This window comes from Martes martes (assembly GCF_963455335.1).
Source record: "Martes martes genome assembly, chromosome: 14".
Lineage (NCBI taxonomy): Eukaryota > Metazoa > Chordata > Mammalia > Carnivora > Mustelidae > Martes > Martes martes.
Window position 1 is genome coordinate 581,233 of NC_137902.1, and position 130,545 is coordinate 711,777.

Here is a 130,545-nt window from a genome sequence, read left to right on the forward strand (position 1 = left end):
GCCTTGAACCGAGAGCGTCTGCGTAGAGATCTAGGCCACCAGAGAAGCCCAGACACTAACCACAGGGAAACCGTCTTCCGGGGTTGCACTTCTTCGCTCCCGGCGGAGGCGGAGGCGGAGGCGGCCCACCGGCCGCGCAGGAGCACGGAGGACGCAGTGCCTGACGCCACCCCCGCATGTGCTACACAGCAAGACCCACACGGCCCGGCTAGAAGCCGCGGGGGGCGTCTCCGTGGACACGGGAACAGCCTCCGCAAGTGCCCTGGTTCTATTTTTATGCCTGAAAGATATTTTATGCCTTAGAGGGTCTCACCTAATTGTGTTCATCTCCGGGATAATGTTTGTTAAGATTTTTAATTTAAAAAATCACAGAAGTCACTTATTTTATAAACACAGAGGCGCTCGAGCCCAAGACATACTGGAAAGAAGAGGCGGCTGAGCCTCCGTGGGGTCCCAGAGGCTGTGAGTCCCCGCGTCGCGGGACGGGGCCGGCGTTTCAGCTGACTCTGCCAGTGCTCGCCCTGAGCACCCGGCGACACCTGGTCCCGCTCCGAGAGCCCGCCGAGGGCCGGAACCACAGTAGGGCCCTGAGAGCGGGGCACGGAGCTCCCGGCTGCGCCCTCTGTCCCCCGCCGGCCGTCCCGTGTTGCCTGACCCCAGCCGGCCGTCCCCCATCGTCCGCAGCTCACGCCGCAGGACCTGAAGACAAGTGACCAAGCGCAACGTTTCGCACGGGTGCGCACTGCAACGCTGTTCGTGATGACCAGAAGGTGGGAACAAGCCAGTGTCCACCGGCGACTCCAGGCAGACACGGGGGTGCCGCGCCCCCATGAACAGGAGTGAGGCGCAGACACCCCAGCTCAGCGACAGAAGCTACATGGTGATGGAATCCACGGATGAGACATGTCCAGAAAAGGCAAATTCACACACAGAGGGCAGGTTAGCGGCCGCAGCGGCTGCGGTGAGGGATGTGGCTGACGTGCTGGGGGCCGATGAAGGGGCTGGGAGAGGGGTGGTGGGAGCTGGGCCGACAGAGCCAGGGGGGGACGTGAACGCCATTCCTTCTTGGTCCTAAAACCAGGACAGCGCTGAGCACGCGTGGTCAGCGGTCCGTCTCGCCGCCTCTCCCGACCCTGGGCCCGGGCTGGGGAGCTCGTCCCACCCCCGGTTTGGCCGCAACAAGGTCCAGATCTGCACGGGAAGACGTGCTGCTGCCCCAGCCAGGTCCAGGGAGAACTCCTTCTGGCCATTGTAAGACAGTCATGCAGGGGCGAGGACAGGGGAGCCACGCACGGACCTCCCTGGCTGAGGACCAGGCTGCTCTCACGCCACGTGCTCCCACCACAAGGAGAGCTGAGGTGCTGCCCAAAGGACCCCCAACCCAGGCGGAAGGTACCCCCGCCCCCAAGGCACAGGGCCCGGCTTGTTTCACCCACGTGCACAGCTGCCCTCCGGGCCCAGCCCCTCCCTGTGCTCCACGGGCACCCGCAGGAACCCGGCGAATGCCTGGCAGACAGATCGTCCATCGCCGGGTCCCGTGGAGAGGATGTTCCCACTGCTGTCCGTCCTGGACCAGAGCTCCCACCCAGGGGTGTGCCGGAGGGGTGGCCGGGCGTCTCTAGGACCGAGGCGGGCTCTGGCGTCGGAGGAGGTGAGGACCCTGGCTGGACGTCAGGTGGACAGAGACGCAGGAAGAAGGTGCAGGACACGCCCGCTCTTAGGCACCCCCGGGGAGCCTCCTCCCCAGCGTCCACCGGCTCGCGCCTGGCCGTCCATCCCGTCCTGGCTCGGAGGAGGGCAGGGGCCGGGGCGGGAGCCGGGGCACAGCCTCAGATGGGCTGTGACCTCGCAGCTGACTGAGAGGCCGTGGGTCCTGGAACCGGCAAGAGAAACCGAGGCCACGAATAAGCACCTTCGCTGTCTCTGGCCCGAATCCCCGCTGCGTCCTCCCCGGAGACCCACTGCCCTGCGGCCAGGCAGGGCTCAGCCGCCCCTCACAGTGGGGAGCAGAGGCCCCGCGGGCCATCGGTGCAGGGTCCTGTCTGCCTAAACCTCAGCCCCCGCGGGGGGCAGCTCCTCCCGGTGCCCATCGGGGCTCCGCTCTTTCAGACGTGGTGATCAGAGGCAAGGGGGACCTGTGCCTGCAGCTCGACGTCCGCTGCTGGGCCCGCACGCACCCAGGCTCCAGCGGGTCCCCCGGCCGCACCCCCACCCTGCCCAGAGCCTGGAGGTCATGCCGGAGTCAGGAGGTCACAGCAGGCCCGGCTACCTCACAGGGAAGCGCCTCGCAGCCTGTGCTCGGGCCGCCGTGACGGAAGCGCGGGAGGAAGCCAAGGCCGAGGGCGTGGGGTCGGCAGGAGCTGGTGCTCCACAGACGGCCCTCAGCCTGGTACCACCTCACGGGGCACCTCCTTGTGAGACGTGAGGGCGCAGAGTCCCGACTCACATCACAGCCGGGGGCGTGGGGGCTCCCTGGGTCTCAGTCCCGGACCCTGTCCCAGACCTCAGCCCTGGACGCCCACCCCCGGACCCCCACCCTGGATCCCCGCCCCAGACCCTGTCCCCGACCCCCACCCTGGACCCTAGCCCCGGACTCCAGCCCCAGCCCCCTGTCCTGGACCCCACCCCACGGGCTGGAGGGCCCCGGTCTCTGTGTCCCCCGCCCCCAGCCCGTGTCACCATGTCTGATGACAGAGCTGCTTTCGGGAAGAGCCACAGAGAGAAAGCGCGGCGGCAGCCTGACGGGCTCTCACCCCACATCCCAAATTGCAGCCTGACCCAAGGCTGTCCCCGCAGGACGCGCTGTTTGCAAACACTAAAGAGCTGCTGTTAGGACCCAGGCTGGGAACGCACTGACAGACGCCAGTGACCGTCAGCACCCGTGACCCGGGCCCCGAGGAGATGGTTTCTACACTGACCTCAGCCTGTCCTCTCAAGCAGGAAAACTGGTCCCAGTGCGGCCGAGAACGCCGCCCCACAGGCTGTCCCCCAGCACCCCGGGTGGGGGCCTCTCCCCCAGGATTAGCACCCCCTCAGACCCAGGGAAATGGTGGAGACGAAGGATGGCTGCGGGGTCCTGGGGGGGGTGGGGCCAGGGCGCAGGGAGGCCGGCAGCCAGGATGTGACCTGGATGAGGCCAGGCCAGACCCAGGCCCCGGGCTTCGACCTGCCACTCTCTGGGTCAGAACACACTTCCCCACGCAGAGTGGATGCGTAGCAAGGACCCGGCCCACAGACAGAAAGACTGCTTTTCCGGGTTCCTGGCTCGAGCTCCTTCCAACCAGAGGGCCCCTGAGTCCAGGCCCGGGGCTTGTTGGAGGCCGGGCTGAGCAGGCAGGGGTGAGCGTCCTGGTCCAGGGCGGGCCTGGGCCCGAGGCTGCTTGCGGACCATCTCACGGGCACCCGCTGGCGCGCTCCGTGCTGCTGGCTGTGGCCCGACCTCAGCACCGGGAAGCCTGATGCGCCGTCCATCCTTGGTAGCGGCTTGCCTCCCGCTGGTTTGGGAGCGGGCGAGGACGGCAGGTCACGCGTGCTCTGAACTCAAATGTGGCCCGGGTCCTCACAGGTCTGGCCGTGCGTCCCGCATGGGTCCTCACACGGGCGGCCTCGGGGGGCGCATCTGCTCCGGCGGGTGGAGTGCAGCCCTGGGGGCCGCTCTCGGCTCCGACCCAGGCGGGTGACAAAGGCCCGCGCCCGCACACCCCCAGGCTCACGAGTTCACAGGTCAGTGTCCCCCACCCCCGCCGCGGCCCCCACTGCCGGGCTTCGCTGTCGGAGGTACAGAAGACGGGGCAAAGACGCCCGCTTCTCCCTCCGTCTCGTGGCAACCAGATGCCACGAAATACCTCAGAACGGTGACGCTCTCTTGAGAACGAAGGAAGAGTCTACCTGATCAGTCCACAGCGGTTTCAATCAACCATTTCAGTTTTCACCGTGAGGGCCTTAAAGCACGTGGAGCATCACCCATGCGGCTTTGCGGGGCGACGCGGTTACGCAGAGGCAGCGTCCCCCTCACAGAGGGACAGACTCGGGCAGACAGACGGCCTGCAGTGCCCGCAGGCCCCGGGGCATCCTGGTCTCCCTGCAACCATGCGGTGTCGGGAGTCGGGATGGCGCGGGACGTTCAGGGCTGTCACACCCACGTTAACCTGACCGCTCTCATGTGCGTTCCTGCACAATCCGACCCCCGTGGAGAGAAGGGCACGGGCTCAGGCTGCCTGTGAGCAGCTGCTCTGCCGGGCGGCCTGGGACCGTGGACGCGAACCCGCTCACACACTGGAGGTCCTGTCTGCTCTTAGCAGACACTAGTCCAGCTGACCCTTGGCTAGAACGCCGCTGTCACCTCCCCACTCGGCTCTGCCCCCTTGTGTGGAGGTTCGTCCTCCAAGGCTACCCAGGCACCGCTGGCGACCGTCCCTATGTGCTCGGGTGTCCTCGCAAGCTCCCCGGAGAGCACAGGCGCACAGCTCCCCGATCTGGTCTGGAGGCCCCTCAGACAACGTTCGGTTTTCTTAATTCCCAGCATCCGTGACCTTCAGAGGACGTGTTGGGGTCCGTGTTAGTGTCTGATGTCTTCGTGAAAGAAGCAGTAGGAAGGTGCCGTCCGGAGCACTCCCCGCAGCACGGAAGCCGTCACTGCAGAAGACGGGTTCCGGGGTGTCCCTGAGCAGTGTGGAGAGGCCGGTTCAAGCCCCCACAGATGAAGCCACGCCCGGCTGGACGCCCTCGGGAAGACACCTCGGGATACAGAAGGACACACCTTCCCGGGTGAAAAACCCGAGGTTGCATGGGAACCGGACGGTGCTGGACGTGGCCTGATGGGCCCGTGGTGAGCAGCACAGTCCTTCCGGGAGAAGCACAGACGTCTGTGTGTCTCCCAGCGGTGGATTCTGAATTAGGAAGAAATCACCTCCTTCAGTGAGGACGCTGCCCCCCGCCTCCCACCTGCTCCCAGTAACGGAGAAGCTCCTCCCCGGCCAGCCCCCTGCAGCCTCTTGGCCGGCCCGTGGGGACCGCCCAGCGCCGCCAGGAGCCTTCACCGCCCGCACTGAGCCACGTGCGTGTTGAGATTCCCGGGCCACTGAGCGGGGCCGCCGGGCTGTTTTTAACTGCATCCTGTGCTTTTACGGAAGAGAAGGGCCTGGCTTTGTTCTCGCCCCACGGCTTCTGCCACTAACAACAAAATCTATCTTCAAAAATCGAAGCAAAGTTTCAATAAAATTCAGTAATGAAATTCTGGTAAACTTTGTATTTGTACCTTTCTGAGCCGGAATTCTTTTCCAACACTGACAGGCTTTGCATTATTTATGCAGTAGACTTTTCCAAGACGTCTTCATCCCAGGAAAAGGCCAGACCCGTCCTCGGTACACGGCTGTGGGGTGCAGAACAGCCCCGAGCTCTCCCAGGGCTCCCCACCCCCGGAGAAGCTGCCTGAGAGGCGGAGAGTCTCCCCCAGCCTCACCCCAACGCGGACCCCTTCCCCAGGCTTCTCCCCTTCGGCCGGTTGAAGCTGTCACAGGTGCCGATCCCAGAAGGCACGGCGGGGACCCCACTGTGCCCCAGCCCCGCTGAGGTCGGCGGAGCCCGGACTGGCCAGAGGGCCGGTGAGGTGCGGAAGTGGGGAGCACCCCCGGGGGCGGGGGAGGGAGGGCCTCCCCTCGGCTTGGCCGCTGTGCGAGCCGGCCCCACCCCGAGAGCGGGGTAGACGGTCAATAACTAGCTCCCACACGCTTATGCCCTGGGCCTGGCCCAGACCAGGGTGGGGCCGGGGGCTCCCATCTCACTGGACACAGGTTAGAACAGAGCCACGGGTACAGCCGCGGCGGGAGGTACAGCCCAGACGCATCGGAGGCGGGAGCGGCAGCCAGTCACAGGAGGAAGGTCACCCTCTCCAGGCTGGCCCAGCGCACCCCACCCCGGCCTGAGGGTCCGAGCTGCGTGGAGCCGGACACTTCACGGACAGGAGGAGAATCAGCCCTGGTGAGGGGTGAGCGACCCCTGGCTCTCCTGGGGGAGGGGGGCCGTCTGGAGGGGACGTGGACATAGGCTGTGCCCTCGGGGGCTACCAGGGAGCCCGAGGGGCTGTAAGGAAGCAAGGACGTATGTGCCGTGTCCCTGGTGTGGCCTGAGCCCCACGAGGGGCAGGTTCCTTGGAGAATGACCACAGGAGGGTGATTAACTCACAGCCCAGGGGTAAATGGACAGAGGCCGGGAGGGTCAGCCTGGCTTGCTGCCCCCAGAAGAGCTTGCTGCTCTTCTCAGCTGAGGACAGAGGCCCCCCAAGGGGCTGAGTGAGGACAAGGAAAGGCCGTGCAGCCCGGAAGTGACAGTCACCCCGGGGAACGCAGGATGTGCCCACTCACGACCCCGAAGCATGTCCCGTAAATCCAACACACCCACTTAAACCAAGACGATCCGGTCTCTTGACTGACGCACAACTGTGAAGACGTGTGTAAGAAGCCGCACAGCTCCTGCCAGCGGCCGCTGAAGCCTTTGCCCTACGGACAGTTCACTCGCTGGTAAAGAAGGTGATGAGCTTTCGGATATCCGTGTCCGACTGCGGAAGTCAAAAGCCCCCCCGCCCAACCCAACCTTCCAACCAGGACGGCTGGCAGCCCCACAGGGGGCCCCAGGGCAGGACCGCCAACCTTCCAGACCCACGGGGCCGCGCGTCCTCGGTGCCGGACCCCCACGCCTTGAGGAGCGTGATTCATTCTGGCTTCTAATTATTTTGGGGGGTTTGTTTTTATTTATTTTCCTCTCTCTCGTTGAAGTAAAACAAGCCGTGCGAGCTGCTGAGGACGCCCTTTCCCGGAACGTGTCCGTGGTCGGCAGGAGAGCACCACGGGTGAAGGGCCCACGGCCGTCCTGCTGCAGGCGTGTGGCACGAAGCTATTTGGGTTCACAGTAAATGAGAGTTTCCAAACGGGATTTGCATTTTTTTCAGTGAAGCTTCGGTTTCCGGCGGGGACTGTTGCGCATTTGGAAGGTAAACTTCCGAGGCAACGGTCGGCGTGCGCCGGGGCGCCCGGGCCTGCAGGAAGGAGGCGAGCGGCGTGTGCAAAACCGCCGGGCTTTTAACCGATGAGGTGCACAGGGAAGTTCGAGAAATCCCAGATCTCAGACTTGCAGTCGGCTCCTCCAGACGTGCTGACTAAACACTGAGAACGTTCGAGACTCACCTTACCTCCCAGAGGACGCAGACGCCGGCCCCGCCCTGGGGCTGTGGGCACACGAGGCCGATGCCCGGCTCCACCGCGAGGACACGGACACTGCTCCTCACCCTCCCGGCGGCCACGGCCAGCTGCTGTTACACAAGTCGGCCCTCTGCGGAGGCTCCCCGCCCCTGCCGAGCACCGGACCTTTCCAAGAGTGAAAGGCCAGGGACGCAACGGCAGGAACCTTTCTGCAGAAGGAAGGTCGATCACGGCGTTTTGAAGGGTCTGGAGCTTCAACCCCCCAGGAAACACACTTCGCAGTTCTACCTCCCTGACACTGACGGAAACGCGCGGACGTCTACACCGCACGCCCACTGGCGAGGAGCGGGCCCCAGAGCCGGCTCCAACCGCAGGAAGGAGCTGAGGGCAGGGCTGGACCACGGGCGGCTGTGCCCAGGGCCGCAGCAGGTGCCCCCAGCACCCCGGTCGGAGGGCCGCACCTCCCTGGCCTTTTACGAAGTGTGGACTTGGGAAACACAGGGAATAGGAGGCGTGCCCGGTGGGACACCTGCGGGGTGAGGTGCGCATCTGGGCCTGCGTAGGGAGGGTTTCCGCCGTCAGGACACACGGACGCGCCTCCTCGCGGGCCTGCTGTTGGCGGGTCTTATCTCAGTCACAGGCTGCCCCACTGAGCGCCCGGTGGACCAGAGTCCCAGACCGGGGCTCCGACTACACCCCCAGGGCCAGGAGCCCAGCCTCGCAGGCCCCAGGAGAAGCCTCCCCGTTGGGTCTGCCACAGCCTGGACGCAGCGAGGTCCCCTCACCGGGAGCCCACAGGGACCCGACTGCGTTCTCGAGGAAGGGGTGGGAGGGGTGGGGTGTCCGTGCAAAGGGAAGTATCTGGAAAAAGGGGGGCATGCTCCAAACGTCCACAACCCCACCCCTGATTCCCGGGGGGGGCCGCGCTCCAAACGTCCAAACCCCACCCCTGATTCCCGGGGGGGGGCCGTGCTCCAAACGTCCACAACCCCACCGTTGATTCCCGGGGGGGGGGCCGCGCTCCAAACGTCCACAACCCCACCGTTGATTCCCGGGGGGGGGGGGCCGCGCTCCAAACGTCCACAACCCCACCGTTGATTCCCGGGGGGGGGGCCGCGCTCCAAACGTCCACAACCCCACCGTTGATTCCCAGGGAGGGGGCCGCGCTCCAAACGTCCACAACCCCACCCCTGATTCCCGGGGGGGGCCGCGCTCCAAACGTCCACAACCCCACCGTTGATTCCCGGGGGGGGGGCCGCGCTCCAAACGTCCACAACCCCACCGTTGATTCCTGGGGGGGGGCCGTGCTCCAAACGTCCACAACCCCACCCCTGATTCCCGGGGGGGGCCGTGCTCCAAACGTCCACAACCCCACCGTTGATTCCTGGGGGGGGGCCGTGCTCCAAACGTCCACAACCCCACCGTTGATTCCTGGGGGGGGGCCGTGCTCCAAACGTCCACAACCCCACCCCTGATTCCCGGGGGGGGGGCCGCGCTCCAAACGTCCACAGCCCCACCGTTGATTCCTGGGGGGGGCGTGCTCCAAACGTCCACAACCCCACCGTTGATTCCCGGGGGGGGGGCCGCGCTCCAAACGTCCACAACCCCACCCCTGATTCCCGGGGGGGCCGCGCTCCAAACGTCCACAACCCCACCGTTGATTCCCAGGCCGCAGGCTACGGCAGAAGACTCTGGAACCCGGAATTGGGAGTGCACCCATCCACCGAGACCAGCCCAGCAGAGCCATGCCCGCCCCCTCCCGCTCCGACTCTGATACCTGCCCCCAGTGCGCCTTCTCGGGAGGGTGCCTGCGGGACACTGCGGGGGCGTCTTCCGCGTTGCCACAGGCAAACCGGCTTTGGGCCCTGCAGACACGGGATGTGGCTTCCGCGACGAACCCCACGGGGCTTGGTCGATGGAGGGAGTGTAAGTCCTTGCAGAGCCGGGCAGGAAGCCGTTGCACTCTGCCGGTTCTCGGGCTGGTCCGGTCAAACCCGGGGCCTCGGACGGGCGGCCCCTGAGCGTTGGCTTAGATGGCACACGGCAGCACGCGGACGTGGGACGGTGAGGACGGTGAGTGGCCGTGCGTGGCATCAAGCTCGCACGTGGAGCCTGCAGGGACGTGGCCTCCGGGAAGTCCGGGCCAGCAACACGTTGTGGGCGCGTCTGTGGCTGTGCAGAGCCTCGTGCTCTAAACCCCCCCGAGACTGAAGCTCGCCGGCCTCTGCGGTCATGGGCGTCGGGGCAGTTCCCAGGGACTCATCACCACCCCAGGAGCACCGGTGGGAGCGCGGGCCCGGGCAGGCTCTGAGAGCGAGCGTGTGGTGGCCGCTCCCCGCAGCGGCTCAGCATCAAAGGACACAACTATGCCGAGGGCGATGGTTTCGGGACCCACAGACCCGCCGTGCATCAGTCTGGACACACGTGTGCACGCGTGGCCATGGAGCCTAGGGCATGTGCTGTGTCACCTGACTGTCCTCTCCAATCCCTGCAGAGGGGACAGCACTGAATCCAGACGGGCTTCTGGGCAGAGACGCAAAGGATCGCAGCGAGGGGAGCCGGTGCCAGCTGGAGCCCCCACATCCTGACCCCACGTCCCACAGCCTTTCTGCGCGTCCCTGTAGTTCGGCCGCCGGCTCGCGGCACTTCGGTGTGGGGTCTCTGCGAAGCCCGTGCAGTCTGCTCGTTTGGTTCCTGGGATCGTGACCGGAGCTGAAGGCAGACACTTAGCACCTGGGCCCCCAGGTGCCCCTTCAGTCTTTTTAAAAACAAGACGGACATCTGGCTGGTAAACGTACGTGTTTGCAAACTCTGGTCTGTGGTGAGCCTCAGAGCTCCGCTGGCCTCTGTCAACGTCCTCCAGAAGCAAGAGGTTCAGGGTTAAGCTTCGGGGTGCGTGGCCTCTGCGGTGCGGGTCCAGCGGCTCCAGCCCGGCTCACCGAGAGGCCCACCCTCCCCGTCGGCTCGTCACCCCCACTGCCTCTCCGGCAGGCGTGTTTCTGGGTTTGTCGTGTCCGTCGGACTCGGCTCCCTCTGCACCGTCACGGTGGGCGGCCGCAGGGTTGGGTCCGAAGCACGTCTTCCCCTGGGCCCGCGGGTACGTCGCATTTGGGGACCAAATGTTCCACCTGCTACATCACCCTGTGTCCTCTGACCTGCCTCAGGGGCCGGGCACGGGGGTGGGGCTGCGCGAGCGCGGGCTTAGGACGGCCCTCCTCCCCTCCTCCCTTTGTCCTCAGAGCACCCTGGACACACTCCACAACCAGCTGCCACCCTCTGAAGGTGGCACCAGCTTCCTGACCACGGCCATGAGCTTGGCCACTGCTGCCCTGTGGCCTCCCTGAGCAGAGGCCCCTCACCGGGGCCCATGCGCAATGGCCTTGCCCACCCGGCGCCTTTCTGAAGCGTGGGCTCGGAGGGCTTCCTGCCAGAAAGCGGGGTCCACGGCCCCTCCGGAGGCTGGAGGAGAGGCTCAGAGGAGCCCCCTCGCTGCCCCCCGGTAGCCCACTCCTGGGCCGCCATGACCCCTCTTGGCTTTCACTACCGAGGACCGTCATTATGGCCCCGCGGAGGCAGCAGCCAGGGGCCTCAAGGATGCCACCCCCAGGCTGGCACCTGCCTAGCCCGTCGTCGGAGCTCCCCTCCCGGAGGTGGAAGTGCTGAATTTCGAAGTCCCGCTCCCTGCCCCGAGCTCCCCAGGTTTGCTCCGTACGGCGTTTCCAGTTCCGACGTCTGCTTTCGCACCGCGAAAGCAGGGTCCCTCCCAAGAACTGACTGATAATGAATTTACTCCCTTCTAGGGTCTCCTCCTGCAGGAATAAAACGAATTCAATGTGCAGAATAAAATATTTATGCTTCTTATTGGGGTTCGAACCAGCAGGAAGAATGGGCCACAGAGCCGCATGGCTCCGGAAAGGAGGATGCCTGGGGACGGGCCGCGGGCTGGGGAGGGAAGGCCTGTGGACGCCTGCTGGATGTGCCGCCCGCAGAGCTTGCCAAAGCCGCGGAGCCACGACCCGCCAGCCAGAGGTTCAAACGCGGCGGTCTCCGGAGACCTGTGGGACGTAACTCTGCCCTTTTGGACGTCACAGCAGCTCCAGGACCAAGAACGGCTCTCTGTCCCCCCAGGTGTCCCAGGACACGCAGACGCGGCTCTCCTCGAGTGGGTCACACGGACCCACCACAGAGCATCCGTGCCCCACCCAGAGCCGCCTGTGGAGCCCGACGCTGTCCTGTGTGAGCACCAAGCGGTGGTCCTCCCGCCGCCCCCAGCTGACCATTGGTGGGGGCCGCGCCCCACAGGGGCCTTCGCGGCGGAGTCCTCCGTCTCGCACAACCGAAGCCTGGAATCAGGGCCTCAGGACACGCTGCGGTTCGTGGCCACGGCCCTGGCACGGCTGGCTGACGCCCAGAGGCCCGGAGCTCCTCCTGGGGAACTCACGGCTCCGGAGCTTCTCTCCTCGGACCAGACGCCTGAGCAAGCCTGATGGTCAGGAAGAAGCAGAGCCGGCCCGTGTGCTCCCTGGCCGCCCGGGCTCCCTGGATGCCCGGGGCCTGCGTCTCCCGCAGGAAAGGCTTCTTCTGCGTCGGGGCCTGCCTGGCTCACGTGGAAGCTCACGTCTCCGCGTCTCCCACGGCGGCTCCTTCAGAAGCAGCCACGGCTCCTCGTCTGGAGGCCGGTGCCAAAGGGAAGGGGGCCCCGCGCCGTCCCCTTAGAGGCCGGTGCTGCTGGGGCTCTAGCTCCGAGGCGGGACGGCTCAGGGAGGGCGGAGACGCTTGACGATCTCACGGTGACACGCGTCTGCTCGGGTTGCAAGAGGGGAGCTTTATGTACTCGGGGCGATGTGTCCACTAAAGTGGGAGAGGGACCCTTGAAAATGAAAGTTGGGTGCATTGTCATCACCCCCGTCAGTCCCTTCAGACTCAAGTCGTTCATTCTCGGTTTGCTCGGTCCGGAGCTGGTGGTTCCGTGATTCAGTTTCTGGGTCGGAGTCGTCGAAATTCTCACCGGGTTCGAGGGTGTGATCCTAACGTCCCCAGAGGCCGGAGTCTGCAGGACTTGTCAGGGTCCTTTCCCGGACGTCCTGCTGTTGACTGTAAACCCCGTCCGGGAAGAATCGAGAGTGAAACCGCAGTGACGGATGGAAGCTGTGGCCGGGGGGGATCTGGTGCGGGTTCCCTCGTGACACACGATGCGCCGATGGGGAAACCCGGTCGTTTCTGTAACGTGCCACCGTTTGGAATCATGATCATTGCAAATACGACTGATTATAGGGACAGTAGGAACATGGACAAATTTCTAGGCATTTTGTATAACTTTGTATAATTTCTGAAAGACCCACATTAGTAACAGGAGCCCAAACACACACCACCGAGAGAAGTCCGCTACGGCCGGCAGCCCTGCAGCCTCGCCTCAGCCCTGCCCGGCCCGCGTCTCGTCTGGCGGTGCCGGGGTCCGGCGGGGTTCACGTGCACCGTCCGGCTCACTTCGGCAGCGAAGCAGCGAGAGTGCCCGGCGAAGCAGCGAGAGTGCCCGTCCCGTCCCCGCATTCTGGCAGGTCCTTTCCCGTGTCCTCACCCTGGCTTCTCGCAGCCACCGGCCCGCAAACACCGTGTCCCCGGCCTGGGGGTGGGGGCTCTGCGTGAGTCCCGCGGACTCTGGGCGCCACACCTGCAGGCCGGTGACCGGAGGTGCTGGCGGACGCACGGGGGGCGGGGAGAGGCAGGACCCCTGGACAGCGAGGCGGGCGGCGGCCGTGACGTGGAGGCAGTGGCGCCGGCAGCTCGAGGAAGTGACTGGGACGAAATCCACTCCCAGAGCGAATGGCACAAAGCTCTTACGTCTTTCGTTTTCAATCGCGCTGCACCCCTGAGCCTATTTGGTTTTTGCTTTGGGTGGGGAGGTCACTTAAAGTTTTAATTTTAATGGCTCAAGAATAGGAGGGCGGCTACTCTGGCCTACTTGTGTGTTTTCTTGGAAGAGACTAGAAGCTCCTCGCCAAGAGACAAGTGAGTCGCTCAATAAATAATGGACCAAGGCAAACTACGAATGCTTAATTCTTCACGAGTCCATGAAAATCTCAGCAAATAACTGAAGGCTCCTTATATTGTAATAACAAGGCCTCGGGGGCCGGAGGTAGGGGGCCGGGGGCAGGGGGCCGGGGGCAGGCAGGCCGGGCCTCTTTCCCTTGGTTCTCTTGGCGTCATTTGTCTAAAATCAAGGCAGGAGTCAGTTTCATTTTCCAATTCAATGAAGAAAGATCTTTATATTCAAGATGACACCTTCGAGGCATCTGTCCACACACCTCCCTGCACGGCGAGGCCTGTTCTGCTCCCAGAAGATGCTGTCGGTGCGGCCGCTGCTGCTGACGATGCGGCAAGCACCCGCCTCACCGTGTCCACCTCGCGCCGCGCTGACCGTCGGTGTCGCCAGCGGCCCATGTGGCAGCCGTCATTCAGGGCAAGGGGGACCTGCGGGGACGGGATGGCCGGCTTGGGACGCACATGTGGGGAAGTTGGTCACAGATGCGCACGTGTGCTCACACTCACCCCCCGCAACACTCACGAATGCACACGTGTGCTCACACCCGCAGCCCACCATCCTCAGAAGCTGGCTAGCTTCGCCCGGGGCCCCCAGGACACACGCTGGTGGCTGGAGGTCCCGCTGTGCGCTGAAACGTCCACATTCCCGGCTGGTCTCCGTGGAACTTCGGCTCCTCGCCCTTGCTCCAGGCTTTAGGAATATGAGTGAAGCCAACCTCCCTCCACCCACTTCCAAACTTTCCAGGACCTCGGCTGACACCATTAACTCGTGCCCCACTGCTTCCTACTCTCACAGCTTGAACGTTAAGAGCCCTTCCTGGGTGTCAGGAGCAGGCCCGTCCCCTGGGGGACAAGTCCCCCAGTCGGTCGGGGACACAGAAACGTCTCCCAGGCCCCGTCATCCTCCCACGTACCTGATCCGGACAGTCAGGACTCACACACGTTCCTCAGGGGATGAGCTGCGGTGTCCCCGTGAGGGTTGCCAGGCCCTGGGACCTCTGCAGTGACCACAGCTGGGGCTTCACGCTCGCAGGGGGCCCGTTCCCAGCAATGCGTGGTGAGAGCATCGTCGGGACAAGGCTGCTGACACGAGCAACCAGGTGGTGGCCCGTCCTTGCCGTGAGGGTGGGCAGCTGAGCCCCTCACCTCCTCCGAGCTCCGTCCACACTCCCATTCGCCTGCCTGCTCTGCTGCCTGGCCAGATGGGCAGGACACGTGACCCAGTGGGTCCGACGCGGACGTTGGGGTCGAGGTCGCTGAGCTGGGTCGCCCCAAGGCCAGGGAGCATCCCCAGGAGGCGCCTGGCTGTGTCATGGGTTGGCCTGGCCGCAGGCCTGATGGAAGGTTCCGAGGGCATGTGTGCTGGGGAAGGGCCTCGGGAGCACGACGGGGCGGGGAGGAGGGAGGTGGGGGAGGGAGTCGGCAGTGTAGACGTGGGCTGCTGCCCTGGCCCCAGGGCCGAGTCCTGCTGGGACCCAGGAGACGTGGAGAAGCCTCAGGTCCCACCAGCCTGGGCAAGGGGCTCCCAGTGGCCCAGCCCGCTAGGTGGGCAGGCCGACTGCACTTCCGCGTGAACTACAAAAAGCCACCCTCCCAGGATGACCACAAAACACCCCCCCGGGGCCGCTGGGCCCCAGAAGGTGCCGGCGCCTTTGTGCCGGGGAGACGGTCCGCCCTGGCCCCCAGCGGGCCAGGCAGGCGTGGCCAGGGAAGGACGGACGCCTTCTCTCAGGCGGCCGGGTCCTCTCCCCGAGGTCTTGGCCCTGACCCCAGAGGCTGCAGCCGCCCTTCCGCAGAACACAAGATGCGCCAGGAAGAGGGTTTCAGTCAGGGCCTCTGTCCACACGCCGACTCCCCCCGACCTCGGGGGATGTTCGTAAGGAAAACCGTGAGGCGACAACCCAGCTCAGTCAGCTCCTTTAGCGAGGGGCCCCTGGGCTCGATAATGGGCTCCCGTAGGCCTGACTGACCCGAGCATCCCCGGGACAGGAGCGCGGGACGCCACCACTTTCGGAACCCCAGGTTTGAACGGCTCGCTAGCACAGACCCCTGCGGGGGCCGCAGACCCGCCCATCACGCCAGCGTCCGCCCCGGTCTGGGCCTCGGGGCAGCTGCCAGGACGAGGGGGACGAGCGGAGTCTCTGGGGCTGCGGTGGCCGGGGGCCGGGGCCGCGCCTCAGAATCCGGTGAGGAGCCGTCTTCGGAGGGTCACAGCGGCTGGGCCACCTCAGAGCCCAGGGACAGGCCGTGGGGGCAGAGCCGCAGGCAGGGACAATGCTGTCTTCGGGGCAGCGGAGAGCAGCCCCAGCAGCCCCGCGAGGTTGTTGCGGAACAGACGTGGTTGCGAACCCCCAGTGTTCCTGAGCACAACAGGGCAGCCTTGGGACGCCCGGCAGCAGGCGAGAGCTGGATCTGCAGAGGGCTCCGAGGGCACGTCCTCATGGTACACCCCAGAGGCTGACAGGAGGCAGAGATCCCCTCCCTGGAGGCAGCTCACCCCCGGGGCGAGGGGCCCCTTCCCAGAGGCTGGGGCTGTCGGGCTTGGGACTACGGCCTCATTAGAGGGGTCTTCGAGTGTGGAAGCCCCTCCAGGGACCAGTGTCCTCGCTGTGAGCCCACCATGGGCTGTCCAGGGACAGGGCGGGGCCTGGTCACAGGTCTGGCGGCATCTGGCGCTCTCATCACAGCTCGACCCTTCCCAGCCTGAATTCCCGGCTGGGAGCCCGTGAACCTTCACTGATCTGCTCACTAGTGGCTGCCTCTCTGGGATGCTTGGGAAGCCTTGTGTGGTGCTGTCCCAGCCTCGGGACACTCACGGCCCCTCAGATGTCCCCAGCACGTGGGCAGACTGTCCCTCCCTCAGGTATGGGGATGGAGGCTGGGTGGGGGCCTGGCGCCGGCGTTGACCAGTTTGTCGCTCTGCTCCCTTCAGGGCCCACCCCTCAGCCTCGTGCGGGTCTGCCTGCAGCTCCCAATCCCCCCAGCAATGCCCTCCCTGGTGTGGCTGCCGCCTAGGGTGCCCCAGCCCCGTCCGCCAGGCCGGGGGGCAGCACCAGCCCAGCCCAGGGCTGCAGCATCGCTCCAAGACGGACAGCACCCCTGGGCGCCCATGAGTCCCGGAGGGGTGCTCGGTCCTCACGCTGGGGTCACCTGCAGGTCCGGGGGCTCCACGGCGTGTGCCTCGGGGCCGGTCGGGGCCAGGACGACCAGGAGCAGTGGTGCGGCCCGTCCTCTGGGGAGGGCGCGTGGTATCCTTGGGCCGTGGTCCTGGAGGGTGGGCTGCCGTGGTCCGTGTGCGAGGACGGTGGGCTCGGGGCTGACACTCCCGTGTGTTCCCGTGTGGAACTGTGGAATTTCCTCTTTTACCGAGTCGCTGAGTCTCCGTCACAGCCAGCTGACCTTCCCTTCGAGCAGCGGCCTGCGGTGTCTCGGCACAGGAGGAGAACAGGACACGCCCGCGAGCCGCAGGACCGCTGGAAACACGCAGCCCGCGCCGTTTGGAGGCTCTTCCCTTCCCCCCGGGGGGGACGGTCTGCCAGGACAGCGGCCTGCACAGGCAGGAAGAAGACGAGCAGGAACCCTTTGCAGCCGGAGCTGTCTGAGCCCGGGAGCCAGACCCGGACGCGCGGGCACCCCAATATCCTAAAGCCATCCCAATTCTCCCCACCTCGCACAGACGCCCTCGCCAGCCTCGGCGCGGCCCCCACACTTGCGCAGGGTTCCCGGGTCACAGATGGAGAAACTCGGGCTTGACGGCTGAGTGCGTGGCCTGCAGCCGCCCGGGAGGCATGAGCAGTGGGGGGCCGACGCCCGCCGGTCTGGCTCCAAAGCCCTCACCCAGCCCCCCGGCCCACAGCGACTCCCGGGGTTCCCAGGCTCACGGTAGGTCAGAGCTCTGCCCTGTTTGTGGACCCAAAGGAGACAGCCCGGCCTCCCGTTTGGAAGGGGCCAGGCCCCCAACGGCCCTGGGCAGGAGGGACGAAGCCCAGAGAGGTCCTCCCGGCAGCACCGGTGCGGGTCCTGCCGGCTCCTTCCTCTCAGTCCCCAGGCCACGGCCACGGCACCTTCCCAAAGGGCATCCCAGGTACAGGTCCTCAGACCTTGAGGAGCTCGGGCAGCAGAAGTAGGTGCTGCCCATCCCTGCCACGCCAAGGACTCCGTGCGCTGTTACAGAGGCCGTCCGTCTGGAAGTGGGGAGCGTGGCCTTCACCCGACAGAAGCCCTCTGCACCGCGGATGGAGGCCACGGACTCAGCCAGCCACGTGGTAACTGGCCACTCTGGACGTGAGGGACCAGGGAGGGGCCGTGGGCCGTAAGCCGGTGGGAGAGAGCCGCAGACCCCTGCGGGCCCAGGCGCGCGGCCCGGCCTTCCTGAAAGAAGTTCTTTCTTTGCCCCACTTTATGCCTCTGATTCCTTCATGTCACCAAATTGCACCAAGGAAACCTCGAGCGTCTTTGTGTTGTTTCTGACTTAGTGGAAGCAACGACACTCCGTCCTTAGGGCGTTGGAAAACGCTCGTTTCTTCCTAATCGATTCAGAGCTTTTCATCAACAATAGACACTGGTTTTATCAAACGCGTTTTAGGCGCTTATGGAAATAATCATTATTTCCTGTCTAAGCTCGTTACGTGCTGATTTACGGAGTCAGGGTCCGAGTGTTGAGCTGCCTTTGAACTCCCAGGATGAGCCTGGCCGTCCTCTGTTCTGTGCTGTTGGATTTTGTCGGCTGACGCCTTATTTATGGAAGGTTCTGCGTTGATATTCACGGGCAAGACGGGTTTGTACCTTTCACTTTTCTGCTACCTTGTTGTATCGATGTTCTGTCTTCATAGACATAATTTGGAAGATTTCCTTCTTTTTCTGTGCTCTGGGACTGTTTACATAGCATTAATTATTAATTCTGTTTAAAGGAATTAATATCTTTGTATTACTGAGGCTCTGTGTCCAGGAATACCCAAGTCCCTTGTCCTTTCTCCAGTCTCCTGGGAACAACTTTCCTGGGGCAATTCTGTGGCCTGAGTCCCGTGGTGCTGGGGCTGTGTCTGGGGCACCGGGCTCCGTGTCCTCCAAGGTGACTGGCCACGGAGAGGCCTCTGTCTTCCGGGTGCTCTCCTCCTTCAGCTTGTCCCAGAAAAGCACCAGAAAAACAAGGTGCTCTCCGTGAGTTTTAAGCTTCAATCGCTATGCAATTCTTCCTTTGTCATTTATTATTTTCTATATTTGTGTTTTTCCCATTTTTCTCAGCTGGCACCGGGCTCCCTGGGTTTATTTGGTCCCTCTGCTCTCCTCTTTCCTATATCGCCGTTTAACTTTCTTCTTTGTGCTTTCATGTTAATGTTATTCCTTCTAACACTTGAGTTGGATGGCTGATGCTCTGGTTCATAATCAAATATTCGTTCTCCCGCAGAGGACAGCTTTTGGCAGGAACGCGCGTGCCCCCCTCCGGTTCGGTCTGAGATGGTCTGTGCGACGAGTTTGTTTTCCTTGGGTCCCAGAGTCGGCCGAGACACTGGTGTTTTTCTTCGGCGAGGAGGGCTGTTTGCAGTTGGGTTTTAATGTCTGATTTTGTTGTCATGATCCAACAATGTTCTCTGCACTGTTTCAACTTTGGGGACTATTTAAGGGTTTTTTGGGAACTTCATTTGGGATCAATAACGGAACATTCTGTGGAAAACAAAAGTTTCGTCCTCTATGTCCAGCGTAAGACACAGATCTCAATCGGATGTCTCCAACGGAGACAGAATCTTACACCTGTCTTCTTGGCCCATTTTAGGTAAGACAGAATACGGTTTCTTGTTATGAATATTTTCCTACCTTTTTTTTTTGATGCTTTCTTAATTTGATTTTAACCTTGCCCGATAGCAGGACTCTCGCTGTCTCTCCCTCCCACCCGGTCCCTCCCACCTGTCCGACCTCTCGGGGCCACTGGGGTGTTGGCGGGTCTCTCTTAACAGCGGGTAACTGGTTTTGCTTTGTGCTCCAGTTTGAGTCTTTTTCCATCAACAGGCCCGTAACGTTTATGACTTTGGTCTTATTCTATTTGATGTATTTATATTTATTGGTTTCATTTATGTTTTATGTTTATTCATATTTTTGTATTTTTATGTGATGCTTTCTGTGTTTATTATTTTTAGCTTTTTCTTCCCCCAGATGATCTGTGAATCTGGTGCTGGGTTGTGTGGGTCGTGGTGGAGGCCCGTGGCTGTGGCCGGCTCCCGTGGCCGGCTTCTCGGGCGGCTGCGCTGGCGTCCCGGGCGCCTCCTGCTTCCTCACCCCTGCCTTGATTTTTTCCTGGCTTTTCCCCCTCGATACATTTTTTTTTGCAATAATACCTTTTTGGTCTCTGGGGTGAGGTCGAGCCTCGTTGACAGGGGCCCGGGGAGTGGTTGGAGTACATGCCTGGCACCCTCGGGGCGAGCCCAGAACTGAGGGAACCTCCCGCCCCGTCACTGGGGAAGGACACTGGTGCCCACGGCTCTGGGACTGTGGCCGTGGGGGCTGCTTGCCCTCCAGCTCCAGGACACACGGCCCGGTTCCTGCCCTTCATGGCGCCGCCCAGGAGGGACCCGTCTCTGAGGGCTCTGTCGTCCCATGTCCCCGGGCACACTGGTGGGGGCTGCTCCCCAGCCTCCCAGAACTTTCTGGAGCATCTGAAATCCTCTCTCCCGGGCAAGGTTGTTGGAGCCGCAGGGCGCCTCCTTCCTGGGCCTTCTCCCTGCGAGACCCTCCCGCGCAGCCAGCAGCCTGGTTAGACGGGAAGTGGCGCCACACGGACGCCTGCGCCAACGTCCACAGCCTCCCCCTTCCTGGATGAGCTCTCCTTCCCGGCAGCCTTGCCCGGCATCACTGCCCATCCCTCTGCTCGGGAGTGGCCTACAGCCCGGCACAGAAGGCCCCCTGATGGCCCCTGCCCTGACCTCCAGATGCCCCGGGCCTCGGCCCCTGCGTGCCCGCGCTCCCAGGCCGGCCTGTCCCGAATGGTCCCCCTTCCCTGAGAGTCCCAGGCCACCTGGCTGTCCGGCCGGACTCCAAGGCCCAGAGCATGGAGACACGAACACATGAATAACTATTTGGGGTCTCCTAAAACAAGCCGTGGCCAGAGGACACCCGGTGAGCTGCTCTAGGCCAGGCCTGGGGGCTCCCGAGCCGGGGGCGGGGCTGCATCCTGGCGGGCATCTGCCCAGCCAGCAGGGAGAGGTCAGAGCATCTGGGCCTCGCTCAGAAACCGCACCCCTCCTCCACCCATGCAGGGTCTGCCTCTGCCCCGGGCACAGGGGCTCTGCTCCTCTCCCTTCATCCCTGCGGTCCCAGCGCACCTGTGTGAGGCCCAGTGCACAGCGAGGGTGCCCAAATGTGGGCTCCAAACTGCTCTGCTTTCCCCCGGGGGTCCCGAGTCTGGGCCTGTGAGCATGAGGGTCCCATCGTGCCTGGGCCTCCCAGAAGTGTCTTCCTGGACGTTTCTGCCTAAAGCGCTGGCTGGGACCCTGAGCCCTCTCTCCCTGAGGCACTGGGCATGTGCTGAGCCCCTGACACAGGAACGCGCCAGCAGATCTCCCTGTCTGTGGACGTTTCGGACGGGCTGCCCCCTCCGCCGGGCCCTGCTGGGGACAGTGAGAGTGCGCTCCCCTTCTAGCAGGTCCTCCTGGCCTTGTGCTCGCACACAATGGAAACCCTTCCGGGAACCCTTGCCCTGACCCCGGCCTCTTTCTCATCCTCAGACCGGGGCCTAAGGGAAACCCCCGCCCCCCGCCCCGGGGCACCACTGCCAGTGTCTTTGGAAGGCAAGGCCTGGGGCCCCTCCCACAGGGGTGGGTTGGGCGAGAGACCTTCCGGTAGGTTCCGTACAAACAAGACAACACGCCCAAAATGGAACCGCTCACCCCGAGCCCCAGGTCACCAACCTGAACCCAGAACTGGATCCTTAGAGCAGTGAGGCGGGAACGGCCCCGTCAGCCCTGGGTGGGTCACCTGTCCCCCAGGCCCCTGCATCCGCCCCCTAAAGAAAAGTCACCGTGCACTGACCCACCTGCGTTTTGCTGCTGTGACGTCCTCGTCCCGCCCCCTCCTGCCTGTAATTCGCGCAGCACCTCTGAGGGCCTCCTATCTGCTGGGTGGGACGCCCGATCCTTTTCTCTCTCTCTCTTTTAAGATTTTGTTTGTCTACCTGACAGACAGACGGAGCACGGCAGGGGTTGCAGCGGAGGGAGAGGCAGACTCCCCGCTGAGCAGGGAGCCCGACGCGGGGCTCGATTCCCGGACCCTGGGATCATGACCTGAGCCGAAGGCAGACGCTTCATCGATTGAGCCCCCCAGGCGCCCTCCGATTCTTGAATTACTGAACAAAGCCAGTAAGAGCCTTAAAATTTACTTGTTGAATTTCATTTTTTAGCAGTTCCAGGAGAAGCTGCCGTTTTGGATCTTGTGTGGGTCCCTGTGCTCAGCCCCCGGGGCGCCCGGGGTGGGAGGGAGGTGTGCGGGCTGACCCGCATCAGAGAGACGCAGAGGTGGTAGTCTGCCTCGGTCCTGCGGCCAGAAATAACGGGCGCATCCGCATCTTGGGTGCAGGGGAGCATGAGGGGGCTGGGGGTCCCCGAGGTGGATGGCGTGCGTGCCTGCTGGAGGCTCGGCAGCTCTGGGCTCACAGGCGGACCACGCACGTGGCCGAAAACTGGAAAAAGTGCAAGTTCCTGGGAACAGCTGTGCAGGCAAACGCAAGAGGAGCCACAGAGTGACGGGAACGTGGCCCAGGCTTCCCAGCGGCAGCCCCGGGGCTCCTTCAGCCACACGGATTGTGTGCCACGTCACTACCCACAAGATGGGGACGGCAGACCCCGCCAGGGATCTGGGGCGGCCAGAACGGTCCCGCGCTGCTGGCGGAAATGGAAACGGCGCAGCCTTTGGGAAGCAGCCGTCCGTGTTTTTACGGAGTCTGCACCCGTCCTGCACCTCTGCGTCTGCCCCAGAGAAGCGAAGGCAAAGTTCCTGCAGACACACGGGACTGGTGGAAGCCGTGTTCATCGCAGCCCCCGGCAGGAGCACGGGTGCACGAGGGCGGGAGCCCAGCTCCCGCTGGAGCGACTCGAGCGTGGACTGCTCCAGTCCAGTTCTACACAGACGTCTGCACGGTGACATCACTGTGATCTCCTCACGGACATGTCCCCACTCTAGCTCGCTTCGTGGTCAGGACACAGCAGATGACACGCGTCATGTGTACAAACAACACGTGTGTACGCATGTGTTTAAGGGTAAGTCTGCAGTAAGCGCGGGTGATTCCCGCCAGTCCTGGGAGGGAGCCCCGCATCGGGCCCCCTGCTCGGCGGGGCGTCTGCTTCTCCCCCTTCATGCTCTCTCTCTCTCATTCTCTCCCAAATAAATACATAAAATCTTAAAGAAAAAAAGAGTGACATGCGATTTACTGCTGCGCGGGGGTTTGAGCCCCTTACCCTGTGCCATTTGGGGCCAGCTATGCTACGCAGCGTATTTGGGAACAAGCTTCATGCACGGCCACATGCACAGTCTGGAGAGCGTCGTGCTGAGTGAGAAGAGCCGGATGCCAGAGAACATTTGGTCAGATCTCACGCGGAGCGGGACGCCAGGCCAGCCGTGGTGAGGGAAGTGGGAGCAGGTGTGGTCCGGGGGCGGGGGCACTGGCTGGGACGTAGGGGCCTCCATGGGGGGACCGAACGACCTGCATCCTGGTTGGAGTGTGGTTGCGGGCAAATGCATTTGTCAGAACCCTGAAAATGGGACGTTTAAGGCCAGTGGGTGTCACTGCAGGGAGATGGGAGCACAATAAAGAGGGGGACAGAGGGCTTGAGGACTTAGTGTCAGACGAAGTTGGATGCAAGTCCAGACGCCCTAATGAGACAGGGATGCGCACGTTACAGTGACCAAGGGGCAGCCCACAGTGAAGACGGGACGGCCATAAACACCTCTGCGCCCAGCCGTACAGAATCGAGTTCACGGAGCCCGGGGCCCGGACGGGAACCTGCCCACGGACAAACGAAAGCAAAGCCGTGGCGCACTCAGCTGATGGCCGGCACAGCCTCGCAAACGTCCGTGGACGCTGGGAGCCGGGTGCGCGTCTGGGCCCGGAGGAACTTCAGGAAGCCCCCGGAGCAGACGCAGCCGGGCTCACAGCGCCACGGGAAGCAAGACCACCAGCAGACCACAAACACCCCCATCTGAACACGCGACTTCTTTCGGAAACTGTCGCGCTCTCATTACAGAACGTCCAGTAAATGACATGGAAAACCCCACCGTCCGAAAAACAGCCGGAATTCGGAAGTCAGCAAGGTGATGGCACGTGACGGTTAACGTCCGCCACGCAGACGGCACAGCTCCGGCCCGGACCCTCCGGATGGCTGTCCAACCTGGGGACACGGAGGTCCCCCTGTGGTCTCTGCCCTGACGCCGGGCCCCGGGAGTGCCCCCGTCTCAGTCACGGCATCCCACCCCCGCCCGCGGGGGCGTCTCCTCAGACCCAACTGACGGCCGTGCTGCCCGTCTCCTTGCTAATGAGGTAAAGGGCATGGGGCCTCGTACTCCCTCCGTATTTGTGTAAGAAAACATGTTTCAACAATTTGAGAATTAAACCAGTTTTTGAAAAGCGATTTTGTTTTTAGGTAATCTCTCCACTGAATGTGGGGCTCGAGCCCACGATCCTGAGATCAAGGGCCGCGTACCGCATCCACGGAGCCAGTCAGGCGCCCGACCATCAAGCTTTTGCACTACGTACCCGACATGACGGGGCCCGTGGTGCTCGGACAAAACACCACACCCCTGCTTAGTGACATTATCTAACGAGAAAAGGGGAAAGTGATGTAAGTAAGCATCCAACTCAAGATGAACTAGAATGTACGGCCGAGGTAAGTGACAGAAGGGGAGGGTAAGAATGAAAAATAGTAAAAAACAAATTCTAGGGTCAATGAATAAACCCGAAAGCTCATTCTTTTTTTTTTCTTAAAGGAAAATAATAAAGTAGAACCCAGCTAGCCTGACCAAGAAGACAAGAAAGAGACACAAAATAAAGAAAGAGTAGGAAAAGAGCCCAAGATACAGAGAGGATGAGAGACAAGCGCATGTTCACGTCTGTGCGTTCTCAGGTCTGGGTGACACGGACGCTGTTTCAGAAACATACCCACGGGGCTGGGAGGTACCAGTGACTCTCCCACAGCCACACGCACGCCCACGCACACCCACACACACCCACACACAGCCACACGCACGCACACACACACCCACACGCATGCACACACACCCACACACAGCCACACGCACATGCACACACACACACAGCCACACGCACGCACACACACGCACACACACACCCCCACAGCCACACGCACGCACAAACTCTCCTGCTCGAAACAAAGAAGAGAACGTGCCCAGTTTCCCAAGCGCCGGCGAGCTTGAAGGGCCAGTGGCCGCGTCCCGGAAGCAGTTCGCGAGTGCAGGGGACGGGCCTCCGAAGTCGGAGCGGACGCCCCAGACCTGCCTCCTGCTGCAGCCCGGCATCCCCGGCTTGCGGATGGCTGCCCCTGGGCGGAGACCAGGCCCCCCTGCCGTGGGAACCGTTAGAGCAGCCCGAGCCGACGCGGGCCGCGGGTCCCCGTGTGGAAGAGGGTGACCAAGGGGCTGATTTGAGGGACACGCAGGTGCGTGTCAGGGACCTCCTTCTGCAGGCGGGCGCAGGTGCCGTCGGGAGGCCAGCCCAGGAGGCCCAAGGACCGTCGGGGGAAGGGCGGCCCACGCTGAAGCCTTCCCGTGAGCGCGGCGTGTCCCTATGTGGGCGATGCCGCGCCCTCGGCGGGGTGCGTCGGGGCCGCCGTGGCCTGTCCTCGCGTCCGGGGTCAGAGCACCGGCGAGGAGGCGCACCGGCCGGGGAAGCGCACAGCACCCCACAAGTTCCACACTCAGTGCTCAGGCAAAGAAAGGAAAAGAGCAGGTCGGGCCTGACCCGGACTGTCCTCACGAAACGAAACGCCACCCAGCAAAGAGAGAGCTCCGCGCCCCTGTCTTCAGGTTTAAGGCTACGGTGTGACTAGGAGAGGGAGTTTTAATATTTAATGCTCTAGGATTTGGAAAATGTCTTACTATGTAATGTTGGGAGATACTTCCTTGGGGGGATTAAATGTAACAGCCGTGCGCATGGTGCCAAGTGTCCCTCTGAATGAACCCACATTCGAGGGCGCTCTGGGGGCACACGGCTGGCTGACGGAACAGGGCCTGAGCCTTCTACCCCCAAGACGGTGCGCGACTCCAGAGCCCGAGCGAAACGGAGTTGTGGGTTTCAGAATCACGTCTGGGCAGAAGCTGTTTTATCAGATACACAAGCACACACACGTGCCACACACTACCGTGTATGCACATGGGTACACGTGTGTATATCCTTCGTCATGCTTTGAATTTTAAATCTTATCTAAGAAAACGTACACATGACACCTGCCAGAAATCTGCCCGGGGTCTGCCCGCATCTCAGTCTTCTTGAAAATGCAAAATGAAACCCTGGAGGACATCCGCTGGGCGTGTCCCCGGGGGAAAAAGGAGCAGCTTAGGTTTAACAAGAGGAATGTCTGTTTCTTTTTCACGTAAGGCCATCCAGGACCGAGCAGCTGCCCCACAGCCGGGAGACCCAGGCTTCTTCGTCCACGTGTGGAGGTCATCACCTCACGGCACAAAATAGCTGCTCAGGCTCCAGCCTTCATGGCCACATTTCCACCAGCAGGCAAGAGGAGGACCCACTGAGGGGTTGCTCTCCCTGCGAGAACCCTCCCCTAAAGTTGCTTTAAAGGGACCAGAACTTGGTCACTTGACCACACTGGCTACAAGGGAGGTGGGAAGTGAGGTAGCCTTCTGCTTCCCCAAAATCGGAACCTATTCCTGGAGTAGGAGCGGGGGAGAAGGCGCAGAGAGAGACAAGCAGAACGAGGAGCAGCACGGACTTCTGCACGGTCTTGGAGGCGAGGCAGGGAGCCAACACTTGGCCAGCCTCAACGTTCTCTTCTTCTCTCCGCCCGACTCCTCCGGGTGCCAGCGGCTCACAGCCACCCCGTCCGGGTGCCCCAGGCCGGTGCTCCTCCCCACACAGCCGGGTCTCAGCTCGGTCCCACTGGCCCTGGGACCAGACGCCTCCACGACCGCCCATGGGTGTTCCGCTGGCTCTCCGCTGTGAACGGCGACTGCAAGGAGTTTGGAAGGGAGTACGACCACGTGCCTGACGCTCCAGGGAATATGAGGGCCCTGCCCGCCCCCTCTTCCCTCTGAGCCGCACCCTGGTCTCCCCGGCCTTTGGTTCCCTCTGCCTGGCCCAGAACCCGGTGGACACGGACTCACAGAGAGGGCTCCTGCACGCCCGGTGCCGCTGCCCTCCCTCTTTCACGTGCCTGCACGTTGCTGGTCGGTGTCCTGGCTTGGTCCTCCTGCCCGCGGGGAGGCAGCCCATCGTGTGCCCACACCACACCGGGCTCCCGGCTGGCTACGTGCGCTGTTTCCACTTTGGGGCTAACAGGAACCGAGCTGCTGTGGCCATCCTTGAGCCCGGCTCTCTGCGGACACGTCATCCGACTTGGGTAAACCCCTAAAAGTAGATTGTGGGGCTTTAGGGTAGCAGCTTGTCTAACTTTATTAAAAACCTTCTGTTTCTCAGCGACCGTACCATGTTTCATTCCCACTGGCCGTGGGTGAGGGTCCCCATGGGTGTATCTCATCATGGTCTCTTCCGTTTCAGCAGTCCGCGTGGGCCCACAGCAGAATCTCGTTGCGAGTTAGATCTGTATTTCCTGACGACTCGGGGTGCCGAGTGCCACTCCGTCCTGCTCCGTCGGTGATCTTAGCTCTTCCACTGTCCAGGGCCTGTCCGCATCTTCTGCCCAGTTTTTGGTGTGTTGTCTTTCCTTACAGATTTATTGGCTTTTAAAACTATGCCCTGGATGCGGTTTGCACGTCAGGTTTATTCGTTGCGAGCATCTTCTCCCAATCTGTTCGTTTTCTTCACAGTCCTTCGAAGAGCAGGGGTTTTAGTTTTGGTGTGGACAGCTCTGTTCCTTTCCTTGACGGCTTCGCTGTCCGTGCCCTAGCTAAGACGCTGGCGTCTGCTCCAGGACGGTGCACTACTTCCTTTCTGTCCCACACACACGGCCCGTGACCTGGCTCTGACGGGGGCTGCCTGGCGGGGCGGGGGCTACGTGTCCCCGGGCCCCCCACCTCCGAGGTGTCCCGGCACCGTGGTGAGAAAGACCCTCCCTTTTCCTGCATCAGCGCGTCGACCAGACCAGCGGACTCTGGACTCGGGATCTGGTTCTGAACTCTGTTCTGCTCCGCGGGTCTACACTGTCTTCCGTACTGTGACGGCCTTACTGTCACTCTGGAAATGACGGAGTGTGAGTCCTCCAACGCTGCTGTCCCCTCCCGGGCGTCTTGGCCACTCCAGGCCCTCTGTGTTTCCGTGGATACCTTGGGGATACCTTGGGGTCGGCTGTCGACCTCCAGAAAAAGGTCCGCAGGGCGGCGGCTGGGACTGCACTGAGCGAGAAGCGCGCCCGCGGAAGAGCCGCCCGCAAACCCGTCTTCGCCTTCCGGCCCCCGACCCTCTCCCCACGTCTCTCCTCGGCTTTGCAGCTGTAGTGCCCGGAGAGTCACCTCTTTTGTTAAATTCGTTCCACACTGGTCTGTTTTTGATGCTCTTCTCCACGGGGGCCTCTGGGCTCTCCCGTTTGTTGCCGGCGCTGACGGATCCCATCAACACCCACATGCGGGTGCAGGGCCGTTCCTGGCCCACTTCGCTTTCTCGGCCGCTGCCGGGCCGGGAGGTGCCGCGGGACTCCCTCCCGCGCGGTCCCATTGACCAACAGAGCCATCAACCTGGGAAGGGTTCACTGTCTTATCCCTTAGAGACACCCCTCCCCAAAGACCAGGTCCCTGCCTCGCCCCTTCCGCTCCATCAGAAGCCAAGCGTCCTGGAAAGGCTGGCGCGCCTCTGTGTCTGCCGCGGACCCCCCCTCCGCCCACCCGTCCGGGGCTCCGCCCCCCCGCCCCCCCCTCCGGTGCTCTCCCCCCCCGCCCCCCCCTCCGGGGCGCTCCCCCCCCGCCCACCCCTCGGGGCGCGCCCCCACCCCCGCCCACCCCTCGGGGCGCGCCCCCACCCCCGCCCACTCCTCCGGTGCTCCCCACCCCCGCCCACCCCTCCGGAGCTCCCCACCCCCGCCCACCCCTCCGGTGCTCCCCCCGCTTCAGAATCCGCTATTCTTGGTGGCTCAAGGCCTCCCCGTGGTTAATCCCAGCCGCCGCTTCTCAGGGCTCACCTCGGCCACCTCTGATGCAGCGGCCCCCCCCACCCCTCCCTCGGCCCGGCGCGCCCTCCGCCTCTCCGCCCCCCCACCTCTTCCCGCTGCTCCTGGCCCAGGGGTCTCCAGGGCTGGGGGGTCTCCAGCCCCGCTGCCCCCGGGCGCTCGTCCACACAGCCGCGCGCCGCGCCTCCCGCCCAGAGCCTCCCCGACGCCCGGACAGAGCGGCCGCCCCGGCTCGCAGCCGCCTCCGGGCTCAGCCCCGCTCAGGATCCGGGCCCCAGACGCGTCCACGCGGGGCCCCGGGTCTGCAGGGCGCACGCGGGACGAACGGGAACGGCCCCGGCAGGAGCCTGCGCGGGAACGGTCGGGCCAGACCCAGGGGCGACCCCGACCTGGGGGCCGCTCGGGCGGGGGCGCGGGGCGGCGGCAGCACCGTCCCGGGAGGGGGCGGGCAGCGGCGCGACCTGGGCGCCCGGGCCAGCGTGGGGCCCCGACGCCGGCGCGCCCTGCCCTGGCCGCGCGCCCGCCCCCCGTCGCCCGCGGGAACCGGCGGGAGCGCGCTCAGGGCGGTGCCCGCGCGGCCGTTCGCCTCCGCCGAGGGGCCCCGTCGCCGACCCGTACGCCGGCCGCGTCCCTCGGTCGCTAGGCAACCGCCCGCCGCCGGCCGAGACGCCGCCATGGACCTGGTCATCACGCAGGAGCTGGCCCGCGCGCAGAGCCAGCAGGGTGGGCGGGGGCCCCGACCCCCGGCCCCGACCCCCGGCCCGAGGGACCCGGAAGCCCCAGGACGCTGCCCCCGGGGAGGCGACACACCCGTCCCAGGGGACCGCACAGCCGGGGCGGCCGGGTCCCGCCTGGGGGTGCCCACTGCAGGAGGTCCGGCCTGCGCCCCCGCCCCCGCCCCCGCCGCAGGACCCCCGCGGCCCGCGTCGCCGTCCTCCACGGGGGGCTCGGGATGCCTGCCCCCTGCTGGGACGCTCCGGCCTGGTGGAGCCTGGGGGCGCGGGGGCGGCCGCGGGGGGCGGAGGCCGGTCCGCGGGGGGTGGAGCCCGGTGCGCGGCGGGGGTGGGGGGCGGTGGAGCCCGGTGCGCCGGGGTGGGGGTTGCGGGGGCTGGAGGCCGGACCCGGGACAGCAGCGGGGTAGAGGCCGGACAGCAGGCCCCTCCCACACTGGTCCCCGGTGCACGGTGATGCCATGTGGGCTCTGTCCTCTGTCGTCCCGGCAGATGAGGCCTCCCTGAAGAGGGCTTATGAGCTGATTAAGTCGGCCAACCTGGGGAGGTCAGAGTTTGACCCCATGGAAAGCTTCAGCCCCGATCTGTTTGTTTTGTGCGCAGAACAAGCCCTGAAGGTACTGAGTGCGTGGGGTGGGGGTGGGGGGTCGGTGTCCTAGGAGGGTCACTGTTTCTGGGAGCAGGAGGCCGAGCCTGAGAGAGCAGGAGCACCCGGGTGGGGGTAGGGCCCTGCGGTCCTCAGGTCTGTCTTCAGACCTGCCGCCTGCCAGGCTCTCTGCGGACACCCCTCTGGGCTGTTCATGGCAGCGACTTGCGGTGTCTTGCAGATGGGACACCCCGAGATGAGCGATGACTGCCTGCAGATGTACTTCAAGGTGAAGGGGCCCGTCACCCAGTTCCTGGGCCGAGCGCACCTGTGCAGGGCTCAGCTCTGTGCCCCCAAGTCCACCGAAAACCTGGTGAGAGACGCCCCAGAGGGCAGGCCTCCATTTGAGGGTGAAGCTTTTCGGGGCACAGCCAACCCCCCGCTGCACCCCCCCCATGCTAGGTCCCCGTTCCTAAACAAATACCTAAGGGTTTGTGCCCCTCCGGGTTTTCCCTGAGGCTGCTTTGAGTCTCCTCAAAATTTTACATCTTGTGTCAAAAGACTTACAGTCTCACCCTGCTTCCGAAATTGCAGTCGGGTCAGACAAACCCTAAAGAACTCCAGGGGAAGGTCAGCGAGCGATTCCTTGTCGGTGGTGGGAAACCGGCCTGTTCCCCACCCGTGCGTTCCCCAAGTTCCTGTTTGACCTTGGGCGTCCGCATGCTCGTGCTCTGGTCGTGCCCAGGACAGCTGCCCTGGACCTGGGCCGGGTGTGCGTGTGGACTCGCGAGGTGCCCGGGCTCCGGCTGCTCACACACGGGCTCCCAGGCCAGTCCGTAGGCGGCTTGACGTCCACGGACGTGGCCATGACGAACGATTGATGTGTCAGTGGCAAATTCAATATAATGATGCGTTTTTATATTGTTTTAGGAAGAATTTGAAAATTGTGTGACTCAGTACATGAAGGCAATAAACTTTGCAAAAGGGGAACCCAGGTAGGCGTAATAGAATTGGCCGTTTCTAACTGGGATTGGATAAAAGGTCCAGGACCAGGATTTACCACATGCTTCTGCCTGTTGAGACTGTGGGGGTGCCCCCGCAGAATGCTCTGTTGCTAACGTGTAGGGCTGGGCCGCGCACACGAGTCCCTTGGCCTCACCCTTTTGTCTGTCCTGCGGTTCCTGTGATCACATGGCTTTGGTCTGTGGGAACTCCTCCGTCGGCCGGTCTCCATGGCCCCCTTACTTTCTGGGCCTCTGTGAGGGTCCAGCATCAGGGTCCCTCCCTCCCCAGCCCCCCCTCGCCCACATCCCCTCTGGCAGACGGGCCGAGGCCTCACGTGCACAACGATTCAGCTGCAAGTCCAGCACACTTTCCTACTGAAGGTTTCCTTCGTCAAAAAGAATTGTTATTGAAACCGTTAGGTTTGCAGGCAAAGGGGCAGTAACGCGACCTATTTGAGTCGGATGCACCACTTACGGGAGGTGCGGGTGTGAGTCCTGACTCGCTCACTGATCAGTCCTCTGAGAGTCTCCTCCCCAGGCTCCTGGGGCCTTACAAGGCCGAGCTGGCTTCTCCGAGGGGCCAGGAGCAAGAAAGGCCGATTGGCCCTGTGGGACCCTCACTCAGATTCCTCCAGGCTCTGTCCAGCCTTCAGGAAAAAGCCCACCATCTGAGGGCTGTCCCTGCTCCCCTCCTCACCCCCCCTCCTGCCCCACTTTGCACCTCATGCTCAGGCATGGGGATTTTGGTCCCCAAAGTTTCCACTCTTCTTTTTTTTTTCTTTTTTTTAACCTGCCAGACCCTTTCCCTGCACTGCTGTCCCGTCTCAGCAGGATGGTCCTTCCTCCAGGAAGCCTTCCTTGATTCCCTCTGCATTTGCCTGTTCTTGTTTATCTCTTGGAAACCAAGGGAGACCTTGCCAGCTGGTGCGTTCTCACAGGGAGCCTATCGCTTTTGGAATGACCGAATGGGTCAGGACTCACGTGGCCGGGCCATCGTGGCTGGACTTGACCTGCAGCCTCCGTGCCCTTCTGCATAGGCAGTGTGGGTGCGATTGGCCCAGAGCAGCTCAGATCGTGCTGTTGCCATCTGCTGGAGACAGAGGACTTGGGGACTCAGGACCGGCTCGGGATGGGCTCCTGGCGGGCCGGGAACCTGCTCAGATGACCTTTGCGTGCCCTGCAGGTACTACTTCCTGGTGTACAACGCGTCGGTCCTCTACTGGCAAATGGTGAGGCCGTTTCTCAAGCCGGGCTATCACCACCATCTGATCTCCAGCCTCTCCCAGATCGTCAGTGTGTTAAACCAGACCGAGGAGGAAGACAAGGAGTGGCGGGCAGAGCTGATGCTGTGAGTTGAAGGCCCGGCCGCGGGTCCCAACACACCGGCAGCCTCTGACCTCCTGCCCCTCCCACTCGCTCCTGGCAGGAGGGTCATGTCACAGGGCAGGGCGGGTATCACTGCTTTCTGATCTGCAGCTACAATTGCGCTTTGTGTGTGTCTTGTCTGATGAGGTCTGCAGACGAAATCCCAGGGTCCTGATCATGGGTTATAACAAGACGAGTGCTTGGACTCAGAACACAGGAAATGTGAGCTTGGGTCATAATGCCGGCTTGTGGTTTTAACTTGGTTCAGTAAATTGTTAATGGGGTAGACATTTTAGCAATGTAAAACTCGGCCAGGAGGGCCCTGTTTAGGGAGGTGTGTGCCTAGTGCCTCACCAGAGAGACAGCCCCGAGAAGCCACAGTGAGGTATGTCAGCGTGTGATCCTTGTGCTGAAGGGACCAGGGGGCGAGCGGCCAGACTTTTCCTATCTTTGGGGAGCACGACATGCAGGCCAGAGCCTGGCGGAGCGTCTGCGAGGGGGACCCAGAGGATGTGCCCTGAACTTGGAATCCAGAATCTAGAGGCTTTCTTTACCTGCCTTATGGCTGTTTAGGGAGCTTTTAACAGAAAATAAGTATAAATACAATCTTTCTGAAAAATGCTATTTTAAATGTTCGAGGTAGTTACGATGCAGACATTTCCTTTCCCTGCTGCCGAGGGTAGCACAGCTCGCAGACGCTGCCGAGCCGCGTGCCGCGGGTGTGTGGTAAGGAGCCGGCTGAGCCGCGTATCTTTCTGAAGTTTGCGAGACGTGATGAATGCATAATAACCTGGTTATTAGACATCTGTGGTGGGAAATGATTGCATCAGGTTTTAATATCCAGTTGGTTTATATTACCCAGGGAGCTTCTGGACTGTTATCTCCAAGCCGGAAAAAAGGAAGAGGCCATAAAATTTTGTGTCACCGCAGCACCGTTTATAAAAGCTAACGTGCCGCACAAATACCGACACGTCTATTCCGTCATGGTGAGTCGGCGTATGAGCGATGTGGGCAGAAGTGACCTTCTTAAATGTCATCTTTGGGGAACTGTGTATAACAACGGCAGGTCCGTCCACCGAGAGGAAAGCACATGTGCATCGTGCGTACGTTGACAAAAAACCAACATCGTTGCCTTCATTGTGATCTTTGAATGTTTCACTTGTAACAGCATTGAATTAAGAACAGGCTAGCGGAAGATTTGCTAAGATTAAGGAATCATAAGCCCCTGAGCGTGTACGAGGAACGTCATCATCTGCTAACTTCGGTGTATGGGAAACCAACTTAGGTTCTCCACGAAAACTAAATACAAAATATAACTAACGAAGAGGGACTTGTTCGTTATAAGTATTATTTTAAAAGATAAATAATTGTAAAATAATAACTAATATCTGGATTTCTACCTACTTATTTGTTTAAATCAATTAACAATTCTCTTCCATTTTGTAACAGGTACGACACGGACTAGTGGATGAGCTTCAGTTAGAGGAAGAGAAGAAAACCTCCACCAGCCTGGCCGTCACTTACCACATTAATATGCTGAAAGCGTACGTGTTTTAGGAGTTTTAGGTGCTGACTCAGGGTCCGGGTGGCACCTAGAGGGGATAGGGCTGTGCGGGGGGGTGGGTGACGGTGGATCAGTAGGGAGAGGCCTGGGCCCGAGGATGGGACTCTGCCTGCCTTGACTTAGAAGTGGCCAGAGAGGCCGCCAGTGGGTGAGTGTAGCTTCTAAGCCAGCCAGGAAAGTGGCCAAGGAGGAGAGGCGCAGCGGGGCGAGATCCGTCTGACAGGCCCTTTCAGATGAGCCTTCACACTTGACCTTGACATCGAGCAAAGCAGGAGGGGTCGCCTTGGATAGCACCCTGGCGGGAGTGGTTTGAAGTGGAGGAAGAATGGCCCCGGGCGCGGGCAGACACCTGCTGGAGCGGCAGGAGGGGATGAAGCGGGAGGAGAGCCGCCGTGTGCGAGGGGAGAGCCGTGGGGGGGTCCAGAGCGCGTGAGGCGAGGGCCGTGGGGAGATCATTGTGTGTCTGAGTAGAGGGAGGCAGTTTGCTGCCCAGGGTCCTGACAGGGGAGGCACGAAGGGCCCAGCCAGCCTGCGGGTTTGCCCTCCTGTGGGCCTGGTTCCGGCAGGGGCCTGTGCGGGGAGTGAGGGCGTGAGGAGGTACGAGCAGTCGTCTTGGCCCGTGAAGGAACGAGGGAGGAAGGCTTTTTAAGGCCTCTGATCAGTGGGAAACACGGGTTCCTAGACTTGGTGTCTCTCTTAGGTTAACTGGAACAAATCTGACATGATACTTTAGTTTTATTTAACGTTTGAATAAATTCTAGGAAATTGGATAGGAATGAGTTACCTGGAGACGCGCACGCAGTTCTGAAGAAGACGTACGGGCATTTAAGTTCTTACGATCACCAGCGCTCCCCTGCGGTCCGAGAGGAGAAGTAAGTGTCGCGTTTTTGCGCCGTCAGGTCCACGTGGTCATCGCGCGGTAGCAAGGTCAGCCCCGGCGGAGAGTCTGCTCTTTGTTCTGGCCTCGAGGTTTGCGCTGTCTGGGGAGCATTTGGGATGTGTAACTTCATGCCGTACTCTTAAAATCAAATTTAGCTTCCCAGCATAGGTGCGTTTCAAGGTATTGAAACATCTCACAGCTTTCTGAGCAGCAGTGAAACGTGTCAGCGGCCGGACTCCTCTGCCCAACGACTTCGCTTTTCAGTCCTGCGTCTTCCTCCGTCCCCTGGCGCCGTTGGCTTTGCAGACGTCCCGGACTGGGTTCCCGGGAGCGGAGGGCTGCGCCGGCGGCTGTCGGGAGGAGCGGGAGTGCGGCTCTGGTGTGTCCCGCAGGGATGACGGGCGGGCTTCCCGGGTGGGCGCTGTCCTGTCACATGCTCCGAGTGCTGACTCAGAGGAAAAAGCACCAGCCCTACCCTGCTGGGGTGGGGGCTGAAATGACCTCCCTGCTCTGGTCCCATCTGTGGGCCCCGATGACCAGGCGGCGTGCTGCTCCGCCGTGGGGGCGGGCCTCCGAACGGCCACCTTTTGAGTTCTCAGTGATCGTCTCATCCACTTCTCCACACTCCCAACACACGAAACGTTGGGGCCATGGTCTGTAATCATTATTTGTGTATTTTTTCACTCTGTCACTCATTCGTTAATTTTGGGGTGTTATGGGTGGAATTGTGTCCCCCAAAAAGACCTATTCAAGTCCCAACCGTTGCTTCTGGTGAACCTGATTTTATTTGGAAACAGGGTTTTTACAGAGGTCATCAGGCTCGGGTGGGGTCATCCTGGATTGGGGTGGTCCCTAATGGGTGGCTTGTGTCCTCGTAAGGAGAGGGAGGTCTGGGGTGCAGATGCTCATGGGGCAGAAGGCCAGGTGACGCTGGAGGCAGAGGTTGGAGCGTTGTAGCTACAAGCCGATGAGCACAAGGCCGCTGGTGACCGGCAGAAGCTGGCAGAGCGGGACGGGTCTTGCCCTGGACCTCAGGCTCCTGGCCTCCCAAACTGTACGAGATGGAATTCTGTTGTTTAAGCCAATGAGCGGCTGGTAGCCCATCGCTGCTGCCTCCGAAAACTCGTCTAGGGGGTGTGATACCAATCGCCGCGTCACAAGTTACCCCAGAGCCGGCACCGTACGACGCGCGCTCGTTGTCTCACGCTGCCTGCAGGACGGGCATCCAGGCGCAGCTGCCATCCGGGGGTCGGCGGGGCGTGGGGGGCTCTGCCGGAGCCAGCTGGGGACCACTGACCCGCGCACGGGGAGTCAGAATTGTGTGGGACGTGGCCAGGCGCCACGCTGTGCTCTCCTAGAGGGACGGGGTCACACAGGCTGTCAGCACCAGGGAGCCGGATCCCCGGGCCTCTGGAGGCCGCCTGTGGTCGATTGGATGAAAGGGGCCCCAGATGTCTCCTGTCCGTGTTGTCACTTCTGGAGGGGCTCCTCCACGGCTCTTGGATTTACATAGATTTAATAGACCAGGGGTGGTGTCTATACGTACTTTTAAAATTATTTTTATCACTGCGGTGCCTGGGGACGCAGTTGGTTAAACATCGGACTCTTGGTTTCGGCTCAGGTCACAATGTCAGGGCTGTGAGGTCGAGCCCCTCGCTGGGCTTCCCGCTCAGTGCAAAGTCCATTCGTGACTTTTTCCCGCTCAGTGCAAAGTCCATTCGTGACTTTTTCTCCCTGTGCCCCACCCCGTGCTCACGCTCTCTGAAATAAATAAATCTTTAAATGGGTGGATTCCATCATTTTTCTCTTATTTCAAATTGAATATGCAATCATTGTAAGGAGTTTGGAAATGGACCAATGTGTACTTCAAGCATTAACATCTAGGTTTTTAACCTACTTTCCCCGTAGAAATCGTGAGCCTGTTCCTATATCACAGACTGTCTGCAGCTAAGTTCTTCACATGGGTTTTCAGGCCCTCTGGGGGGGTCAGCCAGAGCACTTTGGGTTACGAGAGGCCGTGCACACGCGTGGCACGTGTCTGCACCACTGCCGCGTCCCCTCCGGCCTACTGTGTTACAGCTGGGCCCTCCCCTGCGGTCTCGCTACGGATATGGGCAGCTCCAGGAAGTTTCTAGAAATGGGACTCGGGGGTACTCGAGACATGCTGCAAAAGCCATGTGGAGCCCACCTGTGAAGACCCTGGCCCTGACCTCTCTGGTGGCCTCAGGGCGAGTCGGAGGAGGGGGCGTGCCACCGCTCCCACCCCGCCCTCTTTTGTCCTGTGTTTCCTGGCATTTTCCCCCTTTCTTAGTTTCCTGTACACGTTTTTTTAATAAGGGTGTAAACCATTTCATTACTGACTCACAGAAGCTTTTTCTGTTTTAAAGGTTGAGCCCTCCAGCTCCCGCGTATTTATCCCTTGTCCCAGTTCGTGTACCTTTTAGGTTTTCAACATTAATTTTTGATGTACAGAAATGTTTTATTTAATATGAGACTAATTTGAACTCACATTTATCCAGTCCTGGGCCTGTCGCGGAGTCCTTCCCCAGCGGCCCCGTGAGTCGAGGCTGATCTGGGTCCCCCAGAAGCCCAGGGCCGTGCGCTTCCCCCGAGCGCGAGCCAGCCTCGGCCCTGTGTCCCCACCTCGCCCTCCGCACCCAGCAGGGCCCTCCCACCCTCCGGGTCTGAAGACAGTCCTCGGTGTCGCTCTGGCTTTCCTTTCCCAGGAACGTCTGCTTTCCCCGTGAGTGGCCAGAGGGGCTGCGCCCGGCTTCTGACACGGACAGCTGAGTTTCCTCGGCTTCCCGCACCGTCGGCCTTCTCCAGGGGTGCTCTCGGGCCTGGAGGAGAGGGCGCGTCCCGTGCGGGCTGGGCTCCTGTCCCACCGGCTGCCGCTGCCTTCTGTGTGTTCGCTTGGGGTCGTTCCTTGTCTGACAGCCTGCGGCTCCGGCTCTGAGGGAGGGGCTCGGCCGACCGCCTCCCACCCGGGCTTCTGGGCCCAGAATTCTGGGCGGGAAAAATGTTCTGTTTAAAACTAAAAAGGACGAAAACTCCGAGATTTGTACCTTTTCGGGTTCTCCCTCTTAACCTGTGCAGTGGGTCCAGGGGGGCAGAGGTCCGGGAGCGCCGAGGGGCCGGATGTTAGGAGGCGAGGCCTGCCGGGGCCCTTGGGGCTCCAGGGGCTGAGTAGGTGAAGGCGGCGGCGGGCCGGGACAGCGGGAACGCAGGGGAGGAGGGTGGCGACACCGGGCTCGGTTATTACAGCAGACGATCCACTTGGGGTCCTGGGTAAGACTGCGGTGGTTCGCTAGCAAAGGGCAGAAGGGGGCACCGGTTGTCCCAGGGGACGTTTGGCACGTCTGGAGGCCGCTGGGGGCCGCGGCGGGGGGCTGCTCCTGGCGTCTGGTGGCTGGCAGCCAGGGGTGCTGCTGAGGGTCCTGGGGGTGCAGGGTGGGTCTCCCGCACCCAGCGAAGAACCGTCTGGGCCGGGATGTCAGGTCAAGGCGGGGGACCCGGGCCCGTCCTGCTCCAGGCCTGGACTCCTGCGGTCTTACGCTAGTCTCAGATCACGCCATCTGGTCTCCAGCTCGTTCCCCAAGTTGCCCCGGCCGTCACGGGTCCTTTGCACTCCCGGAGGACGTTAGCATCGACCGGCCGCTTTCTGCGGAGACCTGGGCCCGCGGCGCCTCCGGACGCGTGTCCCGTGGCCGGAGGAAGAGGCTTTGAGGCAGGAAGTTCATGTCTGTTCCCCTGTGTTGCTCCCGCAGCTCTTTTGAGTCAGACAGTGACACCGGGGTGCTGATGGCCGTGCGGGGCTGCTTGTCCCTGTCCCCTTCCCTGTGCTTGTACCCGTCCGAGGGCCCAGGAGGAGGAGCCGTTCCCTGAGCGGACAGAGCTCTTCATTTCCGCCAAGTGTGGCGTCAGGGCCTGGCGGGGGCCGGGCTTGGGGACGGTGGCGGAAGGAGGTCTGTTTGGTGTTTATCTCCCGCGAGGGGTTAACCAGCGACCGCCGCTCCCCGCCGGGTAGAGGAGCGCGCGGCCGTGCCCCCCGACGCCCGAACCGACGCGGGGCTCCTCTGTTTCCTCACTCCCAGAAGCCTCCTGCTCTTCGAACTGGCTCGTCTCTCTCTGGCCTTGAAGTGCGAGGAGATCGCCTCCGCCTGCCTCTCCGACCTGCAGAGTGTCGACAGCAGAGTAAGCGGCGGGCGGCTGTGCGCGAGCGGCGCGTGCTCGGGAGGGGCAGGGGGAGGGGGAGACGGGTCCGAAGCCCGCAGCAGGGGTGTGGCGGTGAAGAGGCACGGGTCGTGCAGGGGTGCAGCCTCACCCCCCCCACCCCGTGAGAGGGTGCGGCTCGTGCCCTCAATCTCGCCGCCCTTGAGGTCGCGGCCCATGTCGCCGCCGGCTGCCCCACGACTCACCTGAGGGGCTGCCCGGTGTCTCGTCGTGTTCCCGACCCACACCCTGTTGCCAGCCCCATGACTGGACGCTTAAATCCCGTTCCTTTGCTTTCACAGAAAGGGCTGAAATCAGCATTTTGTACCTAAAGCTTTTACCCGCACTTAGGTTTTTTTCCTGAAGTCAGTCCATGGACATGAAAGTACTCGGGAATTGCACTTCCAAGATTTAAAAATACGTATTAAAATACTGCCTCCAACGCCCGGACGCTGGGGCCATTCCAGCTCCGTCGCTTCCCGCCCTTTCCCCTGAGCACCTGCCGTGTTTAGTCCCAGAGTCCCCGTGAGTCTCAGATCTCGGCTGCTTCTCCGACGTTTGCCTCCAAATACAGCCCTAGCGCAGTGTCCCCTCCGCGGTGCGGGTCACGAGACAGTTCAGCAGACGGGAGAGCAGTCACGTTTGTGGTTCTGTTGGTCTGGAAATTGTTCTGAAAAGGGAAGGAAAACGTCCCTCGGACCGCGACGGTCGGCGGTACTTGGACGGCACTGCCGGCTGGGCGGGTGGGACGCGCGGCGGGGCTGCGCGCCACTGCGGCTGGACGGCAGCGCGGCCAGAAAGCGCAGGGGCCGGAGCCGGCGGAGGTGCATTTTTGAAGGACTTCAGAGCTCTTTACGGAGCCGTCCCACGCTTCTGTTTCCACACACAGTGGCCCAGCCTTAGCACTGGGGTCTCCCCCTGCTCAGGCCACCCGCAGACAGCGACCTCCCATGAGAGGGCCGAACCCCAGGGCAGTGCTGCTGCGTGGCCCGTGGTACCCGTGGAAACGCCTAGGCCCGCTTCTTTCTTAAACGCGGAGCTCCAGTGCAGACGGCCCGTGAATCGCGCCTCTGGGACCACAGCCCTCTCTCCTCACTGGCCCTTTGCGACGTACTCAGTATTTCTTGTTCTTGGAGTTTGTACATATTCTGACGGACTTGGAGAGGACGTCTTCATTGTTTAAATGAAGGATTCTGTACGTATCCATTAAACAGCCTCGGCGTTATTTGGTTCGGATTTTTACAACCACGCTCGTTTTCATCTGTGTGCTGAGAAACGTGTTAAGTCTCTTCCTACAAATATGAGTATCTCGGTTTTACATCGTACGTTTGTCCTTTCGCACGGGTATCGGTTCATCTAGGTTTGGAATCATGCTATTTTTCTGGTAAGTTGTTAGTCACGTTATTACATCTTGACCTTTATGCATGATGGTGACGTTTATGTGTCACTTGGTGATTGTCCATTTTCCCTGTGAGGACCCAATCTCTTGGAGGACAGGGACCTGTCTGACCTGTTTGCTGCTGTGACCCCCTTCCCAGCATAAGGTCTGGCACTCAGGAGGTGCTCGGCAAATTTTGTTGACCAGGTGAGCGGATGTGAAGGTCATTACGGTCTCTCTGAAGTGGGCGTGTTCAGGTTTTCAGGGTTTGTCAGCTCTTCCTTCATAGGGTCTCCCTGCAGGGATGGGCCATGTGGTTGGGAAGTGCAAGTGCTGGGTCACTCCCAGGGGGTCAGTGCGGGTCAACCCCAAGCAAGAGGGCAGAGGCGTAGTGGAGACGGGAGACAACTGTGGGGCAGAGCTGGGTCTCCAGACGGAGCGGCAGTGCCTGATAGTTCACCATCCTCCCGAGGGGACGGTAAACAAAGACAACCGCGTCATTTTATGATAGCTCAGAAGAGCGGGAACCTTTTCTTAAAAGGGGGAAAGAATATGAAAGTGACATCGTGAAAGAAGTGAACTTTTTTTCTGGCCAAATTGGAGTAAAATGTCCCCAAGTCTGAAACAACTAAAAACGCCAAACAAAATATGAGACAAAAATCTTCAAGAGACTGAACGGTGGAGAGTGAAGGCAGGCGAAACTCGAGAGGTGGGAACAAATGCCGCCGGGTCTTACCATGAGCTTATGCCTGCGGACGCTGCAGCTCGGCACGGAGGGGAGCGAGGGCGAAGCCCGAGGCAGTAGCTGAGCTGCGGAGCACTGGGTCGCCCAGAGGACAGAGCAGCCCCGGTTCACAGGACAGAGCGCCAGGGAGCAGCGAGCCGCACAAGAGGAGAGCTCCGGACAGCCCCGGGGGCTCCCCCTTCGAGTCTTCAGCTGAGATCCAACTCGTGCCCGTGCATGTGGGACCTGCGCACGCCGGCGAGGGAGCCACCGACCAGGAGACCGGGAACAGTCTATAGGGGTTACACAGGGCTGAGAGTGGTTCCTGGAGTGGAATTTAAAGCAGTTCGATCTAGGTCCTGGCTGCCTGGCCGCCACACACACCCACGTAACCACAGTGTTGTTTATGTCAGCAGCAGGTGCCCGGGAACCCAGAACCGCTGTGGGCCAGGGTCAGGGCCGGCGCTGCTAGAGTGCTTGCAACCCAGCCCTTGTGCCCGAAGAGCTCCCCATGGCTGCAACCTCCCCTGTGGGAGAAGAGGGGATCAGGAGGTCCCCAGCAGCCTTTGCTACCAAGGACCCCAACAGACCCTGGAACTGGAGAGCAGCAGCCTTGACTGTTGAGGAATCCTACCGTGTCTGCTGAGGCTGACCTCGACTGGCGGAGCCGCGTGGGGACGATGACACGGGGCGTTCCCCGCACTAGAGCTGCCGGCCACGTCTCCCCGGCTGGCGGGCGTTCTCATCCTGCCCCACAGGGGAGGGTCTCTCCCCCCGGAACTGGACTGTACCGCCTGGAAAAGAGACGACTTCATCAGATGCACAGACCTCAACACAAGGCTACAACACACACACACACACACACACACAACAAGGAAACACAACACCACCGAAGGGACACAACAATTTTCCAGTAAGGTACTCCGAAGAAACGGAGGTTTGTGAATTGCGAGAATTCAAAGTGATTGTTTCCAGGAAGCTCAGCTACGAGAGAACACAGAGACACAAGGAAATCAGGAAAAACATGGGAACAAGATGAGAAGTTCCGTGGTGGTGAAAATTACTTAAAAAACCCGATCGAGTAGAAATCCTGGAGCTGAAGAATAAATACAGTGAATGAAGCGAGAAGCGTAGTGGGGAGCTTCGGTCGGGGCTTGATCAAGCAGAAAAAAGAATTTGTAAACTGAAAGGTCACTTGAAATTTTCCAGAAGGAATGAAACAGTATAGAAAGCCGACGGGAATTATGGGAGGCAACAAAACAGTGCGCGTCCCGGGGGTCCCAGAAGGCAAGGGGAGAGGAAGGGGCAAGCAAACAGGTTTAAAAAAACAACGGTTGAAAATTCCCCAAGTCTGGAGAAGAGGTGGTTGTCCAAGGGCACGAGGCTCACGCGTCCCGTAGAGATTGAACCCAGCGAAGACTGCACCAAAGGATCTTACGATAAAAGCGCCAGATGGTTTGTTGTACGAGGTATTATTACTATAAAGGAGTTTTGAAAGCAGCAGGAGAAACACACTGATCCGTACAAGGGAGTCGCCATGAGGCCGTCGGAGGGTTTGTCAGCAGAGGCCTCGCAGGCCAGGAAGGGACCGGGTGACACATTCAAAGCGCGGAAGGAAGCAGCTGCCGGGCAGGAGTGTGCTGGCCAGCGAAGCTGTCCGCCAGCCGCGAAGGAGGGAGAGAGACGGGGGCGGAGCGAGTGCATCGCCGCCAGAGGAAACGCTGCAGAGTTCTCCCCGGGAAGGGAAAGGACGTGGGTTAGCCGGAGGAACTTGCCAGCAGAAGCGCGCGGGGAGTGGGGGGGACGGACGCGCGTCGGAAGGGGCGGCGGGAGCCTCGGCCCGTGCGGTCTGGAAGACAGAGTCGCTCAGGATGTCGCGCCGCAATGATTGCGTAACGGGCACGAGATGTTAAAATTGTACATTGTGCCGTGAGAAACATGCCGTGCAGGGGGGTTTGTGAGGCTGCAGGAGGTTGGGCCCGCAGCGCACGCTCGCCGTGGGGGGGGGGGGGTGTTTTCCGGAAGCTTCGGCTGCCCGCGGTGCACGCGGGTGAGAGAGGGCGGGAGCTGCAGTGGGGACTCGCGTGTCACCAAAGGAGACGACGGAACAGCCGGAAAGGAAGACGACAGTGATGAGTCGTTTCCTGCTCACCGCGACGATGCGGAGGAAGGACCGACTTCTGCCCCGAAGAGCCGGGGTGCTGAGTGCACTGCAGGTCGGAGACCGCCTGGCTGTCCGCTGCCCACAGGAGGCCACTTCGGGACGCGAGCAGGTGCCGCTACACGTACCCGAAGTCGGGGCGAAACGTAACGGGACAGAGAATCGTTCTCTGGTGAGAAACGTCGCCCATCACAAGGCCAGGACCATCGTGCGTGCGTCGGAGCACCCGAGGGCGTGAGCGGGTCTGAACACACCTGGGAGCAGAAGTACACGGTGACCCGGTAACCGCAGGGTCTGCAGGCTTCGCCTTCCCCAGGGACCCGTGACCCACCCAGAACATGACTGGGGACCTGCGGCCCGAGCTGCCCTCCAGACCTGACGGGCTTCATAGACGCACACAGAACAGAGACGACTCACACGAAACCAGGAGTGGAAGCAGAGACGGTACCGCCGACGCCCTGGAGACATGAAAGGTCGTAGGACGGCGCTGGGAGCAGCTGCACCCTGACGAGACGATAACCTGTGGGGTCCGTTCCCGGAGACACAGACCTACCGAGACGGAACCGCGTGTCACGACTCTGAATGGGCTGACAGCTAGCAAGCCCCTGAGCTGGTTAAAAAAATCCCGCGACAAAGAAATGCCCAGGACCAGAGGACTTCACTAGGGAGTTACACCAGACATTAAAGAACTGATGCCAATCCTTTACCAAGTCTTCAAAAAAACAAAAACAAACAAACCCCCAAAAAACGGAAGAGAAAGGAACACTCCCCTGATCACTTTTAAGGCCACCACTGCTCTGATAGAGCAGCCAGAAAGAGACGCTACGAGAGAAGGAAGGTGCGGGCCGGTATCCCTGATGGACATGGAGGCAAACTCAGACTCAGCACCAGACTCAGCACCAGACTCAGCACGTCATGGAGATCACGTGCCCCGAGCGGGTGTGACTTATCCCGAGGGTGCAAGGATGGGTCGGCGCAGGTGGATCCAGTAAATGTGGCGCCTTAATGTAAAGAAGGGTAAAAACCACATGATAATCTCAGTACACGCAAGAAAGCATTTGTCAAAATTCGACATCCTTTCGTGATACGACGCTCAACAAATTGGACGCAGAAGTGATGTTGTCTCCACAAAGGTCGCCTGCGACCAGCCCACCACTCACATGGTACTCTGTGGTGAAAAGCTAAAAGGGAAACTTTTAGAAACTGTCAGAACTAATGAGCAAATTCACTAAAGTTAGAACATTCACAATCAACAGAAATCTGTTGTTTCTGTACACTAAAACTAACTATCCGAAAGAGAAACTGAGAAAGCAACCCGCCTACGACAGCATCACACACACCGAACTGCTCTGGAGTAAGTTAAACCGAGGACGTGAGAGACCTGTGCACCGAGAACCGCACGGTGTGGGTCGGAGACATTGAGGGAGACACAAATAAATGGAAAGATGTTCAATGTTTATGCATCGGAAGAATTAAAATTGTTCAAATGTCTATACTACCCCAAACCACCTGCAGATTCAGTGCAATCTCTATCAAGATTCCAATGGCCTTGCTCACAAAAGATTAAAAAGAAATCTTAAAACTTGTGGGAGATCTGTGGACGCACTGAAGAGCCGCAACACTCTTGAGAACGAAGAACGGAGCTGCAGGCCTCCCGCTCCTTCATCTCCCCGTTAAAGACCGTAGTGGCTGGGAAGACGGGGTACGGCTTAGAAATAGAGGCGTAGAGCAGCGGGAGAGAATCGGGAGCCCAGAGGTCAGCGCACAGGCCTGATGTCAACTGGGCTTTGGCCAAGCACTGGCAGCACACACTGGGGAAGCTGGGTGACCTCGTGCAGAGGAGCGCAGCTGGACCCCACGTTACGGCACTCGCGAAAACCGACTTGAGAAGGATCAAAGACCCTCAAGACCTGAAACCATTCAACGTCTCCCGTACGCGTACATAGGGAAGAAACTTCTTGACGTGGGTCTTGGCGATGTTTTGACTTTGACAATGAAAGCAAAAGTAAACAAGAGGGACCACATCACATGGAGCTTCTGCACAGCAAAGGAAACGGTCGGCAGGGGAGCGGCAACGTATGGCATAGGAGGGAAGCCCTTGCCGACCTAGTGTCTGAGGGGGGGTTGGCACCTGAACTAGACAAGGAGCTCATGTACCTCAGTAGCAAAACCCCGAGTACCCTAGTGAATGAAACGAGCTAACGACCCGAGTCAACGCTGTCTCAAAGAAGAGACCCAGCTGGCCGAGCAGTACGTGAAAAGGAAGTTACCGTCACCCACCGTCAGGGGCTAAAATGGAAGCCGTGGTGTCCCCTCACAGCCGTTAGAGTGGCCGTCAGCAAAGACACAGGCGGTAACAGGTGTTGCCTCCCACCCCCCTTCGGATGCCCGAGGATGTGGAGAAAAGGAAACCCTCGTACACTTGAGGTGGGAGAGTGAAGTGGTACAGCCGTTATGGGAAACAGCGGGGACGTTCCTCAGAAACTCAAAAACAGACTGTGGTAGACCCAGCGATCCTGCCCCTGGGAATATGCCCGAGGGACGTGAAATCAGTCCCTGGACGAGCTGTCTGTGCTCTGTGCTCGTGGGAGCGCTAGTCACGATAGCCATGACAGGGAGACAACCCGAGCGCCAGCGGGCGAGTGGATAAAGAAAACGTGTGTGTGCGCGTATACGTGCGCGCGCACCCACACCACGCACACCACACGGCACACAGAGGCAATCCTGCCGTTTGTGACCACGTGCACGCGTCTAGAGGTGTCGTGCCAAGTGAAAGAAGCCAGACGGAGAAACAGAGTAAGATGGGCCTCGCAAGGGCCTGGCGTGCAGGGAGGAGGAGTCACGGGGCACTGACTTGTAAGGTGGATGAGTTTGGAGGTGCTAGTGTACAGCTCGATGACTATGGCTAATAACGCTGTGCTGGATATTGGAAAGTTGCCCGAAGAGTAGAGCTTAGGCCTTCTCGCCAAAAGGAAAAAATAAAACAAAATGTGTGAAGTGATTGATTTGTTAATTTATCTCATTACGGTAATAAAATCCTAATGTATACATATCTCAAATCACCACATCTACACTCCACATATACAGATTTGTCAATTATACCTCAATAAAAATTTTTAAAAAATAAAGCAGAACTGACATTTCAGAGGAGAAGATGAGCACTACCAGCGCGAAGCAGGGGAGAAACACGGAAAGAATCGAGCTCCCGCGCGTCGTGGGGCGACTTTGGGCGGACTAACGTGTGCATGATCGGAGTCCCCAGGGAGAGGAGAGAGACGGGCGGAGAGGAAAGGACGCGGAGAGACGGTGGGTCCGAATTCCAAACGTGGTCTTCTTTAAAGGGGGGGAACACTGGGTACTAAGGAGCCCTGGTAGGAACGGCGGCTAACTTTCTGTTGGAAACGATGCAAGCCAAGACATGTAAGATCAACATCTTTAAAATATGAAAAACAGAAAAACTATCTGCCTAAAAATCTACGCTCGGAAAGTATCTTTAAAAACCAGATGTAAGGGGCGCCTGTGGGGCTCAGTCAGGGAAACGTCTGCCTTAGCCCAGGTCCTGGGATCGAGCCCCTCGTCCGGCTCCCTGCTCGGTGGGGAAGTCTGCTTCTCCCTCTCCTTCTGAAGGCTCATGCTCTCTCACTCTCAAATGAATTTTTAAAAAATATTTAAAATTTTAAAAAAGAGCTAAATATTTATTAAAATATACAAACTCTGAAAGAGTCTGACTCAGACTACAGGGAGCGTAGGGGAAGCTCTTCATGTGGAAGAAAGTGGCGCGGGAGGGGAGTCCGGGTCTGCGGGAAACAGGGAGGGGCCCGGGAAGGGCCACCAGGGAGCAGGAGTGAGGGACTCGACAAATACTTAAATCTCCTCAAAAGGTCATTGGCTGTTTAGAGGGACGATATCGATGTGAATCCCCAGACTCTGTCCAGGTCGGACGGCGGCGCTGGCGCCGTCCCAAGCAGGGGCCCAGCAGGAGAGCTCCAGGGACGGGCACGCGGGTCACAAGACGTGTGCGGAGGTGCGACGGCACCAAGATCGCCACGCGCAGCGCTGGAACTGCAGGAGGGCGTCGAGGACGGCCGCTGCCTCGCCCGCGGGGGGACGGCGAAGGCGCCCGCGTCGGCCGCAGTGGCGCTGGCCTGAAGGACGCGACGTCCACGGGACGAGACCAGCGTTAGACCCGCGAACGCACGGCCGGTTGGCTTTGGACAGAGGCGTGACGGCGTTCGGTGGGTGAAGAAGTTGTCCCTTCAACGGATGGTGCTGGAGCAGGTGAGCGTCCGAGCCGGAACCGCAAGCGAACAAACGAGCGCGCCGGCCCCCACTTCCCGCCGGACGCGGACACGAGACCCAACGAGAGACGTGAGAGTCGGGGGACAACTTCAGAGCAGCAACAGCGAATCTCTGTGATTTGGGGTCAGGCAAGGACTTCTTAGATTTGACGTCAAGAGCATAATTCGTACAAGAAATTGATACATGTTGTTACAATGAAGAGTCTTTGTTCTTTGATACTGTTGAGAAAATGAAATACCAAGTAGGTCCTGAGTGAGGGTGCCCGCGAGTCCCGGTCTGACCAGGGGCTGCGCGCCGGGACGTGCAGGGAGCTCTCAGTGCTCCAGAAAACAACCAGAAGAGAAAAAAAGAAAAAAGAAAATGGGAAGCTCCGGGCACTTTCCCCAGTGACGACCGTGGACGGACCGAGGAACGGGCTCCCCGAGAAGCGCTGGTTTCCCCATCCTCAGCCCCTCTCCGCTCTCCCACCGAGCGGGGCACTTCCCGCACCCCGAGTCTCCGAGACACCTGCTGCGTGTCCTCCCGTTCTAGACAATTCTCATGCTCTCCCTGGGGACGGCACCAGATCCCAAGCTGAAGGACTCAGTCCCACAGAACTGCTCCCCGACTTTGGTGCCAATGGCGAGTACAAGGCCCCCAAGGTACCCCCAACTTCTGTCCTTTTGGTCTACAAATGAGGGGCTCCCACAACCCCCTCCTTGGGTTTGATCAGTTTTCCAGAGCAACTCACAGAACTCAGGGAAACACGTTTACCAATTTATTACACAATAAAGGTGCAGATGAGCGGCCGGATAGAGACGTGGGGGGCGAGTTCAGGGAGGGTCCCGAGCAAGGGCAGGAGCTTCTGTCCCCGTGGAGCCGGGTGGGCCACCCTCCCGGCATGTGGACGTGTTTGCCAACCTGGAGGCTCCCTGGACCCTGTACTATTGGGATTTTATGCGGGTTTCCTCACGTAGGCACGATCCAATTAGTGATGCGTTTCTGGAGGGTGGGGTGGGGCTGAGAGCCCCAAGCTTGTCATCAAGGCTTGGCCTTTGTGGGACCAGCCCCCAGTCTTCGGAAGGAAAGATGCCCCCCAGTGCTCTAACACTTAGAGCATCACGAGCGTTTCAGGAGCGCTGTGCGGGGAGCCGAGGTGGAGACCCGTGTGCATTCTGGACTAACTCACGGCGGCACACGTCCTACATGGCTGCACGCACAGACCGACCACACTCAGTGTGGGAGAGGATGTGGGGACGCCACAGCTCTCCGGCCAGCGGGAATGCGGAATGGCACAGCGCCTTTGGAAAAGCTTAGCAGTTTCGTAGAAGCAAAGTGAGGCCCGCGAGACAAATCCTGGGTTCTTACTGCCCACGCCTCTGCCCCTGCCAAGCAGGGTGCTCTCATCCCAACCCCGTCAGGGAGTAAGTGAAAGAAAACGTGTTTGCCAAGTGTTGTCAGAGTTTATCCGAAGTTGGTGTAATTATGTAAAAACTCAATGTCCAGTGAAATTCTCTTTTTTTCCCCCATGATTAAAAAGGTATCAAAAATGTTGTTTGCTTTCTCACTTAAAGCTTTGCATTTTGGGGGCGCCTGGGTGGCTCAGTCGTTAAGCCTTTCCCTTCAGCTCAGGTCATGGTCTCAGGGTCCTGGGATCGAGTCCCGCATCGAAGCCTGCTTCTCCCTCTCCCACTCCCCCTTCTTGTGTTCCCTCTCTCGCTGTGTCTCTGTCTGTCAAATAAATAAATAAAAGCTTAAAAAAAAAAAAGAAAGCTTTGCGTTTTGGGGGAATATTTAAAGTTTTTGTTATATGTCTTTGTATTCTCTTGTTTTTGTTGTTGAATTTCTACCTAGTACGTTAGTAGTATTTTATTTTATTTTATTTTTTTTTAAAGATTTTATTTTTTTTTTATTTATTTGACAGACAGAAATCACAAGTAGGCAGAGAGGCAGGCAGAGAGAGGAGGAAGCAGGCTCCCTGCTGAGCAGAGAGCCCGATGCGGGGCTCGATCCCAGGACCCTGGGATCATGACCTGAGCCGAAGGCAGAGGCTTTAACCCGCTGAGCCACCCAGGCGCCCCCGTTAGTAGTATTTTAAAATGGTCTTTGAGGTTAATGAACGTGTGTGATTGCTTCCTTTAAAAACCTCCTGTATATGCGGAAACTGTGTGTGTCCCACAGGATCCTGGGAAGCTGATTGAAATCGAGTGCCTGGAGTGTGAACTAGAAGCTTTAAGTCTCGAAAGTAAACTTAAAGTCTATGTCCGAGCGGCCGTTGAGGTAAATCCCTGAACAGGAGGCGGCATCACTCAGCAGTTTTGTGCGTTTCCCGGAAGCTGCCGGCCCCTCGGGCGACGGGGACACAAGGACATCTGCTGTTTAACGCAGTAGGTTTGGACCGGCAGCCCCGGCCAGGAGAGGAATCCAGAGGTTGTTTTGGACCACTCGGTAATGAGAATTGTGCAGCTTAAAATGAAAAGCAAGCGGTTGGCACCGAGCAGTGGTGGCTAGCGGGGCTGAGGCGGGAGCTCCTGGGGTGTGCCCGGGGCGCCCCAGAGAGCCTTCGGGCCAGAGAGCAGCAGCCGGCCGTGGGGCTCCGTCCTCCGCACCTGCAGCAGGCTCCGCGCCTTCCCTGCCGCCTGGCGGACGTCCACGTTCCTCTTGGACTTGCTCATGGGGCTCCTCTAGCCCTGAGCTCACCTGGCACCTGGCAGAAGCCTGACCAGGGCGGCATCGGGGGGCGGCATCGGGCATGGTTTCCCGAGCACCCTGGCCCCACGTCTGATCGCGGGCTGCAGCAGCACGGGTGGCCCGAGAGGGGCTGCAGCGGGCGGCTGTGTCAGGCTCAGTCCCTCTGCTGCTGCCTGCTGACACCGGTCAGGGCGCGTCGGCTGCCAGCTCGGGAGGCAGAGTGAGGGGAGGCCCCGAGGCTGCCAGCAGCCAGAGGCCATGGGACCAAGCTTCCGATCGGCGGGCAGCCCCAGGGGGCTCTGAGGAAGCCGGTTCCCCACGTCCTCAGATGTGAGACCGGAGCCTGTCTGGTGGGAAGGGCACATGTAGCACAGGACAGAGGAGATGGTCTCTGGGTCGAAGACAGAGCCGGCCGCAGGCCACAAGGTCACTGTAGCGGCCCAAGAAACACGCACCCTCGGACGGAAGCAGCTCGTGCGAGAGAAGCGCCGCGCGGGCGTGCAGGGCCCATTCCAGGCCCTCTAGGGGAGTGTCTAACAGACAACCAGCCCCTTGCAGGAGCGGCCCCGGCCGGAGACAGACGCAGACACCAGGCCCCGGCCCGCGCAGCCCCCCGAGCCTGCAGCTCCCTGGGTGGGCGCGGGATTCGCCTCCCGTCTGCACAGGCGGCCCGTGTGTCTCGTGCAGATGCAGCGGAGCATAGTGCAGAGACTCGACGTGGCCCTGCAGCGAGCCGTGCGCCTGGGCGAGCCCGGGCTCATCCACGTGGTGTGCGCCACGCAGTGGAACACGTGTCTCCCTCTGCTGCAGCACGGCCTGCGGCGCCAACTGCGGAAGCCGCTGAGCAACGTCGCCGACGTCCTAGAGAAGGCGGACAGGTAGTCTGTGCCCCCAAGAGGGGGGTGCTCGCGCAGGGAGGCCTGGGGCGGACCCCTCAACACCGGGAGGGAGCTGAGGTCCTACTCCTGTCCCCAAAAAGTGGTGCCAGCAGGAAACTCTGCCTGCATCGGGAAGGGCTTGGCCGGTGGTGATGGGGTCACGAGCGTGCCCTGGACAGGACAGGGTGGCCCTCCCCACTGGCTGACATAAAGTTAGGGCCAGCCCGCATCCCGGCACCGAGGCTCTGACTGCCTGCGGCCACGCGCCGACGGCAGGATTCGGGGCGGGTCCGACCTCCTCCGCAGACCAGTGCCAGCGCGCTGTTGTCTCTGCTCTACGGGCTCTGATGGAGGAGCCTGCCACAGCCACGGTGCGGTGCCTGCTGGCCATGACACCAGGGGCATCAGCCGGTGTCTGGACACTAACGGGTCAGTGCTGAGGTGCGGGACTCCAAGTCTTCTGTCCGCACTGGGTTGGACACATTCGTCACACACTTGCTGAGCACCTATCCTGGGCCAGGCACAACAGTAGGCCCTAGAGATGTGCTGTGAGGGTGTACAGCCGAGCACCTGCACCTGCACCCCCACCTGCACCTGGACCCACATCTGCACCCACATCTGCACCTGCACCCACACCTGCACCCCCACCTGCACCTCTGTCTATACCTGCACCCACACCTGCACCGCCACTCTTTCGGCAGGCCGGCTGTGTTAAGTGCTGGGAAGATAGTAAAGCAGGGAGAAGAGGGGTGGGAGATGCTGTTTGAGGCTCTGAGGCGTCTGGTGGGCAGCATCCACCCATCCTCCTCTCATCTACTGGGACCATCTGTGGAGCCGGGAGCTCTAGCCCCTCTGTGTTTGGTGCCGCATTGAGCTTGTCTTGACCTCATTTCTTCCTGCTCGTCCCTTCGGCTTCTGGCTGCTCCTTCCCTGCCTTCCTTGAGGTTAATTTTTAGAATTCCGCTCCACTTCCTCCGCCGGCTCGTTTCTCCACCCTCCTCCCAGGGCGGAGGGCTGCTCGAGGGCCCGTAATACAGGTCCTCAGGCAGCAAGGTCCGTGTGGGCCCCTCGCGCACCCCTCCCCACGTCCTGACGGTAGAGCTCTGCGGCGCTCCTCCCCGCTCCCTGCACCCGCTGCCTTTGCGCTGTCGTGCTCGTGGGTTCCACGTCTGGACGCAGTGCGGTGTGGCTCACGTATAAACAGATCTCCCTCTCCTCGCGGAGCTGCCATCTGGTCTCACAGCCCGTGGATTTGTTTGTTTGTTTGCTTGGTTGGTTTTAAGAAAATTACAGAGGAAAACTAGTTTCTCATGTTTACCTGCTTCGCTGACCCCACTGGCTCTTTCCTTCCTACACATCCTGGTTCCCACCTGCTTTGTTTCAAACCGAAGACCTCCCTGCTGGCGACGCGCCCTTGTTGATCTGAAATGACTTTACCTCACTCTCATCTTTGAACACTGTCGTCGCTGCCTGTCGGATTCTGGGTTTGCAGGTATTTTTCTTCTTTAAACACCTTGAAGAGGCTGTTCTAGTTCTTCTGGCCGTCCGGATTCCTGATAAAAATGTGCACTGTTTTCAGTGGGCTCGGGCCATTCGCCATACGTCCCTCTGCTCCTCTCTGTTTTCAGAGTTCTGACCGCGGTACCCCTGGAGCCTTTAATGCTCCTCGTTGGGTCTGCTGAGATGCGAGGACACGGGACCGGGCCTCTCGCCAGGAAGTATTAGCTGTTACCGTTCGTCCTCTCTCTCTGCCTCCTGGGACTCGAGCTTCGCACGTGCCCTGGACACAGCCCCCAAGTCCCAAGCCTCTGCTTTGAAAGATCTAGTTCAGTCTGTCCCTCCGATGCATGGTGTCTAGGCTGTGGCTGGCTCGTTTCCAGCCTGCTGTGAGCACAGACAGGAGCTTTCCAACTTCGCAGGTTCCGGTTCCGAGCTCTGCTGTCTCGGTTCCCGCGGGTTCTCCTCTCCCGAGAGTCCGTCCTTAATGTCGTCTTCCTTCAGGTTTTAAAAATACATTTATATTTGCATTTTAATATCTGCATTGAAGGATTTCTCTGAAACCCAATGCCTGGCCCTTGCCGTATCTGGACTGTGGGTCACATTTTCCCCCTTTCCTCGCGCGTCTCGTGGTGCTTGTGTGCCGGACACTGGGGGGATGTGCCACCAGGCTCTGCCTTCTGCCGTCTTGCCCGGAGAAGCGATCTTTCTCGCTGAGTTACCTGCAGCTGGGGACGCGCAGGCTGCTACACGTCCAGTCTCCGGCCCCGCGGAGCCCCTCACCCCGTCCCGCCTGTGGCTGCAGCTGCCCCGGCTGCACTGCGATGGCACCTCCTGGGCTCCGTGGCCCCGTGCTCTGCCAGACTGTCCCTGACTGTCCCTCTGCGTAGCCCCCCGTGCTGTGCGTGTGCTGTCGGCTTGCCTCAGTCCGCGCCTCGGCTCAGCCAGCCCTGGACGGGTCTCCCGCTGTGGGGTCCGGGTTCCCGCTGCCCAGAGGAACACGATTCAGGGCAGGGCCCGCCCCAAACTGTGGCGCATCCTGGGCAGGGCCTGCAGAACCTGGTTCCCTGACGACGAGCAGGGACCTCAGTCTGGCACCAGCCGGGGACCCCTCACGGACGTGGGTGAAGCCACAGGCATTCCTTGCATCCGCGTCCCCAGGGTCACAGCCGTGTCACACGGCATCGACACCTCTGTCCGTGCTCAGTCAGCTCACGGGTCCTACAGAGCTTGTGTTTGGCCGAGTCTGTCGGATCTGTTGATGCTGGTGTCCCAGGGCGGTGGCTGTGATGTAGGTCTCTGCCTCTTGTGGATGGAAAAGCTCCGGGGACACTTCCGTGACACGTGCAGACACCGGCAGAGGCAGCAGCCAGAGCAGCAGCCAGGCGGGGGCAGGGCCCTCGGGGGGTGTCCCTGAGCTGCCGAGACCAGAGCAGGGCCCCATCCCGGGGGGCAAAGAGCGGGCTCCTGTCGTGGGCAGCAGGCAGCAGCGGGCACGCAGGTGGGACGGTTCCGACGACCGGAGGCGGTGGCGGCAGCGTCGCGAGCCTCCCGTGTCTGCTGAGCCCCTACCCAGCGGGTCCCACTGTGTGGTTCCCCGTCCGATGACCCGCTGCTCCTCGGCCCCAGAGCCCAGGCGCTGCAGCTGCCCTGCAGGGGCCTCCCTGCTTGTCCCCGAACGAGGCCTCCAGGCAAAGCCGGCAGGAGCCGAAGCCCGCTGGGAAGCCCCGGCTCGGGGGTCTCACGGCCGGTCGGCGCGCCCAGGCCTGCGTCACACCGTGCCGTCCTCCCCAGCCTCATGGTCCCGCTCCGCTGCCAAGTCCACATGGAGATGGCGCACATTGAGGAGGACGAGGACCGGCTGGAGCCGGCCATCCAGCACCTGCAGAAGGCCGTGCTCCTCGACAGCCTCGGCCTCTACCAGGACGAGCTCACCAGGGCCTTGAACCGGCTGCGCCTGTGCACCATGCTCTACCAGTCCCCGGAGCGTGCTGAGGACAAGGCCATCCTGGCCATTGAGCAGGTGCCGACCCGGGCTCCGTGGGGCTGCCCAGGGACAGGGTCCGTTTAGGCGATGTGATAGCCCGTCACACCGTGTCTTCCCGCTGCAGGCGAAGAAGGCTGTCCCCAAAGACAGCGTCAGGAAGAAGCGAGCTCTCCTGGTGAACGCGGGCCTGGCCCTGGCCCCTGACACCTTCCAGATTGTGCTCGACAGCGAGAATGAGGCCAAAGGTACGCGCTGCCTCACCCCTGGAGCCCAGCATGTTTCTGCTCAGGATCTGCCCTGAGCCTCCTGCCGTCCGCAGGCTGACCCCCCAGCCCAGCACGTGGGGACCAGGCTGCGCCCCGCGCAAGGTCTGAACCCGCCCATCCAGGCCTTGACATGCGTGCCGTTTGGGTCTCAGCTCGGCCGCTGTCCCCCAGGACCGTCTTCACGGCAGGACTGACCATCGTGCACTGGAGGCCAGGGCTCCTGGGGAGGGGTCAGCAGGCACAGGAGCTCCCCCGAGGCCGGGGGGAGGGTGGCTTCAGCCCCCTTTGGCGTGCAGACGGCAGTCTTCTCCGGGTCTTCATACCACCTGCCCTCTGTACCTGCTTCTCTGGCTCCGGAGCTCCTCCCTTTAAGGACCTCTGTCGTAACAGATTAGGGCCGGTCCTCACGATCTCATTTTAATTCGATTGCCCCTGTAAAGACACAAATAAGGCCACTAGGGTCTTGGGGTTAGGGCTTCATCGTACCTTTCTGGGGAGCCCACCCAAGGCTCTGCCCCCCGCCCCGGGCCGGCATGCCCCGGCACTGGCGAGAGGACTGCTCTGTCGGCCTCAGGCTTCTCCGGGGCCTGGTGGTGCCACCTTGGGTTTCCATGTTGCCCCGGCAAGTGTGGGGCTGTGTTGGCGGTCCTGACAGCTCCGATGAGCCAGCGTGCTGCCGCCCTGCCAGTGACCCAGCTGGAGAGGGCCCCATGACCCAGGCTGGTGAGGCCTTCAAGGGGCTCCTAGGGCCGGCTGCCAGTGGTGGCTGGCGTGTCGGCTGTGAGGGGCAGCACGTGCACACGCCCTGTGCCACTGGGTCCTGTCCGCCACCCAGCAGACCGCGGGGTTGGGGGGGTTGTTGGGCAGGGGCCGGTGTGAGGGAGAGTCCCCCAGACCGCGGAGCCCAGGCTGCTGGGCACGGTGGCTGTGCTCACGGCGCAGGGTCCCCAGGACAGAGACACAGCTCCTCCCAGTCCTGTGGTCCCCGAACATTGCGATGTGAGCCTGGCATCTCCACGTCTACCCTCAGTGTCCACGGGGAAAGTCAGGGGCCGGTTCACCTACCTGTTTGCGAAGGCGCGGCACCACATGGTCAGCGTGGACAAAGCCGCCGGGCACCTGCGGCGTCTGGGGAACGAGAACGACAAGGAGAGGTGGGTGATACGACGCGGGCCCTGGGCGCCGGCTGGGCTGGGCTGTCGGGACGCATCTGTGGGGCAGAAGGTTCTGAGGGAAGCACGTGGGGCGCCTGCCACCCCGCTGCGGATCCACTGGGCACCCCCCGCGCTGGGGGATTCCTAATGTCGCCCACTGCTCACGTGTCCACCCTCCTCCCATCTGGTGAGCAGAATCCAGATCTGGGCGGAGCTCGCCAAAGTGGCCCGGAAGCAAGGCGTGTGGGACGTCTGCCGGGCGGCGAGCCGCTTCTGCCTCCTGTATGACAACGTCAAGGTGAAGAAGCCGGCGCGGCCGAAGAAAGGTACCCGGGCCCGGTGCCTCGGAGCCGCGGGCAGTGGCTGGGCAGGGGCTGGCAGCACGGTGCTGGGGGGGGCGGGCTCCCGCCAGAGGCCGGGAACCCAGCTCACGGGGACCCTCGGGCCGGAGGGCAGGGGCGACATGCAGGTCGGGCCGAGCGTGGGCCCGTGGGCTTCTCAGCAGTGTGGGGGCAGCTCCCTGCAGCAGTTCTGGTCTAGGGGACACTTAGGACACAGGGACGTGCCAGGGGTCCCGCGTGGTCGGGGACGTGGGTGCCGCAGGCTTGGGGGGCGGGGCTTCTCGAGAGGCGAGACTGCAGGAGCCAAACCAGGAACATGTTGTGGGGGGGGGGGCGGCCTTACCACCTCCCCAGGGGAGCCCCTCCCGCTGGGGGTTTCCTCCGGCCCCTTCCCGGCCGGGAATCCCTGTACGTTGTTGCTAGTAAAGTCGAGCGTCGCGCTCTCCCTCAGGAAAGAAGAAGGGTGGAGGCAGCCCGGCCCAGGGCGCCTGGGGCCCGTCGGAGGTCACCCTGCAGAGACAGGCGAGCCCCAGCCTGGTGCGCCAGTTTGCGGAAGTGGGCTTCATCAGCGCGGAGGTGCGTCCCTGCCCCGCGGCTCGGGCTGCGCACTCAACCCCCCCCTCGGCTCCCCTAGCGCCGTGCAGAGGAGGGGCGCCTCCCCGGGTTCACAGGTGGGCCACGATCTTGTGTCAATCACGTCTTTCCGTGGAAGCGCTTTCTGCATCCGCGGCGGTTTTGCAGGCGCGGAGGCACGGCTGGGCTCTCGGGGCGTCCCCTCGACGGCGCTCGGAGTGAGCTGTGCGCGTTCCCTCTGCTGGTGCCGGAGGGGGGTGGCCCCTCTGGGGTGCACCGGTGCCTCCCGCGGTGGGCACAGGCAGACCCCAGGGTTGGCGCCGGGGCCCCGGGACAGCGGTCTCCACCGTACCACCTGCCCCTCCTCCCGGGGCGGCGTCCCTGCTGACGTCTCATAACGTCATCGTTCTCGGGGCTACCTTGGCCTGTTCATCTTGGGGTCAGTGGGGGACGTGGCTAGAGCCCTCACTGGGTGAGTCTGGGCCGTGAGCTGGGGACGCGGTGATGACGGGCAGAGCCCGGTGCAGGGGAGCCGACAGCCGCTGGGGGCAGGAGCGACCCGACCCCACCCCTGCGTGCGGCCCCTCCGCCCCTGCCGGTGCCCTCAGCAGCCGCCAGTGTCTGTGCACACTCGTGGGGTGACTGGGGGGCAGACGCTCAGAAGTGACGTTCGAGGGATGGTGTGACCGGGACGGTGGTCCTAGAACAGGGCCTCCTCTTCCTGAGATGCTGTATGTGTGGGGGACGTGGGGCAGGTGGGCGGTGGGGAGGACCCTGTAGAAGACCATGGGTTCATCCCAGGGTCTGGCCCCCTCAGGCCTGACTGTGTGTCCCCACCTGGTGCCCGGCGCCCCTGCCTGTGACCGCTCACGCCGCACGCTTCCTTCGCAGGCCACGGTGCACTTGCTGCGCTCGGAGGGTGTGGAGCTGAACAACCGTCCCCGCCCCCCGGAGGACCTGAGCCAGCACTCGGCCGGCTACACCATTGAGTCCCCGGAGGACAACACACAGTGGATCACATACCAGTAGGTGACCCGACGGGGCCCGGGCGACCCCCGCAGCTGCGGGCACAGCTTGGCCACGGAGCACGGGCTGGGTGGCCGGGGGCGGCAGGGCCCAGACTCGGGGTGTCTGCACCCAGACCAGGGCCGTGGCTCGTGTCGCGTGCGACACACGTGGCTCCTCCTAGTTAGTGTGTTACCAGAGACGGGTAGGAGTGTGGAGGGGAGCGGCTCTGCTCACGGGAGGAGCCGTGGTCAGCTCTGCCCACGGCGTCTGGGCCTCAGTCATGGTGCGCGTGGACGGGAAGGAGCGCTTTGTGTACAACAGCCCAGAAGACGTGCCACGTGAGCCCTCATGCCTTCGCGGTTTAGCGGTGGTGGGTTTTAGTCACGTTTGGTCTACAGCTGAGCATTCCTGCAGGAGAACGTGGAACCGAGTGGGCATCCACGCGTCTCGCAGGAGCCGCGGCACTTCTCCCTCACTGGGGGGGGGGTGAGCCTCTCCCCCGCGGGTTCCACGCAGCGAACAGGGTCCTGTGGGGGCCGGCACCCGCGTTTAGCGCTCGGGACGTTTGTCTTGGTGTTTGTTACGTGGACGGGTGTCTTCGCCTCAGTCCTCGGGGTGTCCCACGGAGCACAGCCCAGGGCCCCGTCCATGGGAGCCTGCTGCCACGGCCCGGGCCACGCCTGACCCACGAATGTCGCTGTACAGCCTGCGTGCTGAGGGTTTTGACGTATTAAAAGTGTGTGAAGTAAACTAGAGAGAAATGGGCAACGGAGACTCCCACGGCTCACAGAGCCTAGGGTACTTGCCGTTCGGCCCCTTACCCTAAGGCACTGGGACCACAGGTCCAAGAGAACGGGCCGTCCCGCAGAGGGCGAGGGGCGGCGGGTGGCCTGGAGGGCGGTTTGCGGGTGAGGCAGAGTAGGGGGTGTGATTTGGGAACTCAACGCCGAGGGAGGACGTCCAGCTGGGGGACGGGATATGCTGGCCAGGGCTGTGCCCCGGGAGGGAACACGGCGAGTTCCAGCAGGCAGCCCCGGCAGGGGCACATTAGTGACCCCAGATGCCGCGGAGAGCTGGGCCGTTGGCAGGTGTCGTGTTTGCGTCTGTGACGCCTGTCTGAGGAAGGGCTCAGCGGGGTACGCTCGTCTGCAGGACCTGGATCGAGGGTCTGTCGCAGAGCGCCATGAACAGCTGGCTGCGGTCCGCTGAGATCGGACGAGAGCTCCAGGAGGGCTGGATCGTGCAGAACGCGGTGGTCTACGTCCTGAACCACAACTACCACCTCATTGTGGCCGGGAGGCAGAGGGAGCTCGTGGACACCTTAGACCACCTCCTGAGCATTGTCAAGGCCACGGGCCACAGCGGGTAGGTGTGGCCCGTGGATGCTTCGTGCACTCCTGACCTCCAGGGCTGTCTCCCTCCTGATGCCCCAAGACTTCGACTCGGGCCTGGCAACTGTGGGGTCACACATGGGTCTGTTGTGGGGGCGGGTGCCCCGAGACCCGCCCCCATGGTCCGTGCCGTCCTTCCAGTGAGCGGCGGGGCTGCCCTTGGCTGCCCTGTGCGGTGATGGGGACGCGGGGAAACCTGAGGGCTGCTCGAGCCACCTCAGGCTGTTTCCAAGCTGCGCTCCCGGGGCAGAGGCTCACCCCTGCCCCCGCAGGGGCCCCGTGCAGGATCCCGCCCGCCTCACTGTTTTCCAAACTGAAGGATTCTAAGGAACATTTGCTGAGACCCGAGTCCCCTGGGAGAACGGAAGGAAAGAGCAGCCCCATCCAGGAGTCTCGCGCTGGTTTCGGAGAGGGTCGGGGAGGGTTAGGGTCTGTGCCTGTGATTTCTTGTGCGGCTGGACGTGAGCGAGGAGCTGAAACGAGACACGGGAAAGCATCAGGTCTGGTCTAAGTTTGCGGACAGGGATGACGCTTCCGAGCTCTCTTCTGGTGGTTGGTTTGGCTTTTGGTCGGAGCCGTGAGACTTCAGCCTTCCGCACCGGAGGCTGAGGTAGAGACGTTGCCGTGGGTCGGGACGCGGCAGCGTGTGTGGATTTTTGTAAGTGACAAATAACAAAAGTGGACCCTGAGACCCAGAGTTGCTCAGCAGGCCCCGGGACGCCCCTCCGACTCGCGCGCCCCCTGGGACCCCGAGGACACCCACCTCTCCCCTCTCGGCCGCTCTCCTGCAAATCGCTGTTGTGGACGGGGAGCAGCAGGCTGAGTCCCTGATTCTTGACACGTGGAGGCCATTTCAACAAGTCTAACCTGAGCCACGACAGGGCCGGATGGACAGACGTCCCAGCCCTGAGGAGCCCGCCCACCGGGCATGGGGGGGCCCTCTCAGTGCGAAGGCCACCTGCGGTGGGGGACTGAAGTGTCCCCAGTGTGGCCTTCGTCATAGCCAGTGTCCCCTGGGAGGTCTGAGAACAGCCCCATGACCTAGGGCTGGAGCCATGAGCGCCTGTCGTCTGGTCGCCGTGGGATGGGAGCCGGGACTCCAGAGGTGCCCGTGTTTCCTGAGGCCCCGCGTGTGCCTCTGTGTGAGCGGCCGCGCCCTCACCGCTGGCACGTTGCTTTCCAGACGCCCCACCGTGCTGGCGATGCTCTGTAACACGCTGGCCCGAGGCTTGATCATTAAGTGGATCCCAGCCCAAGTGCCGGAAAAATCGAAAAGACCCGTGCGCTCCAACCTGCTTCACGCCCCACTGGACTCGGTGGCCAGCTCTGAAGTCAGGACGGCCGTGGAGGTAGGAGCAGCCCATGCGAGGCTGGGGCACCCGCACCCCGGTAGCAGAGGTGACAGAAGGCAGAGCAGCTGCAAGCAGGGCGCAGGGCAAGGAGGGGTGGGAAGCGTCAGAGCCCTAGACGTTCTGGGGACGCTCCGGGCCCCCGGGTGGAGGGGGGTCGGGCCACCAGCATCGGGACTGGTGTCTGCTTCAGCCACCGATGCGGCCTGACCGGGAGCCCCGTCCACCTGTTTTTCATCATTTGGGTCTTGGCTAGGGCTTCCCTGTCACGTCCGGGCCACGTGAGCAAGGACCTGTCCGCTTTAGGTCTGCGAGTTTGCCCTGAGCCTGACCGACGGGTCTGTGCCCGAGGAGGTGGTGCCCACCAGCGCCCGGCAGCAGCTCGTCGCCACCTGGGTCAAGGGCAAGCAGCTGCTGCAGCAGCAGGTCGGGCCGCGGCTGGGCCTGGACGAGCAGGTGCCGTGGCCGCGGGGTGCGGGCCGGGGTCGGGGGGGCCCGGGGGCTTGAAGAGGCTGGTCCCCACGCCCCCGGACGTGTCGGGTAGGAGCCTCCTGCTGAAATCTCCCCCACAGGACAGTGGCGCGCGTGGGGGGGGGGCTCCCTCATCCTGTAGAGGAGCGCCGCCGTCTGGGAAGGTCTGTCCCCAGGGAGGTCACTGCCGTGGGCCACAGCATCCTCTCCTTAGTTCTGTGGCCTTACCTAGAGGTGCACCCAGGCCGGAGGGAGCCCCCCGAGCTGTGGACCTGAGGCTGGGGGAGGGGCGGGGACCTGCAGCCTCTGCTCCCACAGACGCGGGCCCTGGGCTGGTGGGCCATTGGAGCCGCACCCGGGCCACGGCCCAGCCCCCAGCCCTCCTACCTGCTGGCGGCTGAACACGGATCTTGGAGGGACCCTCCGGTGGCTCTGGTCGTTGCCGCCCTGCTGCCGTGTCCCAGCGTGCCCCGGCGCCCCTGGGCTGAAGACGCTTATGCTTCCTTCCCCTAGAGTCCCAACGAGGACATCAACTCGGTGACGCGGGTCCTCGTCGCTCTGGAGATGTACTCCTGCAACGGGCTGGGCCTCATGGACTTCGCCGTGCCCCCCCTGGCCCAGGTAGGAGTCCCCTGACCCGAGGCCGCTCATTGGAACCTGCGGCTCCAACGTGGAGCCAGGGTCAGGGGGCCCTGCCTGAGGGTACAGACTGGCGCCCCGTGGAGTGACCCCGTCCTTGCCACAGCACTCAGCACCCGGCTGCGGGGCACCCGGTTTGGGCCCGTGCGGGAGCTCCCCCGAGTGCCTCCTCCGCGCTCGGCGCCGGGCACCGTAGCCGCGCTCACGGACGCGCCTTCTCCGCCCTGAAGCTGGTGAGGACGGCGTCCGAGTGCAGCTGGTCCGACCCGCTGGTGGAGCTGCAGACCCTGATGCGACTGACACACTTCGCCCACGCGGCGCACGACCACGAGCTCACCATGCTCTGCTCGCAGAAGGCCACCCAGATGGGCATCAGACACCTGCGGGTGTGCGACCCGTGAGTGCCCTCCTGACCCGACTCGCTGTCCCGGTGACGCTCATTTTCCGGAGGCTGGGTGTGGGGGAGGGGGGCGTCCCGTGGAGCCTCCGTGTCGCACGTCAGTGTGCGGGGCCGAGGAGCACGGCCGGCGGGGGTCACCGAGCGAGACACCCACCCCTCGCCAGCCTCACCAGCTGCGACGTGAGGGGCACAGAGGCAGGAAGGGGCTCCCGGCTCCGTCATCTGCCGCTCCCGACGGACCCAGAGCTCTGACTTGGTCCCTGAGTAGGCCACAGGCTGACAGCGGTCCCCGCCTGACGCCTGCCGCAGCTCCCCCAGGCCGCAGGCGAGCGGAGGCCTTCCCTCCCCGTGAGCGCGAGGCTGCTTCACGCCCGCTGCCCTGGTGAAAGTTTCTGAGGCGAGGACGGGTTTCCTTGAGGATCTTTTCAGGCTCTTTCCTGGAAACGATGAAATCACTGACGCAAAGGCATGGAGACCTTCATGGCGGCCAAGCAGCCGGTCCGGCAGTCCGAGGCCAGGCCCCAGCCGTGCCTGACAGCTATGCGTCCCCAGGCTTGGACCGTGTCCCCGTCGCAGGCTGCCCGCTGCTGCAGCGCGACTGGCCGTTGTTGGGGGGGGGGGTCTGTCCCACACGCCGAATCCCCGGGACAGGGATGCGTCTGCCATACGTCAGCCTCTCCACAGCCCTCATCAGACACGCCTGATGCGCGTTTGGGGCCACAGGCGAAGGCCACCAGCGAGGTCTGCGCGCCGCCACCAACCCGCGGCCAGGGCCTCGGCGCGGGGGCCGGCACGGTGCACCCGAGGGCCCTGCGGCGCTGCCTCATTCCCTCCCCGGAGCAGCTCTCTGCTAGGCACCACGGCTCCCACGTCGATGGGAGAAACTGAGGCAGGTTGAGGGCGATTCACTGGCCGTGCCGGCAGGCGCAGAGCTGGGATGGGGCCCCAGCGTCTGGCTCTACAAGCCCACGCTCCCAGAGACCACTGGACGCCGCCTCTCGGACGTGAGCACAGCACCCTCTCTGTCAGCAGGAGCACGCTGGAAAGTTCAGAAGAAGCCAGCCGTGGTCCCTGTGAGTGTGCGTCCCCAAGACGGGCGCCGCACAGGGGGACTGGCGGGACTTCCCGGGATGCGGGGCAGCTGGGGGCAGGAGAGGCCCCCCCACCTCCCATGAGGCGACTCCAAGGGCCTGGGCCCAAGGAACAAGGCCTGATTCTGGAAAGTCCTGGGAAAACCAGCTGAATGGGACCAGGAACCCTCGTATCTGGTTAGTTCACATAGTTTCCCCCAGAATCAGACATCGCGAGGGCAGCTCCCGTTCTGAGAACCCGCCGCCCCGTGAACAGAAGACGGGCTCATGCACTCCAGCCGCCGACTTTCCGTTCTACCCCTTCCCTGGGGGTGGCCACAGCGTGGTGGCCGGGTTGAGACAGGCTGGGCCCCCAGGACCCGCCCTCCTCAGAAGGGAAGGCAGAGGCCTGGTGTGGGGAAGGGGCGGGTCGAGGCAGGAGACCCAAGGTGAAGAGGAGCTCTGACCACACGGGGGCACAGGAAGCTCGCTCCTGGGGCGGCCAGGGTGGGGACGGGGTCGACACATGGGGACCGAGGGGCGGTCTCAGGCCATATGGCTTGAGGGCTGCAAGGAGACTCCGCCCACACCGGCTCCCGTGTGGCCTCCACGGAGCACCTGGCTGCCTGCGGGGCGCGGAGCCCCAGGAGCGCCCATCCGGCAGCAGGTGGGCCAAAGCCCTGTCCCGAGAGCTCTCCAGCAGCATCTTAGCCACACGCTTAACTAGGCAGAGTTACTGGGATGCACAGTCGTACCACAATCCGAGGAGAACGTCGAGAAAAACCCTTCCGGCAAAGATGCAGTGCTCGGAGGTAAGGGTGGGAGCGGCACAGGACCGAGCTCCGCTGGGCGCAGACTCGGTGCGGAAGAAGTGTGAGGAGATGTCATGGGAAATACATGAAAAAGGACAGGCGTACAGAAAATGTGACAGGAGCCGGAAGACACGTGGGGGCTTAACTTTCGGAGCCATAGCAGGAGCACAGAGTACCCTTGAGAGAGAAGTTTGCGTGGGGCAGACAGCCTACGCGGTGAACGGCCCTGCCACCCACGAGCGACGGCGCAGAGAAGAGACCCTCGCGTGTGGACCCTGGGGACACGCCGAGTCACCACCGACAGTGTCCAACAAGGTCACAGGAGACAGAAGGGCAGCAGCCTTCTGAGAACCCATCACTGGAAGGTGGAGGAAACGTGGAGCTTTCTGGGTGGAAATAATTTTGAACCTAGAATTCTAACTCATCCAAACTTTCAGTCAAGTCTGGGTATGGGAAGCCAGTTTTAGACGGGCAGAGACCTAGAATATACATGTGCCACACACCTGTTTTTAGAAAGTTCCTTGAAGGATATGCTCCAGAAAAACAAGGGAATAAACCAAAAAAGGAGAAAAATGTGGGATGTTGGAAATAATAGATTCAACCCAGAAAAGTTGTCAAGCTGCGCCGGCAGCTGAGAGAGCCACCTGTGTGAAGGACAGCGGGACGGAGGCGGCCCGGCGAGTCAGGGCGGGGAAGACGCGGACCGACGTGTTGCGCCACAGGAAAATAATACAATGGAGAAAAGCTAGTCGGGAGCTCCAGAAGACACAGAGTCAACACAGCTGGACTCCTCGGTGGAAAACATTTGCGTTATCATGGTGTTCACTGATATTTTAGTTTTAGGACCAACATTTTGACAAAGGAAACCTCTTTGTGGTTATCAGGTCTGACCGTACAAAAGTAGAAGTCCTGACAATACACTTTAGCGGGGCAGGGGAGTGTCTAGAAGGGAGGAGAATGGCTGTGGTAACGTCCTTGCTTGAGAAGGTGAGCGGTCGGGGGTCACCGGCTCAGGGTCCATGAACCCTGGAGCTGGTGTAACATTTTAAGGTACAAAGACGATGCATAGGGGAATTAGAGTCATGCCATAATCAACGATACTCCTAAGTTGGAAGGCGGGCAAAAGGGGAGTCTGGATGACTTAAGCTTCCGTGGGTGGGTGTCAGGGCTCCACAGGTAACGTGTGACGTCGGTCCGCTGGGCGCCACGTGAGAGGCGGGGGTCCGGAGACCAGCACGTGCCTGCTGGCGGCCAGGGCTAAGTATGTGGCAGACGTTCCCTCCGGGGAGCAGCCCTGGGAGCCAGGTGGGAGGCCCTTCTTCCCAGCCATGTGCAGGTGCCACCTCGATAGAAATTCGGAAGTTGTTTTGAAAAGAGACACTGCGGAGGCGTCATAGGAGGTGGTGTGGGCGACCTGCTGCCGTGGGGCTCAGACGTCCCTCACTGCTGGCTGAAGGCTGGTCAGGACGACGCGGCCAGGTGATGAAGGACATGGGCCCTGGCTTTGCCATTCTGCATCACTGATTCTTAAATTGAGTTTTATCTTAAAATGACAAATCTTATACTGAGATAAAAATTAGCTTCCAAAAACTCGTTTGTAGGACGCCGCTGCCCTCTAGTGGTAACCGGTGTCACTGCACCCCGTGGACTTGCCTACCCCGCGGCTGGGTTTGACTGGGCTTCTGACCCCTTGTCCAAGCACACGTGGGTGTTCGCCGTGTCTGGGCGTGGTACTGGGTGCCAGGCGGCTGGAGAGAGAGACGGGAGCGTCTTCGTTCTGTGAGAGGTGCCGCACTTGGAGTGATCTCGCTGGTCACTCAGAGCACTGGACCCTGAGCCTGGGCAGGATCCGTGGCCACACTCAGCCACACGATACGGCGTGCACTGCAGGTGGCTCATTCGTTTTAATTACACACATTTCAAATTTTTGTGCTAATTTTTCCATTTTGCTAGTTACTTGAAGAAACTGTGGAATTGGTCACAGTAATTTTATAATAACTTACATTAAAGAGTAAGTGTAATTTTTAGTTCTTAATGAAAAATTTCAGTTGCTAATCAACTCGTATTTTCACCTCCAAGTGTTCAATTACTAGAATAATTTTCACATTCACACTATCAATGTAAACGAATATACATTAATGAGAAATTCCGTGTGGATCCCTAAAATAGACAGAAAATAGATTAAAAGGAAGTCGTCTAAGAATATTTGGGACATTTCTACTTTGTTCAGCATTTTTTTAAACATAATCATCAATGTTGGGTCTTTATATAAATTTGAAAGTCCCTTTTCTACCATTTCTGGCCATGGTATAGTAACAGATATTATAGTCTTATTCTGTGGGGGGGGAAAAAAAACTGTAAGGCTTAACAAAATACATGAAGTAATCATTTTTGTACATTGGCCAACAGATGGTCCAAAGCAGAGATTTTTGCAGGAGGGAACATCAAAAGTGGGCTCCACATTCACGCTCACTCCCTGCCAGGTGGGGTTGCAGGGCTGTCCTAACACCAGCGCTGAGGAGTGGAGCCCAGACAGAAGACACACTGGGGTGAAACAGAGATCCGTGCGGGGGCTGCCCAGGCAGCAGGCATTCGCAGGGTGTGATGTGAGAGAGGAGGTTCCCGGACGGAGCACATGTGCTCACAGGCACTGACCTGTGGTGTCTAAGATCAAGAGAGATGGTGGAATTGACCAACAAGGGTCGGGGGGCTTCACTGAACTTGCCAGGCATTCACAGAGATCACACCTTAAAAATAGGGCTACAAGGGCTACTGTAGACTTGCCCTAAAAAGCCTCCCTCAGATCTTGAGAAGCTAAGCTGAACCAGCACTAGATTAACTGCCTGTCGGAAGAAAACCCAGCCTTCCTCTCAAGGAAGGCAGCACCACCCACACTCTCACCGGTGTCCTCTCAACAATATAGCCCTTAAGTGTCCAACATAAGATAAACAATTACTAGACACATGGGAAAATGAGAAAATGTCCTTCCATACCTGGAGAAAACACAGTCAATAGAATAGAAACAGGTGCCTGTGTGGCTCAGTGGGGTTAAGCATCTGTTTTCAGGGTCCGGGACCGAGCCCCACATTGGGCTACCTGCTCGGGGGGAAGCCTGCTCGTCTGTCTCTCTCTGCCCCCTCCCCTGTTCTTGCCCACAGTTTCTCTCTCTGAAATAAAAATAGATCTTTACAAAATTGACTAGAAACAGTCAACACACCCAGATATGACACAAATTTTGGAATTAGCAGACAACAGATTTAAAACTTAAATTAAAACAACTATTATAAATATAAGAATGTATTTTTAGTGGAAAAACTAGTGTACAAGGGAGGAATTTCAACAAAGAAATGAAAAATGTTATGAACTAAGTGGAAACTCTAGAACTGACAAATACAGTCTCTGCAGACATTACTGGGAGAGCTTAGTGTCCAAACACTGAGAAGGAGGCAGGTAACTCTGACGGCAACACAGCATCGAAGCCGAAACGCAGGGAGAAAAGACAGAAAAGCGAAATGAACTTCACTTTAGCGGCATGCAGGGCAGAATCGAGTGGCCTAACACACACATAATGGGAGTCTCAGGACAGAGGCAAGAAAGGGAGGCAGAAATATGCGTACTTACATTTTCTCAAATTCAGTTAAAAACATCAACCCAGAGATCCAAGACTTTCAATGACCCCGGACAGGATCAACACTCAGAAAACCAGAGCATGTTCACGGCAGTCAGACTGCTGCAGACCAGAGGTAACGAGAAACCAGTAGAAAGGAGTCAGAAGGCAAACAGATGCACTGCGTAGAGGAAAGCAAGGTCAAAACTGCAGACTTCTCTGCAGAAACAATGCAGACTGCCTAACGCTTTAAGTGCTGGAAAAGACAAACCTGGCAGTCTAGAATTCCGTGTCCAAGAATAGCCTTAAGGAAATGAACTCAAAATCAAGATGTTTTAAGATAAACTAAAGGTAAAATAATCCATTCCTAGAAGAGATGCCAAAAGAAATTCTTCAGGCTAAAGGAAGACGATAGCAGGTGGAAAGTTGGTCCAAGAAGCCGCGGAGAGCACCCGCGGTGGTGAGTGTGTGGGCAGACGTGAAAGGCTCCCACCTTCAGTTCACCGGCCCTTTAAAGGACACTTGCCTGTTTAAAACCAAAGTACATTGAATTGTGGGATTATTAATAAATGTAGAAGTAAAATGCACGAGCACGATAACGCAAACGATAGGAATGAGGTACACAGAAGGTTACTGTTCGGAGTTGTGACGTACCCGTGATTCAAGATAGACTGTGACTAGTTAAGGATGTATGTTGTAATCTCTAGAGCAAGTCCCTAAAAATCATTAAAAAGTATAACTAAAATCCAATAGATGAGATAAAATGGAATGCTAAAAATACTCAGTTAACCCCAAAAAGTGGAGGAAAGAACAACATATGGGACGAAAGGACAGCAAAGCAAAGTGGAAGATTCCACCCCAAGCGCATCCACGTATCCACTAAATGTAAATGGACCAGCACGCCCGTTAAACGTGCAGGGTTTATCCCTCCAGATACAGTAAGGCCCGACCAGAAGCTGTTTTCAGAGACTCTTCAAAAATAGACTCAGGTGGCCCATGGAGGGAGTCAACCCGGGAGCCGGTGTCTCTCTCTTGGAATAAACCCAGTGCCCCCAAGTGGAGTTTCAGGGATTCGCTCCCCTCCAGCACTGGACAGGGGTGACCTCTTAGTGTATGTGGTGTTGTATGTGCACAACCCACAGTGTGGCTAAGATAGGAAACCCTGAGGAAGAAGGGGTCACACAGCGTTCTTGACGTCGCTTTGAGTTGAAACCGTATAGGACTGGGCTCTCAGCACACAGTGGACGGCCCCTGGGATCAGACACACTGGGGCGCACGGGATGGGCCCCACGACTCTGGGTGGCGCTTGGCCATCCTCCAAGGGGAGGTCCCAGCAGACGGGCTTGTAGTGCTCACTCACTGCTGCTGCACGACAGAAACATGAGCGAGTCATTTCAACGCCAGCTCGTGATTCTGTGTCATGGTCCCGTGGGTTGACCGGATTCAGCTGGTTAGCTGTGGCTCAGGGACTTTCATGAGGTTCCTGTGGATGCCCCCAGGGCTCGTTCACTTCCCTGCAGAGCACCTGTCTCCCCCGAAGGCCGTCCTGCATTCGAGACCCTTCTCTGTCTCCAGGGTCGACACGGAACTGGTGGCGGAGATGCTGAGCACCACAGCCTGCATCCAGGGCAGGAGCATCATGGAGAACCTGAAGGGGAGAAAGCAGCTGCGCCTGGCGGCCGCCAAGGCCTTCTTAGACAGTGCCAAGTACGCCATGCCGTGCTCCTGGCCGGTGGTGTGGGGTGCACGCTGCGCGTGGGCGATGAGTGGCGACTGCAGTGCCACACACTGACGGGCACGATGGTCAGTGGGGACTGCCGCTGAGGCCGGCTCTCCCTTGGTGGCCCCGTGGCCAGGGCTACTCACCCTTTGTGGTGACACCTACCCCACCCCACCCCCTTGGGCATGAGCAGGTCACCACAGGCCGCGTGGCCATCGGAGGGGGGGGCGCCCGTACCGAGGGCCATTCCACGGCGCCCAGCCCCACCTCCTCCCCTGTAAATCCAGAGCCTCACGTGTTGCTGCTGCATTGTCCATCCCCGTCTGCACCTGTCCATGTCAGGAATTCCCTTTCAGGTTTGGGGGCATTGCAGGGAGCAGTGCCCTGGTGATGGTGGCCGCAAGGCACTACTGGAACACCTGGCTTCCGTTCCTGTCCTCCGCAGCCAACAGGAGGAGAACCAAGAACATCCTACAGAGGGTCATCAGCATCATCAACAAGACAGAAGCGAAAAAGCAGGTGCGCTGTGTGGGGCCACGGTGGGGCAGACCTCTCCCAGAAAGGGTGAGCCAAGATCCCGAGGAAGGGCAGACCCCATGGAGCTCTTGAAACCAGGAGCATGAAGGCCAGCAGAGTGGGGGGCCCAGAGGACAAGGGCATCTCCAAAATCCCAGCTGGGCAAAACCCCACCCCTCCCTCCCTCCTCCCCTAGAGAACACTCACCCGTACCCAGAAAACTCCAGCAGGAAAGAGGAAGGGATGGAGGAGGTGGGGACAGAACAGGAGGCTCAGCCAGCTGAGGAAAGCCACAGAAGAGCCAATGTCCCGGCCTGGCCCGGCGCCACCCCATGCCCACCCCATGCCCACCCCATCACCAGCACGGGCGGTCTTGGTAAAGGCCTTGTCCCTGTGTGGCTCCCTCTGTCCACCAGCCCCTGAGGCTGGCAGAGCTGGGCCCAGACCCAGCTTGAGAGGGTGTGTGCAGGTCAGTGAGGACTGTCCCACTCGCCTGCTGACCACGTGTGTCCTCTGCCCATCCGGGAGACTCCCGGCCCTAGGACTCGGCCCCCACAGGGCTTCCAACACCTTTCCCGTCTGCCAGGGAAGCCACACTCCTACCCTAAGCCTGCAGGATCCTTCCGAAACGAAGGCCTGCAGGTCGAAGTCGTCGGCAGACAGAGGTCTGTGCTCAGACCATGCAGGAGCCCATGGACAGAGCTTCTTGAGCCCGCAGTCAGGGCCCAGTGACGCCTCCGAGGCCAGCGGACAGACGGGCTCTGGGAGGTTTGGCGGGGATGGGACGAGATGGGGGAGCTGCCCTCTGGGCCGATTCCAGAGCTGGGTCTTCCCAAGGCTGTCCCTGGCCCGGGAGGCTGCTGTTCGGGAAAAAGCCAGAGAAAATTAAAAATCATAGCCTCAGAGAAGAAACTGGTCGGTGCTTCCTGTTTTCTTACTAACAACTTATGACCTCTGGTGGTCTAAGCTAGGGGTGGGCAAACCACCACCCACAAGCCGAATCTAGCCTGGCTCCTGTTTTTGTCAATAAAGTTTTATGGGGACACAGCCATGCCTAATCATTACACGGTGTCTGTGGCTTGGCTACAACCGCAGCACGGAGTCACTGTGACAGAGGCCCTGTGACCCGCAAAGCCTCAAGGACTCATGTCTGGCACTTTACAGAAAAAGTTTGCCAAGCCCAGGTCTAGACATTTATAAAACTTAACCTAAAGTTCAGTTTTTGCCAATTTGCTTTTTAAAATTGTGGTAAAATTATATAATTATTTCCGATTTTAACCATTCGAAAGTATACAATTCAGTGACCTTAATTATATTTCGACTGTTGTGTGACCATCACCAGCGTCTGTACCTGAAACTTTTTCGTCAGCCCCAACAAACGCCCCCCCTCCCCATTCGCCAGCCGCCCTGCATTCTGTCTCCGTGAACGGGACCACGCTAGGTCACATACGGGATCTGTCCGGCTGGGTCTGGCTTATCTCACTCAGCACAGCGTCCTCCGGGTTCACCCATGTTGTAGCAGGTGTCAGAATTCCCTTCCTTCTTAGGACTGAAAAAGAGTCCGCTCTGTGGTTGGACCCCGTTCTGCTCATCCGTCCGTCTGCTGGGGGACGTGGCTGCTTCGGCCATTTCACTGCTTGAACGTGCGGCCACGAGCATGGGTGTGCAGGTGTCTGTGCCTGAGCTCGGTTCTTTTGGGGACACGGCTAGGAGTGGAATTACTGGGTTATATGGTAGTTCTGTGTTCAACCTTTGGAAGAAATGCAAAACTGTTTTCCAAGCAGTGGCACCATTGTACGTTCCCACCAGCGCGTTCTGATGTCTGCACATCCTTGTCAACACTTGTTAATTCCCATTTAAAAAATTGTATCCACCCCAGTAGGCATGAAGTGGTACCTCATTGTAGTGTGGGGTTTTTTTTTTTTGTAAGATTTTATTTATTTGTTTGAGAGAGGGAGAGCGAGAAAGCAGACAAGTGGGGAGAGGGTCAGAGGGAGAGGAAGAGGGAGAAGCAGGCTCCCCGCTGAGCAGGGAGTCCAACACGGGGCTCAGTCCCAGGACCCTGAGATCATGACCTGAACCGAAGTCAGATGTTTAACTGACTGAGCCCCCCAAGGGCCCCTCTAGCTCATTGTGGTTTTGATTTGCATTTCTCTTACGACTAAGGATAGAGCATCTTCTCATGTGCTGATTTTAGCTATCTGCATATTTTCTCTGGGAAACCTCTTTTCAAGTTCCTTGCCCATTTTTGAATTGGTTTGTTTTTTGTTGAGTTGTAAGAGTTCTCTGCACATTCTGGATATTAATCCCTTATCAGACATAAGATTTGCAGATTTTTTTTTCCATTTGTTTGAATGCCTTTTCACTCCCCTGGGGGTATCTTTTGATGCACAGAGGTTCTTTTTTTTTTTTTTTTTTTTTAAGATTTTTATTTATTTATTTGACAGAGACACAGCAAGAGAGTGCACAGAGGTTCTTAATTTTGATGAAATTCAACTATTTTTTTTTTTCTTTTTGCCTATGTTTTGGTGTCACATCCATAGAGCCATTGTCAAATCCAATGTCATGAAGAATTTTTTCAGTGTTTTCTTCTAAGAGTTTTATAGCTTTACCTCTTATGTTCAGGGCTTTTCCCCCCACTTGAGTTAATTTTGGTACATGCTGTAAAGCAGGGGGACAGCTTTGTTCCATCGTGTGTGAAGATCCAGTGTCTCAGCACTAGTTGCTGAAAAGGTGGTTCTTTTTCCATTGAATGATCTTGGCGTCCTCGTCAAAACTCACTTCACCATTTACGGAAGAGTTTACTTCTGGGGTCTTTCTTGTATCCCACTGGCCTGTATGTCTGTCGTAATGCCAGGGCCACGCTGATCTGACGACTGTAGCTTTGTGACAAATTTCGGAGTCAGGAACTAGGAGCCTTGCAAGTTTATTAGTCTTTGAGGTTGTTGTGACTCCTTGGGGCCTCCTTGCAATTCACATGAATTTGAGGATTGGCTTTGCCATTTCTTCTAAAAACGGTGTTGGAATTTTGAGGCAGGTGTGTTGAATCTTTAGATCACTTTGGGTAATACGTACGGTTGAACATTTTTAAGCCTTTCTATCCATGAACATGGATGTTTTCCCATTCATATAGGTCTTCCTTAATTTCATTCAGGGATGTTTTCATCGTGTTCGGCAGATACGTCTTTTACCTCTTTGGAAGTATTTAATTCCTTCAGGTGCTGGTATAAACGAATTTGCTCTCTGTCTTAGCTCTGGCAGCTGTAAGAACGTGCTGCATGCCTGGGTGGCTAACCCAACAGAAGTTTGTGTCACGGTCTTCTGGAGTCCGGAATTCTGAGACCAGGGAACCAGCGTGGCCCGGTTCTGAGGAGGGCCCTCTTCTGTCTTGCATCCATCTGTGTCCTCCTCTGGGGGCAATGTGGGGACAGAGCAAGATCTCTTCTGTCTCCTCTTATGGTCTCATGAAGGACCCTTCCCCTCATGACCTCATCTAATCCTAATTACCCCCCAAATAGCAGCACACTGGGGACGGAGACTTCTACACATGAATTTGGTGGTGGGGGGGACACACGTAAGTCCACAGCACATTCCCAGTTTCCTTTCTGGATTGTTAGTTGCTGATATATAGAAAAACCACGGACTGTTATATTGTGTCCTGCAAGTTTTCTGAATTGATTTATTAGCTCTAACGATTTTCTTGGGAACTTTTTGGGATTCTTCTATATATAGGATCATATCATCTGTGAATGGAGAGAGCTTCACCTCTTCTTTCCATTTGGGATACCTTTTATTCTTTTTCGTGTCTTGTTACTCTGGCTGGAATTTCCAGTAGAATTTTGAACAGCAGCAGGGAAAGCATCTCCGTCTCGTTCCTGACCTAGAGGGGAGATTCAGGTGCTCACCACCGAGCACAATGTCGCCGTGGGGGGTTGATAAATACCCTTCATGTGTTCCCAGCTTTCTGAGGCTTTATGAAAAGCAGTTGGGTTTTGTCTCGTGCCTTTCCCCATCAGTTGAGATGATCGCGGAGTTTTTCTCCTCCGTTCTATTAACGTGATGTATTACATTGGCTGATGTTACATGGAAGCACTCTCATACTCCTGGGACGAACCCCACGTGGTCATGGATTTGATTTGCTAAATTTTGTGGAGGATTTTTCCCTCATCTAAATTCCTAATGGGTATTGGTCTATGACTTTTCTTGTTGTGTGTTTGTCTAGATTGCTCTCAAGGTAATGGTGTCAGAATCAGTTTGGAAGTATTTCTTCCACTTTAGTGTTTGAAAAGTTGAGGGGGATTATTGTCGGTTGTGTAGACATTTGGTAGAATCCAGCCACGAGCCATTGGGTCCAGGACTTTTCTTTATTGGGTGGTTTCTGATTATTGGTTCAGTTGTTACTTGGGTGCATTCGTTGAGATTTTCCATTTCCTGTTGAGTCGCTGTGGGCAATGCGCCTGTTTCGAGGTATTTGCCCATTTCCTCCGGTCTTGTAATTGGTTGGTGTGCGTGAGCCCACGGGCTTCTCCTAGGACCCTTCTTATCTCTCCAGGGTTGATGTTGAAACTCCCTTTCTGATTTTAGTTATTTTTGTCTTCTTTTTCTCCTTGCTAGTCTTGCTCAAGGTTTGTCAATTTGCTTGATCTTGTCATTGATTTTCTCTGTCATTTTTCCAACCTCTATTTTGTTGATCACTTTATTACTACCTGCCTTCTGCTGGCTTTGGGTCTAATCTGTTCTTTTTCTAGTTCCTTCAGGTGGAAAGTCAGGTTGTTCACGTGACATCTTTCTTCTTTTTCCATGTAGGCATTTGCAGCTGCAAGCTTCCCTCTGAGCCCTGCGCTCGCATCTCCCACAAGTCATCTGTGTTTTAGAGAGCGCACAAGCAGGGGGAGACACAGAGGAACCCTAAGACGACTCCCTGATGCGCGTGGAGCCCGCCATGGGGCTCGATCCCAGGACCCCACATCAGGACTGAGCCAAAATCCAACAGTCAGACTCTTAACATCCTTCTTAATAAGCTTTTTCTCATGTGCTTTTGATCCCATTGATTTCAATCTCTGACATGGACTTGGACACTTCATGTCATTGGAAAAGCTGCTGTCTACGTTGGGGCTGGTCTCTGTGTCTGGGCTCTCACGGGCACCGGGGAGATTCTTCTCCCGGGTGAAATGTGACTTCACTTTTTATGACTTAGTATTTCAGAAATTTAGTTGCAATTTCTGTAATTAGGTACTGAGCCAAATAAACCTCAAAACGGTGAGAGAGAACCTCACAACCTCCTGTATGTCTCCTCGTTTCCACCGCAGGGAAAGGGGAAGGTGCTGCTGCTTCACCAGTGGCCCACGGCGGACTCCCACGGCGGAGGGACGACAGAAGGTCAGTCTCACCCAGGTTTGTAGACACCAGACGGACGCGGCCACAGGCACGAGGCGCGGCAAGCGCTCCGCGCTGTGAGTTTCGGCAGCCTTGCGTGAAGCCTGCTTAATCCGGACGGAGACCGCGGGGAGCGTCGCCCGTCACTTGGGGTGTGATGGGGCAACGACCCCGTGGAGCCCCCATGGTGTGCACAAGGACACCAACTAGGGGCCCTGTCCCGGACGCCCTGGGGTCAGGGCGCGCTCGCTCAGCTTAGTGGCCGCTGTGGAACCCAGCCCCCGGGATCCCTGGTGGACAGGTCACCGTCTTGCACAAGGCGGAGATGTAGTCTTGCAAAACCAAACCAAAACACAAACTGAACTAGGACGTAAAACCATATTTAAGGATTCATGTTTAATTCTGCTAAGAAAAATAATCATCCCTGCATCTGGCAGTATCTGGTGGGCAGCGTAAATGCTGGGGACGGTCTCTGGTCCCGCAGAACTTCAGGTCTGTCGGAGAGAGAAACTTGATTTAAAATAATGAAGGAAAAGTAGGACCACGTGTCGCTGACTTCGGAGCACTGAGCCCCAACAGTTCCCACAGTGTCCCTCCCGCGCGGAGCGCGCCCGGCACCCACGGAAGAGACGCGGGGCTCGGGGCAGGACCCCCCGCCGGTCAGGCTGAACCGACGGGCAGGAGCAGCCCTTGCGGCCCAGTCCCCGAGGCTGACCAGGGTCTCGGTCCCGCTGCTGGGCGTGGGCGGCAGGGACCCCGCACCCTGGGAGCCCCGCGCTGGCCGCGCAGAGCCCACGGGGGCGCCCAGGTCCCACGCAGCGGGTGCCGGTGCCAGCAGTGTCCCCGGCCGTGGCCTTCGTCTGCTCCGGGGTCCACCATGCCGACAGAGCTCTAACCCCCGCTGAGCCGCAGAGGAGGGACCCCCGCAGGACCCGGGGCGGGGGGCGCAGAGCCGGGGCTCAGCGGGGGCGGGCGGCGCTCGGGAGGCACCTGCGGGCCGAGGAAGCTCCGGCGAGGCCGACTGGGCCTGGGTGGTGGGGCCCGGGGCAGCCCAGCCTCGCCCCCGCACGCGGCCCCTCCCGCCCCCGCACACCGGCCCCCCCCCCGCCCCCGCAGGTGCCGAGGACGACCTGACGCTGCGCGCCGCGCTCTACGGGCTGCTCTTCCACTGCCACGCGGACCGCGGAGACTGGGAGGGCGGCCTCCGGGTGCTGGACGAGGCCGTGCAGGTGCTGCCGCGGACCGCGCACCGCCTGTGAGCGCTCGGCCCGGGCTCCCAGCCCCCGCCCCCCCTCCTCCCTCCGGCCCCTCCTTCCCTCCCTCCGGCCCCTCCCTCCCTCCCTCCGGCCCCTCCCTCCCCGCCCCGCCCCCTCCCTCCCCGCCCCGCCCCCTCCCTCCCCGCCCCGCCCCCTCCCTCCCCGCCCCGCCCCCTCCCTCCCCGCCCCCCCCTCCCTCCCCGCCCCGCCCCCTCCCTCCCTCCATCCCTCCCTCCCCGCCCCTCCCCTTCCCCCGCCCCCTCCATCCCCCTCCCCTCCCTCCCCGCCCCGCCCCCGCCCCTCCCCCTCCCGCCCCTCCCCACCCCTCCCCTCCTCCGTTGTCTCCCCTCCCCTCCCCCCAGGACACCCCCCCCCCCAGCCTCCCTCCCCGGTTCGGGCTCCACCGCCTTCCCGCACCCGCTCTCTTTCCCCACCCGGAGGGGATTCAACGCAAGGAGCACAATCGCACACACCTGTCTTTGTCACTATTTGGAAAAGGGACACAAATTCCTCAGTTTTAGATGCATCGTCTATATTTAATTGTTTTCCCTTAAGCACTAATTCTCTCTTCTGCTTTTTTTAAGCTTGATTTTTAAACATATGGTCATTGTGAAAGCCAAACTCGGCCAGAATTTCACAATGGAAATCCAGAAGTTCAAGGACGAGAGGGAAGATTACCTGGCACACCTGTGGCACCGTCTGGCCTTGAACTCGAGGAGCGCGTCCGGGCAGCTGGTCTGCTACCACAACGCCATCCGGGCCCTGCAGGTCTGGCCGGGGCTTCGGGTGCTTGTGACTCAGCTTCTGGGGTAGAGACGTGCCGTGGAGGGAGGCTGAGCCCCTCCTCGCCCAGCAGAGGACCCAAGGGAGGGCATGTGCCCTTCTGATGAGTCAAGGGCGCTTGACAGACGGCTCTCTTCTGTCGCACCTCCCCAGCGTGGAGGGACGCACCTGCAGGCGGGGTGTCCTGTTCTGCAGGGAAGTCCACCCGAGGAGGGGACGCCTGAGGCTGGACTGGGCTGCGGAGGGAGCAGGGCTCTGCAGCCTTCTGAGACTCCCCACCCCAACAAGATTGGAGCAGACTGGGAGGGACACGGGGGGCAGAATCGGGGGAGGGGAGGTGCCCGGTGCAGAGCAGGTGGGACTCAGGGAAGGACAAGGGAGCCCTGGCAGTGGGGGACTGAGGTTGTCCTGAAGACGCTCCCCGGCCCCAAATACCCGTTCCAGAGAGCATCTCTAGTGTCTCTTTCGTGGAGCACGTCCTGCTGGGAGGGCTCTCCACTGAGCCAGGGTCCCAGGGGTGGGGCGTCTTTCGGGAAGGAGTTAACTGAGACGGGTCAGGACACTGCTGTGTGCGGTCAATGCTGAGTGGTCGGTGAAGACCGAGGTGCCCGTCAGGTTCACTGGGGCCAGGCAGCATGGCCCCCACTGCTTCAGAGAAAGGCACCAGGCTTCTTGCAAAGGCTCTCCATCCCCACTGACCCCAAGTCCCCGCCACCCTTGCTCCCTGGTTCTCAGGGGTACGAGATGTTTTTGGTAAATTCACAAGGTCACACAGCCATCACCACAGTCAACGGTACAGTAGTTCATCACCACCCAGAAACCCCGTAGGTCTGTTCTCGCTGTCCTTCCCACCGCCAGCCCCAGTGAGCCACCAGTCCACTCTCTGTCCATAAGGGTTTTTCTGTCTGGACATGCCACGCAAGTGCAGTCGCACAAGGTGTGTCCCCCGTGACCGGCTTCTTCCACGTAGTGTAAGGTGTCCAGACCTCATGTGTGAGGCCGTGTGCGGGCTTCCGCCTGCTCGGGGCTGCTGGTCTCCCACCAGACGGGTGTTTGTGTTCTTTCCGTGGGGGGCTATTTCCGTGTGGACACACGGTCCCGTTTCTCTTGGGCAGTTACGAGCAGCGTAACTGCGGAGCCCCACGGGGTCTCCCCACCTAACCTTCCAGGACTGCTTTCCCACCAGCTGGGTGGGGGCTCCGGTCTCTCCACGCCCGGGTGACACTGTCACCTGGCCGCCTGGTTCTAGCATCCCGGCGGTGACGGCGCTATCTCATTGCGTTTCCCAGGTGATTGATGCATGTATTTTCATACATGTATTGGCCATTTGTCTATCTTTTTTTGAAAAATGCCTATTCTGATGCTTTGCCCAATTTTTAATTTGGTTATCTTTTTATTGTTGAGCTGTGGGACTTCCTCGTGCATCCTGGGCACGACCCCTTATCAGATAAAAGATTTGTAAATATTTTCTCTCCTTCCGTGTGTTGTTTTTTTTTCAGCCTCCCTCCCCCACCACTTACTGAGACGAGGGCGGGAGCTCAGGGCTCGGCTCCCCTCCATCCACAAGCCTTCCTCCCTGATGATCTCAGCCAGGCTCCTGGGCTGAACGCCCCCTCCCCCCGGAGTCGCCTCCCAGCTTAGTGTCTGGCTTGGACCCGTCTCCCCTCGCCTCGCAGGCCCCACTGCCCGCGCCCCTTCCAAGATGCGATGCGTCAGCCCAACACCCGAAGTCAGACTCCTGCTCCTCGGCGCCCCCCTCCTCCTTCCTGCCTTTCCCGCCCCACAGACGGAGGCCTCCCCTCCACTCGCTGGGGGTCAGGCGTGGGGCGCAGCAGGCGGGAGGCAGAGGGGCCATCGGCCGGGCTGGCTCTGCTCTGGGAGGGCGGGGAGCAGCTCCACTGCCGCGTGCCCTGGTGCGTGACCTCGTCTGCGCGCGGGCCGGGCTCTGGGGATGCCGGCTGGACGGAGCAGCGTCTTCCCTGACCCTGGAGCGCTGCTGAACCGCAGAACCCCCCAGAGCCTCCCATACACGTTTGAAGGCCCGTCTGGCCCGTCTGAGGAAACAAAGCTGCGCACGGACCGAAGACAGCCCGACTGAGGAGGCCGGGGGGCCGGGAGGGGCAGGCGGGCACAGGCCGGGGACTGGAGGACCCAGAGAGACTGTGCCAGCTTTGGTCTTGGGACAAAACTATGAGCGACAGAAAGATTCTAACGAGATGTGGGCGGCAGATGTCCCGCTAGTGGGTCCTGCCACGTGGAGGCGGGGTGAGGGCCCACCACTGGCTTCCAGAAAAGGAAGCAACGGACGCCGTCCGTCTCAGCGTTCGGGATGCTGCGTAGTAAGCGCGTCTAAGTAAGTAAGTAAGTAAGTGAGCGCATGCAAGTAAGCGTGTCTCTTCTGCCCTTTTTTGCTTCGTCCCAAAGAAGCCAGAGAACGAGTGGCAGAAGGTTGAGTACATCCTGGAGCTCAGCGAGTGGCTGTACCACAAGCAGTTTCCCATGGAAGACGTGACTTTCCACCTGAAATGGGCCGTGGACATCCTGATGCTGATCACCCCGGCCAGGGACATGCCTGAGGGGGCAGGTGAGGGTGCGGTCTGCTCTGAGTCGGGACCGGCCCGGCGTGGACGTGTCCTCGCGGCCTCCGCTGGGACAGTATCCCTGAGGCCAGCCCGGCCCCTGACGGCAGGGATGCCTTCTAGAAGGACCCGGTCAGGACAGCTCACGGCTGGGGCACCCCTGTGTTGCAGAGGAGCTACTATCCACTCAGGAAGCCCCAGAAAGCACGGTGTCCAAGGACATGGGGACAGTCCCCGTGGAGAAGCTCCGGAACGTGAGACAGCTGGAGGCGCTGGCTCGGGCCTACACCCTGCTGGCGCTGATGGTGTCCCCGAGCGCCGCTGACTACGAGGACTATTGCCTCCTGGCCTACGTGTGCCTCAGGCGCATCTGGCAGGTGAGGCCCCAGGCTGCTCGCTGCCCTGTCCCCAGCTCCTGGCAGGAGCCGACACCTCCCCCTGCAGCCCACGGGCCTCGCCGGCCGGTGCAGCCCTCAGACTACAGCCCTCCCCCCACTGCAGTGGCCGGGGACACTCTTCTCTGAGACACACCACCACCCGGGCCCGTCCACCACGAAGTGCCCCAGGGCCACGGTGTGTGGAGGGGACAGCCAGCCCATGCCTGCCTCTGCCTGCCCCTCGGCACCCTGGCATTCAGCTTCCAGAACCCTCTTCTGTGCATCCCCCGTCCCCACCATCTCTTTACAGGGCCCTCCCAGGGCAGCTCTTGGCGCCTCTGGTTCTCGAGGACATTTGAGGGCAGTGCCCCTGAACCTCCCAGCAATGTGCCTGGGGGACAGTGGGACTGTCACCCCTTGGCAGTGGGAAGAATGAGACAGACTGGGAAGGCATCCTTGGTCTTCAAGATGCCCCAGCCCGCTCTCCCACCATCCACGAAACAAGGATTCTTTAACACTTCTTTCAGGAGAACAGCTGAAATTTCTACGTGTTCTTAATTAGAGACATTAACTCACTTCCTGGAGGTGACCTTGGAGGTCAGCTCTGTGTCCCCGCTGGTCCAGCATCCTGGAGACTGCAGTGTCCCACCCACTGAGGGACACTACAGTCCCCTGTGCTTGGGGCAGGCTCACTGGTGTGGCCCTGGTGCCCGAGTAGACACCAGGTTGCCCCTCAGAGCCGTAGGACCACTAGCCGCCCCTCAGATCTGAGCAGGTACAGGCGTGTGTGCGCGGCGGCTCTCAACGCTGCGAATCCGGATTTCATTTTCCGCAGGTGTCTTTATTAACAGCAGGAAAAGCAATTTCAGAAAGTAAAGTTCTAGAAGCAGCGGTCAGCTCACATTTGTTATCGCCTAAAAAAGAGAAGGAGAAGAAGAGGGACCGAGACCCCAAGCAGGTACCGTGTGCACATTCGAGTGCGGGACCGTGTCTGGGCCCCCCCAACAGCGGAAGGCCAGGGCCACAGACTGGGTCCACGTGGCTGGGCCTGGACGCACCCAGACTGTGGGGCCTGATGGAGCCCCTGCCCCTCAGTGTCCTCTTCCGTAAAGTGGCGGACACCCCCGGGCTGTTAGGAGGGTGACCCTGGACACGCGTCTTCTCTCTGGTCGCAGGCGTGTGGGTGGGAGGCCGGCTCTCTGGAGCAGAGGGGAACGCGCCGGCATCCCGGGGCGGCCGTGCAGAGCGGGCCTCCCCCCGGGCTCCGGCACCATGTCCTCCGAGCCCGGGGTGGCAGGCGCTGGGCTCCCCGGGAAGACTCTGGCCGTGCGCACGGCCAACAGCGTCCGCTTTGCGCTCTCGCAGGTGATGTCAGAGCGCGTTTCACTGTGACAGTGAATGTGGCTGTGGTGTGGGTCACAGGGAGGGCGGCCACGAGCAGAGGTGCCATCGGGGCGGGGGGGGGCCAGATCCAGGCAGCGCCGGGCCCCCGAAGGCAGTGCCGTCTCCGGTCCAGCCCCCGCCGGCTCGGGCTGTGCGGGATTCCGAAGCAAGTCCCGGCTCCCTGCTTCGCAGCCGCAAACCGCCGCCGCGGGCGAGCAGCTCCGAGACGTGCCGGCCGGCGTGGAAGAGTGGGCTTCCTACCGCTGCCCCGAAGGAGTGATGTCGCTGTTCAGACAGGATAGCAGCGACTTTACCATTAACCCGTCAAGCATCCAGAAGCCGGTAAGGCGACTTGGAGGGGCGGGTGCCGGCCGGCATCCCGAGCCCCTACTCCCCACCCTGTGGCCGTTGTGCCATGAAGTACATCCAGAAAGAGGGGACATAAGCAGGGCCTGGCTCGGTGCCTAGTTGAGGACGCACCCGTGTGTGGCCTCCCAGGCCTCTGCCGTCCCGGCCGCCACCGTGCCCAGGCGACCGCCAGTGTCGGTGGGAAACACGTGCTCCCTCTCGTCGTGCAGTCCCCTCCCCGCCGGGAGCACGCCCGGATGCGGAAATGCCGCCGGGTGGCCCTGTCTGTGGCTGCTGTGGCGGGGAGCCACGGCCGTCCCCCCGTCTCCGGCTCCGACCCCGGGGCCCACCTGGGTAACCCACAGAAACACTCCCTCTCTGGATTTTCGCCGACCACGCTGGCAAGGAAACCGTTTGTGTGAGGTCCCAGGGGTTAGACCCGATGACCGGGGACCTTCATCGCCCACCGCCTTCCTCCTGTCTTTTGTGCTTAACAACGTGGGGATCGCCCTTGTACCCCTCCCGTGTTTGGGTTCGCTCGCCCCGTCTCGTCTGTGTCTCCGTCACCTGTTGGCTTTCACGGCTGTGGAGCCGTCCCACGGCCCCCGGACTAGGCCACAGTCCGCTTGTCCATGCGACACTGGGTGACACTCGTGTTGTCTCCACTCAGTGGCTTCACACGCGAAGCTGCTTTGAGCGTTCCTGACGGAACCCGTGGCCGTGGAGCGTGGGTTTGGCCGACCAGGTCACCTCTGGCCAAACGGCCTTCCGAAGCGGCGGAGCCAGCGCCGTGCCCCCTGCAGCGGGCGGGAGGGCTGTCGTCCACGCCGTGCCGGCCTCGCGTGCTTCCCCGTCCTACCTGGGCCGTTCAGAGGAAGCATGGCCGCACCTCACTCTGCCTTCTGGCCCTCGGATGTCGTCTCTGTGGCCTTTCCAGTCTGTTGCCCGCGTTTTACTAAGGCTTCTGTCTCTTTCTTACTAATTTGAAGGAATCCTTAACCTTCTCTGGAAACCGCACTCCGACAGCGTACGAAGGGCCCGTCACCTTCCCCTCTTCACCGGGCTCTCCTGAGGTCTTCTCGTGACTCGAGATTCCCTGTTCATGTGATAAAATTAGATCTGCTCCTTTGTCACGAGGACATCGTGGGTCCTGTTTGACAGGACCGTTTCCCTCTCCAGAGGTCGTGAAGACACCCACTTACAGCGTCTTCCCGAAGCTCCTGGGGTCTGTGCCAGAGTCACGCAGGCCATCGCCTGAGGCTGGTGGGTGTGGTGTAGGGCGAGGGCAGCGCGGGCTTCCAGATCTGGGTATCACAATGTTCCGGCCCGTCAGTGGGAAGAGCGTGCGTCCGTCTTCTCTGCGGAGCCACGTTTGCCCTGCGACCGTGTCCGCGCGCGCCCGCCCCTCACGGCCGCGATGCCTGAGCCTCGCGTGACCTCACCCCGGTCGTCCAGAAGGTCCCGGACGTTCCTTCCGTTCTCCTTGCATCTCCGCGCGCGCTCTGGAGTCCGCGGCTGGGGCCCGGCTCGTGACTGCCCGGTCTCCGGGTCGGCCGCCGGCTCGGGGACAGCGGACGCCCACAGCCCTCCGTCGCCGCCGGCTCAGGCCTTCCTTCGACGCGTGGCGGAGGGCGCGTTTCCTGTGTGGGGCGCAAGCGCGTGTCCCGCGGGTTTCCGCGTATTCGACGTCTTTGATCCTGTTGCAAATAGGCCTTTCTGGGTCATGCTTGAGCGCCACATCAAGTACAGAAATACGATTTTGTGAAACTTTTAGTAATCGTGGTGACGTATCTGTCACGTCTTCTGGATGTCGTGCGGGACCGTCGCTCCGTCTGCTGCCCTTCTCCGGACCCCGTCATCCCGCTCTTCACTCCCTCACCGGGCCCCGCGGGTCCAGTTCCGGGCAGGTGTGGGAGAGACGCCGGGCATGGCACACGGCCTTGCCGCGCCGCCGACTCTGACGGGAGGGTTGGCGACACTTGCTGGAGGTGCGGCGGCTGTTTGCTGTGGTTCCGGGGGGACTCGTGACCCGCCAGGAAGTTTCCTGTTGCTTGTTGCTCAGAGCTGAGTCGTGAGCGGCTGCAGCTGGCGACCGCGCGCCTCTTTCCACCTGTTCAGGCGATGACGCGGCTCCTCCTTCGTTCTCCCCGTTGATCACGTTGATCTTTTGCCGATGATTATCCGGAGACGATCAATGTGGCTGAAACATATTATTTGTCTCCTGCATAATTGCGTTTGTCGCTTTGTGGCGTTGGTGTCCACAGTCATCGCCCCTTCGTCCAGCGCCCGTGTCAGGATTTGGTAAAAAGTTATCCAGATTCTGAACCGTTTCCTGTTCCCAGCCGGCCCCAGACACGCAGCTTTTCCACACCAACGTCCAGCTCTCCTGCTGCCTGTGGACACCCGCTGGGTGTCCCGTGAACTCACCCAGTCCCGGCACAGACCACCCAGGGTTGGTGGGTGTGGGCTCCCCGGCCTCAGAGCCCAGGCTCTCAAGGCGGCCCCCGCGTCTACAGTGTCGGGTCCCTAGGCCGCCTGCACTGCCGTCTGATGTGGCTGCGCGTTGGAGGTTCCCGGGACGCCCCTCTGCAGGGTTGACGATTTGCTAGGACGGCTCACGGAACTCAGGGAAACACCGTGTTGTCTAGATCACCGGGTTGTTAGAAAGGACGCAAGTGAGCAGCCAGGTGAAGAGGTCCGCGGGTCGAGGTCTGGGCGGGTGCCGAGCGCGGGAGCTCCTACGCGCCTGGCTCCGGGGGCGCCGCCCACGTGTGGATGTGTTTGCCACCCGGACACGCGCCACGCTGCTCCGTTTAGGGGTTTTAGGGAGGTTCCGCGACCCAGGCGCCAGTGAGGGAATCTTTGGCCGTTGGTGACTTCTTCCACCTCCGGCCCCTCCCCATCCCCGGCCCCAGGGGACGGGACCAGACCTCCAGCCTCTGGTCACAGGGTTGGGTCCCCGGCACGCAGCCCCCATCCCGAGCTGTCCGGGGACCGCCTGGAGTCACCTCGCAGGGGCAAACTCAGCTGCTCGAAAGGGCCTCCTGGGTCTTGAGGTCGCAAGGGTTGTCGGAGCTCGGTGCCAGCAGTGGGGACAGAGGCCAAGGGTCCGTGTCCTTGTGGGTCACAATGTCACACTGACCTTTTTGTTGGTTAGGAAGTGTCTCTTCCCCCTCCTTTTTCTTGAAGAGCTTCGTGCTTCTACTGATACTTATTTTTTTTTGAAGTCTGGAATGTGACAAAATACCAGTGGTCTTTTATTTATTCTGCCCATTAATAACTAATATTTGAGAACATTTTAATGTTAATGGAACATGATCTAAGAAAAGTTCAATTTGTTTACGTTTCAATATTAGGGTATTAACAAGAGATAATAAAAATAATTATGGTCAAAATTACTACATCAAAACAAACAATAAATGCTTGATATTAGTCTACGTACAATGTAGTTTTTGGCGTAAAGTTCTTTGTAAGAGAGAACACTAGATTCACGTCGCTAGTGGCGACACCTCCCGCTGCTCGGGCGGCCGCTTCTCGGTGTCCCTGTGCGGCGGCTCTTAGCATACTTGTCTGCGGCCGTGGGAATGGAGTGCAGTGGAGAGGCACTCGCCGCCCCCGTTCTAAGTAAGAGCACCTCACCGACTACCGTAGAAACGGGGAGGCAGACAGGAGCGCAGCTGCCCCGAGTGTTTGAGGCCCATCGGTCAAGCCTAAAGAGTCGGTCAAGGCTCGGGGGTAACAGTTCGCACAGGAAAGAGCGCGAAGCCGACCTGGGGGCCTGAGAAAATAACAAAACCACAAGTCGCTCTTTCTGGCGATGGCGACGGTGTCCTTTCTACCATTTTCTCTGTGACTTTGGACAATCTTTGCTGGCCTGGGGGCAGGAGGGGTGCGTGGGGCCAGGACATGTGGGTCGCCACCACGGATGGCCCCCACCTTTATTTTTGTTTATTCTTGGGGAGGTTTGTAAAAGATTATTTGTTCTTTCTTCTGTAAGTTCGGGAGAGGTCCCTGGTGGGCACTTCTGGACCTTTTCTTCTTTGTGGGAAGGTCGTAAGTTATGACTCAGTTTACTCTGTAGTTCAAGAGCTTTTCTGATTTTCTGTTTCTCTTGTAATTTGGTGGATTCTGTTTTTCTAGGATATTTCCACTTAATATAAAATTTCAAGTTTGTAAAATAATGTTGTTCTTAATGTCCTTTCATTATCTTGTAGTGTCCGTAGGGTCTGTAGGGTGTGTGCCTTCCCACCCCTGCTTCCTGACCAGCCTCACCAGGAGTTATCGGTATTAATCTCTCAAAGAAAACACGTGTTCTCCGGGCCACCCAAAGCCACTGGCTTTTGGGAAGTCCCTGAGACGGCTGCTTTGCATGTAGATCACCCTGAACCCTAAGGTGCAGCAACAAGCAAACAAAAACCAGAAGCGCCACCCAACCTCCCAGCCGCGTCTCGAATCCTCAGAAACCCCCAGGACAAGTGCACCCCAATGTGGCTCACTTCTTGAGATCCCGTTGTCTTCTGGCCCAGTAACTCCCCCAGCACCACCCAGTGTCCTGAGCTCTAGGCGTGTTGCCAAAACACTTGGTGCAGAGTAATAATTATGTCAAACCCAGTCTGTCTTTATGAGTATGAGTTGTTCTCTACCTGTACCCATTGTTTAGGCAGTTATACGTGTTCATAGAGAGATTCTGTTTTCAATGGGTCAGCAGTTTCTAGCGGAAGAAATCTAACAGAAACATTAATTTGAGTAAATATTTAAATGGATTGTTTCTTGTGAGGACTTCAACTGTATTGGGTGTGGGCGATTATGGGTGATCGCACGTGACAAGATGAAAGCTAAGAATGAGGGAGAGAAGGGGCAGAGCACATCGTCCACTCACTCAGCAAACACGGCTCAGTACCGGGTGTGCGTCGGGACCCGTGCGTGGCGTGGAGAAGGGCGGAGGCAGCTGTCGAAAGACCTTATGAGCTGGCGGCCGGCCGGCCCTCCCGTCCTTGACCTGACACGTCTGTTGTGTGTTTACGTAGACGTACACTTTGTACTATCTGGACCATCTGGTCAGAGCCCTGCAGAAGCTGTCCCTTCACGAGCTCACCGTCCCGCTGCTGCAGCTGGGCGCAGCCATCGCGGCCGCTGTGGTGGACAGCAAGAGCCTCGGAGACCTCTACCACCTGCGGTCAGTACGGCTGATGCACGTTCAGGGAAACTGGGGAGCACTTGGGAGGCCAAAGGGGAAAACTCCAAAGCAATGTAAGAGAAACAGCATTTCCAAATACTAATTCTGTGGTTGGCTAATTCCATAAGTAATAGCCCAGTGATCTGTAAAACCAAATTAGCATACTTGATCATGAAAATACTCTTTTTGTTTTAAAATTTCGACCTGGTCCTTAAGGGAAGATCGTTGTTGTAAGGAAGTGTACGCTGATGTATTAGAATGAAGGGCCGCTGTGTGCTCTCCAATCATCCAGAAAAAATATTTACAGGGTGGGGGGGGGCAGGGAGACAACCAGAGAAGCAGGTGCGGTGAGCGCTTGTGCCCAGGGCTCTGGGCGAGGGACGTGCGGTCGGGCTCTGTAGTGCTCGGGCAGCTCTTCTGAGAGCTTGAAACCCTTTCCCACGACACCGTTTCATGCCGGAACCGAAGCAGACCTTGCCCTTGTCGCGGAGCTCAGGGCCCCGCCCGCGGCGCCTCATTTTTCCCTCCGAGGGTGACCTAGACGGTGAGTCCGGGTGGAGTCCGGTGTGTGAGTGAGTGTGGACATTCTTCCCGCCTGAAGTTCGCAAGAGGCACCTGTGTCCCTTTGCTTAGGTCTGAACATTACTGAAAACATCACTCAATTATACGTTCCTTTCTCATTTACCAGTTTTTACGGGGCACACTGAGCCCAGTGCAGCCCGACCCTTACCCACGCGTCCCGTGTGACCGTGTGCTCTGTCTTCCCTCCCTAGACTTGCCCTTGCTTGTTCCGACTTGAAATTGAGAGAAGCAGCCACCTACCACGAGGAGCAGGCCGGGCGGACGCACATCTACAGTCTGGAGCAGGCGAGGTGCCCCCCCCAGCCCCCTAGCCCCCGAGGTCCCGTCCCGCCCAGGGGACACCCGCTCGCCTGTAAACAAGGAAGGATTCGGCCGACACGGAGCTGCTCCCGGCTGTGTCCTCTCCAACCCCAGGCCCATCCCGCATCACACACAGCCGGACAATGGGGGCAGGAGGACACTTGGCCTGGGCGGGGGGGGGCAGTGCCGGGGGTCGGGGGCAGCACCGGGGGCCGTCATGGGAGTTTTGTGTCATCTCTGTGAACACACGAGTGACCGGTGGCTGTTTTAATTTGCATTTCTGGATCGCTAATGACCTTGAACATTCCCAGATATTTGCTTTTGGCCATTGCATTTCTCTGGCCCGTCACCTCTGTTCCTTCCATTAGCTGCAGAAAGGAAATGGCCTTGAGAGAGGAGAAGAACAAGGACGCGGTCTTAGACGACAGCAGGCCGGCTCCGGCTGAGCCCGCACCTGCAGTGTCGCCCCCGGAGACGAAGCCCCTCGTGGCCCAAGACAAGGTACCCTCGCTCTGCTGGCAGCACCGTGTCCCTAGTCCCGCAGGGCAGCGCCGAGGCCACAGCTCGGCCCCTTCGTGGGACGAGACTTCACCGGCAGCTGTGTACAGACCCTCGTGCCGGGTTCCCTGGGAAAGCCGGGGTGTGTCCCCTCCCCGTGCGCCCTGGGTGTCTCTGGGGAAATCGGGGCTACAGATCACCTCCGAGTGCACCCACCAGGGGCCCGGGCAGGATTCAGAGAAGACGGGTGGGGGCAGCACAGAGGGAGTCCCGGAAGGGTGGCCGAGGCCGGGGCGGTTGGAGAGTTGCCCCAGAGAGCTGACCACTGCCCACACGGCGGGATCACTGGTGTGGGCTCGCGCCTCAAGAAAAGCAGCCGTCCGGCCACCACGCTCCGAACACCTGTCACCGCGGGGCCGCCAGCCTTGGGCCTCCGTTTGCGAGCCCCTGGCGTCAACCATCTGCGAGGCGCGGTAGGAACGTGCCAGGCCCTCGTGTGTCTTGATGAATTCAGGGGCTCACTGCCACCTCACACGCCGGTCCGGGTGCCACCTGGTACCAGAGACCGGGGTCACAGAGCGCGGGGCAGCGGCCGGAGCAGGGGCAGCACAGGACCTGCTCTGACACCCCTGCGGGGGGGCTGGCGGGTGAGCAGGGACGCTGTCCCAGGAGACCGCTCGCGGCAGAGGCTGGGGGCCCGGCCCGGCGGGAATCATGGACGGCGGGCGGCTCCCGCCAGCCTCCGGCGCACACCTGCCGCCCCGCCTTCCAGCTGCTGAAGGTGAACGGAGACTCCGGGAGGGGCCTGGAAGGGACGTCCTTCCCCCAGCTGTGGATGCTCAAAGCAGACGTGCTGCTGGAGATGGAGCTGTACCAGCCCGCGAGGCTGCTGCTGGCGGAGGCCTGCCTGGCCTTCCAGGTGAGGGGCCGCCGGGCCCCGGGTCCGGGCGGGGGGCGCCTGCGCACCACGACGGCTCTCTGGGACGCCGCAGGCCGTCCGCTCGGAGGCTGGCTGGCCTCTCGCCGTTCTGCAACGTCCATCCTGGACTCGGATCTCAGTCTCTGCCCTTTGCCTGTGGTTCCTCTGGTTTTCGTTCAGTCTGGGGAGAGTTTGCTGAAGTCCTTGCTTCCTGCGGCGGCTGCGGGTCTGACCCCCCGGGTGTTTCCTGATGTCGTGTGCGGGGCTGAGAGACCGGAGGGCTACTCCTCAGCTGCGGGCCCAGCCCCGGTGTCCGTGGTCTCTCGGGGGGCCTCGCTGGAAGCCTGAGGATTTCTGAGCCCCCAAAAGGCCTGCACTCCAGCCTGCCCGTTCAGGCCTTCGCTTAGCCCCCAGCCCCCCATCAGCCCTGTCTGCTGCACTCCTTGGACCTGCCCTGCCCCGGGCACACATCTTCAGACGCCCCCATAATTGGCGTCTAGTGCCCGCAGCTGGAGGCCCCAGAGCCCCAGCTGTGTCCTCCTGCACTCTGTCCCCCGTGTGTGCGTCCCTCCCCACAGAGAAGGGGGTGCCCGGGACGGGCGGTTCTATCTGCGTCCGACTCAGGGAACCACATTCACTGGGGGGCAAGGCAAAGCTACAGGACCAGACGGGCTGTCACTGGTTTTAAAGGACTCCAGAGAGAGAAGGACCTATTAACAGCACAGAATTCAAGGCCGTGGGAGATTCGGGCCGTGGGCAGGGCGCTTGTCCGGCACAGATCGCTGTGTGCGGGCCAGACAGCGGAGGGGCAGGGCGGGGAGCAGACGGGGGAGCGCCCGGGCGGGACTGGGAGGCTGCACACTGCTGGCGATGGCCTCTTCCGCGGGCCGAGGAGCCGACCGTCAGAGAGCTCCTGGGGAGTGTCCGTGCCCAGATGGTGGCTGGGGCCCCTTTGCGTCCTCCAGACGCCACACTGCTGTCACGTGTCCCACACGTGTGGACGGCGCCCGCGGGCTTTTCCTTCCTGCCCTGAACCACGTCTCTGTGGGGCCGGAGCAGTCAGAGCCTGGCGACGTCTCCCTGGGGCGTCTGCCCGCCCCGGCCCCTGCGTCCATCCACAGCAGTCCGCCGTCCGCCTCTCTGCTGTGGCTGCCCCCACCGCCCCCACCAGCGTGCCTGCCTCCTGTGAGCGCCTTGCTCTCCTCGCCTCCAGCCTGCGCTGGCTTCTGGGACCTTGGCTATTGGGACCACGGGCCCCAGGCCCAGCAGGCCCCCCTTCAGTCTCTCTGAGCTCGCTGCTCTGTCCGGAGCCGGCCACCGCGGACTCCTGCCCTTCCCGCCTGAGCACTCAGCGTCCTCCTGCCCGGGTGGGGTTCAGAGGCCCACAGCACCCTCACCGCACGCCCAGGCCGCCTGCGACCGTGTGTGGTGGACGGGGGATGAGGCAGCCCTGGCTGGCTTGGGTGCAAATGTCTGCCGTCGTGGCCTGCGTCTGGACGGCGGCTCCCAGGAGGGCACTGGGGACTGCTGCCAAGGGAGGGCTCGGGGACCCCAGAAGTGGACATTAGCACACGCAGAGGCCTCAAGCCCACCAGCCCCGGGCCCCAAGGGCCCTTCAGAGGTGAGGGAGCTGCCCAGTGGCCACTGTGTGGGGCGAGGCCTGGTGCCCGGAGCTGCTGTCACGCTGTCCCACTCCCGCACCCTCTCCTCACACATATCTGTGTTTCAGGAGCTTGGTGACCCTTGCGCGGAAGCAAAGTGCCTGCACCTTCTGGCACAGCTGGCCAACAAGGAGAAAAACCACGCACAGGCCCTGAAGCTGGTAGAGCAGGCCCGGCGTCTGGGGGGCGACGAGGAGTTCTGGTACAGCTCAGCGCTGACCCTGGCAGACGCGCTCCTGGCCAAGGGAGGCGAAGGCAGCAACGTGGTGGTAGGGCCGCCCCGGCCCTCGGCGGGTGGGGGTGGGGGGTGGCGGGTCCCCATGGCCCGGAGCCGCCCGCGGACGTCAGCGCCCCGCCCTCCCCAGGCCTGCCGGGAGTTCCAGAGAGTCATAGACGTCTTCAGGGCCCTGCAGAGGGAGAGACCGAACCGAGCGCCCGTCCTGGAATTTATGAGCGCAGACCTGGAGGCCAGGTAGCTCTCTGGGAGGAAAACTGTGAATTCGCACAAAATCGGGGCTGACCGCTCCTCACGCGGCTTTGCAGGCCTTGAGGTGCAGAGAGTCACCGACACCCCTGACCCAGCCGGCCTCCTCCGAAGCGGAGCCTTCTCCTGGGGACCCTTGTCCGCAGCCCATGGCCCCGGGAGGCGGGGGGCCCCGGGAGGTCGTCAGAGCCTGACCCTCGGCCCTCTGGCGCCCGGGGGCAGCGTCTCGTCCTTTCCAATGTGCCTTTTCCTCGGGACAAGGATGCAGGTGGCTCGTCTGGTTCCTACATTCTCTGGGGACACGTCTGAGCTGCCCGCAGGGGTGTGTGGACCCCCGTGGGGTGAGGGGCAGGCACAGCCCCAGCAGGGGTCTGGCCGTGGGGCTTTCTCCGCCCCCCCCCCGTCATGGTGTGGACCTTTGTCCTGTGAGCATGTGCCTCCGTGGGGTCTGTCCTGTCTGGGTCGGTGGCAGGCACTTTGGGTAACGAGCTCGGAGGCCGGCGCTCGCCTCCTGGGCTTAGGGGTCCTTCAGGTGTTTGGTTTCTTTGTGGCAGTTAGCCTTCTTCTAGGAAATTGTGAACTCTGGGTTTTGGGTCGCGTTGGTGTGTCTGTTTCTGGGCTCTTTCCTGCAACGTCACAGTCTTTGTCACAGGTCTGTCCCCTGCCCGTGCCCGTGGCCACGCTTCTCCTAGGTCAGACTTGTGCATCACCTCCCGCTGACCTTAACAAAGCAGCGGCCGAGGCTCATCCTCGTTGTTTCCCCTTGTTTCCACCTTGTGTTTGTTCAGTTCTGGGCTCTCTGTCTGAGGGCCGGTCCACGGGTTCGGGCTCCCGCGGCTCCAGCCGTCGGCACCCGCACGTCATCCTGGGTCCCCGCGTGGGTTCCTGCCGCTGCGCCACAGGAGGGCGGTGCCGGGGCAGGACAGACGGTCTCGCGGTGGAAGCACGTGGCCCATGTGCTTTCTGGTCCGCGGGAAGCGCGTCCCGTGTCGGGGTGACGCGGGCCAGACTGCGGTGGCCACATGGGACGGTCTGCGCCGCCCGCAGATGTGTGAGCCTCCGGATCAGGGCCGTCGAGGAACTCGCTGGCTGTGAGCCTCCCGAATGCTTGGTTCTGCTGACCGAGCTGCACGATCGTTTGACGGAGATTGAGAAAAAGCTGGCCGCCTGGGGCTACAAAGAGAAGTGTGTGGACATAAAACTAGAGCGCGCAAAGATAAAGAGGTGAGCAACCCTGCGTGGGGGCCCCCGGGGTTGGGGGCTGAGGGTCTGTCCCTGAGCTCCCGCCCCCTAGCCCCCGCCCCCCTGCCCCATGTCCTGACCCCGTGCCCGGCTCTCCTCCTGTCTCAGGACTCCTCGGGCCCCCTTGTGTCCCAGCAGAGCCTCCTCCTGGCCCTGTGGTCGGCTGCACATCCCTCCAGGACAGCGGCATGGGGGGAGGGGGCGTCCGTGCTCTTGTCCCGCCCCCACGGTGTATCTCAGCAAACACGGCGGACATGTGCCTCCCAGCTCCACACACACCCCCACAGTGTTCACACTCTGGTCACGCTCGTGCAGAAACACATCACACCCGTGTGTGCACATTACCTGTGGTCACTCACAACCACACACACCTCGGCCCCGTGTGCCCCTGCACGTGCACGTGCCCTCGCTGGCCCTGCAGCCGCTGTCGAGGTCCCTCGTGCAACCTCTCAAAGTCCCCACTGTCTTCGAGGGCAGGGGCTGACCCAGAGACAGAGGAAGGAGGCCGAGCCTCAGCAAACGGTCTGCCTCTCCCACCGCCCCTCCATCCCCCCGGCCCTGGGCCGCTCACCTGCTTGGGGTGCGCGTAGGCATTTTGAAGCGCAACAAGCAAATCTTGTGTAGAAGGTGTTAAAAACAGCCTGTATGAGGAAAAAGCCACCTGGACACGTGGGGCGTAACTTTGATCCTGTGATTACAGAATTGATATGTGGTCATTGTCGAACTTTAAAAAATGCAGAAAGGCATGAACAGGGAAACAAGGCAGTTAAATTAACGTCACGGCGTTGGTTCGTTGGATAGACTTAATTTTACAAAAATAGAATAAACTGCATATGTATTTTGGGGCCAAGATATAGGGACAATGTCTTTATGTATAAAACATCAAATCATAAAATTTGAAGTACTAATAAAGATACAATATAATTATTTAGAATGTATACACTGTGCAGTTTGTTACTGCTGACGGTAGAATGCTTAAGATTTTTGTTCTAAATCCCACTCTTCCATCTTCTGAAGATTATGTGCCCAAAACGAGAGAAATGCAGAGCGGAGGACGGCGCATCACCTGGAGGCGTACGACTTGGTCCAGAGAGCCGTGGCCGAGGCAGAGGCGCTGTTCCTCAGCGTGCGGGGCTTACTGTCCTCGCAGGAGGTGGGTCTGGGCCCCGGGTCCCTCCCTGGAGCCCCGAGCACCCCTCGGCGCACACAGATACACCCCTCACTTGCCCTCAGCGGGCAGCCTGCTTCCTTGCAGTTTGGCTGGGATGCCGTATTGCAACAAGATTCGCCCTCCCTTCCGAAATAACCAAAGAATAGACAAAAACGTGAAACAGATTTTCAACACACTAGATGCCCACATGGACATCATCGTCCCTGAGCAGAGGTGGCCCCACCCCTGCCCACACTCACCGCGGAAGCAGGGGGCCCTCAGGAAGGTGTCGGGCCCCCACTCAGGCTTGGAGCAGCACCTGCTCCCGCCAGCCAGACGGGACAACCTTGCGACCCCAGGCGCTGCACCAAGCAGACGGAAGGTCTTGTCTGCCCTGGGTCGGCCTGCACAGTTGGAGACCTGGGGGGACCACAGTGTCTGCAGACGGCTGTCCCAGAGCGAAGGCAAACCAGCAGCTCAAGTGTCCTCTGCCAGAAGAGGAGGACGGACAATGTCCGGCAACCAGTGAGAAGCACCATGCCAGAAAGCAGGGAAACTATACTTCCCAACACGCGGAGCAGTCCGTCCGGACCGACCGGGAACCGGCATGGACGTCAGACTGCAAGGACGAGGACAGGGACAGGGACAAGGGTACAAGTGACTCAGAAGTCACTCTTGAGGACAATGTGTGTGTCAAGGCCAGGATGTAATTAAAGCAGAAATCAAAAAGCAACATAAAAGAAGAGTTAAGTCCATAGATACAGAAAGCTGATTAGTGGTTGTAGGGGAGGGGGCCGGGGAGGGGCTTAAGGCTTTTGAGTGGGGTGGGGGTTCCCTTTTGGAAGGACGAAATCGTGAGGGTGAGGCCGCACAAGGTGGTGAGAGCACTAAGGGCCACCGCGTTGTATGCTTTCAAACGGTGGTTTTATGTCCTGTGAATTTTACCTCGATTAAAAACACCAGAAAGCTATGGGTGAAATACCTAAATATTTGAAAAGTAAATAGCGTCCATCGGAATAACTATGAGCCAGAGAACAAATCAAAAGGGAAAGTATTTCTGAACTGAAGGCGGAAAAAACTCAGGTTAGAATTTTCATGACGTCTCTAATTGCAATGCTTAGGGGAAAATTTGTAGCGCTGTATAACCACACGACAGAAGAAGAAAGATCCCAGACTAACGACCTTAGCCTTCATTGTAAGGAAGCAGAAGAGCCAACTGCAAAGGAGCAGAAGAAAGGGGATTGAAGATCCAAGCAGCGATCAGCAAAATCGGAGACATAAAAATAAAAGGTAAAATCAATAAAACCACAGGTTGTTATTTGAGATTAAAAAGTTCCTACACTTCTGTCCAGACCGATCAGGGGGAAAAAAAGGGCATAAATGCTCAGTATCTGAAATAAGAGTTGTAGCATCCCCAGGGAGCCTATGCGTACTGAAAGGATAAAAGGGAATATTCTGAGCAACTTTGTGACAATTTAGAACAATTCCTCGACGGACACAAACAACCAAAACTCATTCAAAGAAATAGATTACTGAACAGCCCTTCATCTGTTAAAGAAATGGAATTTTTAGTTTAAAGTCTTTCCACAAAGAAAACATCAGAGCCAGACTGTTTTACTGGTGATTCCTAGCAAATATTTAAGGAGAACAAAACACCAATTCAACACGGAGTCTTCTAGAAAATTGAGAAGGAGGGAACCCTTCTCCATCTGTAAGGCTAGTGTGACTGTGATACCAAAACAGATTCATGAGCACAGATGCAGAAGTTCTAAACAAAACTTTAGCGAATTAAATCCGATAATATGTAAAAAAGAATAATATGTCAAATATGTAAAAATATGTAAAAAATATGTAAAAAAGATAACACATCAATGCCAAGTTGGGGTTATCCTGGGATTGTTGTAACGTTCAAAAGTCAATCAATTTGGCTCACCATATTTTCTTAAAAATCACCTTAAAAATATGATCACCTCAGTAGACAAAACCCAACACTCATTCCTGATTAGGGGAGGAGGGAGACTCTTAGCAAACTATTATCAGAAGGAAAGCTCTTCCAGCTGACAGCCTGCATTTGTGAAGACACTAGGACTCACGTCACACTTAGTGGGGAAAGCAAAGCACTAAGATGGCAGTGCCCCCTCCCCCCACCTTTCTTCTGAATTGTACTTGAGTTGAGTCAACTCAGTAAGTAAGAGGAAGAAACCAAAAATGCCCAGTCTAGAAGTAAAACTGTCTTCGCGTACAGAGGGCGCGGCCATCTGTGTAGAAAATCTCTTGCAGGGCACCTGGGTGGTTTGGTTGGTTGAGCGCCCAACTCTTGAATTTCGGTTCCGATCCTGATCTCAGGGTCGTGACATGGATCCCTGAGTTGGCCTCCACGCTGGGTGAGACGCCTATTTAAGATTCTCTTTTCTTCTCCCACTGCCCCTCCCCTACCTGCTCGTAAGCTTGAGCGCTCTTAGAAAAGAAAAAGAAGAAAGACTCTCATGCAATCTACAAAAATGATAATGTACTGGGACTAACAAGTTATTACAGTAAAGCTTAGGACACAAGAACGATATGAAAAATTAATTTTCTATTTCTATATACTCACAACAATGGATCAGGTATTAAAAACTCAAAAACAAAACCACTGGACAGCATAAAAATGAAATTTGACAAAAAAGGGAAAATTTACCCCTGAGAACTAAAAAACATCACTGAGAGAAGAAGACTTAAGTAGATAGTGAGGTATACCATGTTCATGGACCAGAAGACTTGCTGTAATCCTGACCAAGAAGCTGCAGGCTTTTCATAAAAATTTGAAAAAAAAATTTAAAATTCATTTGAAACTGCAGAAGATGTAGCATAGCAAACAGAACTTTAAAAAAGAAAAATTGAGTTGGAGATCTAACACTACCTGGTTGTAAGACTTATTGTAAAGTGACAGGAACCAAAGCCGTCCGGTTTTAGTGTATAAGTAAGACAAGCAGACCAATGGCATGTCACAGTGAATCTGGAAATAGAAGATCGCTTTTCAACAAAAGAGCAAAGGCAGTTCAGTGAAGACAGGCCACGGTGCTGGAGCAACTGGGAACCCAGACGGATTCAGTGCATTCCTCACACCAGACGTCAGATTCAACCCAAGAGGACCAGAGATCGGAAGGTAAGAGCTGAGACTGTAAGGCTTCTGGAGGAAAACACCTCGGGGACCTTGGGTTCAGCAGAGATTCCTTACACATGGCTCTAGGGGAGAGTGATAAACTGAGAGATTGGCACCCGCTCTTCAAAAGACACTATTCAGGGGGTGAAGAGACCAGGCACGAGCCGGTAGAAAATATTTGCAAACCATGTGATGGACAAGGTCTTGTATCCAGAATATAAAACCCTCTTAAAACTTAGTAATAAGAGAGACACCCCCATAAAAAGTGGGCAAAGAGTTGAGCAGACATTTCTCCAAAGAAGACATGTGGCCGGTGAAGAATTCCATGAGGGGATGATGAACTCACCAGTGAGTCAGGGAAACCACCGCACGCCACCTAAAACGCCTGCAGCTTAGAAGACCGAGTGTGGCAGGTGTTAGCAAGGACACAGAGGGACCGAACTCTTGTCGCTGCTGCTGGGACTGAAGCACGGACAGCAGCTTGGCCGTTAAACAGGGCCCCGGAGGAGCCAGCACCCCACACCCAGGAATTTGCCTGCCAAAGGTGATAGGCCACGTCCACGCAGAAGCCCGTGCACACGTGTCCACGGCCGTTGTGTTTGCAGCAGCCCCCAGTGTGAGTGGGTACTCATGCTGGGCCCACCTGGACTACAGGTGCTCCGTGTCCGTGGACACATGTCCGTGGACAGGTGTGAGCACAGCAGCAGCGTGGGCGGGTCTGAGTAATCATGCAAGTGGCATCAGCCAGAGAGAGCACGCACCGTGCGACAGTCCCGTGCGGACCCTAGAACCTGCAAATGGGCTCGTGGGGCTGGAGTGTGGCCCTGGGCTGCGTGGGCGGGAGGGACCAGCTAGAAAGGGGGCGTGAGGATGTGGGGCACAGGGACACAGGTGTGGCCTTCCCTGCGGCGTTCTGACCGCGTGTGTCCGGCCCGCCCAGCTGCAGAACATCAGCACGCCCCTGACGAGGAAGCTGGCGCAGCTGCGGCTCCGCCTGGCCGAGGGGTCCCTGGACCTGCTGCAGCTCATGTGGGCGGAGGCACAGGCCCGGCGGCCGGAGCAGGGCTCGGCGGACAAGCTGCTGGCCGACTACCTGCAGAGTCTGAGCGACGTCACCTCCGTGGACCTGGTAACCAGCTCGAGAGCCAGCGGCCCAGGGCTCTGGGTCTTGCCTGCGGGGCGCCGGGGGTGTGGGGGGGGCACGGCAGGACCGACCAGGGGATGGCGGGGGTGGAGCCCTCTGACCGCGGGTGAATCCTTAGCCCCCGTGGCTCCCGGGCCCCCCCACCCTGGTCGGACGGCCTTGGAGGGCTCCTGGGGGATGTTCCCGGGCTCACTGCCCTCTCCTACCCGGGCATGTGTTTGCTTGGGCCAGTTATTTCCGCACACGGAAGGGCTCAGCAGGGGGGAGTTCGTTCATTCAAGAAGTTGAGGTTGAAAATCTCTGAAGGGAGCACCTGCCATTTCGAACATTTTCTCAGACTCCACACACTGTGAACCAGAGTAATTCGATGTAACCATAAATGCATCAAAGATAGCCCTAAAATTGAACTCGACATGAGCTTATCTGTTTTTCAGTGAGTCCCAAGCCAAGGTTCTCTAAGCGGATTTTAGTCACTCCCCAACACCTAAGCCCTGGAGACACCCCCCGCCCCCCCCGCGCAGAGGCCAGAGGGTGCATTTCTCACCCGGGACGTCGCCACTCCTGGGGGTGTCAGACCAGGGAGCTCAGGGATGGGACGGGGTGGTGGGGAAGGTCGGGGTGTCGGAGAGCCTCTGGTGTTGCTCAGGGCAACCCCAAGGTGCTCCTGTCCCCACAGAAATGGTTCACGCTGCGGCGGACCCTGGCCCACGGGGCGCTGGCGCAGCTGGGGAGCCTGCACTCGCTGTCTGCCGGCTGCGTGGAGATCCGGGCGCAGGTCCTGGGCCTGGCGGGGAAGGCCCTCCGCCTGCTGGCTGTGCACACGGACCCCGAGCGCCCTGCCTGCTTCTGGGAGGACGGCCTCTCGGTACGTGCTCACCCGCAGCCCCTCAGCGGGGAGGGCGATATGAGACAGGCCTCGAACTGTCCCTGATTGAGAAGGGTCGTGTAGCCTGAAAAAGTGAGAAAAAGGCGAGTAGTCTGTCCGGCGTGACCAGTGGGTGGGAAAGAAACATGGACTTCTGGGGATAGACTCTGGAGAGGAGCGGGGAGCACACACAGAGTCCAAGGACAGGACGCCCTAGCCCCCAATGTGGGTGTCCAGTCTGCATCCCGGCAACTTTCCTCCAGGAGTCTGGGGTCCGCCTGAGTGCTGGGTGCGGAGAACCGCCCTCCTCACGTGCCGCAGGGGACCCCCAGCCCCCTTCCACCACCCACAGCGTCTGGTGTCCTGCGCTTCTCCGGAGCCCCCTGCAAGGCTGCGCAGGCAGGCCTGGTGGTCGCGGGGCAGCACCCCAGCCAGGAAGGGAGGCTGTGGACAGCTGCTGCCGCGGGCCGTATACCCTGCTGGCCACCGTCCTGAATGTCTTCTTCCATCTGGAAGGCACCAGCTCAGAGGCAAAGTCAGGCTCATCCCCCCGGACTCTGCTCTTTTAGGAAGACCTCAGCCCCGAGCAGCTGGGCTCCATACCCCTGTGTGAGCGCCGGTCCTGATGCCTCACCGGTCTGGATCCCAGGACCTGGGACTGGGCCCACATGCGGGTGGCATGACGGAGCTCCGGCCCCTCCCTCCGTCTGTGTCCCTTGATCACCTGCACAGGCGGCTCCGAGGCAGGTGGACGTCGGCCAGCGATGCCGGCAGCCCCCTCCCCTCGGGGCTGGGGTCCTTGCCTACGGAATGGCACTGGTGATGCTCCCTCCCAGGGGCCATCAGGGAAACACACGCAGGCGGCTTCCAAGAAGTGTGCCCCCGCAGCCCCGGCCCTGTCCCCCAGCCAGGCTTTCCCCTGCTGCTCCTGGCCATGACCGCACAGACCCAGGGGCTCCCCTGTGCCTGCAGCCGCCCCCCGGCAGAGTCCCCTGGCATTCCGGAGGACCTCGTCCGCGTGGCTGGTCCTGCGGTCCCTGGGGCGGGCGGGCACCTGACGTGCTCAGTCCGGGCTGCATAGTGCTGGCCGCTGCCCACACCCAGGGAGGTGATTTTGAAGGACTGAGGGAAAGTGAGCACGGAATTTGATTGTTCTGAGACTGGGGACACTCGGGCTTGCTTCTCTAGAGTTGCTTCCCCACACACGCTGTACCTGCCAGCCGCCAGGGATTCTGGGCCAGGGCCTCGGGGGTCAACCTGGTTGGTGAGAGGCCTGACCGCTGCCTGCAGCACGCCTCACCGAGGGGTCCCACGGAGATGCCCCAAGTGCGACAGGCACACCCAGGCTCGGCGGTGGGACAGGCGCTGGCTGACAGGAGGTACCTTCTCCGTAGGCCACCGCTGAGCTGAGCGGCCTTAAGCATCTGGAAACCATCCCCAAGGACGGGGCCGGCAGGGGTCACTACGAGGAGCACAGCAGGAAGGGCTCGGATCAGCAGGTACGGCCACTCGCCCCCACCCCGTGATTCCCGGCCCTCGGAGCCCCCCTGAGCCTGAGCCCTGTGTCCCCGCAGAGGAGGACGGTGCTGGCCCAGCGGCTCCTGGCCCAGGCCTCCGAGCTGCTGCTGCAGTGCCTGCAGGTCGCCCTGGGCAGCCGCCTCCTGGACGTCGCCGCTGCCGCCAGCCTGGAAATGGTGGAGTGTACCGGCACCCTGGACCCCGCGGCCACCTGCCAGTTCCTGGCTCTGGCTCAGGTATGGTCTGCTCGGCGCCCCTGCCTAAGGCCTTTCTCGGCCGCCTGGGAAGGGGCGTTCCCGGAGCACCCAGCACTCGCTCCTACGGGTGGGCTGGCCAGCCGGGCTGCGGCCGGCCTCTCTGCCTCGGGAGCGTGGCGCTCGGCTGGACGAGGAGGTCTCCGGAGGAAGTGGGGAGGGCTGCCGCGTCCTCCGGAGGGTCCCCTGGTCCGTCCCCTATTACTGACTTCCTGCGGGTCCCCCAAGCCTCACGCTCTTGAGGCTCAGAGCAGAGAAGTGGGCAGGTGCCGGGGGCACCACGGGGCAGGGCCTGGTGACAGCCAGTGGCCAGGAGAAGCACAGCATCCAAGAAGCTGGTGCTGGGAGACGCCGAGCAACCCCTGGCCACCCCCCAGCCCACTCTCAACAGGGGCGCCCGTAGGCCCTGGTAGGGCTCAGCCCCTTAGCCCTGTCATGTGTCTGTTTCAGAGCTGCTTGGCTTCGGAGATGATGCGGGATGTCCTGTCCACGGCCACGGCCAACACCAGCAGCTCGCAGCTGGCGGCCCTCCTGCAGCTCGAGCACCAGCTGAAGCAGAAGGGGAGGTCGTCTACCAGCCTGTCTGCGAGTGTGGAGCGGAGGCTGGAAGTCATCTCCAAGGTGAGCGGCGAGCCGTCCACACCTGCCCTGGCCACGCAGCCCTCCGGGGCCACCGTGTCACCAGCCTGAAGATAGCATGCACCAGTGCGGTCTCTCGCCAGCTGTGTGGTTCTGGGGGTGTCCCTCGCCCTCCCTGAGCTCCACCTCGAGGGCCTCCTGGTGACCGTAAGTGCCCAGGCCTGCAGCAGGCCAGGGGGGCACAGGGCCCCTGAGGGTCGTCTGGAGGGGACTCACTTCCTTCAGCCACAGCAGAACACCGTGGACACTAGCACGTCCTCCTTTGCTTGGAGGAGCAGGTGTGAGCTGGAGTGTTTAGAGAAACGGACCTCGATGAAATGCAACGGATCAGGACGGTAGCCTGGGTGTTCTGAGGGATCCCCCGCTCCCCCCTGCTGCTCTGGGAGCGCCTGTGTGGGTCTGACCTCAGCCCTTCCTCCAGGGCTGCTCTCCTCCCTCTGATGCTTGGGGTCGGGCCATCCTTCGTGGCGGAGCGTCCTGGGCACCGTGGGTACTCTCCACATGCTGGCGGTCCCCCCCCCAGCTGCGACCACTCTCAGGTCCCCAGAATCACCCCCAGCTGAGACCAGTGCACTGAAGAGCCGTGCAGGGCTGTCACAGGCTCAGGGACGAGCAGGCCAGGCCACCAGGAGCAGCAGCACAGCCCAGGCCCCCACCCTTGGAGGACACGTCCATGTGTGTCCACTGAAGCTGGGGTGGGTCTAGCCCAGCACTCATCTTCCAGGGAAATTGTGAGGGACCAGACACACGGACGCTCGTGCAGTGCTGAGGACGAGGCCGGATGCGGGGGGGCGCAGGGGTGGGTCCGCGGCCAGCTCCATCCAGGGTGTTGTGACGGCTCCGTCGCTTCCTGCGGTTTCGAGGATCCTCGTGGAAGACCTGTGTGGACTCAGTCGGGAGCACAGACCAGTCACGGACACGGGGCTCAGCTGCCCGTGGGGTGGGGGCGCAGACCACAACCAGGCCCCCACAGGAAGGCATGGCAGGAGCCCGGTGACCAGCAGAAAGTGCTTTCATTAAAGCCTCTGCTGTGGATGGGGTGGGGGGCAGGCCGAGCTACAGCCCCTGAGAGGGGACGCTGTCCACAGTGACCTGCCCCACTGGCCCCCACCCCATGTCACGGCTGACCTGCTGGGACACGCAGCTGGCCTGTGACGACCCACCTAGGGACTGCAACTACATCCTGGGCTGCGGGGAGTTGGCCTGAAAGCTCGTGGACGGCGGTGAGATCCCTCGTGGTTCTCATGGCACCTGAGAAATTAGGACCATCCTGGGAGGAGGTGGCCTCAAGGACCCCGGGTCTGGAGAGACACCGCATGAGGGCTCCTCAGAGAGCATGAGCCCGAGTGCCCGCCGAACCTGTCTCCCAGGGCCGGAAGAGCATCACACGGAGCTGAGACAACAGTGACACGACACAATGGCTGCAGTTTCCCCAGACTCAAGAGGCCAACGGCTCAGGAGTGCTGGCCTCCCCACACAGGAGAAACATGAGAAAGCAGCAGCGCCCCACGAGCCCCGGACAGACACCCCGAGGACAGCCAGCAAGCAGCCATGGGCGCCTGCGAGCGTCCAGGAGACTGCTACCCACCGTGGCCACCCAGAGACACATTTGTATGCACGGGTATGGACCACCAAGTGGCCTGCAGCACAAGAATCTGGGGGAGGGGCCGGGCAGAAACAGTGAGTGCGCGAGACAGCCAGGAACAGCACAGAGCAAACAGGTGTAAGGAAATAAATTCTAAGAGTGTAAAACCGTCATTTTAACACCTTGTGGAATTGAGCTTATTTTGTGGAAGACGATACAAAAAGCAGGAAGGATTAGAGCTTACAAAGTATGGGTTCTGTCACTCCTAGGGAAGGGTAAAATTACATTTTTATTAGATCACAGTAAGCCAAAGATGAATGTCATGGTCCCTAGGGTAACCACTAGAATAATGTGTAAGTAAGGTGATAAAAAGAGAAAAATCAAATGGTAGCATTTTATTATCCCAAAGACAGGCAAAAAGAGTTGGGGGAGAGTTATAAAAACATAACAGTCCCAGTAGGAAAAAAGCAGGAAGAAAGCAGTTAGAAACCCAAATATAAATATAGAATTACATTAAATGTAAATCGACCAAACCCTATAGGTCAAAAACCAAGACTGTCAGGTTGGCTGAGAAGAAAAACAAAATCCAATTATATGCCGCTTAAGAGAGACCTGCTTCACGTATAAGGACACAGAAATGTCAGAAGGAAAAGCTGAGAAACAGTATCTAGGTCATGAAGATACTCGTCAGATGAAAGCCAGGTGACCCGAGGATCAGTCAGCAGGGAATCGGCGTCCTTGGTCCGTACGTACCATCATCAAGCTTCACAGGCACGAAACGGAAGTGACGGGCATAGAGGAGTGCCGGACAGGAGATCCACACCGCCTCGGCTTCCCGTGGAAGCCACGGACCCTATATAGATCAGTAAGCACGCGGGGACATGTAGGAGAGCCGTTCGCATGCGGGTCTGTAGGGACATTCACAGAGACATGAGACTGAGCGCAGCGCTGACTATGACTGGGTTCTCTTCTTTCTAAGCTTGCAGGGAGCGTGCACGCAATGGGCCAGTGCTGGCCATAGCAAAGCCTGAAGACTCTCCGACCAAGGGAAATCGTTCCCTTTGTCATCCTGCCACAATGCAATTAAATTAGAAATCAACAACTGAAAGATACAATTAATTGGAAATTAAACAATATCCTTACCATCATCAATCAGTCAAAGGAGAAATCACAATGAAATTTAGAAAATATTTTAAGCTGACTTCGAGAATGAAAATATCATATGTCAAAACCTATGAGACTTGTCTAAAGCAGGGCTTAGAGGAAAAATACAGCCTGAATACAGGGAGAAAATCTTACAAACAGTAATTTGGGTTTTGACTTCTAGAAGCTAGAATAAGCACACGTCTAAGAAAAATAAACCGTAGTAAGAGCTACAATAGAAACAATGGAATTAAAATGGTAGAGGACACCAGCAGTGGTAGAAGGGTTCCAAAGAGAAGACAAATGAAATTGAACATTTAGAAGATCTGAAAAGGAAAAAGAAAAAAAAGAAAGAAAGAAAACCCCAAATTCCACTATCAGTAATAAAAAGACATCACGGAGCACCTTCAGACTTCCCAAAGCCATTTGGAAATATTCTATATAACCATACTCCAGCAAAGTTAGACAATCTGGACGAAATAGAGAAATTTCTCAAAAAATACAAATTACCAAAGCTGATAGAACAGAAAATCTGAGTAATTTATTGTCTGTTAAAGAAATTGAATCTTTTAGTGAAAACCCTGCAAAGAAAAATCCCAGCCCACTTGGTGAGGATGTGGAGAAAGGGGACCCTCTTACTACACTGTTGGTGGAACGTGAGCTGGTGGCCGCTCTGGAAATCCGTACGGAGGTCCCGCAAACAAACTTCAAATACCACTTCCATATGACCCAGGGCTTGCACGATGGGGTATTTACCCAAGAAATACGGAAACACCAATTCAAAGGGACACATGAACCCCGATGTTTATAGCAGCATTATTTACAGTAGACGAGATATGGAAGCCGCCCAAGTGTCCACTGACTGATGAACGGAGAAAGGAGAGGGGGTCTGTGTATACAATGGAGAATTATTAAGCCATAAGAATGAAATCTCGCCATTTACAGCGACAAGGATGGGGCTAGACAGTATTGTGCTAAGCAAAGGAAGTCAGAGAAAAACAGATACCAAATGATTTCACCCATATGTGGAATTTAAGAAACAAGATGACCTGACAGAAAAAGACAAGCCAAGGAACAGACTGTTAACTCTAAAGAATGGGCTGATGGTCACCCACCCAGAGGCTGGGGGGATGGTTAGGTGACGGGATGGAGGCGTGCCCTTGTGCTGAGCTCGGGGGACGTGTGCAAGTGTTGGATCACGATGCTGTGCCCCTAAGACTAGTACAACACTGTGTCAGCCGTACTGGAGTTGAAATAAAAACCTAAACAATGAGCGAGCCCCCGAGGAGACTCTCGGAGCACGTGTTCTGTGCTCCCTTCGGTAAGAGTAAGACAGACGCTCCCACAGACGGGAACGTCACAAAAGATAGCAAAAGGTCCGTAAACATTCTGAATGGCGCCCAGCTTCATTAGTTACCGGGGACGTGCACAAAGGAAGGCGGCGTCAGTCACCGCCAGGCCAGCCGGACAGTTGCCACGGGCAGGTGCAGCGGCACCCGCGGGCGCAGGGATGGCAGAGCCTCGGCACCCTGGTGGGAGGCCTGCCCCCGGCACAGGTGCTCCCCGGTCCCCAGGGCCCGTCCAGTGGCGGACACAGGCGGACACAGCGGACACAGCGGACACAGGCCACGGGCACGCACGGACAGCCCAGGACTCTACATCCGCGCTGACGGGCGCCGCCCGCCCGCCGAGGGTTTTGGGCGAGGACCCCCGTGCGGCCCCGAGCGCACTTGCAAACGCAAAGCTGGTTTCATCCGCTAGTGGGGAGCTGTGCTTGGGGGCGCGGTGGCTGCTCTGGGAGGGCTGCGGGGCCGCAGCGCGGAAGGCAGGGGGGCGCGTGCGGGTCGCCTGTGGCGCTCGGGGCCCGGGCTGAGGGCGGAGGGAGGGCACGAGCTGGCTGGACAGGCTTCCCGCTGCTACCTGCTGGGGTTCTCAGGCTCGCTGGCGCCCGCAGGCCAGCTGTGCGCGGGAGACCCAGGGGGATCCCGCGGATTCCTCGCGCACCCTCTGCCCCCTTGTGGCCGCCGCGAGTGCTGCAGGGGTCGCGCCCCAGCCCCGCCACCGGGCGCCCGGTCTGAGCGCCCCACCCCCTGCACAAAGCCTCTGCAGACTTCTCGGCGAGGGGCCTGCCCTGGCGCGGTCAGTGATTGCTGTCGGTCGCCCACAGGCTTGGCAAAATCTCAGGGTCACGGAGCAGCACTTGAACCTCCTGAACGAAATCCCGCCCAGCTTTCGGGTCCTCACTCTGCAGCACTCGCCGGACAGGTGCGCCTTCCCACCCCGCTCTGGGGCCGCTCCCCACTCTGCTAGCAAGTCTGGCGGGGGCGGCCCGAACCCGGCACCGGGGCTGCCAGGTTGGAGGGCATGTTGGGGTGGACCGAAGGGCCCCCCCCCCCCCCCGGGCTGGCCGAGGCTCCCCGCTGAGATGGGTGGGGCAGCACGCCCCTGGGCGAGGCCAGGCCGGCACGCCGGGGGCCCCGTGGCACCCGCTGTCCGCAGCGTGGCGCCCGTGTGGCGGCTGAAGGCCACCCTCACCGTGGAGCAGAAGGCTCGCCGGACGCAGCCCCGACGGGCCTGTGTCAGTTCCGGCTCCCGACTCGGCCACGGCGGCCCTGGGGAGGGGCTCCGGCCGGGATGGAGGTATGCGGTTCACTGAGTCTCATCTCTGGGGCTCATCTGGAACCCCGTGGTCTGGTGACCCCGCCCGGCGTCTTGCCCACAGGGCGTATCTGTACTGCGCCGCCTATGAGAGACCCAGGCCCGTTCCCGCGGCCAAAGGGAAGTTGCTCCAAGTGGGAGGTGAGTTCTGCCGCAGGCCTCATCGGCAGCCCGGGGTCGCGCGCACATGGCCCGCGGACACGTGCTGCAGGCGGGTCCGCGACCCCCACTCGGGGCCCAGCCCTTCCTATGCTTGCGTGGGGTCGTTGAGCCCATGAGAGACAGGGAAGGGGGTGGGGGTGTGTGCTTCCTGGACCCCCGCAGCCCTTGGGGCCAGTGACGCCCAGAGATGGACCAGCTGCCCCCCCGGGATTTCTTCTCCCAGAAAACGCTACATTCCCACTTTCTTCCTTCCGTCTCAGGCATATAATTCCACTTAACATTTCATTTAAAACGGTGGAAGGCTGTGGAACGGAGACATCCGTCTGTGTCCCCGCCCCTGCCAGCCGTCATGAGCGCCCCCGAGCCAGCTGTGTCCACAGCCAGGACCTCCTTCCCCCGTGGAGAAGCCCTGTGGCCGCCCTCTGCTCACGCTTACCCACTCCCTGTGCTCATGCACACCCCGTGCAGACCTCCGCCCCAGAGGGCGGTCTGTTAGGCCGTGGGGTGGGGACAGGAGGTGTGTCGCTCCCCACAGGCTCCTGCAAGGTGGCACGGGTGGCCGTGAATCCAGACACCCTCTCCTGCCTATTGGCCGGTGCCCGGCAGTGCAGGGAGATGGCCGAGGTCAGCAATGAAGACCCGCCCCCCAGCTCAGGCATGGTGAGGCCCCCGAGCCCAACTCCCAGGGTGCCGCGGCCACAGGGCAGGGGGCCGGTCCCGGTCCGGCCGCAGCAGGGTGGGGCGGGGAGGGCTAGGTGAGTGGCACCAGCCATCCAGACCCCGGGCACTGCTGGACGCCCAGGTGGGGGTTTCCACAGGATAGCTGGTTCTCGGAATCCTTGAGCTTGGCTTCCTCCTGGTGTCAGCAGAGACGCCGCCAGGTGGGGGCGGGGGGCCTCGCGGAGGAGCCGGCAGGCAGAAGCGGCGAGGAGCCCTGTCTGCGGGGGCTCGGGTGGGCGCTGGTCGTGGAGCAGGTGGGGGGTGCGGGAAGCCCAGGTTTTGGGGGGAAGGGCAGGTTCGAGGGCTCCGCAGGGCCCTTCCCACTCTTTGCTCTACCCGGGTGGGGGGTTATGAGCACCCCCCGCCCTCAGACGCTCCTGATCCCGGAGCGACGTCTGGGTTGGCACAGGAATCGGAAAGTGCGCGCCCGGAAAGGGAAGGACGGTCTCTGCGGCGATTCAGTGACGTCCTCGCGTCCATGGAGGATTACCTGAGGCCGCTGTTCCCAGTGCTCAGCTGCCCTGAGACCAGGTGCCTGCTGTGGGCTGCCGGCTGCCGGCTCCGAGGGCAGAGGCTGCGGAGGGCGAGGGAGGGGCCGGCCACATCTCCTGGTTGGGGGTGGGCTTCGGGCCCCAAGTTGGCATCCTTCTTGGGACAGACAGGAGGGTCACCATCATTCTGTCCCCACAGCAGGGCCTTGAAATGCTGGGAGCAGTCAGGGATAGAGTGCCTGGGAGCCAGGGCGGACAGGGTGGGGGGCTCAGCCTGCAGACCCCCTCTGCTGCCTCCCTGAACCCTGGAAGGAGCCGGCTGTGGGACGGGGACGCTATTCCCACGTGGACGTCCGAGCCTCGGACGCCATGAAGCTGAGTCAGGCCGTGCGGAATTCGCATCCACAATGCCCGACTTGGGACCCTCTGTCGTAGGGATCAAGGCCTCGTGCTGCTCTGAGTCTTCTCTGGGGGCGCATCCTGGCCACTCTGGTCCCCTCTGCTGCTGCCGCGGGGGGCGGCGGGGGTGCGGCCCAGGTCCCGAGCCCCTGTGATTCGGGCTCGGTAGAGAAGGAGTTGGAGGGCTTGGGCACGTGGTCGTTTTGAGACTTGCCAGGAGGCCGGAGACAACCCTGAGCCCCGGTTGTTCCTACGTGTGCCGTTATCGCCGGCCCCCAGCGCAGGGAGACCAGTCCCCGAGAGTGAGCCACGGAAAGGGCCTCGTGGCACTCACTGCCCGATGTTCCTCCTACTCTTAGTATGTGTGATGTTCACGTTGGTAAGAACCTGAGGACATGCCTTTGACTTCCAGAACACAGACTCCCGCGGCCGCCGCGGATTCCCACGGGAAATCAAAGGGCAAAGACAAGGAGAGGAAGGTGTCCCACGGTGAGTGGGGCTGAGCGGAGCTTTTGCTGGAGACCCCGGGCTGGGATTTGCCCGTCCCTCTGGGAGAGGCCAGGCGGAACGGGATCAGGCCTCCCCAGAGGGGCCCCCGGAGAGGCGGGAGGTCCCCCGTGTGGGGGTTTAGGGCCGCTCTGACAGCCCTGCCGATCCCAGCGTGTTCGACCTTCCTGGGGAGGTGGCAGCCTGGGGTGCCCGTGGCCGTGGCCGTGTGCGCTGTTGTTTGCTGTCCCGCTGCCTGCCTGCGTCCTGAGTGTGCGCACCCCAGATGACACGAGGGGCAGAGAGCTTCTCTGTGCGCCATCCGCTGACTTGAAGGAAGGGTGGGTGTGCCCCGTGCCGCCGCTGCTGGGCTGTGGCCTGTCCGTGCGGGTTTAGCCACTCAACCCAGCCCCTGCCATTTTATAAATCACTTTCTCAGCGGCATTTTCATTGGTCGACTTTTCTGTCGCTCCCACGGAATTATTCAATGGAAGGGAAAGGCGGGCTGCTCTATCCAAGGGTGTTTTGAGTCCCAAAAGCGCCTGGCGGTGGCTTCGGGCCAGCAGCATGCCCCAGACACGGCCGCTCCAGCTCCCACGCCGGGGCCGCAGCCCCCTGGGGCCGGCCCTGAGGGTGAGGGGCCAGAGTTTGCCCACCTGAGATCACTTTCGTGAATGAGATTCTGCCCTAGAAATTGCCCAGATTAAGGTCTTTGATCACTTTCAAGTGATTTGCTTTTGCTTTGTACGGACAGTGAACCCAGTCCCAGAGTAGTGGCCCCTCGTCCCCTCGCACCTGCCACAAAGCGCAGGTTTTCTCCCAGGCCAGGCGGGTCCGATACCTCCTCCAAGGGCTGCATGGCCCCTGGAGAGCCTGCCACATCGCGCGGTGCAAAGCCTTTAGCTAAAGGGGGGCTCCGAGGTTGGGAGGAGTCATGACATTCCCGGACCTGCCCTGGGAACTGACTGCCCCAGTGGGGGCAGGTCCTCGAAACACGGAGGACCCGGTGGCCCTGTGACCTGGGCCCTGCCAGGGTCTGCGCTGTGACTCAGCCTGAACCAGTGTCCACCCCCCCAGAGAGGCCTGGCGCGCCCCAGGCCCCACGCCTCACGCGCCGAGCCCAGCCCAGACTTCATCCTGTGTGTGCAATCCGACGGCTGCCCCGCGGACAGACGGACCCAGACAGACCCACCCGGGGGTCTGCCCGTCCGCGGGAGCACGTCTCCTGCTGCCTTCGTAGCTGGTGTCCTCCCGGCCCACAGTTCAGCTCGATGCTGCAGACAACGTCGTCCTCATTGCGGACGAGCATCTTCTGGAGCTGCCGCTGGAAGGTCTTTCCGTGTTCGAGGAGGGGACGGTCTCCGCTCTGTCCCGAGACTTCTCCCTGCAGATGCTGTGCAACCGCCTCCGTAAGGAGGAGACAGGTAAGTGGCGCCCCGGGCCACGCTCACACTGACCCTCCGTCCAGGCCCGTCTGAGGAACCTTGCGTGCGCTCCTGTCAGACGCCGCTTGTCCCGCTTTTTTCCAGGCCCTCGTCTGCTCGGAGGTGGTCAGAGAGCACCTGCCGTGCGCCCAGTGTCTGCGAGGGCTGAAGGCCCGCTGCAGGGGACACGACGCGTTGTTCTTGCCTCACAAACCTCTGTTCGAAAGCCGGGGATGGGTGTGACCCACCGCAGGGCCCCTCCTTCCCTAGGTGGTGAGAGGCGGTGAGGGAGGGGACCAGGAGGACGGAGGCCACTCAGGCCGGGGGCAGCCGTGCACTCGGGCCGACCGTGCGTGTCCCGGGGGCTGTTTGCGCCCATGTGCCCAGCGCTGGACGCCTGTGCTCTGCGCGGGCTCCTGCTCAATTAAAGACAAACAGCTTGGACTTTGGCCTCCATCGGGAGGAGGTAACAGGGACCGAATTTGCCCTCCAGCGGGACAAGTGAAGACCAGGATAGGTAGAGTGTGGGTTTCGGACAGCAGAGGACAGGCCGCGTGGAGCCCGGTCCCTGAGAACACGGCCGACCCACGGAGGAGGGGCCGTGCGCTCCGAGGAGCTGACCACCTGGCGTCAGAGCCCTCGGAGGGGGACACAGGAACTAGTAATGGCCAGTGTCCCCCCACCCCACCAGATCTGATGAAAACCATAAGCCCACGTGTCCAGAAGTTTCCATAAACCCAGACAGAGGAAGCAGAGAGGAGACTCCAGGGAAGGTGTTCAGAGGGACGAGAACCCAGCAGCAGCCACAGGCCGCGCAGAAGCGAGGGCAGGAGAGACCCCGACTTCCGACGGAGACAGCCCGGCGGCGAGCGACAGCCTCCTGTCCCCCACACACCGTGAAGACGAGGGGAGCACAAAGCTCAGGAGAATGTGGAAAAGGCAGGAAAAGAGGGAAAGCGGCACGAAGAGCGGACAGGGCCGGGGGAGACGGACGGGGCCGGGGGAGACGGACAGCAGGGAGGGCCCTCCGTGGGCGAGCGCGCGGGGTCCGAGACCCCCTCAAACAACAGGACCGGGAACACGCCGCCCAATGTTCCGGGCTACGTTGTGGACTTGCTCGTGTCCGTGTCTAGGGCCAAGTTTTGCCAGTTGTCTGGTTTTTGTTCTTTTCGGTCTGTGGCATTCCATAGGTTTCCATATGGATCTTCTTCTTATTTAAGTGAGGGACAGGGGCCACATCCCACTCTGTAGCTTGTCCGTTCACGGGCCTGTGTGGTCCCTTCCCAGCACCATGTTCTCATAGAGCCAAATGTATCAATCTTCTTCTCAATCGCTGGTGCTTTGGGTCTTTTTAAAACTTGTTTTCTTGCCTCACGACCATGAAGCTGCTCCCCCATGACGCCGCGTACGTACATCTGTTTTCCCTCCCGGCCCCACAGCGGGAGGTGCGGCTCCGTTTCTCCCCGCGCGAGTGTCCCTCGTCGAGGGACCCTCGACGGGAGTGTCCTTTCTCCTCGGCTGCGCGTGGCCACGGTCGGCGGCAGCGGCAGAGAAGAGCCACCCGGGGTGGCGGGAGGAGTGGTGGCCTGGACGTGTGCACATCCTGCTTGCTGGAATCTGGGAGCGGGGCCCGGGGGCCGAGCTGACGCGGGAGAGTGTCCTGGATGAGCCGGGAGGCCCGAGGACAGCACCGGCTCCTCCCAAGACGAAGGCAGGAGGGTCACGGAGACTCGGGAGGAGACCGGGCTGCTGCCTCTGAGGACGGGGAGGCCCCGCCGTGGCCACCAGAGGCTACAGGAGACCGGACCCGATTCTCCCCAGCGCCCTGCCCACACCCTGATTGTCGCCCGGGGGACCCCATTCGACCCTGACCTCCAGGTCTGTGAGACACCACACGGGCGGGGTATTTGTTGGCAGCGGCCACGGGAAATGCCGGCCAAGTGTGAGCTCGGGGTCCGCACGCATTGCCGAGCGCTGAGTGCCAGGGCCCAGCACACCCCGAGGCCGGGAGCTGCTCTGGCCGCAGGCATGTTTGAGGGTGAAACGTTCCTGGTGAGACTTTCAGGAGAACCACCAGAAACAGAACCGGCGTTTGAACTCCAGACCAGCAGAGGAAACCAGTGGGGAAGACAGACAACGCGGACGCCTCACCCGAGCGGCTGGCAACCAGCGAGAGGGCGAGTGGGAAGAGTAAAAATCAAAGGGCGACGTGGTGGGAATTAGCCCACGCGGGTCAGGAGTAAGTAAGTGGCCACACCAGCCAGCTCCGTGACCGCGCGCGTGACAAGGCCGTCACGCGGAACAGACCCGACCACGGGTGCACGGTCAGGGCTGGGCTCATTCCTGGGTGACAACGGTCGGGTCACCAGCAGGATAAACTCTCTGCGCCTCACAGCATCTGAAGCAAGGAGCAGCCCACGCCCGGGGCAGGACGGGCGGCCCGGCCCGCTGAGGTAGCCCGCGCTCACCCCCACGGCCGGCCGCACAAGCTGAGGAGAAGTGGAGAGAGTCTGAGCCGGGCCTGGACAGACAGACGCAGGAGCCGCACAGCAACCGGGACGTTCTCCGTCTGCCCGGACCATGGCGCACATCAGCCCCGCCACAGCCGCCTCAGGACAGAAGCCGCTACCAGGAGGCCGATGCGGGTGCGAACGTAGAAACCGGCTTCTGCAGGTCTCCCGGGACTCAGGAGACGTGACCACAGGAAGTCCAAGACCGGTGGGGCGTTAGAGCGGCAGGTGCGAAGGGCCTCACAGCTCGGGCCGTTTGTATCAGAGCAGGGGAGGCTGGAGGCGTATGAGCTGAGCCTCGACTTTCCGCAGCCGGAGCAAGGACAGCAAACAGAACGAAACGGAAGAAAAACCCCAAGAAAGCAGGGGAACGTGTGCAATGAGTGCGTGAGCAGACAACAACAAAACAGAAAACAATACAAACTTTTAAAAATACATTATTTATGTATTTGACAGAGAGGAAAAGAGCACTAGTGGGGGGAGGGAGAGGGAGAAGCAGACCCCCCCACCGAGCAGGGAGCCCGATGCGGGACGCGATCCTGGGATCCCAGTACAGCATCTGAAGCGAGGAGCGGCCCACGCCCAGGGCAGGGCCCCGGGATCACCATGTGAGCCGAGGGCAGATGCTTAACGACGGAGCCCCCCCAGGCATCTGGAAATAAAAATTTTTAAAAACTCGTAAAATAGACACATTCTGGTAAGAATGACCAAGAAAAAAAGCGGATGAGGCACAAATACACCAAGTTAGGAATGAAAAGACGCATCAGAGACTTAAGAGGTCCTAAGAGCCCCGAGGACAGCACATGCGAACCCCGAGGCAAAGCGGACCAAGTTCTGCGCAAAAACAGCTCAGACTCCAGAAGGAAAAGCCCGCGTTCCCGGAACCAGCCGGGAAAGGAGAGGACAGAACTGCTCCTTTGAGATCATCAGACTTTCCAGAAACAGTTCACATCAGTCTCAACAGACCTCACCGGGAGGAGGGAAAGGGGCCGACCCGTCCCAGGCTTCTGCCGGCCCCCAACGCCCACATGGCCGAGAGCAGCACAAGAAAGAAAAACAGAACTGGGTCGCCCAGCCTGGCCTCAAGAGCTCACAGGGGTCGTCACATCGGGTTAGCGGAAAGCGGACGTCTGCGCGGGTGCGTCGCCGCAGGGAGAGAGCACCGGGTCCATGTGTGTGTTCAAGTCGTCGTCCTCCGTGAGCAGGACAGAGGGAACACCCCGCGCCCCCGGGGAGCCCGTGAGACCCGGGGCCGACGGCACAGCCAGGGAGCTGCCCCCGCAGAAAGGAGCGGCGCCGGGGCGGAAAGAGGGGAAGGGGACTGTCCTGGGTCCTTGGGGCGGACCGCGGTTCCGTGGCAGAACCCGGCAGCCGCTGGAACAGAGACGTGCACAGCCGCCCGTGCCAGGCGCCGGAGCCGCTGGGCCCAGGGCCTCTGACCCCGCGCCGCCGAGGGCGTGCTGGGCGAACGGACAGCCAGGCCGGCCGCGGGGCCTCCGGCGACTGTTCCTGCCCTGGGGCCACGCGCCTTCGCCGGCCCCGCGCGCCTTCACGCTGCAGAAACGCCGGCTCTCTCGGCTTTACGAACCTGGACGTCAGTTGTTCTCACCACTTTCTGCCTTTTTGTATTAAGGTGAAAAAATTAACCATTTCAAAGTGCACCGTTTGGGGGCATTTCGTGTGTTCAGAATGCTGGTGCCACCACCTGTGCCAGCCCCAAACACCCCCTTCTTCTGCTGTCCGCAGCCGAGGGGCCGGCGAGGAAGGACGGGGGCAGCAGGAAGAGGAGCCCCGCGAAGGAGCGGAAGGTGGCCGGCAGGCGCGGGCGGCGGCCCCCCCCCCCCCCGCAGGTCGCGGCCTGCGATGACCCTTGTCTCTGGTGCAGGACGCCCCGCCCCGGCTCCTCCCCCATGACTGCATCCTCGTCGACGCCGACAAATTCAAGTGTATCCTTTATGGCCCCCCGCGGCCCGGGACACCCCAGGGGCGAGCACTGTTTCTCCTTAACCCAGACCTAGTCGTCGTGGACCCCTACGAGGAGGCGCGGGGCACCGGTGAGCGCCTCCCGCGGGCCCTGGACGCGCACACGCGGACGCGCGCGCACGTGGACACTCGCGCGGACACGGACACACACGCGAACATGGACACACACGTGCACACACGCGGACACACACGCGAACATGGACACACACGCGCACACACGCGGACACACACGCGCACACGCGTGCGCGCACGCCACCCTCCAGGCTCTGCCCTCGGCTGCCTCCCGCTCCACGGGCCACGGGAGGTGGGGGCAGCGGGGTCCTGTGGCCCGTGGCCATCACAACCAAGTCAGGACGATGCGGTAGGAAAAGTGCACCCCGAAGTGAGGTGCGCTGCCCCCTTCCCAGAGCCGGAAAGCCCCTCCCTCTGCAGCCGAAGTGTCCAATTCCTTCTTCTTTCCTAAACGGGCTTTTAAAATTTCTTTCCATCACTTCTCAGCCTTTTGGCCAAGATCAAGTGTAAAATCTCTTTACAAAGGAGGGAAGGAGCGCGGGCACGTCCACAAGCTCCGCACACCGACTCCAGCACGTCTGGTGTCTCCACGCCGGGGGCCACGCCGGGGGCCACGCCAGGGGCTGCTGCTGTCCACCCCTCAGAGCCCCACCCGTGAGACGAGCTCCCGTGTTGTGTCCGTTCAATCCCTGCTGCAGAAAAGCTGACTCCTGTCTCCGTCACCCGGGACATCTTGGAGCGACACCGAGACTCCTTCACTGCTTTCTGGGCGGGGCATCTGGGAAACCAGCAGGTCCCCAGGTTGGTGTCGGGGCGTCTGGGGACACTGTCCTGCAGCCAGCAGGTCGATGCGAGCGAGCTGGGGGCTGCTGCACACATGGTGGGAGGGACTGCTGTCCTCCGTCTCCCCTCGTCCCTCTTTCCTCTTTCGCTCGGGCTCCCCCCAACCCTGACCCCCCATTCTGTCCTGTCAACCCCCTCCCCCGCCACCCCACCCGCAGGGGATCCCAGTGTCTGGCCTTCCTTCACCACACAGCAGGCTCCTTGGTCCTCATGGCGCCTGCATGGAGGCCTCATTGCCCCCCCCCCCCACTTCACAGAGGAGGACCTGGCCCCTGGGAGTGTGCTGCTGCCCCGGGGTCCCCCAGCCAGTCCAGTGCAGGGCGTGCGCCTGGCTCCCGGACTTGAGACTTGCAGACGGGGGTGGGGGGGTGCGAGGGGTGTGTGTGAGGGAGAACCTGCTAGAGAGGGACAGACTGCCGGACTGTGGACTGCGAGACAGAGAGAGAAGGTGGGACCCCCATGGGGCGGGGCTGCGGGAGGGAAGGGCGGGGCCCGTGGAGGGGGCGGGGCCCGAGTGGGGGCGGGGCTGCGAGAGAAAAGGCGGGGGCCGTGGGGCGGGGCCTGAGTGGGCGGGGCCTGTGAGTGGAGAAGGGGCAGCATTGCAAAGGGGCCTGCTGGAGAAGGGCAGGCGGGCAGGCTGGCACGCGGGCGGGGCCTGCTGGGGGCGGGGCCTGCTGGGGGCGGGGCCTGCTGGGGGCGGGGCCTGCTGGGGGCGGGGCCGCTCCCCTGTGTTCTCTCAGAAACCTGGGGGTGGTTGACCATCGGGGAAGAGTCCTTCCAGCCCTTTCCAGAGCCACTGCCCAGCGAGAGGAGAGCGGGTTGCAGGTACCCCAGGTCCATTCTCAGGAGAACCGTGGGGCTAGAACCCAAGACGAGGTCGACGGTGCTCCGGGAGCGTGGACGTTAGCTTTGTCCTGGCAGGGGTGGGACGGGGAGTGAAGAGTGCGGGGCAGGCTGTGCTATCAGAGCACGTCCTGAGGGTCTGTCCGGCCTGCTGCCGTGGGCCAGATGTGGTCTGGGCCACAGCACCCCGGGGGGCACCCTGACTCCCGCCACCTGCCTCCGGCCGCACCCGCCGGGCACCCTGCTTCCCTCCGCAGCCAGGCCGAGTGGGAGCAGCTCCTGGCCAGCTGCAGCGGCTTCTTCTTCTACGGGATGGAGAGCTTCCTGTCCCACGTCCTGGTGGAGCGCTTGGCTGCCATGAACCTACGAGGTGAGACGGTCCCTCGGGGCCCCCAGAAGCCCCCAAAGTGCATGAGATGCGTCCACTCAGGGACAGAGCAAGGCCCCTGTGTCCCCATCGGTCACTGTCTGGAGAAGGGCTCGGAGGCCCGGGCGAGCACCACGCGGCTCTGGGGGACGTCCCCTCCTGCTCTTGTCCCCTCCTCCATTTCTCAGAGACCCAGTTCAGAACTCCAGACCCGGCCGGTGCAGCCAGAGGCAGGAGCTGGGAGGGTCATCCACAGAGCTGGGCCTGCAGAGTCCAGGAGGGCTACAGTGGGCATTTCCGGAACACACTGACCAGACCCCCCCCCGTACACATGGGCACTCTAGGCCCTGCGGTCCCTCTGACTGCCCCCTGAGGACTTCTGAGTGGGCGGTCTGGCTCGCTCTTGCGTGACCTGGTCCCGAGGCAGGGGCTGACCGGCCGCACCACACCGTCGCTAGGAGAGCCTTTTCAGGGACCCTCGAGAGGCACGTAGCCCAGTGACGACAGCATAACAAGCACGTGGACATGTGTCCCATGGTCAGGGCACCTGAACACCCTCACATCATTATCTGCTGTCTGGCTCCCTCCCAGCCCCCTGGAGATGGGCCATGCAACTGCCCGCCTCGCCCCGGAAGCCTGCCAGCGGCGCGTTCCTTGCCCCAAGTGGAGGTAGAAACAAGGCCTTCTCAGATGCGTGAGGTCGGGGGAATTCTTAGGCCCAGCAGGCTCGTGCGGGAGCAACAGCGCTCCTGGAGCCCCCGTTCCCGACCGAGGCTGACCCTGGTGCCCGCCTTCAGCCAGGCCACGGCAGGAAGCGCGGAGTCGACTCTGTGCACGTGGGGCTCCCGGCGTGCCCACGGCCGAGGGTTGCTGTGTCGTTGGGCACACAGGGCCGTGAGCCTGAGACCATCCCCGGCAGTTGGGGTGCCGGAGCTGAGCTAATTGCACGCGATGACTGGAAGTGTGTGGGGTTCCTGAGGCAGAGAATGTCCCCGTGTGCTGGTGCAGCCAGTGGGTCTGGGGAAAGGGTGTATGGATGTCAGGTCTGAGCCTCGGGCATATGGGGCCACGTGTCCCCGAGGCCCCCACACCCCGGGCAACACCCCGGGCTGCACTGGCCTCCTGCTCCGGGACATGCCGCTGCAGAACTGTCCCTCCTGTGCCCCACAGAGTGCCAGATGGTGGTCTTGCTGGGCCTGACGCGCTCCTACGAGAGCATGCAGCGGCATATGGAGAACTCCGAGAAGAAGAGGTGCCTGCCGTCCCCCTACGCCAGCTTGAGCCAGCAGCCTGGCCTCCACATACTGAACGGGGGTGTCCAGGGCCTACGAGTGATGGATGTGCTTCCCAGGGAGGAGGGGGGGACAGAGTGTCCCTGTGTCCCATGGGCAGAGCCATTTGCCCCCAGTCTCATTCCTGGAAGAGTCTGGTGGGGGGGGTGGGGGTGCAGTGGAGGAGGGAGGGGAGCTCCAGCAGCAAACCAAGGCCTGTGGGGACTGGGCCAGGGGGCCGAGGGCTGGCAGCTGGGGGGGCCCTGGCTGCCAAGCTCCGCACATCCCATGCACCCCAGGGCCTATGTGGGCTGCCAAGGTGGCTGAGCCGGGGCCCGTCTCACCGTGATGCTTTGTCTTCTGATTTCACCGTAAGGCTGGGAGTGGGTCCCGAAACTCCAGAAGCCTTGTTTTGTTAAATGACATTTCAAGCGGGAAGGGGGCTGGGGGGGGGAGGTGGTTCTTGAGTCTTTTAAGAACCTGGAGAGTTGTCAGTCTGATACTTGGTGCCAGTTGGGCTGTGGCGTGGAGTTGGCTCAGGCTGTCCCACTGGACCTCGATCCCCCCCAGTGTGCCCCAGCTGTCCTTGGAGGACCCCATCAAGACCGCCATCCTTCTGAGTCTGGTGGGGGTCAGGAGCATCCTGGCAAACCAGTGGCCAACATTCCTGCAGGACAATGCGCTGCGGGCCAGCATCCTGTGGGAAAGTGAGTGGGCGCGGGTGTCCCAGGCCCGTCCCCAGCCCTGCGGGCCTCTCTTGAAGCCTGCCAGCAGCGCCCCGGCCGGGCTGAGGGATGTTTCCTTCCTAGACCTGCTGACTGTTGGCCGGCCGATCGGGAGAGCAGCCCGTCTCCTTCAGAGAATGGGAGCTGGTGACCCGAGGAACCACGGTAACGGAAGCGGTCCCCCATCCCCCGTCCCCTGTCCCCGCTGCTGCTCGGGCTGTGCAGGGCCACCTCCCAGCCAGTGACCCGCGGCGCTGCAGGGCTGGGGTGACCGCCGTTTCCAGGCCACTTCTGGGGCTCAGCACGTGCTGCCCGAGAGCACAGTCTCCCCAGTGAGTGCCGGCAGCACGGGTCCTCAGGGCCAAACACACCGGGCGTTGGGAGGGCTCAAGGTGCCCACGTTCTGGAAGGCCAGGCGTGCTCTCTGGGGCGGGAGCACGAAACCTTCAAAACGCACCGCACAAAAGGAGCTGAAAACTTAGAAGTGACGTGGTTCACAGTGCCCAGAACGTGGCCACCAAACAGTAGAGGCCGTTGAACACGTGTGGGAGGGAGGGAGGGAGAGAGGGCGGGCCTGGCGCTGGCCGGTGCCTGAAGGGGGGCGGCTAGAAGAGTCCGTGGGGTAAGGAGCTGCGAGGGAGTCGCTTTGGGGACAGAGGAAGGGGAAGCCATGGCGCCCGCGTGGCCTATGTTGTCCCACGTGGATGTGCACTGCAAGGAAGGGACGGACCCTTGACTGTCATGCAGGCCCTCCCCACGGTCAGGGTGGCAGTCAGCTGGTGGCAGGAGAGGCCCAGAGCGGGCGGGATCTTCTGGCCCCTGGCCCGCAGTGCTGGGAGTGGTGTGGGGGGGCAGGTGGGCCCGGGCCTGGCGAGGTCCCTCCCTGGCTGGGTGCCACCGCCTGTGGGCCTCCGTGTCCGTGGGTGTAGACGTGTGGCAAGGTCCACAGGTGGGGCTGCGTCTGGAGGCAAGGGCAGGAGCACCCTTGTCCACGGGGAGCCCCGCCCCCAGTGAGCCGCACTGTCCCACTCTCCCTCAGGTGAGCCTCCGTGGGCCTCCAGGGACAAGCAGCTGTCCCTCCCGCCGCAGCTCAGCGACTCCGAGCGGCTGCCCATCGTCCTCAACTTGGTCCTGTACGGGCTGCCGCACCTGGCCATCGGGTGACCCCCCCAGGGAAGGACTTGGACCGCCCCTCCCAGGACCCACCACCAGCCCTGCCCACCTATAGGTGCCCCTCCTGTGGTGGCCCTGCCCCCGGACCCCAGTTCCGTTCAGTCACGCCGGGGCCCTCCCGAGTCTGATCTGCTCTGGCGTTTCCACCTCAGCTTCCTCCCGCCAGGCTCACAGGGCCCCTTGGGGGCGAGGAGCGTCTCTGTGGGGCTCTGCATGGGGGCTGACCACACAGCAGCCAGGACCCCCAGAACCCTCCCCTGCCCTGTGCGTTCCCTTGGGTCCCAGTGGTGGGGGAGCTGCCTGTATTTGGGAGAGGGGCTGGCCCTGGGGCTGAGGCTCTTGGTCCCTCGAGGCCCACGGTGGTCCCCGGACAAGGAACGCCATCGTGTTTGGTGTAAGTGCTTTAGTAAATGATGACGTCGAGTGTCTGCATCATGTGTCTGTGCTGTGGTCTGTGACCCTGGGTGCACGGCAAGGCTTGAGTCCCCGGAAGGGGACGCTCTCTGCCCAGTGCTGTGCCAAGTGGCGCTCAGCCAATGTTTGCCGAATGAGTGAATGCGTGAAATCCAGCCCCAGGGCCCGTGGACGCCCGCCAGGAGGGGACCAGAAGCTCCACGGAGAGCCAGTGTGTCTGCTAGAGGCCGGAAGTGGGTCTCAGAGGCCCCTGGGGCAGAGCGTGCCGCAGCCGCTTGTGGGCACCGCAGCGGACCAGGGGAGCCTGGGGAGAAGTCACTGTCCGCAGAGCTGGACGCTCAGCCAGACTCGAGGGTGGCCGTAGGAAGAAGACATGCGCTGGCCCCCAGGAAGCATTCACCCACCCGGGCCCCAAGCCGTCCTGGCCCACATGGAGACCAGGGCAAGGTACTGGGAGGTACTAGGAGCCTGTGTCCCAAGAGTCTCCCGGGCTGGTGGCCAAGGGACAGGGAGAGCCAGTTCCAGGTCTTTCTCTGGTGGAGCCGGTGCTGTTAGAGAGCCCGTGGGCCGGGGACAAGCGGGTCGACGTGTCTTCGGGCGCCGGGTCCTGGCGAGCAGCCCCTCAGACATTGGCCAAGGCCAGGCCACAGAACGCCCTGGGCCCCAGGAAGCCTGTGGCAAGGCCTGGGACGCTGGCCCTCGGGGCCGCTAGGCCGGCTCTTCGCAGGCCCCCGGCTCGGCGAGGTGTCCGCCCGGAGGTCCTGTCTTCTGCCTCACCTGGAGACTTCTGGCCTCTAAGCACCAGCTCTGGGGCCCCCGGGGAGCCAGAGGCAGTGACCCACAGGCTAGAGGGTGTCAGGCCTCAGGCCAGGTGCCCATTGGTCCCCTCTGGGCTGTGAGAACCAGGAGCTAAGTGGACGGGAGACAGCACACATCTGTCAGGCACACGCGAGGGGGTGTGGATGGTGGGGTTTCGTCCTGATGTGTCCTGGACGCGGGGCGGGGGGGAAGCCCACACTGCAGCCTCCCTGCCCTGAGTCAGACAGACCCGCCCTGGGCATCCTGGGTCGGAGCACAGGCCAGGCCACATGGTGAGAAATCAGACTGCAACGAGGTATCCCAGCGCACCCCTAAAGCCGCTGAAGTAGACACCAGTGCTTACACGGCGTGCTGGGAAGGTGGGGAGCACCCGGGCCCGCATCCGTCCCTGCTGGGACTGGGAAAGGACACCGGCCACAGGAGGACCGTCGGACGGGTTCTCAGGAACTCTGCCTGTGACCAGCCTGTGAGCAGGCCCTGCGCTCCCAGGCACGCGTCCCAGAGAAGCACGTACGGGCGCGTCCACAGTGGCCTCACTCCCCCGGAGCAGGCCCTAGAATCAAGAGGGTCCTTGGCCGGGGACGGCTGAGCAGGCTCCGGTTCACGAGCCGGCAGGACTCCGTGAGGAGAAGCCGTGGACGGTGGCCCCCAGATGGCTCCAGGGGCGCGAGGCCGCGAGCAAGGGCCGCGACGGCAAGGTCACACCCAGATGAGGTCATCTCTGCTGGTTCTGCAGATGACAAAGCCACAGATGGGGAGAGCAGGCTGGTGTCGCGGGCAGAGCATGGGGGGGCAGGAGGGAGCCCCCACAGCCATAGGCCAGAGATCCGCGTGTGGGAAACCCTTGCACGTGGCCTGTGAACGTGGCGGACGGAGCACGGTCCGCTGTCTGTGCGCGGCACTGTGCCAGGTGGTTCCCACGCTGCCCCGGGGCGGCCGGTGAAGGGCGCGTCCACAGCGCTGTTTCTGCAACTTCCCGGACGTCCGTACAGCTCCCCAGGAGGAGTTTAAAAGCAGCTTGTCACTGACAACATCTAAGCATGGTGACTCCCTCCTTCTTGGTTAATTTTTTCCCTTTCGTCAAACATGTACACATACTTCTTCCAGTTAAAAAAAAAGAGCTAACTAATGATCAGGGAATAAATTCAAGTCCAAGCCGCTGTGGACAGATGAGCTCCCTTCTAGAGCGGTGCTGGCTCCCACCCAAACAGCGAGAATAAAAGCCTCTGGGAATATTTCATCTGCACAACCCACATTTTTTACCTCACACCGTGTCTGCTCGTGTGAGAAATATGAAACGTGAGTGCTGGTCCGCGTATCGGAGGCTTTGAAATAACTTTCTGAATTATGCCCCAGCCACATGACGAATCACATTATCAATTAGCTTCTGTAACAGACGTGGCATTCCGTAATATATTCAAGCACGGAAAATTGCATAGGGGGGATTTATGGAACCCTAAAAACTATAAGGAGAAAAAAGATCGCTTGGAATTTATTGGTAATAATAGACAGAACATAATTGGAACGGTGGTGGCCCTCAGAGGAAGGGTGGTCAGATCTGCAACGTCGCGAGGCCCGGGGGCTCCAGGAGACCGCCCTCCCCGCACCGGTGACCCGCGTGTGTGGGGTGGCTGGGGGAACCCTTGGCCGGAGCCAGGCTTCCTGACCTGAGCCCCTCGCTCGTGAGCCCCGGCCTCAGCTGCCCAGGGCTGGGGCCTGCAGGGGACCCAGAGCGGCCTGACTGCCCGTGCAGGCCCAGCCTGGCGTGGCAGGGCCCCTCACTGGCAACCCTGGGCGTTCTCTGCGTGCGTGTCATCACCTTTTTAAAAGTGACAGGTGGTGGGTATTCAGGAGGGCACGGATTGCATGGAGCACTGGGTGTGGTGCAAAAACAATGAATTCTGTTACGCTGAAAAGAAATTTTAAAAAATAAAGGGAAAAACAACAACAAAAAAGTGGCATCTGTTTTACTAATTTAAGTCTTGAAAATAGTGATTTCTGGGGTGCCTGGGTGGCTCAGTGGGTGAAGCCTCTGCCTTCAGCTCAGGTCATGATCCCAGGGTCCTGGGATCAAGCCCCGCATCGGGCTCTCTGCTCGGCAGGGAGCCTGCTTCCCCCTCTCCCTCTGCCTGCCTCTCTGCCTGGTTGTGATCTCTGTCTATCAAATAAATAAATATATCTTTAAAAAAAGAAGAAAATAGTGATTTCCATATTTTTTCAAGACTCGCGTATCATAGAAAGGTGGGGGAGGGGCAGAGGGCGTGAGAATCCCCAGCAGACTTGCCGCTGAGCGCAGAGGCGGGGCCGGATCTCAGGACCCCGAGATCAAGACCTCAGCTGAATTCGAGTCCCACGATCAACCCGCCGAGTCACCCAGGTGCCCCGTGATTTCCATGTCTTTTAAAAAAGGACTTTTTTTCTAACTCTATGTTTTCTTGTAGGAAATTTGGAGAATAAAAAGAAAGGGAAAAATGTACTCCCAGCCCACACCCGAGGTCAGCGTTTTGACGGATTTCTGGATTTCTCTGCCGCGTTCCTATGCTCAGCCCATCCCGTGCGGTGACTCAGCAGGAGCTCCCATTTCCAGATGTTTGAGTCGGAAGTCTCGAAAGCACCTCTGGCCTCCAGGGGACGCTTGCCCACGTGGGAGCCCAGCGCGTCAGCACCGAGGGTCCTCTGGGCCTGGAGGGCGGGCCCCTGCAGATCGGGCAAGCGGTATGGGGGGGGGGTCCCGCTCTCCTCCCTGGGGAGGTGAGCCTGAGGATGAGAGGGCGGGGGGCTTGGGTCACGCGGGCTCTGAGCTGGGCCAGCCGCGGTCGGTACCTCGCTCTGGCCAGGACCCCCTTGGGGGTCACAGTCACTTGGCCCATAAGGTGGGTTGCCCCAGCTTAACACTTCACATCCGAACCTCAGTCCCCGTGGAGCAGCATCACCCGGCCGCACCCGAGGTCCCCCTCCGTGACGTGGCCCTCACACGCCCCATTGCCTCTGCCGAGCCGGAGACCCTGGCCTCCGCCCATCCTGGCTGGCTGACGCGCCTCCTGGCGCAGGTGCTCTGGGCTCCTGGGTACCCACCCCCCCCGCCCCCGGCGGCTCCCAGCAGGTGCTCCCGGGACAGCGAGTGTGGGGTCCGCAGGCGCCTGTGCGCCAGGCCCTCCGCAAGCGGTAAGTCCAGTCACGGCTGAAGCGGGCTCCCCGATGGATCCAGGTTAAGAAATTAGGCGGGTTAATAAAGCTAAAACGTTCACAGATGCTTGTGTATAAATTTCTATTAAGCTCTGTCGTCCAGCGCGTCTCCAATAGCTTAGTTTCCGTATTAAATAATTAAAACTCTATTTTCAATTGCCGTGAACAATTGTTCTCCATAATGATCTTCCCAGAGGAGCCGGTCACTTTCTATCTTGTAAAAATGATTAACTGGCGTCATTATCCCGTTCGTCTGAAATATAACCGAGCCGCTCCAGGACGGCCATCCGTATTCAATTAATGCTCCCTTGCATTAAGACGGACAATATTACTTCACGCCATGCGCAACCCTGCTGTCCCCTCGTTTTATTATGACGATGATGGAGATAGAAACAACCAGTTTAATTATCCCATTTCCAGCAGAAATCAATTTTCAACATGTCTTCACCCTTAAACAGAGGAAGAAGCCGGCAGTGCCGCTCTAGGGCAGGGCTGGCCGCCCGGGCGCCCAACGGGGCCGCGGCAGACCGTCTCTGCTCGCAGCCTAGGGTGGGGTGCTCGGGGCCTGGACCCCGCATGCTGGGGACATCCCTCAGGGAGAAGTGGCCCGTGAGGGTCTGCGCACTGGGTGAATGTGCTGCCCCTCCCTTGGGGTCAGCGCCCAGGGGCTGCCCGCTCCCGCAGCATTGACCCCCCACCCCGCCACCCGTCCCCCAGGCCCCAGTCTGGGGCTGCTGAGACCTGTGCCCGCTGCAAAGTGGGGGGTCCGGGGGGATTTGTCGCCCTGTGCCGTGGCTGCCTTTGTCAGGGTGATTCAGGGGACGTGCCCTGCCTCGCCACTCAATCACGCCACACTGTTGGCCAGCGTAATCTAATTGTTTGACATTTTTATCACAATTCATTGAGGCTGGAGGGAGAGGACGAGATGAATGCCCCTCGCTTGGCTAAGGGCCGGGACGAAGTTGATGGGCCAAATGACGTGGGGCTCTGAGATATTCTTGTTATAGATTTTCATTCTTTGTGACACGCGGCAGGAAGTGGTGTTGGGATAATCGTGACGGCGGCTGCCCCTTTCTCCCCCCGATCCCTTACTGCTCCCAAATGGCCCCTGGGGCAGTCCCAGGAGCTCTCGCTGAAACCCATGTCTCTGAAATGAGTCCTCGAACAAGGATACACAGGCCCAGACATGGGGTTCAGCTCTGTCCAGGCAAGGGGATCACCGTGTCTGGGCACAGGTGAGGCGTCCTACACTCGGGACCAGGGCGGGGGTCACCCCTGTAATGCTGCTCGGAACCACCCACCTCTCCCCTGCATGCACCTCACTGCCCTCGGCCCCGGGGGTGGGGGTCCTGCAACCCCCAGCACCGCAGTCTGTCTGTGCCGTGGGCCAGAGGATCAAGGTGACTGTGACCCTGAGGGACTCAGTGAGAAGCTCTGGAACCACGTGCCTCCCGCAGCCGAAGCCCACGTCTCCCAACAGCCTCGCCGGCCGGCCCTTCTCCTGGCTCCTGGCTCAGCTGTGGTGATACCCGTCCTTGGGGACACCCTGACAAGAAGTGTCTGTCCAGCTGGCCAGAGCTCGCTGCACTGTAGCAGGAGCTGGACGCTGACCAGCTGACCACCTCCCAAGTGGAGGACAGGTCCCCCTCCTGCCTGCCTGCTCACAGAGCCACCTTCCAGGGCTCACTCCTGGCCGGCCCTTTCCAGACGTTTCTCACGGACTGGACTGACCAGGGCTGAGCACCAAAGAACCCTGGGCCTTCCATGGCCAGGCCCGACGGTGGAGGCCAGCCCCACGGCGACCCTCGCCACCCATTCCCGTACTGCTTGTGAGCCACTGGGACCCCAGGCCTCGTCTTCCTAGGTGCGTCCATCCTGGAGTCCCAGGGACAGTGGCAGTGCTTGCCGAGGCCGGGGTACCCAGCCCCTGAGTCCCTGGGGAAGTCCTGCCTCACCGGGTGTAGGACTGGCCGGGTCAGACTCCTCCATAGAGGACATTTAGAAAGTCATGTAATTAGGCTGTTAAAGAAAAAAGTGACCCTAGAGACGCCTAAGCCAGGATATAGTGGTCCTACCGTCTGCCTCGTGCCGGACGCGGGTTCTAAACAAAAAACTGCTCAGGGCTGTAGTCTGTCTCGGCGGTCACCCTGCTCAAGACGCCACGAGGGCTTCAGTGGGACAGTCTGGCTTGCCTCCTTTCTTGTGACCTGGCACTCGCGGCCGTTAGCCCAAATCACAGGGACATCGTTTTCCGAGACGCAGATTTAGCAAGAAAGCAAATCCACAGAGCCGCCACATTCACAGCACAAGGAAGACCAGATTGGGTTTGTATTTTCTTTTTTACTTTTCCAAATTTTTCTTACTTCTACAGGTGTATGAGCGGTTACTAGATTAACACTGTTTCTGCAAGCCAATTGGAAAGAGATCTCACACTAATAAAATTTTAATAGACCTTATAATCAGCTTAATTTCCCCCAGAGGCAGACAAGTTCTATCAGTTTGTTTGGTCTGGAATGCGTTGATGCGACGGAGCCCGCCGTCGGCTCCCGCAGAAGCCGGAGGACAAGACAAGCAGCGGCGAAGGTATCATCAGGACGGGGGTCGGCAACGGAAACAAAGACGGGAGAGTCTCCGGGAAAGCCCTGAGCGGGACCCTGACTGCCCTGAATTCCCAGGCTGCTCTTTGAGCATCACTCTCACAGCCAGGGTGGAAACCCTTTCTTCATTCTCCTTTTAAAATCCCTAAGGGGCATAATCTGGAGTAATTTCATCATCCGGAGCCCTGAACATGACCACTGCTCGCTGGGGATTTGACTGCTTTGTGTCCTGGCACTTCCCTTGGGAAGAGTTAGCCAGACCAGAAAAGGCCAGGCTGCCCCCACCAGCCGCTCCCTGCCACCTGCCACCGGCAGCGGTCATGAGGGGTCAGGCCGCACGGTTCCACCCCCGGGCCCTGTGCCCCAGCCCCGACGTGGACATGGGCTGCGTGGTCAGAACCACACCTGGAACTTGCTGGCCAAGGGGTGTGGGCCCTGGGCTGGGGCGTTCCCTGCGAGGTCCCAGGTAGAGACGCGTGGAGCCCCCGATGGCCTGTGTGGCTACACGCAGATGCACACACGGACGAGCAGGGGGCTGCTCCGGGCAGGACGGTCATCGTCTGCGAGTCACCAGCCCTCGGAGCAGCGCTCAGCAGTGAGACCCCTGGCTTTGCTCTGTGGGTATCATCATCTGCCGGGGTGACACCTGCTGCTGGCTGAGCTCAGGTGTGCCGAGCCTTCTCGGTCGTTTTGTTTCGTTTCTGGAGCTGTGGGTTAAGGGCCGTCGTTCCCGAAGCAGGACCCAGTTGGGATGCTCCGTCGGTCTCCCAGTGGACGCTGCCCACGCAGGCAACACCTTTGGTTGGTGGATCCTGCCACACCTGATCCCAGACCCCGGACCCCTCGAACAGGTGAAACATGACAGGTGTGGGGACGAGTGCAGACAGAGGACCAGGTGCGTGCCCAGGCTGTCCAGCCACGCGGTGGGAGGAACGCATCAGGGTCCCCCTGGAACGCATCGGAGCCCCCCCAGCCCACCCCTTCCGCGAGACCCCCGCTCACAATGGCATAGTCCGCGTTTCCCAGAGAGCTGAGCGCTGGCACTGTCCTCAGAGCCTAAATCCTGGCATCTAGTGAGAAGCAGAGACTTGTTGACACCCTGAACCACCGTCGGCCCAGTGACCACGAAGCCTCGGGGCTCTCCAGGGACAGAGACTCTCTTTCCAAACACCCCGATCGGTCAGGCGCCTGAGCCCTCTCCCCCGCCTGCGTGTGCTCATTCTTGGGAAGCCACAGACTCACGCACGACCTGCTGGCTCTGGACCCAGCTCTGGTCTGCAGGCGCCAGGTCAGCGGGAAACCAGGCGATTCGAGGAGCCGAGGGCCGGTCAGGAGGAGTCCTCCGCCCGCTTCTGGTCTGGGACTTCCTGCCGGCTGCTCAGGGAGAGGTCCGGTCCTGCCGGGGCTGCTCCCACTCTGGTGTGGCCCCCGACTGACCCCCGTGTCCCTGTGCTCTCCGGCTGGCTGTGCTGGTCCTGCCGTGGCCCCGGGAACGGCTCATTTCCCTACGAGGCCACCTTCAAGGTACACATCAGGATGACCAGGAGATGGGGGGAGGGGGCATTGGCCAGCTGGCGTCCCACGCCAGAGCCTCTACCAGTCCAGCCGCCAGGTTCTCAGGAGATGCCCCCAGGAGCAACGGCCCCCGGCAGGCCAGGCCCTATGGCCGTGCGCATGCTGCCTCTGCCTGGTCACGCGTGGCCGGAGCTGGTGTGTGTGGACACGAATCCCATCCGCGAGGCTGCTCCACGGCCCACCCCGTGACATCCACAGTTAGGGCCCAGGCACGTGGGGCCCGAGTGGGGCTGGCCCCAAGTCGGGCAGGAGCCAGATCCCGTTCCTGCCTCTCAGCCCCTAACGGTTTACAACCAGACGCCCTGTTTGCCCAACAGCCCCCCGGCACCAACCGCCAATGTCTGCACGTCCCCGGCTTTCAGTCCAGCCCGATTGAGCACAGCTTAGCCACCGAGGCTCAGCCTGTGTCCCCCCCAACACCCCACAGAAGTGCCCCCGACACCTACCTGTGGACAGAGCCCAGGCCCCCTCCCGCCTCCTCCCCTTCAGGTGGCTGTCACGCGGGACCTCCCCAACCCCCCAGATCAGCCCGGAAACCCCGGCCAGCCCTTGAGGCTCTCTGCCATAAACACCAGGGCTGGGGGCGGCCGAGAGGGCCTGCAGCCCCCGACCCCACAGACGCAGAAACGGACGAAAACTCCAGCTGCCGGCGGAAGGCTGCAGAGACGCGGCGGCCGTGGGGCCCAGGGGGTTTCTTGGTGCCGCGATAGGAACCCAGACACACAGGACAGGTCGATAACCTACTTAGAGGACCGGGGGTGTGGGGGGTGCGGAGGTGTGTCCTGGGCACCCCGTTCCGGTCAGAACCACCTGGGTGATGTCTCCCCACCGCCCGCTCCCAGGGCAGGGCCTGATCTGCTACGGCTGCCAGGGCTGACCCGCTAACATGGTCCCCTCCTGCCATGCCGGTGACTTCAGGACGGACCCAGAGTCGTCTTCGGGATTCTATCACGTTTGTGTCCCTGCCCCACGCTGCCCTGGCCGCGAGGGACCTGCAGTGACAGCGGCGGCGGATGTGCCAAACTTGCTTCATGGCCGAGAAGCTGGACTCCGAGCGCCAGCCTGGCCGCCAGCCTGGCCGGGCCCGGGCACTCGCCTTGCACATGGCCACGGACGCATGGGCGTTGGTGGTGTTTTTATAAATGTAATGAAAGGAACGCGTGCTCATCGGAAAACAAGCCAAAACACAGCAGAGAATACAACAGACACTGTGGGACTTGACCTCGCCACTGTCCCTCTCCAGAGCGTCCGGCGTCCGAGGGTCCGGCCAGGCTCCTTCTCTGGGTAACAGTTCACAGATTTTTTTTTTTTTAAAGATTTCATTTATTTATTTGAGAGAGAGAGAGAGATCACAAGTCGGCAGAGAGGCAGGCGGGGGGTGGGGTGGGAAGCAGGCTCCCTGCTGAGCAGAGACCCCCCCCCACACATGTGGGGCTCGATCCCAGGATCCTGAGATCATGACCTGAGCTGAAGGCAGAGGCTTAACCCACGGAGCCCCCCAGGTGCCCAACAGTTCACAGATTTAATGATGAGGCGACCTCCGTGTGTTTTACGAAACAAAGTGCGCAGGATGCCAGGACGCTAGAGACGCCCTCAGGGCGGGGAGTCCCCCCACACACCTCCACGGGCCCTCACGGTTTGGATGATGCCCCACAGCAGGTGTGGGGGCCCCGTGGCCCTAAGCATTGCGTCGGTGAACCCC

At 60.5% G+C, this 130,545-nt stretch overlaps 1 protein-coding gene across 1 annotated transcript; it reads left to right on the forward strand.

The window, feature by feature from the left end:
• Positions 1-29,202: 29,202 nt before the first annotated feature.
• On the forward strand, positions 29,203-120,683 carry CFAP46 (cilia and flagella associated protein 46; the record flags this gene model as incomplete). Its single annotated transcript, XM_080823705.1, has 60 exons — positions 29,203-29,251; positions 29,752-29,876; positions 30,087-30,218; positions 30,776-30,840; positions 32,033-32,197; positions 33,077-33,200; positions 33,664-33,758; positions 34,540-34,650; positions 38,753-38,852; positions 49,593-49,691; positions 50,790-50,980; positions 54,272-54,500; positions 54,589-54,709; positions 55,761-55,884; positions 56,080-56,210; positions 56,677-56,801; positions 57,690-57,823; positions 58,959-59,171; positions 60,381-60,546; positions 60,853-61,002; positions 61,531-61,638; positions 61,887-62,053; positions 69,121-69,252; positions 69,622-69,784; positions 75,091-75,175; positions 76,274-76,412; positions 76,998-77,181; positions 79,621-79,780; positions 79,947-80,152; positions 80,988-81,110; positions 81,728-81,877; positions 86,911-87,059; positions 87,833-87,931; positions 88,310-88,442; positions 89,212-89,358; positions 91,088-91,288; positions 91,385-91,491; positions 92,551-92,727; positions 93,763-93,898; positions 97,978-98,166; positions 98,858-99,046; positions 100,441-100,545; positions 100,621-100,800; positions 101,269-101,439; positions 106,353-106,450; positions 106,908-106,984; positions 107,541-107,665; positions 107,875-107,979; positions 108,135-108,256; positions 109,028-109,094; positions 110,348-110,525; positions 114,782-114,843; positions 114,921-114,981; positions 115,054-115,089; positions 115,729-115,831; positions 116,974-117,086; positions 118,254-118,335; positions 118,925-119,061; positions 119,164-119,244; positions 120,119-120,683. The coding sequence occupies 60 exons, from the start codon at positions 29,203-29,205 to the stop codon at positions 120,241-120,243; spliced, it is 7,821 nt and encodes a 2,606-aa protein (XP_080679831.1). The 3' UTR covers positions 120,244-120,683.
• Between the last annotated feature and the right edge of the window lie 9,862 nt (positions 120,684-130,545).